The sequence below is a fragment of the Diadema setosum genome, chromosome 9 (assembly GCF_964275005.1).
Source record: "Diadema setosum chromosome 9, eeDiaSeto1, whole genome shotgun sequence".
In the NCBI taxonomy this organism is placed as follows: domain Eukaryota; kingdom Metazoa; phylum Echinodermata; class Echinoidea; order Diadematoida; family Diadematidae; genus Diadema; species Diadema setosum.
In genome coordinates, this window is record NC_092693.1 from 37,279,640 (window position 1) to 37,418,929 (window position 139,290).

The 139,290-nt window shown below is 38.2% G+C and overlaps 3 protein-coding genes across 3 annotated transcripts; 2 read left to right on the top strand and 1 right to left on the bottom strand.

Moving 5' to 3' along the window:
• Positions 1-8,427: 8,427 nt before the first annotated feature.
• On the top strand, positions 8,428-29,205 carry LOC140233364 (uncharacterized). Its single transcript, XM_072313469.1, has 10 exons — positions 8,428-8,454; positions 8,844-8,999; positions 9,629-9,717; positions 10,302-10,349; positions 19,628-19,747; positions 20,633-20,688; positions 21,195-21,280; positions 23,224-23,290; positions 28,437-29,149; positions 29,200-29,205. Exons 1-10 carry the CDS (start codon positions 8,428-8,430, stop codon positions 29,203-29,205), a joined length of 1,368 nt encoding a protein of 455 aa, XP_072169570.1.
• A 60-nt stretch (positions 29,206-29,265) lies between these two features.
• On the top strand, positions 29,266-90,858 carry LOC140233365 (putative ATP-dependent RNA helicase TDRD12). Its single transcript, XM_072313471.1, has 39 exons — positions 29,266-29,379; positions 30,868-31,036; positions 32,744-32,932; positions 44,020-44,157; positions 46,003-46,104; positions 46,849-46,893; positions 47,870-48,061; positions 50,106-50,234; positions 51,853-51,973; positions 52,559-52,698; positions 53,556-53,693; positions 54,483-54,547; positions 55,399-55,501; positions 61,769-62,047; positions 62,725-62,814; positions 63,215-63,339; positions 64,676-64,805; positions 65,511-65,590; positions 67,054-67,167; positions 68,027-68,140; positions 68,632-68,761; positions 69,299-69,439; positions 70,094-70,237; positions 71,188-71,277; positions 71,592-71,650; positions 72,441-72,572; positions 74,622-74,682; positions 75,252-75,316; positions 76,121-76,252; positions 77,918-78,040; positions 78,905-78,980; positions 81,463-81,584; positions 82,485-82,563; positions 83,720-83,817; positions 84,450-84,737; positions 85,047-85,160; positions 86,984-87,143; positions 88,479-88,560; positions 90,366-90,858. The coding sequence occupies exons 2-39, from the start codon at positions 30,872-30,874 to the stop codon at positions 90,533-90,535; spliced, it is 4,725 nt and encodes a 1,574-aa protein (XP_072169572.1). The 5' UTR covers positions 29,266-29,379; positions 30,868-30,871; the 3' UTR covers positions 90,536-90,858.
• Positions 90,859-101,316: 10,458 nt separating this feature from the next.
• LOC140232523 (geranylgeranyl transferase type-2 subunit alpha-like) lies at positions 101,317-117,308 on the bottom strand. The gene is made up of 12 exons (XM_072312618.1): positions 117,234-117,308; positions 114,653-114,763; positions 113,965-114,089; positions 113,232-113,419; positions 112,342-112,539; positions 111,383-111,466; positions 109,707-109,891; positions 108,750-108,843; positions 107,280-107,420; positions 106,388-106,596; positions 104,728-104,926; positions 101,317-103,666 (listed from the first exon to the last, which is right to left on the bottom strand). Exons 1-12 carry the CDS (start codon positions 117,234-117,236, stop codon positions 103,509-103,511), a joined length of 1,695 nt encoding a protein of 564 aa, XP_072168719.1. The 5' UTR covers positions 117,237-117,308; the 3' UTR covers positions 101,317-103,508.
• Positions 117,309-139,290: the final 21,982 nt, after the last annotated feature.

Here is a 139,290-nt window from a genome sequence, read left to right on the forward strand (position 1 = left end):
ACCTCTATAGCAACATAAAGCCTGTCTTCAACTCCGTTGGTCGAACAATGACAACCTGAAATTTCAAGTAGATGAGCGAGACGCTGTATACACCTTGCCTAGAGTTAATTTATTCAGTTCTCATTCCTACTTCAAGTTGGGTTATGTTATTGTATCAATCCCATCTGCAGTATAACAAAACCAAAGTGAGGGAAAGGGGAGAGAAAAACGAGAGGTGGCAAAAGGAAAACTGCATGCACACTGCAATCATATCATTGCGTGTGACAAGTGAAGCAAATGTATTAGTTGTTATAGCAGTGTTTTATGAGCATCAACAGGCAAATAGACAGACAATGTCAAATATAATAACCATCAATTCAATGTCAGAGAAGATAGTAAACAAGATGCATTGAAACTGTAACTAATCGCTGCTCTTCTGCTCGGTCCCGGAACGTCCAACTTTATATTCAACAAAAAAAAAAATGTTAAGGGAAAGAAACAAATTTAGATATAACATTCTTAAATTAAAACAAGAAAAGAAAATGTCCACGTCAGGATTTAAAAATACACCGCACGAACATGCATTATATTCTAGATGGAATACGGCCTTGATGCAAAGGTCCAATGATTGTCTCATTACTTTAAAAGCAATCTATGGTTCCCTTACCATCACCAGTAACACACCACAATGACGTCTCTAAAATCAATGGTAGCACATTAAACTTATCATTGCATCGTGCATTAACTCCCTTTTCCTAAGCTACCAGTGGAACGTGTCATATTATATTGTGTATTTCGATCAGTAGTGATTGACTTTAAAGAAGAAAGATAATGCAAAAAATTGAACGCTTACCACATTGCTTATAGGGCTATTCCAGTTTGGTACTGATCTGTTCTCCTCTCCCAGATGCCAGCAACATATATCACCTATGGCTAACTAGTGAAACAGCCATGACGCAAATAAATCACAGAGAACCCCGTCATAATCACTACACTTGGAAAGGTGTTGCCCGAAATTCCTCATTATGAAGCAATATCAAGTCACTTCCTTCCCTGCCTGTCTATAACTCCGTTATTTGGTCAAACAATAACAACCTGGAATTCCAAAGAGATAAGCGAGACGCCATGTACCTGACTAGAGTTAATTAATTCAGTTCCCATCCTGTTAGTTATGTAAACGTACACGTTCCTAAATATCCTGTCTACAGTACAACAAGAACAAATGAAGAGAAAAGGAAAGAGAAAACGAATGGTGGCAAGCGGGGTACTGTTTCAAGGGGCAATTTACAACATACGTGTGACAAAATTAATGAAGCAAACCCAACCTCCAAACTCCAATACAAAACAAGGGAAATAGAGTAGCTTTGTTCATGACATCAGAGTGAAGCTGAACTGCAGAAAAAAAGAAAAAAGAAAATAAAAGGAAAAAGTCCTGCGGGACTCGATTAACTTCTCTCCTTCCGGTCGGGCATTATAAACACGCAGCGTGCTAAGCGATTCTGGCACACGGAAGATCCGAAGATCTTGTGCGAAACTTAAATCTATCTATGTATGCTATACACAACACAAATTTACATTGATATTCAGTAGGGATATTGTGTGTGTGTTGTGTGTGCCTGTGTGTGTGTACGTGTACATGAAAACGTGATTTCTACATGGACGAAGGTGAATACTCCATAAAAGAAAAAAAGCAAAAGATATAAGTATTTTGTTTCGTGCTCTTATGGCGTTCGAACCCGTACGTGTGCAACCTCACGTCTCTGTGACGTCGCCTTTATCTCTCGGCCATGTACGTCTTGACGAGAAAATATGAGGAACGTAAGCTTATATGTGAAAGATGATTCAGGAATAGTTTGGTCCACATTCCATTCTCATTTTCAGTTTTGAGCTGCAAAATTATCAACCCGATGAGGAGATTTGAAAAATAAAATGCATGATTACTGCAGCTTATTGTCTGAGCTACCACATACTTACGTTTCAGAGGAAATGGAGCCAAAATCAGCTGAGATAAAGGTGCTTAAACATTGTCAAGTCAATGCATGGTTTAAAAAAAATCACCTTCCATAGACATAACACGTCAACTTGTCTGATTTTGAGTCTTTACCTTAACATGTTTAATCACATTTTGAAGTATGATGGTAAGTCTTCTCGAACTAAGAGTGTGGAACGTAAGCTTCTACGTGAAAGATGAATCATGACGATCACCCGTGACGACACATCTCAAAGGGATCAGTTATTAGAAGTGGAAGCCCTCGTCCAAGATAATATTGTCTCAGCAATTCCAAAGCAATGATACCCTTACATTTAGGTATACCATAATTTCCCTCTGAAATCAATGGTATTATTCATGTACCATTGCTTGCCTTGTCCACAAACTTTGCTTTACAAACTTTCAGTGAAAGGTGTCATAACATAATTCTGTAACTCCATTAGCAGTGATTGACTACATAAATAAAGATAATAAATATCAATTGAACGCTTAGCGCGTATAACTAAGGGGGATTTTAGCCTGATGTTGTGTTATTCACTGCTCAGATACCAACAACACTCATCACCTACGGCTACGTATAGAGAAACAGCCATGACGAAAATAAGTTTTTCCTTGGCAGATAGACACACAACCCCTTTAAACACACTATAACTGACATGGAGGGACATGAAAAATTTCATTACTACTACTAAACAGTGATGCCTTCTACTCATGTGGCAGAAGATACCTCTATAGCAACATAAAACCTATCTACATTTCCGCTATTGGGTCAAACAATAACAATCTGGAATTTCAAAGAGATGAGTTAGACGTCATACACGTGGCCTAGAGTTAATTTATTCAGTTGCCATTCCTGCTCCAGTTGAGTTATGTAAATTATTTTCCAACCTGTCTTGTGCAGTGTAACAGGAACAAACGTAGAGAAAAGGAAAGAGAAAACGAAAGGTGGCAAGCGGGGCACTGTATACCGAGGGCAATTTACAACATTACGTATGATAAACGAAGCAAATCCAACCTCCAGCCTCCGACAAAAAAAAAAGGAACTTGAGTGACTGTGTGTCGTGGGGTACTGACATCGGAATGAAGCTGAACTGCTAAAAGAAAAACAAAGAAAGAGAGAGAAAAAAATAATAGCGTCCTGCGGGTCTCGAACATCTCGTCCTATAATAAGGTAGTGCATAATGACCATGCAGCGCGCTAAGCGACTATAAAGCCACACGGCTGTCCCGAAGATTGGATGTGAAATTCATATCTTTATATCATTTACAACATGAAAAAGTTCATTACTACTTACTAAACAGTGATGCCTTCCATTCATGTGGTACAAGATACCTCTATAGCAACATAAAACCTGTCTACAACTCCGTTATTGGGTCAAACAATAACAACCTGGAATTTCAAAGAGATGAGCGAGACGCCATACACCTGGACTAGAGTTAATCAATTCAGCTCCCATTCCTGCAAGCTATTTAAACGTACATGTTCCTACCTATCCTGTGACAGTATAACAATAACCAATGAAGAGAAAAGGAAAGAGCAAACGAAAGGTTGCAAGCGGGACACTGTAACAAGGGGCAATTTACAACATTAAGTGTGACAAAATTAATGAAGCAAACCCAATCTCCAAACTCCAATACAAAACAAGGGAAATAGAGCTGCAGCCGTGTTCACTGGTTAGGTACACTTGATGAAATGATATGATAAATGACATCGGAGTAAAGCTGAACTGCCGAAAAAAAAAGGAGGGAAAAAGAAAGAACGGAAAAAAGTCCTGCGGGAGTCGAACTTCTCACCTTCCGGTAAGGCGTTATGAACACCCAGCGCGCTAAGCGATTACGCCACACGGCTGTCCTGAAGGTTGAGTGCGAAACTTAAATCTAAATACTATTGTGAATGTCTTGACTTGTGATGGCGCTATTCAACTTCTCACAAGTGGCAGCGTGGATTCGATCAATATACAGTTGCAAAGAAAAATTGGGAATCGTTCTGTACAGATTGCATTCTCACTTTCAGTTTTAAACTACAAAATTATCAACCTGATGAGGAGATTTGAAAACATAAAATGCATGATTACTAAAGCTTATTGTCTCAGCTACAACATATGTATGTTTCAGAGGAAATGGAGCAAAATCAGATGAGGTAAAGTGCTTAACGTTGTCAAGTCAATGCATGGTTAAAAAAAAAATCACCTCCCATAGACATAACACGTAAACGTCTGATTTTGAGTCTTTACCTTTAATCACAATTTCTAGTATGATGACGTCATCATATTTCAAAACCATCACATGGACTTGAGAGGCAAATGTTCAAAGTACAACATATCTGAATTTGGGGTAATATTGAGCTTAAACAACAGAGATACGAGCAAATGAATGTCAGAAACAGTACCTCAAAAAAATCAATTCCACTTTTTTTATTTAAAATGACGATATGATGACGTCATCGCGTTTTCCTGGCAATATTGATACTTGGAATGTTATTTACAATTCATATACTTTTGTAATATGCAATAGAAATATAGGGTCAACGGACGATTTAAAGAGCTATGGCGAAATAAACAAAGACATGTTTTTTCACTATATTTGCAGAAAGACGCGCATGCGAAATTTCAACTTTGACGCCAGTGCATTCCTTTGTTATAGGTCGAAATCGATCGGAAATCAGTGGATATTGTTACTCAAAGTATCAGGAATCCAAATCAGTCAAAAAAATTGCATTTTCATGTTGCTTACGGGCTCTGCGCGCGAAATTGCGCGGACGGACGCGCACGCGAAAAAATGTTTGAAACGCTTAAAATTGTCTGAAACTTCGAGATTTCCCATTGGGAAGTCGTTTTGAGTCTTTTAAAATTTTGACGCCCGCTTACGCGCGCGTAATGATGACCTGTGTAACTAGCGTTAAGAAGTAAGATAGAGCGTGACCTGAACTTCATGTCCACCGAAAATGATACAGAAATGACATCTAGTTATGAAGTTATGATCGATCATGTGACAAGGTCCGAAAATCACAAAATGGCGCCTAGATGACGTCATAGATATGTTACTGTCATGAAAACCTTATTGTGGCTAGATTTTGTCATGAGACATGTTGACTGAAAATGTCATGTTATTTCGTAATGTCATTCTTGAGATATTGACGACACAAAATTGTCCAGAAAGAAAGAAGAATAAAAAAAAATAAAGAGAGATTTTGACAATCACAATAGGTGATACGCTGATAGCGTATCACCTAAATATAGCGAACTAAGTGAGAACCATGCTTTCAGAACAAAGGGTGAGAGCGCCCTCCTCCAAGTATAAACTATGATGGGGCAATTACTTGATTAGATTTTGGGTGAAATCGGCCAAAGGTCAAGGTCAAATCGTGAAATTGTATTTGTTCACGCGATAACTCGACTGGATCAAGCAAATTTCACCAAACTCTGTCCGAGGATGATGTATGATAGGGCAATTAGTTGAGTAGATTTTAGTGACATTGGCAAAAGGTCAAAAGGTCAAGGCCAAATGCTAAAAATGTTGCTATTTCCCCCATATCTATGCAATGCCCGAAGGTATTTTCTTGAACCTTAGTGTAGACATATACTACTGCCAGTTATGTGAAACTGTCATCACACATTGTGAAGACATTGTACTATACACCTATTGGGAGAATCATGCATTATGGCGGAGGCATCAGTTGCCATAGCAACATTTCTAGTTTTCTTTTAAATGGCTCGAAGCATTGTCATGAAACACTTTAGGGAGGGATTAATCCCGGCTTTGAAATCAGTTGTTAAATTTGCAGCCCAACAGTGATTTGCAAAATTCGCAAAAATAACAGCTTTTCCAGTATTTTTAAAGGTATTTCATGTCTTGGGATTTAATGAGGAATTAGATTCATTCTATTGACTTTTTAGGTGATCCGAGTATCCTCTCGGATCACCTTCTGTATCTGTACTGATTCTTTGTTCTTCTTCTTTTTCTTCTTCTTTCTCCGCAAAAGTTGTGTATCGATAATCTCGGAAAGTCCTCTTCCTATGAATGTCAAAATTATACCATACATGTATCATGTCGAAGACGAACCTTCTAATAAAATCATAGTGATTAGTCGACCGTGACGTCACTATGACGTCATTATATGAAAACACATTCTCAATCATATCTCTTTAATGGAATGAAAATTTTCAATGAAATTTACGTCACATATATTTCAAGTCAAGCGCATTCTGCTCATATAATCAAAATTCATATTTTCTCTTAAAACGTGCGCATACACGCGTGTTGAAATATTTGTATGCTCAAATCGAGCTCAAATTTTTTTTGCACACGTTTCAGACCATTTGGAGCATTTTTTGAAAAATCGAAAAAATTGGACGGACGCATACGCGCGCGCACATATACGCACGCACAGCTCATACGCAATAGAAATTCCCCATTTTTTCACACTTATCGGATGCCTGAAATGTCAAGGAATATTTCTACCAAGTTTCAAGTCAATCCGACTCAATATGACGTCACACGGGCCCGTCAAAGTTGAAATTCCGCGCGCGCGTCAATGGCGATATACAGAGCAACAATGCAAAAAAAACGCCAATTTTGAATCCGATTTTACTCGTCAGGATGGACGGTGACCCCCCATTTTCTTTACATACTCTGAAAGCTGATGAGTTGTACATGTCATTTCATGGGTCAGCGATGCTGCAAAAATGATTAAAAGATATCAAATTTCTTAATAAAGTAAAAAAAGTAAATTTTCAAAATGGCATCATCAAATTTCAAGTTCACTCGAGCGTATCTCACTTATCCTTTGCCAATTTTCACACAAATTTCAGTATGTTGTAGCTTATTAAATGCTCTTTCATTAATATGTAACAGCATTTTGATTGGATGACGGCATCACCTCGTAAAAATGGATTCAAAGTAATCTTGTTAGATTTGACCAGTTTACGTGTTATCTCTATGGGAGTGCAGTTTTTCTGGAAATGAAAATTGACATGACTATCTTTCTCGAGCACTATCTCACTTATACTTTGGTGAATTTCTCCCAAATTTTAATATGTTGTAGCTGAGACTTTGGGCTATCGGAAGTGTGCCCTTCATTATTTCATACGACGTTGGCATCACATCAAAAATTTGGTTGAAATTAAAGCTTATCTTCGATGTATTGAGATATTTCTTCCTTTCTGCAACTTTCTTTGCAATAACTCAAGAAAGACAGCCCCTATCACCCCCATATTTTGCACATGTTTAGTTCATGTTACGTACATTATTTCATAAAAAAAAACAACTACTTGATCGGACACCATCTTGGGTATGTAAATTAGGGTCAAAGGTCATAAATGTTTCATCCTGTATACTGGTGAATACTTGTCCTATCTTTCCCATATTTTGCACACACAAAGACCATTTTACAAGAATCATTTCACACAATAACTACTTTTTGCTCAGATGCCATCTTTGGTGTGCAAAATGGGGTCAAAGGTCAAATATACTTCATTCTGTATCTTAGTAAATACATGTCCTATCTTTCCCATATTTTGCACACGTAAAGACCATGTTACAAGGATCATTTCACAAAATAACCACCTTTTGCTCAGATGCCATCTTGTCTGTGCAAAGTGGGGTCAAAGGTCATATGTACTTTTTTCTGTATCTTCGTTATGATGTGCTATCTCCATGGGAGGGAATTTTTCTAGATGTGAAAGTTGACATGATTGTCTTTATCGAGCACTAGCTCACTTACCCTTTGGTGAATTTCTCCCAGATTTTAATATGTTGTAGCTGAGACTTTGCGCTATCAGAAATGTGCCTTTTGTTTTTTCATATGATGTCTGGATCATGCTAAAAAACTTGGTTGAAATTAAAGTTTATCTTCGATGTATTGAGATATTTTTCTTTCTGCAACTTTCTTTGTAATAACTCAAGAAAAACAGCCTCTATCACCCCGATATTTTGCACATGTTTAGTTCATGTCACGTACATTATTTCATAAAGTAACAACTACTTGATCGGACACCATCTTGGGTATGTAAATTAGGGTCAAAGGTCATAAATGTTTCATCCTGTATCTTGGTGAATACTTGTCCTATCTTTCCCATATTTTGCACACACAAAGACCATTTTACAAGAATCATTTCACACAATAACTACTTTTTGCTCAGATGCCATCTTTGGTGTGCAAAATGGGGTCAAAGGTCAAATATACTTCATTCTGTATCTTCGTTAGTGCATACGGAATTCGGTACCAAAGATGGCAGGTCTGACTCCCTTTTCTAAATGAGACTCCAAACATCACATGGCCAATGTCCCCTCAACACAGATGAAACCTGTATGGTCATGCCTATTGGGATCAGGACTCAAATCATTGATTTCCCAATAGATCGGATCACCTAATTTGTCAGTGTTGACAAATTCCGAGTCTAGTTCACATTTGTTTCTTTTTTCCTTTTCAGTAACTGTGTGGCATGAGACAACATCAACATGTCTACAAACATTACCATACTGAAGGTATTTGAGTTTGTTTTTATTCCTCTGATCTGAAGCCTGAGTGCTAGAGTACTTTGATATGTTTTTGGGTTGTCCATCCATCTTTCTGTCCAATGGTCAACCCATTGTACGTGAATGAAACACTGGAAATTTCAAAATTTTATGTGCAAACTATATGACAAGTTGTGAGGGTATGACATGCTCACTTTGCCATTTGCATATTCATATTGACCGTTCAAGAACTGTTTCCTGAAAAATTAGCAAAACTTCAAAATGTCATAACTTCCTTATTTTTCGATCAAAATTTTACCATTGAACTCATAACATTATAATCTTTCTTATCAGACTAACTTAGATTTGGACTGGATTTCATCTTAAAATGTAATACCTGTACTGCTGTAACTACACAGAGCGAAGACCCCTATCACTTCTGGGGCAGGGAGGTCCCAGGACCTGGGATGTCGGAGGAGACCATCAAGTTCCAGGGACTGATAGGGGAGATCCAGGACTACTGTTCTTCGGACCAGTATGTCATGGAATACATCTCAGACCCTGTCAAAGGAAAGGTAATGGGGGAGACAGTTAATATATTTTAAATTGTATTATCTTGCTATCTATTGTGCAGTAATGCTTTTCAGTTCTTTAGTTTGATATTAGATTGCGTGAATATATGGCAAAAACATTTGTAAGATTTTATGTGTGTTGCATCTTATATATGTATATATTTTTTCTTTTTTCCTGACCAGAAATATATATAATGAAAAATTTCTATTGTGTTTTTTTTTTTTTTCTGGTCAGTTTCCCTGTGTTTTTGCATTTATAATCAAAAATCTGCGTGACTAGGGTGATACCTCGCATTTATGCTTTGTTTGCATTTCTTATAAAATACTCTGAGAAATTGCTCCTTTATAAAATTTTATGTCCTACTGCAAGTGAACAAAACCTTTCATTCTAAACTGCATGTTTTGTTTTGTTTTCTTCATAGTTTGTACATTCTGTAAATGATCTTAAATCCTTTATGTGCTTTGAGTGCTAATTGTCACAGAAAACCCCATAGCATTGTACATGCTGTCCAAAGTCCATGGCACAGAAAGGGTTAAACTTGACAATCACAAGGAGAGTTCTACTTGTTTTGCAGTAAAGCCAGTACATGACAGTGTTATGTTTTGTTTTTGTTTTGTTTTTTTTCTGTCAGATATACTTGGCGCAGAGACTTAGTGATGGGGTTTGGTATCGAGTCCGAGTTCTCAACAACCTACAAACTTCAAATGGTATCAAATCAAAGTGAGTATGAATCAAAAAAGTTTTATTTCAGATCAGGTGTATTTAGATGAATGTTCCTGTTTTTCTTATTAAATGCATCATGTCAAATTCAGTCACAAAGGAGGAAAAAGTTATTCTGTGTTAAATGTGACCTCCAATAATATCTCATTGCATGACAGTGGAGATACTCATTTGACCCGTGACCTTAACCCCAAAATGAATGGCTTAAGTGAGCTATCATTATTGTAGGTGTTTTTTATCTGCTGTATGTTGTCTTTATATCTCCATCTTCGTCTTCAAACCAGTCACAATTTAAAATGCAACTTTAGGGACAGAGGATACCAAGGTATTGAAATGGTACAGGTGTTCCCCAGCCCCCCCCCCCCCCCCCCCCCAGTCTTAGCATAGTCAAAAAAGAGCCCGGCCCGTTTAGGGTTAAAGTGATTTTGTATGCCATGATGATATATTAACCAAATTTGGTAACAATCATTGTTAATGGCAGGGGTTAGGGTTTAGTTGTTTAAATGGTAAACCTGGTCCCATTTCATGCGTAGAAAACATGATGATTGTGATAAATTACATAAAAGCATGATATTTGTTCACAGTTGCCTTATGGTGGACTATGGGGAACCTATCCTGGTGCCAATCAGCAGGTGAGTTACTCTGAATTTGTGATTTCATTCTAAGTTTCATGTAGAATTGTGGCAATGATGGACTACTGTTTACACCTACATTTAGCGAGTCTTGATTTTTTGCAAGTAGATAGATTCAAGATCATAGAGTGCAGTAATGAACGGAGAAATGTATGTGCTTACATTGCATTCATACCAAGGTCAGAGTCAGAATATTTGCATGTTGTTAAATTGAAGAATATCACCTGACTCTCGAAATTTGTGAAAATGAAACCCCCACATAATATATGGGGTCAAAAGGTGCCGGAGTTTGCAATCCCAGCAGAATCTTTGTCAGAGGCAAAATGACAAGCATATGTGGGGAAAGCATTCATGGGAACTACAAACAACAAGCACATTCTGAGGAGGGCAAGGGACATAGAACAATGGAAACAAAAGGGGTGAGTTAGAAGTCAAAGGCAGGGAGGCAAACAATGGGGGATTAACGCAAGGGGTAAATAAACAAAAGGCAAAGGTGGGCCAATGATGATCCCAAGGATCATAGGGGGCAACCTGTGAAGAATAAAGATGAATAGGGAGGCAACATCAAACAAGATGAGAAACAACCCAAGGGTAAAGAATAGGAAAAGAATGAAATAGCAACAGCACTGTGAAAGGGGGGGGGGGACAAGCAGCAGGCCCTGTGGTGTACAAAGATGTGGCAAATAAATGTAAGTGAGAGCCAACCAACAAATGGGAAGTAAGAAACATATCAACGTATATAAAGAAAAGCAATACATACTATATAGGAGTGGGTCGATTATATACATATAATGTATATGCATGAGTGAGTGATGTGCCTGTGACTATGAAGGACATAATAGTCTATTCTGTATACATAAAACTTGAGTGAGCGTTCAGCCTATGAACAGCTCCTCACATCTGCTCCTATATTTTGTTCTAATTACTTGTTATATCATCTTGGCCACGGCTTCAAAACTAAACCAATGTTCTTGGTAAGGCATCTGGATCACGCTAGACTCTTGATGCAATTTCTAAGGATGCACCTGTCATGTCTGTGGACTTCATATTTTTTGCCATACCATGAGTCTACCTGGGTCAAGCACAGCCATGTTACAGCTTCTTCATGGGCATACCCATTGCTGATTACTCAAGCCTGAATGAACTAGCTTGAAATCCTATTGTGACCATCCACTGAAGCAGTTACACTGTACTGAGACAATGGAGTCAATCAAGTATTCAACCCTTTTTCTGCTCCTTGGCATGTACCTGCTGAATAGGTGTACTTCAGAATGCTGGTATCAACTGAGACAATCCCAGTACACTCTTACACCAGTGAAGTGGACACATTCTCAGGCAGTGAAACATACAAGTAAACTCTGTGGCGGTCAGATTCACTACTACCCCAAGTCTGATGCTTGTTTTCGAATCTCCATTCTTCGTGATGGCGACATCAATCCTAACCCTGGGCCTGTTGAGGATTTGTGCAGAGAACAAGGCACGCAAACTAAAGACATCAGAGAGCATGTTACGCATACTTATCCCAGGCAGAAGCTGTATGATATCGGCCTCAAACAGACATGTCATCAATGGCTTCCCCCTACATTATGGAGAACTCTCACTTCTCTTGGAATCTCGTACAAAAAGAAAACGAGACGTGGGAAAAAGCGGAAAGCAGCAACACCCATTACTCAATCTTCTGTCGTACATGTAGCGTCTGAAGAGAGCAGCATTTCAACTGCACAATCTATGCCTCTACCATATTTGCCATGCTGCCACAAGGTAAAACCACCCCCAGCATCCATGACACCCTCAACTTGCATGTCAGCCCAAAATCCCTGTCACTTTGGCTTGTGGAATGCACGGTCGCTGAACAACAAAGTGGACATGTTCTGTGATGTGGTGATGGAGAGAAAACTTGATATTATTGTCATCACAGAAACATGGATGTCAGGGGATCATCGAGATGACCACACCATTGCAGGAATACTGAATGCACTACCCGATTATAGGCTGCACCATGTGCCAAGAAAAACCAGGAAAGGAGGTGGCCTTGGTATTTGCCTCCGTAAGTCCTTTAAAGTTGTTTTTAACAAATCCAAAGTATTCGAGTCTTTTGAAATTATGGATTTGACATTTACCTGTTCGTTAAAGTGTTCATCTGTGCGTCTGGTAGTGATTTATAGGCCGCAAATGACAGCAAACAGATGCTCCACAATTACTAACTTTTTTCATGAGTTTTCAACACTCCTTGAAGAGCTGGCTACTTACCCTGGTCACGTTATGGTGTGTGGGGATTTTAACATTCATGTTGATGACGTCACAAGTCGCAGCACTATACTTCTTGATGATCTTGCTACGTCATTCAACCTCAACCAACTTGTTAGATCTCCAACCCATGATGCAGGCCATACATTGGATCTGATCCTGATACGTTCTTTGGATGATTTTGTTGTGGATGACAGTGTCACCGTCTCTAATCCCTTGCCTTCAGATCATGCTTTGGTTGAATGTAAGCTGAACATATCCAGGCCTCCGGCAGGGAAGATTGTCATAAAGACGCGCAAGCTCCGTGACATAGATTTGGAGGCATTTCGCTGCGACATTGCAAAATCTGCACTGTTTCTTGCTCCATCCTCTGATCTAGCCGAATTAGTAAAACAGTATGATGATGTCCTTAGTGATCTGCTGAACAAGCATTCACCTGAGATGATACAAACAATCACAGCTCGTCCACATGCTCCTTGGTATGATGATTCTCTCCGTGCAGCAAAGAAGGAACTTCGGAGCTGGGAACGGCTTAGAAATTCTCAGAATCTTGAAGTGTACAAACAAGTTTTTCGAGATCAGCGAGCTAGATACAAGGCTTTGTTGAACAAGAGAAGACGTGAATATCACAAGAAATCCTTCGAGGATTGCAACACTCGGCAAATGTTTCAAAAGTTCAGCAAACTTTCCTCGTCATCGTCCGACAAGGTTCTTCCATCCAAGTATGGTGGTGATTTACTTCACTTGGCTAACCAGTTTGTGCAATTCTTCTCTGAGAAAATTCAAAACATAAGGAATGAATTGGCAAAAGTGTCAAACAACCAGTCATCACTTTCATTTCCTTGTATATCACCACGTCCAAATAGCATCCATGCGACAGCCTATGGACCAACCTTTGCAGAATTTCAACCCGTCACCGAGACAGCGGTAAGGTTGGTGATGCTAGACTACTCGTCTGCATTTGACACTATTGACCATAACATCATGCTCCGCCGTCTGTCATCGACTTATGGAATTGTTGGTACTGCATTTGATTGGTTTCAGTCTTATTTTAGCAACCGAACACAGAGTGTCTCAATCAATGGTATTGCATCTGCCCCTTATGTTCTCAAACAAGGGGTTCCTCAGGGTTCTGTCTTAGGACCACTGTGTTTCATAATGTACACAGCTCCCTTAGAGGATGTAATTGACAAGTGTGGCATAAGTAAAATTACATATGCTGATGATACTCAGATTTATCTTTCATTGCCAAAAAGCACTAATTCTGATGTAGCAGTTGGTCAGATTGAATCATGCTTAGGTAAAATTCAAGATTGGTCTTTGCAAAATGGTTTGAAATTGAATCTTGAGAAAACTGAAGTTGTGCATGTAAGATCTCGTAACAAGTCCTCAACAACTTTGTCCGTCAATGTTTGCAATACTCCTGTGCTGCCAATTTCTAAGGCACGTGACCTTGGTGTCATTATCCAAGATGATCTTAGTATGAAAACTCATATCAATAACATATGGGCAATTCCACGGTAACTGACGTTACGCGTAAGGATTTTCATGAAATTGTTTATGTTGTAGTTTTGTGAATGAAAGCACCTGGGGCTTGTAATTAGCATTGATGAATGAGTTCATGAGAATGAAGAAATAGGTGGAAAGTTTTTCTCTCAAACTGCATTTCTTATCACATAGCAAGTGAAAATGTGTCGGTAACTGACGTTACGGAAAAAAGACATGGGAAATTATGGTGTAGATTTAAATGGAAATATCTCATGTCCCTGACTTCTAAACTTTATGTGTTTTATATGGCAATATACCTAGGTTCTTAGGAACAGGTGTGCAAAATAATGTGCACTTTAGATATTTCCTTTTAGCACCATGCCAATTTCAGTGAAGGCATGACGGTAACTGACGTTACGTAACTGACGTTACGCTTACATTTGCCATAGGGTTTACACATGGAAAATCATGATTAGGAATAGTTTTGTGATATTTTATAATTCTTACCTTTCAGAGTGATTTGTTTGATATGGAATCATACCTTGGTTCATCAATTACAAATACCCAAATGAAATGAAACATTATTCCATTTTCTTTGTGTTTAATGAAAACTTAAAGGGAAACATGTCAGTAACTGACGTTACGTAACTGACGTTACACATACTTTTGCTAATGGGGTTTACAAAGAACTAATTTATTTAACAGGTTATTATGCTGCTGCAGTATACCAGTAACAATCCCAGGCATTTACTTAGCAACAAATCAAAACAAAATCTAAAGATACAAATGGGGTGGGGCCCTTAGAGGGGAAGCTCCCCCCCCCCCCCCACCCATGCCATAGCACAGTTGAGCAAAAATAATGTAAATGCACCAGAGGATATTCCTTGACATTTGTCTTAAGATTGAATGCTTATTCAACAGTTATGATTACACAGAGCCATTTAGATTCAGCAGCTCCAAGTATGAATATTGACATAACTAAGGTTTTTGTTTTTTGTTTGTTTGTTTGTTTGTTTTCTGTAATGAACAGGAAAGTTTCTATCTAGAGTACCCCACCCATAATGCCCTGCAGTACTACACAAAACACAGATATTTTTGTTTGTGAAAAAAAAAAAATCTTTCAGGTCATGGGGAAAAACCACATACAAACAAAAATATTCATATATATGTATGAAATCTACTGTGATACATTCTTTCTTCTTTTCTGTATTTTACTCCTTCTCCCTCAAGGCATTGTTAGGGCCACAAATAACAAAATGATCTCCATTATCAATAATGATTTAAATGAATAGTGTTACACTTTTAATATTTTTTTTTTTGTGAAGAAGAAGCATGGTTTTTTGGTCAAAAGGGCATTATTTGTTTATTCCTTGCTTGAAGGAATGTAATTGTTTTTCTTTTCCTTTTCACTGGTATATCAAGGCTTGCAAATACATCCCAGATACCAAGAAATAGGACTTTGCAATGAAAGAATTCTAAGATCAATATAAAAGAATCTTCTAGTTCATAATTATCATGTATTACAAAAATGTCCCTGCATGAATGAAATAAAGTAATCAACAAATATGAACAGTTTTTTATTTTACTCTAGAATCGCCTCTCACTTTGAGCAACATTAGTGTTAAACGTTGAGCAACATCAGTGTTAGTTTCAAACAGTAATGACAGTACATGCCTTATGTCAGGCCTGCTTATGTACCATTTCAAGATGTGCCATATTAACTAAACCAAACATTTAAGTGCAAGCGAAGAAATATATCTCTTCCTGCATTTGCCTTGGGGTAGAAACTTCACTAAGCTTCCAGAAAAAAAGAAAAATGCTAGCAAAAGTAGTCATTAGTAAAGATTATAAAACTGTTGGTATACAGCTGTACACAAGCTTTTTGATAGAAAAAGGTGGTTACCATGCAACCACATCATTGATTAGGCCTACAAATTTGGTAGATTTATCATCCCGTAGGTCTGTGAATGTACTGTATAGTAATTTGAGAGCATTATATATTGCATGTGGTAAACCTAAACTTCCAGATGATTTAACCTTAAACTTGTGCTGAACTGAAAATCAAAAGCTCAAGCCCCCTCCACCAAAAAATATATGATAAATAGATTTAAGAAAAAATGAACAAAAAAATATATATATATCCATGGACATACAGTGTACCATGGTGATGACATCATTCCCTATGAAAGGGATTGCTGCTCTTTGTTGATAACCTTTGACTTTCCAGATGTATTGAAATGGCCTAAAGTCAAAAAATTTGCTTAAGTTACAATTACTGTCATGGTAACTGACGTTACATACTGGTATATGACGTTTCGGTAACTGACGTTACACATTTTGATGTGTTCATTTAACTCTCCAGTATGCCAAGTATCCTTATTTTCTGGTATTGAAAGGAAGGCATATGGGCATACATTAGAAATCCTAAGTTACATCATACAGCTCACTTTCTTTGATGAATAAAGTTAAAAATTCCTTGTTTTTGGTAACTGACGTTACATCCATCATTGTCAAACTAATTAAAAGTTTTTATAAAATTCTTTAAAGCAACCAGCTTTTTCTTTCTATCGTGTGGTAAAAGACTTGTCTGGTAACTGCATACATATAAAAGATTGTTGTTTAGAATACTAGTAAAGTGGATATACAGAGGGTAAATTATGTGACAATACGCTCTTTCTTACCATTGAGTTATAGGCATATTTTGGCAGCCATTTTGAAAATCAAAATGGTCGCTTTTATTGAAAAACATAATGATTCTTAACACTTCAACTCAAGTATTGTCTGAAAATGTATGGTGTTTGAAACAAATATCATTTTGAATTTTGGGCATCTGTGTCCTACATACCGTGGAATTGCCCATATGCAAATCTGCAGCCATAGGTCTACACAGGATTGGAAAATTGAGACACTTTCTCGATAAAGCAACTACAGAAAAACTGGTTCATGCGTTTACTTTTAGTCATTTGGATAATAATAATGGTTTGCTCATTGGAGTTCCAGACTCTCACCTGAAAGGACTCCAACGGATACAAAATTCAGCCGCAAGGCTTGTGACACGCAAAAGGAAATTTGATCATATAACTCCAATTCTTCGTAGTCTTCATTGGTTGCCCATAAGAGCTCGTATCAGGTTTAAGATTTTGACCCTTGCATTCAAATGTTTTCATGGAAATGCCCCTGCATATCTCAGTGAACTCATCAAGCCATATCATCCTGGTCGTAATCTGCGCTCAAAATCAAAAAATCTCCTCTCTGAAATAAGTGTCAAATCTAAGACATATGGTGATAGGTCTTTTGGAAAAATGGCACCCTCATTATGGAATAACCTCCCTCTCAGTGTTAGATGCATAACAGATTTTGATAAATTCAAATCTGTGTTAAAAACTCACCTTTTTGACAATTGTTGATTACATGTTTGAATTAGAGAAATATGTGATAGATTTTGTTTCATTATTTTGTACACGCATAGAGACTATTTGTATGGTATTATGCGTTTCTAAGAACTGACTATTATTATTATTACATATAAAAGCAAATATCCAAAAGGGAGAATATATACCTGATATATGTATATACTTGAATATACACATATTACATGTGTGTTTCACACACGCTTCTATTTATAGAATATACACATATTACAATGTGACACACACATACGTCTATTTGTGTTTATATACACTTGTATAACATATAAACACAAACAAATAGAAGTGTTTGTGTGTATGTGGAAAGGAGCTGTAAAAAAGTAACTCTGACAAGAGGAAAAAAAACAGGAATAGAAGGTGTACATGAATAGAGTAAGGAATGACAGTGACTATATTAGTCATTTCCCTCCTGGATATTGAGACCATGGGGTTGGAATATATGGCATACACCATATTCTAAACAGAAAGTTGATACACACAGAAATTTTGGAATGATGTGGAGTCTAATTAGAAAATGTGTAAGATTTGTTTGCTATCAAAGTGTAGATTACTCTGGAATTTCCACAAAAGCACCTAAAAGAAATGCAAGAGCTGTAAGACTGTTATGATGCCTCAGATGTCAGTTTGTACACTTTCTTGTCAAGATGTTGTTTCCACATGACTTTGCTATCAGACATCACATTCTATAGTAAATAAAAAAATTAAAATGTCAGAGATGAAATATTTTAAAAGATATGTAGCCAAAGGAAGAAAAATAATGGAAGCCTTTGTACTGAAACCTGTGACATACCTCATCTATTTCTTTGTTTGTTTGTTCGTTTGTTTGTTTTTGTCTCGCCCACCGGAGGTGAAGGCGAGACTAAGGGATCCAAATGTCGTCCGTCCGTCGTCCGTCCGTCGTCCGTCACAAATGTTGAAGTTTACCTGCAAGACTCTCTTATGATGCATAACTTGGCGACTGTTACAGCAATGGCAGCCAAACTTGGTTGATAGAAGCACTAGGGGTATCTTCATGTTATGGTGTTGTCGGAGGTCATGTGATGATGTCAAAGGTCATTTGAGGTCATATATTAAAGAGTATGTGCAAGACTCTCTTTTCTATGTTAAAGTTTACCTGCAAGACTCTTTTGACAAATAACTTCACATAAGTTGCTTGGATTACAACCTAACTTGGGTCATAGATGCACTGGGGGTACCTTCATGTTATGGTGCCATTGGAGGTCACAGGATAAGGTCAAAGGTCATTTGAGGTCATACGTTAAAGTTTACTTGCAAGACTCTCTTATCACACGTAACTCGACACGTGTTGCTACAATGGCAATCAAACTTGGGTGATGGATGCACTGGGGATACCTTCATGTTATGGTGCCGTAAGAGGTCACATGATAAGGTCAAAGGTCATTTGAGGTCATATGTTAAAGTTTACTTGCAAAACTCTCTTATCACACTCAGCACATGCTGCTACAATGGCAATCAAACTTGGGTGATGGTAGATGTCTCTTGGGAAGTTGAAGGTAACCACAAGGTCAAAGGTCACAGACGGGTCAACGAACTTTTAGGGCCCAATGTTAAGTTTTTAGGGCGCATTTCGTTTATGGCTCATAACTTTTGATCCCTTTGTCCGTTTGTGACCAAACTTGGATGGAAGATGTCCCTTGGGGAGGTGAAGGTCGTCACAAGGTCAAAGGTCACAGACGGGTCAACAAACTTTTAGGGCCCAATGTTATGTTTGTAGGGCGCGTTTTGATTGTGGCTCATAACTTTTGATCCCTATGTCCGTTTGTGACCAAACTTGTATGGTAGATGTCCCTTGGGGAGTTTAAGGTCATCACAAGGTCAAAAGTCACAGAAAGGGGTCAACAAATTTTTAGGGCCCAATGTTATGTTTTTATGGCACGTTTCGATTATGGCTCATTACTTTTGATCCCTTTGTCCGTTTGTGACCAAACTTGGATGGTAAATGTCCCTTGGGGTGTAGAAGGTCACCACAAGGTCAAAGGTCATAAGCAGGTCAATTAACTTGTGGGAGTTATAAAAAATATTAATTCCTTGTATGCGAATGGGCGAGACACAATTTGGCACTTGCCTTGTTTGTTGTTGTTTTTTTCGTGGTAGATTGAAGGATATTCCAGCCAAGCTAAAAGCCTTCCCAGTTCAGGCCAAACCCTTCAGACTGCATGGAGTTCAGCCGACCACGCTCAACGTCGATCTGGAGGAGAATGTCGCAGAATTGAGGTAAAACCCTGACGTTTGTAGAGAAGTCAACCTCTCTGCCATACTTTCCCCATACCCAACAAATTAAAGCACTCCATAGGTATTTTGATTTAGGCTGGCCTGTTGGTATTTCAGGTCCGCCTATGTTTGTAACTTCCAGTTTGGCTGGTAGGATTTTAAGTCTATTATTGACCCCTTTGCAAGCCCTGCACTGAAACCTGGGAGAGCTAGATCAATGAATATGTGAACAGTTGCACAATTAGTTTGGAAATCCCTGTGACTTGTTTCTTATTCTCTTCACCAAAATGTTTTGAGTAAAGGCAAAGTTCATAGTGTCTGTTTTCAAGGGGAAGGCATTATGTGAAATTCCAGGTATACCAAAGGCATTGGTGAAAGTAAGCACAAGATGAGTGTGCTTTGTACCATGCTAAGTCAGAGCAGATTAATGCTTGAAACAATACCAAATTCTCCATATCGCATATAGCTATAAAAGAACCAACGTTGGCGGCGCACAAATTTAATCAGCGTATTTTGGAGCGATTTGCAGTCAACCCCACTTCCGGTTGCAGCTATCGCTCCACGCGTATGCATGCATGCACGCTGCGTGCAGCGGCGCGGCTAGCGTCCCACACACTTATTCATCGTGTACAATTTTGCCATAGGCTTCTTGTGTGGAGAACTTACACAAATCTGTATATGTGGGACTGTAATAGAGATCGTCGCGTGCGATGAAAAGATCGTACACATGGGTCAATTTTCAACTATTTTATCTAAGTCAAAATAGTAAAATATGAAGTGAAAACATTCAGATTAGGGATTTCAACATCTCTGAATGCATGTAAACCTACATGTAATCATCTTTTTTCTCACTCATGCATTCCTAGTTACACTATTTTGTTTCCACAGTCCTTGTCAGAAGTGGGACATAGCTGCCGTGGAATTCTTCAACAAGTTGATCCAAGGTATGACTGTCTTTACTGTGGATGACAACATGCTGAATACTTCTTTTCTTTTTCTTTTTTTTTCCCGCTGGGATATTAATTATTCTACATCACACATATATTTATCTAAACACATAATATGTCATAATATTTCAAATAAAGTACTTTGAAAAACAGACAATAAAGTATTGTGACTCAGACCATCATATAATACGATCGAGAGAACAGGTATCTAAACAGACACCACTTCTTTTCTTTGTTTTTTTTTTTTCCCTCTTTTTTTATGTGTGTTTTGTGAAGGAGGTATCAAGTCTGTTTCTTGTTAGTAACTTGTTGAAGACTAGTCCCAAGTATACTCGGGCAGGTGTCTATGGGAAATGTGTGTCATAGCAAAAATCAGCTCGTCCTCAACGGGTTAACCCTAACCCTAGATTTTACTAACAGTGAGACCATTCAGTCAGTTTTCACCACTTTCTGATGTAAATATTGTACTATTCCTTTGCTATACTCCAACACTCGTTTTACAGGCAAGTCGGCTCAAGTTGACATTCATGGCATTGGAAGAAGAGAAACACGCTTCGTCACTCTTTACATCAACACCCAGTTGGGACAGGTACAAGAGGGTCCTTTATTTTTGTTTCGTATGTATCTGGATTTCCTAAAATATCAGCACCTTTGCTGGATTCAACAAATGTATTACTATAGGGCCTATGCGACCTAAGATCAACGAAAAGTAGACGGACATGAATTATTCGATTCAGGCAGATTTTGAAAGCAGAAATTCTCAGCATTTAAAATGATGTATAGTATAACTCATCCAAAATGAATGTTCCTAACCATCAGAAATACATCTACATGTCGCTTGAGAAATTTTAGCATTTTAAAGGACTCGTTTTTAGAAAGGGGGATTTGAAGTTACGAACTCCCTTCTTGTTATACACATACACACCCACAAAAAAAAAAAAAAAAAAAAAAAGAGATTCAAACTTTGTAGTTACCACTTAGAAAGGATTTTACTTTATCCTGAAGCTTAGTATGCTAATAAAGCACACTCTATTCTTGAATGTACAGAAGTATCAATGCTGCAGCCAACTGTTTGAAAAAGTTCTGAAAAAGCATTTGACAACATCATCAACAGAAAAGTCATCCTGATATGGGTCAAATCTTTTGATTTTCTCTGAATATCAGAGCAGTTATGTTAGATTCACCAAGGTGAATTTCATATTGGAGTAGCAGATGCCTAGTTTCTGTGTATGATTGAGAAATTGCTGTAGCTACTGTGGCAGCAATAATGGGAATTCTCACTGAGCCATTATTGTGGCCATGTGGTATGCCACTTGATCTACAAGCTCCTTGCACAAAGGATACCGTAATCTCTGAGAATAGAGAGAGGAATATCATTTTTATTGATAGTTGAGATTATATTCAAGATTATATACATGTGAATTTTATTTTACATGGCTGCTATAAGTAAGCCAGACATGAGGTGGACAGGTTCCCCTCTTAAAGTGAAAGCATAGTTTTGGTGTTTGAGAACCTGTCTTGCACCATTTCATATTTGCTTGCAATATATCGAAAGAGGCTACCAAGGAACTGAAGTGGCTGATGCGATTTGCCGAGATGATGAGTTGTTTTAGAGTATTTTGAGATCAAAAGTAAAAGTCAGTATACCAACTTTTAATCCAGAAGTCTCTAGGTTAACTCGGTCTCAGGGGCATATGTGCACATTTTGGAGCGGAATTTGAGAATGTTTTGCCTTTAAGAATGAGACTGTGTGGAAAGAGTACCTTGCCTAGGGGTACTAAAGTTCCTGCCAGGGGTCTTGAACCAGAGGCTTTATGGTTGATAGACCATGGTCTTACCCACTGAACCACGACAGCTCCTCCTATTTAACCAATCAGCATAATGTAGTGGTATCATATGATTTCTCATACAGTTTAATACTCTCAGTGAGTGATGTTGAAATAATTTCACATGACATCTTGAGGGTTTGTCAAGTTACCATAGTTGTAATTTGACAAAATACTGGACTTACGGTTTTTGCATGAAGAGCAGAGACATTAATATGATATTTCAGGAATATATGTCGGGAATTTTATTTCCTTACCTTGGACAATTTGCCAGAATGCCTCGAACATAACATCTGGATCATTATTGAAGAGAAAATGCCTCCTTTTACACAGAAAATGCCTGGGGGCTACTGAATGTACAAAATATGCCAGCAAGATGTCTAAATCGTACGACCAACACAGAGCTCTAAAAATAACGTTCAAAATTTTGTGGTTTCTGCTTGTTTTCTCCAATCTAAATTTCTTTGGCTTCTCATATTCATCACTAATTTGTTCTGCTGATAACCTGCAGAAGACTAGTCCTGAGTATGCCCGGACAGATGTAAATGGAAAATATTATAGCTTGTTATAGCAAAATCTGCTTGTCCTCAACTGGTTAAGAAAAGCATAGGGATGTTCTGTGACCATAGTCTCCACACTTGAGTGCGTGAATTTATGAAAATTGTTACTGCAGTAAATGAATCCTGGTGTCTTATTTCTTTCACAGGTGAACGTGAACGAGGAACTCGTAAGTCAGAAATTTGCTGTCCGAGATGAGCGGGATTTCGATGAGGGTAAGAATGGATTATCTTGAAATACAGTGCACTCCTGTTATAACGAACACGGTTATAACGAAATTTTGGTAATTTTAACGAATTTAATTTTAACCCGTTGAGGACGAGTCCCGAGTATACTCGGGCAGGTGTCTATGGGAAATGCGTGTTGTAGCAAAATCAGTCCGTCCTCAACGGGTTAACGAAGTAAAAATTAGGGCCGCAACGTTATCCACTCTATGTATTCTTATTGTTTATATGTTCGGTTACAACGAAATTTCGATATAACGAAAGAGAATTGGCAGTCCCGAGGACTTTGTTATAATGGGAGTCCACTGTATTTGTCTTTAATTTGACTCACAAAAATCTCTGCCTTAGTTTCAGTAACAGGTTGCTTTTGCATTCCCCATTTTTCTTGAGGTATCTCTCCTTTCTCTCTGCTTACTTTTCGATTTCTTTCTATTGTAACAGGGTAATCAGTATTTCTTTTATTGGCAAGGAATATGTTTACAAGGGAAATAAATGGATTTGCAGTGACAATATCAAATATTGACTCGACCAACTGTGATATCATAATTTGTATGAAGATTGATTGGAGAGGCATTGTATGGAGCCCCTAAGGGGACATGAAATTATTATTTTTTTTTAGATTTATCTCGGGGCCCCGACTTATTATCTCGGGGCCCTGACTTGTTATCACGGGGCCCCGACTTATTATCACGGGGCCCCGTGTTATTATCACGGGGCCCCGACTTATTATCTCAGGGCCCCGACTTATTATCACGGGGCCCCGACTTATTATCACGGGGCTCCGACTTATTATCACGGGGCCCCGACTTACTAACACGGGGCCCCGACTTACTAACATGGGGCCATGTGTTATTATCACGGGGCCCCGACTTAATTATCTCTATACGATACCGTATATGCCACGCGTACAACCATACAGCTACACATGTTGCCTATACTACATAAATGCTACAAGTACAAGTTTTAGGCCGCGTTCATGCGAATTTCGTAGCCAGAATCACAAACATGAATCATGATTCAAAACGGCGTTTCAAATCACGGTCTCAGCGGAAGAGCGTTCATGCGGGCTTTCGCAACGCTGATTCTGGCTCTGCTCATCCTTTGCCACTGCGCAGCGCACTGCGCAGTTTGACCATGTCTCCGCAACTAGAGCCTGTAGACCTCCTTATGCCAACTGATCAGTCAGTTTATTAACTTCAAGAATTGCAAAATAATTGAGCTGCATTCATTTTCAATTCTATCTCTGTAAAGCTGGAATAGCTTTAATGTTTGCTAACATAAAAAGTGTTATAAACCTTTGAAACCTTCCTGAGGCATGAGATAACGATATGAACAAAACTCTGAGAAAATAACTATACCCAGCAGAAACCAGGGTGTTAATTCGACATCATTTGGTAATCATATTGGGCAACACTAGAAAAGAGAACACCAGCAAATAACACTGAAACCAAGTAAATGTATAGTTTTTTTAAAAACACCGCAATATATTTAACACCAAGGATAATCCTTACATCTTCTTTCTTGCATTTAATGTGATGTGCCAAACATTTTTCAAACATCCATCGGTAACCATGTAGACGACTCGAACCCTCGACCTGTCTTTGGACAAATTCAACAACCTCACCAATGTGACTGTAGTTTTTTCTTCGAGACAGACCAAGCTGTTTGAGGAGCCGTTTTAAATGACGGGTAGAAATGATAATTCCGCACTCTGTTGCAAGAACAGTCACTATGTCTTTATACAAAAGTCCCATTTCGAAACAAACCTTAATCATAGCATTTCGTACTTCTCCTTGTCCGTCCATTTTTTTTTTTTTTTACTGTAAGCTATGGTGACTATAACTTGTACTTGCAGCATAGTATAGGCAACATGTGTAGCTGTCTATGGTTGTACGCGTGGCATATGTACGGTATCGTATGTTGTTCAGCATTCTTTATTATATCAATAAACAATAACATGAAAGGCCTAGGTTGTCTCCTGGATTGAACAGGAGACACAAGGCAAAGACAAAGGACAATACAGAAAAAACATTTAAATACATCATACGTTGTAAAAAAAACACACTCAGTTACAGTTGCGTATGCTCACAAACAAATTTACCAAAGATACATTTATACACAAACGAATTAAAATATGCAATACATATATTTCATTTCAAAACATACCTTATTATCCAAATAATACAACTTCATCTCATTCTATTATTTTCATTTCTTTACGTTTTGCATAAATCATTCTCATAAAACCTTCTCTCTCTCTCTCTCGTCTCTCTCTCTCTCTCTCTCTGCCTTCCCCCTGCTTTTCTTATACCTTTCTTTTACTCCATTACCATTAATTCACTTTACACCTTCGTAACTTCTTCTCCAAAAACTCTACTTTAACTTTCTCAATAAAAATAACAACAATTAACAATACCAAATCCTATAACATCACATCTACCATATCATATATACTAACAATGAACTAAATCTCAAATTCTTTTTGCCTTATATAAACCTAAACATGAAATCATAACACTCAAAAAAAAAAAAAAAATTTACTAATAATATTATACAGATATTGACTGGTACGGGGTGGAATATAACATTCTTTGGACCGCCAGGGAGTTATATTTTCCCAAGGGAAAATATGATCACGAGGGAAAATATAACTCCCTGGCATTCCAAAGATTGTTACATTCCACCCCCTACCAGCCTTACCCTTGATTATGCTTTACAGAAGAGCCTACACTAACGACACATAGCCTAACCGTTTATATGCTCATGTTAGCCCGACCAGACGCTGTGTGCGTGCTGTCGCGATTTTGTACAGTGTAGCGGTGCGGCGACTGAGCTGTCTGTGTAGTTTAGGCTCATGTCCTCTAACGACAGCAGGCCCTAAACGTAGGCTCAAGTCCAGTAACGACGCTTTATAGTTACGCTTTATAGTTAAACTAGGCTCAGGTCCAAAAGATCAGCAGATGTTCTAGGGTCTAGGCCTACTCACAAAACAATTCTAATTTTACTCTAGGCCTAACATTATGGCCTACTGTACTGGGCAATTTTTATCATTTGACATTTGTTTCGTAGTACAACTAGATCTAGATCTACAGATAGATTCTAATGTTTGTTAAATGTTAGGCCTAATTTAGATCTAGAATCTACACGGTCTAACGTTACGTAAGTCTAGCGTCTAACTCGTTAAGTCTAGAGTTAGTGTCTACATCACATGCATCCAAATCGGCTCCCCATGCCCAGTGCATCATCTTTTTCTACCCTGTGATTTTTAGTCAATTTGTCTTGTGCCAGGACCGGTATACGCGTTAGACATAACAACGTTAGGCCTACCTTCTGTCATCAGGAATCTGCAGCAATATCACAATCAGTCTTCTTTTTCTGCTGTTGCAGAGATGAACATTGTAGAAACACAGTGATTTGCAAACCAGTCTGCTCGGTGTCGTAGTCCTCCACTTGTTCGATGTAACGTTAGGCCTAACAGTTGGATCTAGACATCTAGTGTAAGTTACGTCAATGTACAATAAAGATGTATGAATTGCCCTCATTCTAAGAACTGAACTGAACAAAATGTCTCTAGATTATTAACTCGCTTGTTTTACGACATGTTTAGTGGAGTTAGAATCCTTATCCTCCAAAATCTTATCGAACTCGTCGTCGTTTATAGACAAGACGGGGTTCCATTTTGAAGTGTGAGTCCAAACTTATTCCAAACGTTATTACACTGTAGTAACTAACGTTTAGCTTCCCCAACCAGGCAAGCCTAGCGCATGACGCTACTCCGCGCCGCGCCGTGCCGTCTACTCTCTCACGTATCGTGGATGGGGGGGGGGGGGGGGGGGGGTGGGAACAGATTATATCGATCCAGACTGCAGTTATCGATAGTAATCGTTTGCTCGCCCCAGTTACCGATGTTGTCCCACACCCATATATTGGTGTAATTGTTCCTATTTCAACCGTAAGAGGGCGACACACATGGAAAAATATATTCATTTGCCCAGTTGGTGAAATATAACGAGCTGGGAAAATATAACATTTGCGATCCTCGCAAACAGTATCATGTGACGAGCTCTCGACCAATCACATACCAGAAACTGTCTAAGCCATCTAATATAAATGAATATACAATCATCCTATCTAAAATCATCAACCGCCATACATATGTGGCTTCTTTACGTGCATTATAGATGGCATAAGAGGAAACAATAGATATTTTGGACAGGGCCTGGATGTGGGGTTTCGTTTTTGCTTGTTCGTCTGCGAATCTTTATATGGAACAGATTTTCTTTTTGTTTTCTTTCGTAACTAGTCCTCGGGAGCCAAAATGCGAAGCAAATGAGATCATACTTGTAACCATGGGATTCAATGTCTGCTTGAAGGGGCGCATATTTTTCTTCTTTTCTTTTATTTGCATCTGTGATATTGGCCTCAAATGGAACTGTCAACTCTGCAGTTACAACTTGCTTATCTCTCTTGTTCACTATCACAATATCGGGGCGTTCTGCTGTAACCACAACATCAGGGGGTATGGTGCCACCATTCACGCGATGACCATCTAAATCTGCATAAAAATCCAGATTTCCAGTTCAAGTAATGTTATCACTGATAACATTCTTCACATAATTCAAAATGCTGTCATGTCTGTAATTATATCGCTCTTGTTCCAACGCTTTTTTACAATTGTTCAATATGTGGAAAAGAGATAATTAAGTCGGGGCCCCGTGATAATAAGTCGGGGCCCCGAGATAATAAGTCGGGGCCCCGTGATAATAAGTCGGGGCCCCGAGATAATAAGTCGGGGCCCCGTTATAATAAGTCGGGGCCCCGAGATAATAAGTCAGGGCCCGGTGATGATAACATGGGGCCCTGAGATAATAAGTCGGGGCCCCGTGATAATAAGTCGGGGCCCCGTGATAATAAGTCGGGACCCCGAGATAAGAAGTCAGGGCCCCGTGATAGTAAGTCGGGACCTCGTGATAATACGTCGGGGCCCCGTGATAATATGTCGGGGCCCCGAGATAATAAGTCGGGGCCCCGAGATAAATTGAAAAAAAATAATAATTTCATGTCCCCTTAGGGGCTCCGTAGCATTGTCATTATTATCTAATGGTAAATCATTTCTGGGTCTTGTGTTCTCTTGCAGTGTCTGAAATTGGTAGCTCGGAAGGTGCGCCATCACGCCCTGTAACACCAAGGACTTACACACCTCAGATCACCAGCCCGCGAAAGGAGGAAAGTGGGAACTTGGACAGCAAAGGTTTAGCTGCAAGGGCCCAGCAAGATGGAGCAGTCGGGAATGCATCGAGATTGTTGCCATGGCGACAAACGACAAAGTCTCTCAGTAGTGAAGGAGCGTCTGTATCTCCACCAAACAGGAGGTCGCCTGGTGTCACAGTTGACAGAGCTGATGAGATCAGACGGCATGTAGGCAGGGGCGCGCCGCAAGATGTATGCCCATCATCAGGAGATGAGAAAACGAGTCCCTCCATCCACAAAGTGCAGAGGATGGGAGCAGATCACTCCAAAGAGGAAAGCTCTGTAATGACACAAGGAACAAATACTGAAGGTGAGAGCACTACCTCCAATATCCGAAAATCGGACAACCTGCAGCGGTTGATGGTGAAGTCCCCTTCCCCAGCAAATTCACCCCAACCCAGTGAGGTCTCTGACTCCAGCCCACAAGAGGCACCTCAATCCCAGAAGAGCAGAGTTCAAGACCATGATGGAGTCTCCGCATCCCCTGAGCCATCTTCCAAACCCAGCGTGCCCTCCCTCCCTCTAAGATTACCCTTCATAAAGGCACCGGTGGTTCGACCCAAAGAGAAGACCCCTCTACAGGGAGTGCTTCCACCAGAAGTATCCAGAGTCCAGAGAAAATCCCCACCATCTTTTGTCTCTCCAGTAAGCGATGAGAAAGTAGCACGGGTACCGTGGAGACGCCAGGCCACACCTCCCTCGTCAGACTGGAACAAGAGAAGCTCGGCCAGTGGGGGCAATTCAGAGACATCTGACCAAGACAGCAGTGCCCAACCAGGCGACAATTTTAGAGAGACATCGGCTGAACGCACAAAAATCATTCAAAGAAGGTGAACAGTTGCAGATGAAAGAAGCAGATATCTAATGTCGTAAGGCGGGCTTTCCTCTCTCTCGTTCCCTTTCTCACTCACGGGCAATGCTGGTAGCGCGCTACTTGTCAGGATGCTTGCTACACACACAATAGGGATGCTCGTCCACGACTTGAATTTGTGGGTTGAAGGATTTTATGCCCTCGCACTGCGAGAGTCACACAACTTGAAGCATATAAAAGAAGGCAAAGAAGTAGAAATAGAAGAATAATACTGCAGTCTTGAGTAATGCAACGTTCCAAGTGTCAACTCAACGATTAGAAATGGCTTATAAGCCTAATCATATTCCTGGCTGTCTAACAATATAAGACTACATATATGCAACCAACTCCAGTTGAAATCACTGAGCTGCAGTACAGCTCCTACTATATACAACAATCGCTGCAATAGTTTTATATCAACATCCTCTGGAGTTACTTAAAAGTCTAGTATCATATGCAAGAACATACTCCCTAAGTATGAATCTCTTTCAAAAGAACTCCAACAACATCAAAATAAGAATTAACTTATTAATTTATATCAAAAATGCATGTACACTTGAGTATAACACTTACGAAAGATATATCTAGGATATCTTACAATGATATATAGCTCAACATACCTCGAACGGAGAAACCAAAGTCTACTTTCGGCTTTCTTGCAGCCACACCCGATTGACTGTCCACCTCACTCAAGGGTCAGCACAGCAATGGAGCACATGGTCAAGTTCTTTCTCATATGAGGGACACGCTTGACCGACTCACCCTCATCATCGATATCCTTCCCCTCATCTCGCCCATTATACAACAACTCTTATGTGTACAAGTTCCAATTAATAAGATATACTCATTACACCAAACATGAACATTAAAATTGATTTGATGTAGATTTCCCACACCAGATAGTTATTCCAACATATTGGAACTATTTCTAACACATGAGTATGAAGACATTCATGTTCATTTACGGTAGTTCGGTCCTACCTACCAGCACCTTTTGCCACCTTACAACACAGATTGGTGACTAATCTTTTGTTCTCTACCCCAAGGAGAGATAATGTTGGTGTGGGAATATAGATATTTGTGTCATATACTACATAGTGCTTGTAGTGCATGCATAGTGTATGGGTATGTAGATGAACAGTATATATATATATATATATATATATTATATATATATATATATGAGCGATAACCATGGTATGAAATTATAAAGCATTGTTAAACAGATATCTGCAAGCAGCCATATGGTAGGACGTAATGCATATGGTATGTGTCTTGGACATTATACTGCTGCTTACATTAGAAAAACTTAGAAATAGAGGACCTGCTTTTGACTAATGTTATGGAAGAACATTGAAAAGCAAGTCAGAAAGTGTTGAAGAGTAGAAGCAGGTGGATCAACATTGAAGGGATAAAAAAAAGTGTAATTTCAGGTTAACATGTGATATTGTCTGTCATCTTTCTATAGTTTGATGAGGCAGTTAGCTCCAGATGATGGTACGGTCCCCCAGCCTTCATCTTCAGCATCTTTTGATAATCACCATGGTTACGACATGGGCGTGGTCATCCATGGAGAGCACATCCCAGAGCCCATCAAGCGTCTACCTCAGGCTCCGTTTCCAGATGTTCTTAAGAGGGTACGCTCTCTATGTCACCACTAGTGATCTGACAAAGTAGTCTCTACCAACTCTTTTTAAGTTGGAGGAATATTCCTTTTCATTTTTGTAGGAAACAAGGAGCTCAATGTTACTGTAAAAGTGAATATTTTCGCACGATTAATTTTTCGCGCTCTGCCGGGCAAGAAGAGTTTCGCCTGTTTTTGATTCCACGGAATCAAGATATCAACTACTGGAACATACGGGCAGCAGAAATATTCACATGCTTTTATTTTCGCGCTAGTTTCTTGTTGCGCGAAATACGCGAAAATTTCAACACCGCAAAAATTTCCACTTTTACAGTATATGAAGTTCCTTGTATTATGAACATCTGTTTAGTGTGAAATGTGGGAAGGTAATGACAATTCCTTTCTCTTGCAAAGCTTACTCCTGTTTGAGCTCATCTGTTGTGCTTCAAGATTTCAAGGGATTCATTTGTATACCTATTGTGTAGATACCATAGCTGGCATTCTGCTGAGCATCCTGATTTTATTTTGCTGAATACCCATCCTAGTAAGTTGCATCTGAGATAATGTTCCCCTTGGTAGAGGAATATATTTCCTCTATAAGATATGCAGGTGAGCGTCTACCCATTCGGGCCTTGCATCATTGTATTGTTTGTAGTGTGCTGTAGAAACCTTATTTGTTCTACTGTGGCAATGTGCTGAAGAATTTAACTCTTTTATTTGCCATGGTGGAAACCCCCTATGTGCCACGTTATTCTAAGACACGAAGGTGGTCATGCTTTGAGAAAGAATTCTGTTTTTCCAATCTATATAACTTCTACAAATTTCTGTTAAGCTGTACATAATAGTGAGCAAAGTTGGAGAGTAATGTCAAGCTTTGCTTTGATATAAATTGTATGACAAATCTATTTCTATTAATTTTTTAATGACCAGTTGCTACATTCCTGTTAAGGCATGACTTTTGCACATGAAACCGTGAGAGAAACTTAGAATTTACATGAAAATTTAGTTGGGAACACCGCTTGATAGTCAATCACCACATAGAATGCAAGCTGTATGTAAAAGGAACAAAAGCGCGAGAAAGGCTTTCATTGTACCGCGGGATTAGGCGATTTATCGATCGGTTTAAGCGGATTAGTCCGTTTGAGCGGAATATGCGAAGTTGGCACGCCATCGACTGAGTGGAAAGTGCAAACATGGCACATAAAGAGTTAATGCCTAATCATAGGAGAGTGGCAATTATAGATGATCAGAAAACTGCCCAAAGGCTGTTTGACCCATTGAGGACGGACTGATTTTGATACATCACGCATTTCCCATAGACACCTACCTGAGTATACTCGGGACTCATCCTCAGCGGGCTAATAGAATACTGTAGTACAAGGTCCAAGTACTGGGTACTGGTTTGTTAGCTGTATATATTACCATCTATCTTATTAGGTATAGTTTTATCAGAGTTGCAGAGTCAACAAAGACATTATTGAATTTCCATTGGTATTTTGAAATACCATACAGAGATAATCTTTGTAAAACATGAACCCCGAGATATCCTTCATGCAGAAAAACACATTCCTTTTCCTTTCTTTTTCCTCCCTCCCTCTCTCTCTCTCTCTCTGTCTATCTATCTCTATCTATGTTCCTCTATGTACATTAATTATAAAAGGAACCTAAATAGTGACTATAAATGCCTGAAGTGTATGTACTCACCTCTGTTTGTTTTCAGACTTTTGAGAATGTGGCCCAAGCAGGTGTCAGTCTCATCCAGGCTTGTGCGTGGAAGGCAGTCCTGCGGGGGCGTGATGTGGTGGGGATCGGCCCCAGGGAGTCTGGCTCCAGTCTGGCGTACATTCTGCCCCTCGTCACTCAGCTTCTCCAGCCAGACACCTACACCGGTCTGCCAGCAGGAAATGGAGTGAGTGACTATTCTCTCGCCTCTTCCTATTATCATTCATAACTCATCATTCTGCTGCAAAGAAACAACCGCTTAAACTGTTTATCTAATAATAGACCCTATGCATTGACGTCACACACGGCCTTTGAAACCGAAGCACGCCCTCACTCTGAGGGGAAGAGCGTTGCTCGAGGACATTCATTCACACGTTAAACAAATGCGTTTGTGTGGCATTTTTGCTGGAATTAATAGAGCTTAGGTCTAGTCTTCTAGATTGTTTTTCCGAAGATGTCAGATTTTCTGTCTGCATATACAGAAACACTCACGGGTACATCAAAGGCAAGATACGTCGAAAAGTTAACATTGTATTGTTCAGTTTTAGTGTAGTGCAGTGATAGACTAGATTTGTTGTAGTCCCACATGTTTAAGATCATGGTGGAAATCGTGAAGATGGTATATACTTTTGAATTTTATATACAGATGCATTTTACTTCTGGAGTCTCCGAAAGAGACTACATTGAGAATGACCCGCTTTGCGCACGCGCAGTCATATCACTTTTCTACGCACGAGTATTCGAACGTAGTTCCCCTATCGCAGTCGAAATTTCTGATTTTTATTGCGTTTTCGCGGTACTAATGGTTCTAGAAACCAGCAGTTAGTGGAATTTAGATCTCCGCAATCTTCCTATATCATACAACGATTATTCGGTGCTTAGCAAGGCAGCAAGCACAGCCTCTTCTAGCGGCCTCATTCCACGAAAGTCACGCGATGGCTACATCGTGATGGAGGCACAACTGTACAGCTCCAACAGCTGCATCATCCGGCTAAGCCCGGCGCAGCGGAAAACATCAACGTTGTTTGCGAAGAACATTCCTCTCCGACAGACAAAAAAGTCAAGCCGAAAAAGAAACTAGTAAAGTCGGATAGGTTTCCGGTACTAACATGGCGGGTAAAGTGCCGCAATCGAAGCAGGGCCCAAAGACGGCCGAAAAAGCCTCGGATGTCGAGGACAGACTATCGAGACTGGAAAGTCTTCTGAGTAAAGTGGTCGACGCACTGCCCAGTGTAAACTCCACACCGAAACCGGCATCGCGCCATTTTGTGGCGTACGATGAGGCGCACAGCGCCGGACAGTGTGAAATTCCTATAGAAACTGATTTGCAACAGTGCGGGGAGCCGCACGTGCGTGACACGGGCGAAGCCAACAGGGAAGAAGGCGAATTTGCATCAGACGCTGCAGAGGTGCAAGAAATTTTCATTCTCGCAGCAAAATTTGCCAATCCGGGTGATACGGGGCTACCGGTGGACGAGGACTTAGCCAGCTCTATAGTCTAGTGGGATTTGGGGAAAATATGACTGTCAGAGGCATTTTTTAGTAAAAGTTGGGAACTGGTCTATTTTGCATAATTCAAGTTCGCTGAATCCAAAAATTCCGGTTCCCAAGCGGAATTTTGAGTCTAAGAGCATCTAATTTGCATAAACAAAATGGCCGCCAATTCATTGCTTTTTAAGGTGTTTCGATGATCTAATTTTCATAAAATCTCCCTAGACATGCAGAAATAGTAATTATTTCAGAAATTAAGGTGCAAAGACAATAGCTAGGTCGTCAGTTGTTCATAACTTTCACTTATATATGCTATTTAAGAAGTGAATATGCAAATTAGGAGTTGCTGCTGATACAGCAATGCATTACCTCATATATATGCTCATGCATAGTACCTATGTGTTCACTTCTGTTTTTAATCATTTTAACAAGTTATCGGGCAAACAAAAAGTATTTGATGTCGCCAGAGTCGAATCAAAATTAATCAGTTTAGTATCAAAGTATAAAAATAAAACATGCATCTCATTTACATGATACATTATGCAAATATTTGTCCATTTTCTCAACATATTTTCCCCTAAAACAAAGTTTTGCTATCAAAATGTACCTTGGCGTAGTGAAAAATAGATATGCTATCGGTCAAACAAAGTGTACATTGTGTCATCTGAGTCCGAGGAAAATCAAGTACTGGAATCAACCAATTCAGATTAAAGAAATGATAACAATATTTGCAATAACATATGCAAATTGGTATGCAAGAGGCTATACTACGACAGGCTTCGAGATTCTACAACACATTGTCGCGATATATGAATCTGAATCATTATGGTTATATTATCAAGACATAAGTTGATGATTCTTTTGTGATAAAGAGGTACAAGAAAAAAAAAACAGCTATTAGAAATACCCTAATAATCTAATTTGCATAATGTATTATTATACAAACAATTGGCCATTTCTGTGGATATATTCCCTAAAACAAAGTCTTGTTATCAAAATGGCGTACTGAAATACAGCTAAGTTATCGGGCAAACAAGTTGCACATTATGATGTCGTCAGAGTCCGAAGTAAATCAAGTACTGGAATCAATCAATAAAGAAGAACTGAATGACACTAAAAGGAAATATGTTTGCAAATTGATATTCAAGAGGCCGTAGACCAGGCAGGTTTCGAGATTCTGCAACGCACTGCCGCAATATATGAATATGTTTCATAACAATCGGGCTAAATTGATCTACATTCATGCAAGGTTTGCATCATTACATTGTTGCTAACATGCACACACTGCTGTACATCGTAGGCCTGATTTGTGACATTTGCATCGAAATGTTCTGCATTGCTTTCGCATGCACATGAAATCATCTCAAGGCAACTTTGCAGGATTGGAGCTAGATATATCAGTTGTACAGGCTGTAGACCAGATCAAAACGTTCCCACCCATTGTCTACTGGTGAAGAAAGATCAGGTCTGGCACAGTGAGCAGGATTTTCTTCTTTTTGTATCTTTTTTTTTTTTTAAATACAGGAGTATCGTCGTTGAACTGCTTCCGCGAGCGGAACATATTTTGTGCCAAACGAGCTTGTGTGATGCATCTTTTGAATCGAATATAAGTTTATTCTTATAAAGACGACTGATAACAACCATCTTCTTGGAACCCTTTAGTTTTCTTCTCGTACAAGCAGCATCCTTGATGATTGTGAGTCATTGATGACTTGCTTTAATAAGAGTGCTACTGTCAGTATCGGTCTGGCAGAAAAAGCACAACTCCCGTATCTACGGAAGAAGGCCTCTTTAAGGTAGCTATCGGATCGATGTTATCTCTCAAGGGAACAAAAGTAACTTCATGTTCGCAAGGTGGTGGAAAACACAGGTCCTCCATAAAAAGACCCATATCCTATTTCTTGGGCAGAAATTCAAGTGTCAACATGGATGTTCAAAAACTATACTTGATAAAGCATATAATGACAGGCAAAATGGCGACAATTTGCGTCTGATACGAAGTGGAATCTTATATATATATATATATATATATATATGCTTACCATGCTCTGGTTAACTGGGAAATAGAATTTCCGTGCTGATGCTACAGATTTGCATATTGGAACAATACAATAATAGATGTTGCATATGAACAAAATGGCATTGGTCGATGACATTCCCCCCCCCCCATAAAAAGTTGAGTCATGATCCGCGCAGAGAGAGTTTTCATCAATTCGTTTTGCGATTATCGATGTACTAAAAATATTTTCATGGAATTAACAATTTTATGGCAATATTGCAGCTATTTTGTAATACGATGTATTATGCAAATTAGATGTTAAAGTTCATTCGCTTGAAAAAGACCCGTTTTTTGTTTTGTTTTGTTGCTGTTTTTGTTTTTGTTTTTGTTTTTTGCCCTAGCGTAATCAATTTTGGTTTAGAATCGGGTTCCTAACTTGAATTCTTTAATAAAAAATCCAAAAGGACCTTTTTAGAGGATTTGAAAAAATAAAATTTTACCAGGGTATATAGGCTACTGAATGAACTGCATGCACATAAAACTCATGAAGCCTACATATAATTTGCATTCTAATTACAATATTTGCATAATTTATTTTGATACCACTGAAAAGGGATTCTGGTTTTTATCTAACCCTCAAAACCTTAAAGTCTATTATATCTAGTGTTCTTAACTTCCCTCTCAAGAAAAAAAAAATCTTCCAGTGTTAGTTTATATTTATCTGCATATTTCAGCACTAATTTGCATAATAATGAAAGAAATATAATATTCAAAACCTGGGAAAGGTTTATCTCTCAAGTTGCTAATTCAATTCTTTGTACATAGATTTTAAATCACTTTTTTCCAGCTTGTTTACACACACACACAAATCTAGAAAATGCGAGTCTGAAACTTACAATTTCTGTGGCTAGGCAGCCATTTTGTTTATGCAGATTAGATGGTCAAGATCAGTGAATTGCGCTTGGGAACCAGATTTTTCCTAACCCTCAAAACCTTAAAATCTGCATATTTAGTGTTTAACTTGCCTCTCAAGAAAAAAAAATTGTAACAATTACTCTTCCACTGTTAATATATATCTATCTACATATTTCAGTACAAATTTGCATAAATATGAATAGAATAATACTATTCACCATCTGAGAAACGTTTATCCCTCAAATTGCTACTTCTATTCTATGTACAAAATATCAAATCACTTCTTTTTTCCAGCTCGTTTGCAAAGAATTTCTAGAAAACGCGTGTCCGAAACTGACAATTTTTGTGACTGGGCAGCCATTTTGTTTATGCAAATTAGATGGTCAAGATCGGTGAATTTCGCTTGGGAACTGGAGTTTTCCTAACCCTCGAAACCTTAAAGTCTACATATTTAGTAATTGATTTGCCTCTCAAGAAAAAAAAAATGTCAAAATTACTCTTCCAGTGTTAATATACTGTATATATATATTCATCTGCATATTTCAGTCTTAATTTGCATTATTATGAATAAAATATACTATTTACCACCTGAGATATGTTTATCCCTTAAATTGGTAATTCTATTCTTAGTACAAACATTTCAAATCACTTTTTTCCAGCTCGTTTGCAAAGAATTTCTAGAAAATGCGTGTCTGGTAATTTCTGTGGCTTGGCAGCCATTTTGTTTATGCAAATTAGATAGTCAAGATCAGTGAATTTCGCTTGGGAACTGGATTTTTCGGATTCAGCATACTCAAATTAGGTAAAAGAGACCGGTTTTCAACTTTTACTCAAAAATGCCTCTGACACCATTTTAGAGAGCCCTTTTTCAGAAATCCCATTAGACTACTACTACTTACATGTACCTCATCAGCCACCTGCTAGAAGAAAAAGTGTTGGAAGAGATGGCATCTAAGTATCCAGCCCCGAGTAACTGCCCGGCCCGATCTGGGATAACCTACTGCAACACACACGCAGTAGAGATGCTAAGTTACAGCGTGTGCAGAAGTCGCTGACGAAGGGCCTGAGTGCGCTAATACAGTCCTTCCCATCACCTCGGCTGACTGACACACAGCAGGACGCATTGGCGTTGCTGTGCAATGCCAATTTTGAACTCAATTCGTTGAGGAAAGAGCGTATCAAGCCGGACATGGCAGCCACTTACCCTCATCTTTGCAAACCTTCCACTCCCGTCACTAAATTCCTATTCGGGGATGAATTGGGAAAGAGAATGAAAGCTCTCAAAGAGGAGCAGAAAGCTGCATCAGGGGTGATGAGAAATCCAATTTCGCGGCCACAGTCTAGTACGTACCACCCGTACAGGGGAGCAGCTTTCTCCAAGCGACAATACAGAAGCACTGGCTGGACTGCAAGTTCAGCTGCTTCAACACACAGACCAACAGCTAGCGGTAGTAGCAGGCCTTTGTGGGGTCACAGCAAGCAGCCACCACCCCGCACAGCGAGCCGCCCCCCACAACAGGCTCTTCAGCACAGGCCTCCAAAGCAGCGCAAGAAATAACTACCAGCATACCCAAAGAGGTAGGTAGTTTCGATTCACATCATGATCATACCTGCAGTTTCCCAGTGTATTTGTACATGTGTGCAATGTATTCCAAGGAATGCTCCAGTGGCAGTCGGAGGTCGAGTGAGGCTTTTTTACAGGCGAGTTCGAGCAGGGGACTATGAAACGGGCTCCGTACGTGTGTGTGTCCGTGCGTCCGTCCGTCAATCTGTGTGTGCGTCCGTGTGTGATCAAAATGTTCAATTTGCTACTTCTCTGTCATTTATGAGCCAATTTTGATTCTGTTTGCTTTATATGATAGCACTACAAGGGAGCTTTGAAACTTCTACACAGAATTTCAGTTGTGACCTTTGACCTTGACCTTTGACATATATTGTACATTTTGCTACAAAATGCTACTCCTTCGCCATTTCTGACCCGATTTCGATTCCGTTTGCTTTACGTGATGGCACTAGGTGAGGGCTTCCAAACTTCTACACAGAATTTTGACCTTTGACCTTTGACCTTGATTTTTGACCTATATTGTACATTTTGCTACAAAATGCTACTCCTTCGCCATTTCTAACCTGATTTCGAATCCGTTTGCTTTATGTGATGGCACTGAATGAGGGCTTCAAAATTTTTGCACAAAATTTTGACCTTTGACTTCTTTGACCTTTGACCTTGATTTTTGACGTATATTGTACATTGGCTACAAAATGCTACTCCTTCGCCATTTCTACCCCGATTTCGATTCCGTTTACTTTATGTGATGGCTCTAGGTGAGGGCTTCAAAACTTTTACACAGAATGTTGACCTTTGACTTCTTTGACCTTTGACCTTGATTTTTGACCTGTATTGTACATTTTGCTACAAATGCTATTCCTTCGCCATTTCTAACCCGATTTCGATTCCGTTTGCTTTATGTGATGACACTAGATGAGGGCTTCAAAACTTCTACGCAGAATTTTGACCTTTGACTTCTTTGACCTTTGACCTTGATTTTTGACCTATATTGTACATTGGCTACAAAATGCTACTCCTTCGCCATTTCTAACCCAATTTCGATTCCGTTTGCTTTATGTGATAGCACTAGGTGAGGGCTTCAAAACTTCGACACAGAATTTTGACCTTTGACTTCTTTGACCTTTGACCTTGATTTCTGACCTGTATTGTACATTTTGCTACAAAATCCTACTCCGCCATTTCTAACCCGATTTCGATTCTGTTTGCTTTATGTGATGGCACTAGGTGAGGGCTTCAAAACTTCGACACAGAATTTTGACCTTTGATTTCTTTGACCTTTGACCTTGATTTCTGACCTGTATTGTACATTTTGCTACAAAATCCTACTCCGCCATTTGTACATTGGCTACAAAATGCTACTCCTTCGCCATTTCTAACCCGATTTCGATTCCGTTTGCTTTATGTGATGGCACTAGGTGAGGGCTTTAAAACTTCTACACAGAATTTTGACCTTTGACTTCTTTGACCTTTGACTTTGATTTTTGACCTATATTGTACATTTTGCTACAAAATGCTACTTCCGGCGGGGACATATATATTACGCACCGCGTAATTTCTACTTTTCCTTGTTTTGGCAGCAATCAGGGATTACAAAAAATTGAGTTTGAAGAAGCATGTATGCCCCCTAGGAGGGATAAGCCCTTCATTCAATACAAACCAAACCAGCACAATTCAGCTTGTATTGACAGAGAGATTGCAAGCTTACTGACTAAGAATGTTATCGAAGAATGTGGTCATGAAGAAGAATTTCTCTCCAACATTTTCACACGACCCAAGAAAAATGGGGGTGTCCGACTAATACTTGATTTGTCAGATTTGAACAAGTGTGTGAGCGTACAACACTTCAAAATGGATGACATTCATACAGCTGCCCTTTTAATCTACCCAGGAGATTTCCTAGCCTTAGTCGACCTCCGAGATGCTTACTACTCCATCCCAATTGACACTGAATACAGAAAATTCGTGAAATTTCCATGGAAAGGGAAATTTTACAGATTCAAAGTCCTACCAAATGGGCTCAGCACAGCACCCAGACTTTTCACCAAGCTCATGAAACCTGTTTTCGCTACACTGAGAGAAATGGGGCACATAGTATTAGGCTACCTTGATGATACTTTCATTATCGGAGAGTCAATAGAACAAGCAGAGGAGGCTGTACGTGCAACCACAAATTTCCTGTCTGAACTAGGTTTCGTAGTCCACGAGGAGAAATCTATGCTAGAACCCCAACAAAAGCTCACATTCCTAGGGTTTAAGCTGCACACGGGTGATATGACTATCTGTCTGCCAGAAGAGAAAATGCAGGACATTATCACAGTCTGTTCAGACTTGCTTGACAATGCTAGACCCACAATCAGGCAGGTGTCACATGTTATCGGGAAGATAATAGCTACTTTCCCTGGAGTCCAACATGGCCCTCTTTTCTACAGATGCCTAGAACGTGACAAAATTGCCGCCCTTAAAGCTAACAAAGGCCATTTTGACAGACCTATGAAGCTGTCATTAGAAGGGAAAGAAGAGCTAAAATGGTGGATTAATCATGTCATTGAGGAGTGTGCACCTATTAAGCGTAACAGACCTACACTTGAGCTGCGTACAGACGCTAGTGGGCTTGGTTGGGGAGCCACAAATCTGTCCATGGAAACAGGAGGCAGATGGAACGATCTTGAACTGAAAAGAGCTAGAAAGAATGATATCAATTACCTGGAAACATTGGCAGCCGGGTTTGGACTGAAGTCCTTTTGCTCTTCTTTACATGATGTTCATGTCCTCCTTAGGTCAGACAACACAACAGCAGTTGCTTATTTGAATAACATGGGAGGTATTAAGTCCAAGGACTGTGACAGTGCAGCTAGAGACATCTGGAGGTGGTGCATGGAACGTAATATTTGGGTTACTGCAGCACACCTTCCAGGGAGTGAGAATACTGAGGCAGACAGCAGGTCTAGAAAGTTCAGTGACTGAAATGAATGGATGCTTAACAAGCAAGCCTTTAATAAACTAGTTTCAGTTTTTTGGGCTTCCAGACATTGATCTCTTTGCGTCCAGACTAAACAACCAACTTGAGAGATATGCCACTTGGTTGCCAGATCCAAATGCAGAAGCCATCGATGCATTTACGTTGGATTGGGGAGAATTCAAATTCTATGCCTTACCCCCATTCTGTCTCATCCCAAGATGTCTTCAAAAAGTTAGGACAGATAGAGCTGAAGGCATAATGGTAGTGCCAAATTGGCCCACACAGGCATGGTTTCCTAAGCTGAAAAGGATGTTAAAGGGTGAAGCAGTGCTAATTACAAGGAGTGGGAACCTTTTAACGCAACCTGTAATGCATGAACCACATACCTTGTATGATCAAATTGATCTTCTCTGTTGCAGGTTATGCGGCAGCCCTTCGAAAGGACAGGACTAAAGAAGGAAATTGTGGACATTTTGGCCGCTTCTTGGAGAGCCTCTACCAAGAAGCAATATTGTGTGTACATAAGGAAGTGGAAAGACTTTTGCAAGAGCAAGAAGAAAAGCCATCTTCACTCTAATGTTCAGTTTGTTTTAGAATTTCTTAGTGAGCTTTTTCATGTAGGAGGTTTTGGATACAATGCACTCAACACAGCAAGAAGTGCGCTCGCATCATTCCTAGTTCTTGAGGATGGTGCCTCTACAGTTGGGAACAACATTTTGATATCAAGATTTATGAAGGGAGTTTTCCATCTCCGAACCCCAAGACCTCGCTATGTAGATACTTGGGATGTAAATATTGTGTTTTGCTATCTCAGAAAGCTGTCACCGGCAAATGCACTGAGCCTACGAGATCTCACCAAAAAGCTATGCATGCTCATGGCTGTCATCTCAACACAGAGAGCACAGTCATTGCAGCTCCTAATTTGGGCAACATGATACTCAAGGGATCATCAGTAACATTTCATTTCAGCGAGCTACTGAAACAAAATAGGCCGGGAAACGCTGGCTTCACACTGAGCATGAGAGCCTACCCCCCAGATCGTCGATTGTGCGTTGTCAACTACATCAAAGCCTACATGCGGAGGACTGAGGAAATTCGAGGTCAAGAGCGTCGGCTCTTTATTAGTTTTCGCAGACCCCATGCGAAAGTAACATCACAAACCATCTCCCGGTGGATCAAAGATGTTATGGCAGCGGCAGGAATCGACACTTCAAAATATAAGGCTCACTCAACAAGAGCAGCTGCGACGTCAGCTGCACACAGAGCAGACTTGCCAGTTTCGTTCATCCTTGAGAAGGCAGGCTGGACGAATGAAAAAACTTTCAGAAAGTTCTACAGCAAACCCTTGCTCGATGATGGGAGCAAGTGTCTCAGAACTGCTCTACTAAAGAAATGACCAGACAAGGTAAACAATTAACCCTTTTTGGTAAATGACAATTCATAGAGTCATTTCTGTTATCTCTCTTACAAATATGGCTGCTGGGCTTCAAAATCTCAATGTAGTCTCTTTCGGAGACTCCAGAAGTAAAATAGAAAGATGAAATGAGAACTTACCTGTTTGAAATTTGATCTTTATTTTACGAGGGAGTTGTAGGAAGAGAATACATTCCCTCCTCTCCCTCCCAAAGTTTTCAAACTTGAGGCTAAGTTCTCCATAATCTGTCAAATATCCAGCAGCCACATTTGATGCTTCGAAAAATGACTGCGCGTGCGCAAAGCGGGTCTCTCTCAATGTATTCTCTTCCTACAACTCCCTCGTAAAATAAAGATCAAATTTCATACAGGTAAGTTCTCATTTAATCTTTCTATTATATTCTAATCTACTTCTACATAAATATTGTTTTTTGAAGCTGCTCCTAGTCTTCACAATAATGTATAAGCTGTTATATTTGCGAGGATTTAATTTTTTGCGAATTTCGCGAATCACAGTTGGATCGCGAATTTAACAACACGCGAAAATGACTCCATGCGTTGTGTTAATAGAGCATTATCGTAAGAATCAGTGACGATTCGCGAAAACAACATCTCGCGAAAATGTCTATTCCCTCGTCATTCGCGAAAATATCTGTACGCGAAAATAACAGCTTATACAGTATTCACCTTAATGTTTGAAGAAGGGGAGGGGATCTTTGTTCCTCGCTCAAACGTGAAGATGAAGGAAAAGCTGCTGCTTGTGTGGGGGGATACAATCGCATTGCGCGGCAATGGACATTTCTAGTTGTGATTTGTGGAGTATTTAATGAGGCGTAAAACTGGCTGTTGTAGGTGTTTGTATTGTTATTCATTGTCATTTGAACGCTGTGCACATTATGTGGACTATGGTTTTGTTTGTGGAACCTACAGCCACTTGCGTTGATTGTCTGTCCGTCATGGTCTGAAGCCACCACCATAGCAGAGCAGTGCGACCTGTTTGTGAAGGCAGCCAGCAAAACTCTCAAGACCATTTTGATCTATGGTGGAGGCAATGAGCACCAGCAAGAAGTAAGAAAATATCTCTTCTTCTTTTTCCATAACAATCTATTAATATTTTCTCACTTCATTCCTCCAAACAAGAGACACTGCTACATGTATATGGCAAGAGAACTATACTTGATTATATCCACAAGTTTTTGATTATATCACACACATTTTTCCTTTTCCAGGGTTTTAAGGGACTGTACAGTACTGGTTGAGGTGGGGATTCATGTTTTGAACAATCCTAAGTGAGATAATGAGAAACCTCTTATAAAATATGAAAGAACATGTAATTTTAAGAAGGATTCAATGTTTATTTGATGAAAATTGGTTTTCAAATGGCTGAGATATCAAAAAAAGTGATAATAATAAAAGGTGACAGGCCACGCCTTTTATTAGGATCGCTGTTTCTCCTTGTTTTTGGATATCTCAGCTATTTCAAAACCGATTTTCATCAAATAAACTTTTGATACCCCTTAGAATTGCATGCCCTTTGACATCTCATAGAGTGGTTTCTGAATATCTCGCAAAACGTTAAAAGCTAAATCCTCACCTCAACCAGACCTGTACACACCCTTTAACCCTAACTAGGCCGGGCTATTTAGGTAGTTGATAGAGCCGGGGGGGGGGGGGGCCTCCCAGGCCCCCCCTTCAGATCTCGGCTGTCGACTGCGCGATCGTGACGAAAATTGGCACACACATTGCCTATGATGTAATCTAAAATACCATGAAGTTATTTTTTCAAAAAAATCATCATTTATGCTAAATTATGCTAATTTATGCGTGATGATGCATAAAATCAGACTATTTGGTATAAATCACAAAATAAAGCTCAAAACAGGCACATTTTCTGTGTAAATATTCTTTTTAGTGTCCTTAGCAAATGTAATAAAAAAGAATTGTGATATCAGAAAAAATTCTTAAGTATTTTATTGTTTTTTTGAATTTCTTATTTATTTCTTTGTTTTTTCGACTTTATGTTTTTCATTGTTTTTTCAACGAAACTTGTCCGCGACATCGCTCCGAACAAGAAAATATGTTATTCATTGATTTTAATCAATAAAACACCAAAATAATCATGCTTTTATGAAATTTGCCTGTAAGCACAGTTTGCATTGAAATTGTACAAGAATTCACGTTTTTGAGCAATTTTTGGTCTGACATGCATGTACATATTTATGCGTAACTTCGGAACCGCGTTCCCGGGCGTCGCAAATTTCGTGTCAAAAGATGCGGGAGACTCGAAAGAAAAATGTCATGAAACGTCGCGGCGATAGCTTTTTGCGATTGCGATACATCACACGGAACGTCGAGGGGGGGGCCTCGGAGGCCCCCCCCCCCCCCCGGCCTAGTTAGGGTTAAGGCTGTGCTGTTCTTTTTGAAGTCAGAAGTGATTCATCACAATCGTCATTCTTATTTGTCCATTTTGTAGAGATGCTTATGACTTCTCGTGTATTGCAGATGAAATGTATGATACATTATATTCATATGTCACTGCAGTACTTTGGTTTGTTGTTCATTTTGCATCAATATCAACCAGCCATATCATATCAACTATATTCATATTACTCTAGCTGCAAAATCTATACAACTGAAATGCTGTGTTGATAATGTACGTGGCATATATACAATGATAATGAAAATCAATCACATATAAGTAGTGGCACAAACTTAAGTTAAATGCAATGATTTATTCCTATTATTAGTAGTAGTATTACTATCTTCTAATTCCGTTATTGCTGTTATTATCATAATCATTGTTGTCATTACTGTTATTATTATCAATATTGTTTTGTTTGTAGTCAGTTGCAAGTTGTAATGTTTTGTAAAGGAGATCATTACATTATGTCACTTATGTAATCTGCTGCTAAGGTTCAACTAGTCAATGGCTGTCACATCTTAGTCTCAACAATCCCCTGTGTCTTGAGGATGTTGGAAAGCAACCACACCAACCTCAACCGCCTCTGCCACCTGGTAAGTCAAAGAGTGTGTGAGTGTGTACTCGTCCCATCCAGTTAGAGGTAAAATACAGTGTCCCACATATAGGACATAGTGTGGAGGTCTCATGTGTGTGTGTGTGTTTTGTGAGAGTCACAACTCGGAAGATCCCACTCCCCTTCTCCCTGTACAGTATGTCAAAAAAAAAAAAAAAAAAAAAAAATACAATGGGACCCTCCGCAATGATATCTTTAAAAAAAGTGAATCAATCTAAATACAAATTCAGGGTATGAAACTATAACTCATTGCCCACATCTTACAGAAAACCCCATTCGATTTGCTTCAGTGGTCAAAGAGAAATGAGGAATTTTGTAGAGGATGTCGGGAATCTCTTCCCTCCAAGTTCTGTCTATTATTCACACACAAGGGCATTGAATTGCTAAAATTGGAAGAATCAGACTCATGATATGCTTTAGAACAATCTACATTTCTCAGTGACCGCTTAACCAAATTGAATGGGGTTTTCTGCAAAATAGAGCTAAGATGTTATATTTTAAGGCCCTGAAGTAGCACTTAGACAGGTCGATCATAAAGGATGTTATCAATTCGAAAATCTCAATGTAACTTTTTGGGGGACATTCTGCAGTATGTTTAAAAAAAAAAAATACAATCAGATTTCTGCATTGATAACACCCAATATGATTAATTTTGTTTTAATGCTACTTCCCCCTTCAACTTGCTCACAATTATAATACCAAATCTATGTTCATCCCTCTACAGGTCTTTGACAATGCCCATATTCTCTTCAGAGATTTCAACGCTGAGGTAAGGTATTGTCAATGGTGTCAGTTTTGTGAAGCCAATTGCTTGTTTTAGGTGGTTAGGCCTACTGTAGAAGTGGAATTTTTTGCATGAGTAATTTTTCATGCTCAGCCGTGTAAGACAAATTTCAAGTGTTTTTCATTCCACAGATTAAAAACATCAGTCCTGCTACATACAACAAGCAAAAAAAAAAAAAATTATGTGCTTTTATTTCACACTAGTTTCTTGATGCACAGAAATAAGCAAATATTTCCACTTTAAGAGAATACTGAAAATGTTTTAAGTTGACGCTTTCCCCACCATGTTAATACTTTTCTTTTTTCAATCCATTGCGTATAGGAAGGATTCTTAACGTGTCAAATTTGAAAGCAATTACTAGGAATGTCGACAGGATGGCAGTTTCTATGTCATGATCAAACTAGTGTTTTGCTTGTTGAAAAACTGGAAGTATCATTAAGTAGTGTTTCTATCAAATCAATTTGAATGTTAAAGTACATTTCACCTTATAGCACTGTTTCTTATCTGGTAGACCTTATGGGTACATGTATATGAGAACATTCCTTTGCACTAATTTATCTGAATTCTTTTTTACATATGCAGAGTACTTGCTTCTTAAGAAATGGTATGTCTTTAGATATCTGCTAGTCAGAATTATTCTGTATGCATAGTGTAGACACATTTTATGATGGCTTAATTGATGACATAATTTTTTGGTTTCACTAGATTTATAGTGTGTAACGTTTTGTTGGTAATTATATGCCTTTGCATGGTAGGAAAACACCAATGAGGATTACATGAAAGGTGAGCATTAGATTTGTGACTGTGCAAATTAATCTGAGTTATGTTTGCTATGTAATTTTTATTCAAAGTCATACGGTGAGCAAAATACAGAATAGCCAGAAATGGTCCATACTAAAGTACCCCTTTTTACTACTTTTTCTACTTCTTTGCACCCTCCTGAACTCCATTGGTCGAACAGGTCAAGCAGTTGATGAGGGTGTACTCGTCCTCCCTGCTGGCCCAAAGCACGCGGTCAGCCCCACGCCAGCTGCTGGTCTTCGCCTCCGAGTGGCGCGCCTCCCTTGGCTCCTTCCTACGGGTCTACATGACCAATCAGATGGTTGTCGTTACGCACAAACTAGAGGGCGCCATCTACGCCAAAGTGAGACAGGTAAGGATCAACAAACAATACACCCAGTGATGTACATTGTAAAAGCAGAAATTTTCGTATGCATTGTAATTTCACGAATTTCACAAGAGCCAAGATTCTGGAAGTAAAATGCATGTGAAAGTTCTTTTGTACACTATCATATGCATTGAATGCCAGTGGCAATTTGTGACAATATGCTGTGAAAAAGGTGTCAACTACAATTAGTGAAAAATTCTTGCTTTGCAGTCCTGGACTGCTTTTCCTTGGTTTCTTCTCAACCGCGGAAAATCTATCCTGACTACTTCTCTTCTTGTAAGTTTCTGTGTTTTCAAGAAATTTCTTCAATGTCATGAACTTTTTATTAACCTGTTGCTTCTTCCATACTTCAAGTCTACAGAGGTAATGCTTTCATGTTCTCAAATGTCTTTTCTCCTTTTATGTGTATGAACAAAAGGAGATACTCCAACCGACAAATTATGATAAAATTAATGAAAGGATTTAGCCAACCTTGCCTTGATATTGAGTTTGGAAGCTTATTTTTGTCCCTGCCGAACGAGTTCGAGCAGGGGACTATGAAACGGGCTCCGTACGTGTGTGTGTCCGTGTGTCCGTCCGTGTGTCATCAAAATCTTCAATTTGTTACTTCTCTGTCATTTATGAGCCAATTTTGATTCTGTTTGCTTTGTATGATAGCACTACATGGGAGCTTTGAAACTTCTACACAGAATTTCAGTCGTGACCTTTGACCTTGACCTTTGACCTATATTGTACATTTTGCTACAAAATGCTATTCCATCGCCATTTCTAACCCGATTTCGATTCCGTTTGCTTTATGTGATGGCATTAGGTGAGGGCTTCAAAACTTCTACACAGAATTTTGACCTTTGACTTCTTTGACCTTTGACCTTGATTTTTGACCTGTTTTGTACATTTTGCTACAAAATGCTACTCCTTCGTCATTTCTTACCCGATTTTGATTCCGTTTGCTTTATGTGATGGCACTAGGTGAGGGCTTCAAAACTTCTACACAGAATTTTGACCTTTGACTTCTTTGACCTTTGACCTTGATTTTTGACCCATATTGTACATTGGCTACAAAATGCTACTCCTTCGCCATTTCTAACCCGATTTCGATTCTGTTTGCTTTATGTGATGGCACTAGGGGAGGGCTTCAAAACTTCTACACAGAATGTTGACCTTTGACTTCTTTGACCTTTGACCTTGATTTTTGACCTGTATTGTACATTTTGCTACAAAATGCTACTCCTTCGCCATTTCTTACCCGATTTTGATTCTGTTTGCTTTATGTGATGGCACTAGGTGAGAGCTTCAAAACTTCTACACAGAATTTTGACCTTTGACTTCTTTGACCTTTGGCCTTAATTTTTGACCTACATTTTGTTGTACATTTTGCTACAAAATGCTACTCCTTCGCCATTTCTAACCCGATTTCGATTCCGTTTGCTTTATGTGATGGCATTAGGTGAGCGTTTCAAAACTTCTACACAGAATTTTGACCTTTGACTTCTTTGACCATTGAGCTTAATTTTTGACCTATATTGTACATTTTGCTACAAAATGCTACTTCCGGCGGGGACATATATTACGCACCGCGTAATTTCTATTTTTCCTTGTTTCGTATCATTTTACTCGTGATCACACACTACTGCCATCAAGAATGGTAAATAATTTTTTTTTTCGGCTGTGACATTAGAGATAGGTGAACATATCCCCGTGAAGAGTTAGCATCAGACTTTCATCTCTGTAAAAAATATGCTTTCATCTGTTCAGTCCCTGCTATGCCCAGAGATTTTGAGAAACAGAGAGCTTGTGTAATGTCATTGACAGCACAAGTAGGCATCTTCATCTATTTCTACAAATTATAATAATAATAATAATAATAATAATAATAATAATAATAATAATAATAATAATAATAATAATAATAATAATATGAATTTATATTGCGCTAAATCCACTCTGTACAGTGTTGAAAGCGGTAGCATACTATTTTTACTCCGTTATTGGGGCACATTACATTTGGTATATTCCTTCCGTGTTACAGAGCATTGAAGTTGTACAAGATAGTCAACGGACAGGTGTTCTTCTCGGTAAACTGCAATCGGGCCTTGCCAAGGGTACAAAGGTCATCATCTTCACCAACGACCGGAAGAAGGCAAACGATTTGACCAAGGTAAGCGGCTGGGAGACAGAATGGTCATTCTGCCGAGGACATTTTTCAGAGGCAATGAGAACTGTTAAAGGTAGGGGATACCTTTCACAGACCTCCCAAAATGCAGCAAAACATTAAATATGAACCTCAGGGGAATTGTTTGGGCCACTGCTGAGAAATTTGGAAGTCAACAGTTATCTACAATTTGAATAATGCACAAAACTCAACTACTCAGTAGTTCTGTGTGTCAGCCACACTTAAACCTTTTTGTTGCAGTCTTCTGTATTTTTTATCTATATAAACTCAAATCTAAAAGTATAAGAGCTGATGTAATAACATATAGAGTGTGTGGCAAGAATGTATATAGAAATGTTTGTAAGTTTTGATGAACTTTCTTCACAAATTATACATGATGGACACACATGCAGTGTATGGGTCTGCAAAGGTAGTCTAGTAATGTACTGGAATTTACGGTGAGCCCTGAAAAAAATTCAATTCAAAATCTAACGGTCAATAAAAATGTACTAAATGTTACCTTCCACTTTCAATACTTTATGGGCGTTTCTAAAATGATACTCTCTTCAACATACCACTGTGTTTATACAACTCTTCATTTAAGGCATGCAAATGGGATTCCCTACCTTTAAGACACTCTTCAATGAAGTCTATTTTGTTTGGATGTTTTTCTGAGAAAGAGAGGGAGACAGACTGGGAAAATTGTTTTCTCGGAGTTTGGACAGTGTCATTTATTTATGTATGAACATTACGAGATGTTAGCAGACACACAAAATGACAAAATGAACTTTTACACAATAGCAGTGAAACTGAAAAAAAAAAAAGAGAGAGAAAAGATCAGAAAAGATCTTCACTATTAGAGGAACATCTATATACTTAGTATATGATCATCAGTCAAAGGTCAAGTTGATATTCTACTTTGCATTTTTAGACCCTTAATAGTTCTTTGCTCATGGGAGTGTGCTAAAAGTGATCCATACTAACTTTGTTGTTTTGTCCAGGGTAATTCACCTATTGCACTTTCTGCTGATATGTATGGCATATCATATTTTTTTCTAAAGGTGTGTGTTAAAGACATTATTTTCCAAGGCAATCTTTAGTGCACAAAATTGAATTATTTTGTAATGATAACTTTGAAACTGATGTCATTGTAAGTTGAGTAAGATGCAATAAAGGAGAATTCATCTCCATATTAACAATCATGATGTTCATGACATATTTCCAAGCCATCATTTTTTTTAAATCAAATTTGATTTTTTTTATTTTATTATTATTATTATGCAAGATGCTTGGTGTTAGTCAATGACTGATTGTGTTTAAATGCCTAATCTCAACCACACTAGACCATACACATGTATGTTGACTTCAAAGTTTGTTTTGTTTGTTGTTTTTTTTTAGTAAACATTAATTTTGTTGCTAACTTTGATACCATTTTTTTTAAGGTAGATTGGTAAAAAATCCCTCAGCACTTTTCGAAAGCTTAAAGTCCAAGAAAAACTCTAACAAATTAGTAATGAAAATCAGAAACCTGGATGCTTAGTGAGGTCATCGGGCCTTGGTGATGGCAGGTCACAATGATAACAATGGGCGTGTCTGGTCCCCCCCCCCCCCCCCACCATCACAGATTCTGATCTCCTCCTCCCACTACACCCTGATGGCCACCGAAGACATGATGACCGACACCCTGGACAAGGTCAAGAAGGAGTGGTCAGCACACCACAGGCCAGACTCTATTCCTCTCCTTGGTAAGTCTTCCAGGCGGTACCGAAACTTTGGAAATCCTTAACTTTTGGACAGATTGTCTCGATGTTCCTTCAACTTCATTGATGTGCTGTACTAATAATTCTGCATTCATTCAATCCATATATATTTCTGGTTCTCATTCCCTTTTAACTTTCAGAATCTGAAGGTTCATTGAACTTAGATACAGAAAGCTAGAATATAGAGAAGTATTAATATCTTTCTCAGAAACCTTTTAAAAGCACTTGGTTTATCTGGAGGGTTTGAAGAGGAAAAATCTGAATGTATTTTTCTTTTTTCTTTTTACTTTATGGTTCCATCTGGGTCAACTGCTCCAGGAAAAAAAAAACAACAACAACAACAAAACTAAACAAGGGTCTGTTTTGACAAGTGAGAATTCATTATAATGCACTTTATTCAGCAGCTTTTTTTACTACAGAATTCATTATAAACTTAAAACTAAAAGTATGCATATGATAATGTAGCAAGTATGTTGAAGACTGATACCTAAAGTTATCTGCCATGCAAGACTAATGAATGCTGTGATAAACTGTTGTTATTACTTCCCTGTGTATTTCTGCCATTCATAGTCATGACGGATGGAGCCATCAAGGACATGGGGGTTACTGATGCGGCTTACATCATCCACTTTGACTTCCCCCCAAGCAAGAATGCCTACGGCAGGCGACTCGGCTGCATGATGCGACATTATGAGGTCCAGCTGAAACAGGTAGTTCAGCCTGAAATTGTGCTTTTTTCTGTTCCTTTACAAAATGTCCTCTCTATGGGAAAATTCCATGGAATTCAGAGGGACAGCTTGCCATTACACTCAATATATTAAAGGAAGAAAGAGGCTTGAAATGAAGCTACATGGGCATCTATGTGCAAACAAGACTATCAAGTGAAATAGAATGTCCCAATCTTTTCTTTTAACTAAACTTAACATCTGACAGGAAACCTCACATACCAATTTTAAGACTCTTCTTAATTAAGTCATATTTGTTTAATTGTAGTTTTGGTTGATTTCACTGAGCATTGCATTTGTAAGATTGTGCCACTAGTTTGCTGTTGTTTTGTGCATGCTATTGTCACTTTAGGTAGACTCTCATGCACTGAGAGTATATTGCATGATAGATACGGCACATTTAAATGCATGTTAACATTTAATTTAAAGGGATCGTACAGTTTTGGTTGAGACCTAATTTCTGGTTTCCAACAATTTTTGGTGGAATAATGAGAAACCTCTTATGAAATATGAAAGAGCATGCAATTCTATGAGGAATTTGACGTTTCTTTGATGAAAATTGGTTTTGAAATGGCTGAGATATCCAAAAAAGATCGATTCTAATTAAGTGTGGGACCCACACTTTATTACGATTGCTTTGCTTTACTTTGTTTTTGGATGTTTCAGTCATTCCAAACCCGATTTTCATCACAAAAACTTTGAATTGCTGTTAAAATGGTATGCTCTGTACTATTTCATAAGTGTTTTCTTGGTATCTCACAAAAAATTAAAAGCCTAATTCTCATCTCCACCAGTACTGTACCATCCCTTTAACTTACTTTACTTGCAATTTTTTCTTTAAGGTGAAGAAGTCCAAGTGCCAGTCCATCCTCTTTGTGGACAAAACCAACATACACGCACTGTCTCACCTGGCAGACATTCTGAGTCGTTCGGGGCAGGGCGTTCCTAGCCACGTTGCAGAGAAGGAAGAAATCGAACAGGTTAGTTAGTGATGCCCTGGCAGACATTGGAAATTAGAAGGGAGAGATGGAAAGATGCAGTCCTTGGACATCGCAGACCTATACCAGCTGATAGATAGATAAAAACATAGGTCATTGGATGGAACAAAGGTAGTTATATAGATCTGATGTAATAGATAGATAGATACAACATGTAGATAGATAGATAGATAGATAGATAAATGAATGAATAGATATAGATATAGAATATAGATACAAATAAGCATACATACATACATACATACAGACATACATACATAGGTAAACAGATGAATAGATAGATAGGTAGGTAGATAGATAGGTAGATAGAAATATTATAGGTAGATAGATGCAGAGATAGATAGATAGATAGATACATACATACATAGATACATACATAGATACATAGATAGATAGAGAGATAGATTGATAGATAGATAGGCAGGTAGGTAGGTTGATAGATAGATCATCATGGAAGAAAGTAATTTGTTCTCAGATTTTTTTTTTCCAATGTACATTTTATTTCCAAGTACCTTGCTTGGCTGTATCTTACAGCACGAATGACAGATTAGCAGTGATGGATGTTAGTGTGTATGCAGTTTATGTAGTAGAATACTCTCACTAGAATATTTTCAACTGATATTCAGCAGAAGATATTTGAAAAATATGGACATTTTCTCCAGTCCAAAATAGAGGCTGGTGCTACATGTAGGTTGTACAATATCCCTTTGAAAATCTCTTCATCAATCTTGGATGTGTTCAATGGTTTTGCCCAATGTCATTCCATTTTAGGCAAAAGAGGAACGGAAGAAGACCAAGCCCCTCTGCCATAGCCTGAAATGTTTTGGAGTGTGCAGGTGAGAGATCAAACTTAAGCTCTGCCCTTCTTTACTGTCTGTTTGAATACACTCTTCTTAAAGTTCTAATTCTATTATCTCCGTACATATTTCAGCATATGCCTGTCACATTTTAGCGTTTATGTTTTGAAAGTGATACGGCATGATAGTGTGACAAGATTGCGTATATTGGAAAGTGAAAGGAGATTGGAAAAATAGTGGAATTGTGCTCCTCTTACCAGCTGTAGATGTGCTTTTGTTTGATATAGATAAAAAAGAAGAAAAAAAAAGAGAAAAAGGTTGATAGATAGATAAGAAAAAAGTAAAAAATGGTTTTGAGGGTGATGCTTGCCAAATTGGGATACATCTTAAAGTGCTATAGTGTACCTACAATGTATCAACAGCTATTCCTAGAAATAAAAATAATGATGATAATATAAACACTTATAATGCACCAGTACCTACCATGAATAGATGCTCATGATGCAGGTAAAGGCAGACAGAGAATAGTTTCTATGAAGAGAGATATGAGGAAAAAATACTATGAAATAGTATCAAGTTTGGCAAACATTGCCTTGTGGTTGTTGGCATGTTCACAAAATATGTTCCAAAATGTCACATGATTGTTTGTGGAGCCTTCATCATTTTGTGCAGGCCAAGGGTAAAAGAGGTAGAATTTCCCTTATTTTGGCTTCTGAAGGCACTAAACAGTTTTCACGGCAGAGCAATGACGACACTGGAAAGATAGATTGTGCTAAAATGACCTATTAATATACTGATTCAGAAAGACAGTTGAATTTTGATTGAATCATGATAAATGTAAAGTGTTTCTTCTTCTTCTTCTTCTTCTTCTTCTTCGTCTATTCCTCCAGGAACCAGATTAAATGTTCTGGCAGACACATGGTGTTCCCAGAGGTCGACACACCAGGCTCCCAGAAAGTGTACATTGACCTGCCCACTCAGGGGACAGTTATGGTATGCTCGAGGATCCAGTCAGGAAAACTGATACCATAGTTTATTATGTTTGTATCCAGATGTTTATAAGCCCGTTATGTTTTCAGGTGCACAAGACATTGACCTGAGGTATCCAGGCCCAGGTCCATTTGATACTTTTAGTTGATAATCCTTATTTGAGTATGAGTAATGTGTTGCTCTTGCCTAATGGTGATGGGCCACATTGTGAACTTAACAAAACACTAGCATTTAATTTATAGCACCTTTTCATCACAAGCACTTCAGATGTATCAAGCATGCATGTACGGACATAATATAAATATAATCAAGTATCAAATACATGTAGATGTATTAGAGCTGGCATGAGTGAAAAAAACAAAAGACATAACGCCCCCCCCCCCCCCAAAAAAAAAAAAAAAAAAAAAAAAAACAAGAACAAAACAAAAATTTTGAAGGTATTGGCAGGGGGCTTCTTTTACTTACAAAGTGTGTTTACATCAAGTATGAACCTAACTATGGATTGCCCCTATGTACTGATACTACGGTCTCAATTATCGTGTGGTAATACTTCAATTCAGATCAGCTTTTTGCTTGTTGCCATAGTCATTATTTACAGGCATAAGTAGAGTTTGATATTCATTATTGTGTATATTTATTTCATTGTTTGTTTGATAAAATGTTAGTTAATAAGAATCAGTCATGTATACATCCATAAATGTGTGGCGCTCCGACAAAATGAGTCATAAGTCGCACGGGGACTTTTCCCGTAATGAGCGGAAAATGAAGGGGAAGCACTGCTCGGGTCGAAATTTTTTTATGACGGATTTTGATTCCTTGACGTTTTATCTATTTGTACAGAAAATTTCAGCGTGTAAAAATGAGGACAAGTGTCCCAAATCACAGTTTTTCTGCGACAATTTTTTTCGGTTTCATTTTTTTCGAATGCTCGCCTTTGCGTTGCGTTTCGCACCTATTGTTCTTGCCCGATTGAAACTCCGCCTCCGTTGCTAGGGCGTATGCTAATGAAGCATTGCTCTTGACCCCATTGAAGACAAAACAAAGCATGGTGCGCGCGGCGGCGTCGGCGGCTGCTAGGGCTTAATTACGTAATAACAGTGAGCTGACCAAGGCTATCGATTGCATGACCAGCGAGTTGCGTTTGATACATGCACCACATTTCATGAAGTGGTGATTGATGTGACGCACAAATGGCGCTGAAAAAAAATACTTCCAACGAATGATCACGAAAAATTTATGATACTTTATCAATGAGCTAATACATGATCACATATCGAACTTGAAACCTCTCTATGTGTGTGTGTACTTTTACAACTCTTATTGGCCTCATTAATGAATTCATTCAAATAATTATAACTTGCGTTCCCTGGTATGTGACTTGCTGTTTAAAGTTCATCTTTGGAGATATAGCATGGCCTAAGTTGTCAATTATTCTCGTCTTTATAAAGTCGACAATTCGTATGATACTTTAAGCCAAATGTATGTAATGCGTAATTTTATTTCCCCGGTTAATAAAACTTATTGCCCTATTTTCTTATGATGGTTTGGACCGCGACGACATGGAGAGAAATCGGACGACAAACATTATCAATGCCCAAATAGCTCGTGTTCCCTTTGGAGGATATTCTGACTCTTGTCATTTGTGTATTTTTTAGAAGTAGGACCTATTTGAGAAAGTGACAGAAAGCTGTGTCGCTTCTCAAAAGTGTGTTTCTTTATTTTTCTAAAATCAGAATGTGTGTAATGATAGCTGTTTGTCGTGTCTTACGTGTAGCTGACATGTGAGAGGTCAAGTCTGCAAAGAATTTGGCTAACAGCTTTGCGAAGTAGCAGCGCTAATTGCCTATTGAATTGTGTATTCTGAGGAATTCCGAATGAAAGAACTCGGACGACACTGTTCACGCCTTGTATCCGAGTAAACCCCGCATCAACGAAGCCTTGAACAATGAAAGTTAAACTTCCTGCTATCAAAGGGTGGATAATCACGCAACCAGTATTCTTTTTTCGTCATTGATAGCAGCTTTAGTGACGTAATGGAGCGACAGTGTTGGAGGATCGGCATTATGTCTGCTAATTTGTAAAAGATTTTTTCAGTCCCCTTTTGTGTTCAGAACCACAGCCAGGGACGCTTACTTACTTTATCTCCTACAAGCTATCGTTACTATCTTAAAATGTGAATTTTATGAAAGGTTAAAGGGATCGCGGAATCAGTTCTTCTGCGTGACACAAGGCTTTTATAATAGCATACCAAGCTTAAATCGTTTACCTGTATAGAAAGGGCGGGAATACACACTTATCGCAATCATTCGGATTTGAAAGTGATACACTCTACTATTTTTCTTCATCTTTCTCCTGACATAGACCATGGTAAACATAGACCATGGTAATTCAAAACAAACAAGCAAACAAACAAACAAACAAGCAGTTGCATTATATCAGAACGTACAGAATTATTGTAGTTCATGTATAGGTCATCTCTTGATGTATAGTAGTCATTTGTTGTCGTTTTTATAGCGTGTCCTAATAAATGCCTATAGCGAAAACACAACACAACTTTTATCAAGGAGGGAAGGGAACTTAAATTTAAATATAACATAGTTTATAGAAATCAGACATGTAAATAAGGCAATCATATACATCCGCATGGCCGATTGTAATCTCTTACTTTGACTATTAAACATGATCGCCTGCATTTACGTGCTTTTTCTAATTTGTTGAACTCTGCCTCATTTTCTCTCTCTTTTTTTTAAAGAATTGCTCACAACATTTCAAAATCGTAACACAGTCCGCTTTCCCACAATATAATGTTCCATTTGATTCGTCACTTATTGTTGGTCGGGTGACGCCAAATGTTGGAAACTCGAGCGATGATACATGGCATTTTGTTTGTTGGTTTTCGTCTCATCGCTCAACAGAATTTTGACTACGATTACAAAGGTATCATCTACGAGACTTATCTGATGGTTTTTAATACGGAAATGATCATCAATCAGCAAAGATTAGTCAACAAGTCATGAATTCACTTTACCCATCATGTCTATACATCGAACTACGACATTGTTGGGGTAACCACGCATTTTTATTCTCATAGTTCAAACTAATTCTTGGCATAGTCTAAACAAATAATTCTTTATATAATTTCTCAAAATACTCAACAGATGGCCATAGTCAAAACATTTTACAAGGATTGCATACGGTAATCTTTATTGGGCTAAACAAGTTTTCTAGAGCTATCAGTTCCCCCTATGACGATGATTTCGTTTGCGTTTCGAACTTGTACCGAACTACCGTTTCAAAACAGCTACCTTTTGAATTCATAACCAACATTCGTAATCGTAACCATACAGTACCATAATACTGTCAATAACAGTTGGAAAATGCAAATGCTATAATAATAGCGTGAAATAAATGAGTAACCATTATCTTCATACATTCTAATTCCTAAGTGATGTCGCTACGATAATGACACATGGTTTGACTACTGCTTCAACCAAATAATAAAAGTAAAAAGGAAAGGGATATACTTATAATAATAATACCACCCCGTACAATGGATTCCACTGTATTTGGTAACATTTGGTTTCGTTTCTGTGCGCTTTACGTACGGAAAATAAAAGTCAGATTGATTCCATTAACATGCTAACACACAACGCATTCAAAATGTTTTTTTGAAATACACCGTGTTCGATATAATGTCTTAGTATACGGTTTGAAACTTTGAATTTGCGAGTCCTTTTTAAAGTTATAACCAGTGTTATTACATTATCAAGCAAAAATTAAAGTATATAGGGATTCAGATTTGCTCAGAAGACTAAAAATGCTTTGTATGGCATTGGTTGAAAACAAAGACAATCCGCTTCAATAGTGTAATTCTGTTTTCATAAACTGAAAGAGAAACGCAAAGAAGTCAACTTTTTAACATCATTTAGCTTTCTCACCTACTGAACTTGATTTGATCTGCCATGCATGATATCGCTGAGGGTTCTATTAATTCTATCAAATTATTTGTTTGGCGTGCTTGTTTTTTTATGCGGACTATTACAGGTAGGTATGGACGTGTGTATCTGATTCTGACCACGAAAACATGGCGACTGTTTAAATGCGGAGTATGTACTGGAAAACTAGTGTCTCCTGTCAGTAGAGACAAACTAATTCCTATAGTCTATCCCCGCTTGAAATGGAAATGAAATATATATATAAAAAAAAAAAACGAAGTTCGACTTTCAGCAGATTTCAACCGTTTTGTATAGTGCCTGATACATTATAATGGACACAATTCTTTAGCGCATAAGCAATCACACAACTTTCGGGAGTAAATGTACTGTGTGTCTTAATGATTGTATCTCATGGGAAAAAAAAAAAAACTCTTCTCCTTGCCTGAATTTTAGCTGCTTCCTTTTCAAGCTTGCGGGAAAGATATAGCTCAACATCAATCGCAATCATAAGGAGAGTTACATCCTTAAAAAGAAACACAGGAGTATTGAGACATGCACACTACTAAATAAAAACGGGCCTTTTATCACTATTGACAACGCATGACATTGAATTGTTTGTTTGTTTGTTTGTTTTTTGGGGGGAATTCAATTGATTATTCTGAAGGTTCGTTAATCACACAATGAAATATGGTTCGCTATTAGCTTAGGTTCGTTAAAAAAAACAGCAACAAACAAACACACACACATTAAATGCGGTTCCTTTTCCGGTGTTTCCTTTAGCCGAAAGTAATCAAGCAATCATTTATTTTAGTAAGGTTTGTGAATACAAAACGAAATGAGTAAGGCCTCCGTAAAGTATTAATTCAGAATATATGTCAGTATAATTATCTATACTCAACTTCAGAAATGCAGAAAGATTGTAACTGTAAATGTGAGGGAAAAAAAAAACTTAAGCTACAAGTTAACGCTTCTTTATATGCTATGGTATTACAAAAGTGACCGAGAATAAGAAGTATATTCATGATACAGTCATTATTATAAACCCAACGTGAAGCTGTCAGGCCTACATCAACCTTTGCTTCTGATACGTATAGTAATAAAATGTGCAGCATTGGCAAGCTTGATAATCGATAATTACTGAGGACGCAACGCCTATAAAGGAAATGTGCCTAATATGGCGGGAATTCAGAATGTTACGGAGGTATACAGCTGCAGCAGAACAGACGCGAAAGCAGTCTTTTATGTTCTGCAACATTACGACCATGTGCGTAATTTGAGGGTTTTTAGTACACGCAAAGAATACAATTTCAAAAGACGACTATCGTTAATTAACTTCATTTTGAACCCCCGCCTACAATGGGTTCTCAGGTTCTTTCTAGGTATTGGTACTTGCTAAACGCATCCTCTTTAGTTTCCATTGACAACAACTACATGGGAGGAGAATGGAAGCGATCAACGCCCTCGCTAAAAGACGCTTCTCGTAAGACGCATTGCGTGCCCGCCTACAACAGGTTCTCATTTTCGATTTAGGTATTGGTACTTGCTAAACGCATCCTGTATAGTTTCCATTGACAACAACATGGGAGGAGAATGGAAGCGATCAACGCTCTCGCTATAGATGCTTTTCGTAATACGCATTGCTGCCTTTTTCTTTCTACTGTTTCCTATTGTTTGTGAGTTAAAAACTTGGGGCAAACTACACCGCAGCCGACACACAACGCGTACCGACTCATTCATGCGGCAGCAGCGGCACGGACACAAACGCCCCAAAGTTTACATTCGGACTACCGTATTGGTCAGAATCGTTAATGATAGACCTGTCCTGCGATTGGTTAATTATCTTACACACCCAAGCTATCGCCTTATATGGTTGTGCGTGCGATGGAGCGTAAACGCCGTCGCTAAGCAGGACTGTTGCATTGTTTCGTCCCGTGAAAGAAACAGGTTGTGAGCTTGAACATAACCTGAACTTTGAGAGCGATTTTCTCCGTTATTTAGAAAATGGACTGACATCATAAGTGTAGTTAATATTCGTTTTTATGATCTATAGGGATGTCGAAATGAGTTGATTTACATATCAGTGTAAAGCTTAGAGTCTGTAGAATTCACATATAGGCATAACTACGATTTCATTTTTTGCGACTTTTGACTCATTCCGACGGAGCGCCACACAAATGTGAAACACAAACACTGTTAAATAGGGAATTAACAGGGAACAGATATGAGCTATTCTGATTATAGATGTTCGCACACTCAAATGTTTAGATATAAACACACACAAGTTGTTCCTCTCTTTGCACAATGCTTATCAAATATGTTTTATGTACCTACCTAGGTGCTCATTACCCACGTGGTTGATGCCTCCTGTTACTACGCCCGCCTCATCAAGCACCGCCCATCAGACCACCACCACACTGTCTCCATGGAGACCGACGCCGTCCAACTGAACCTTGACCTCCAAGCCTGGTACGCTGACCCCGCCCACCAGCTGGCCCAGAGGCCGCTAAAGATTGGACAGGTCTGTGGTGTGGTGGATAGCGTGGGGTGCTATGCCCGGGTCCAGGTTCTCTCGTGGATTGCCAAGGCAACGGAGGACACACCCGCGACAGCCGAGGTATGTGAAGGTTTTGTTCTCCTATTGTAGGACACCTGGCTGTATTGGATTGAGCCATTTTTTTTTTTTTTTTTTAATCAACCATGAAGGCTTTTTTTAGCATGAAGTCAATGTGTAGTTTAGCCTTTTATGGACTTAAAGCCTACCATTTTAAAGGAATTGTATTTTTTGAGGTGAAGATTAAGCTTTTAACTTTGCGAGATCCTTAGAAACCACTTCATGAAATGTTAAAGAGCATAAAATACAAAGAGGAATTCAAAGTTTATTTGATGGAAATCAGTTTTGAAACAGCTGAGATATCCAAAAACAAAAAGTAAAACAAAGCGATCTTTGTGGATGGGTCCTGCATTTTATTGGGATCACTTTGATTTGGATAGCTTAGTCATTTCAAAACCAATTTTTGTCAAATAATCTTTGAATTCGTCTAAGAATTATATGCTCTCTCATATTTCATAAGAGGTTTGTCATTATCTAAAAAAATAATCATAAAAAAACACTGGAAACATGAAGCTCCATCTCAGCCGAAAGTATACCGTCCCTTTAATAGTATGTCAGTATTATGATAGAGCAGCCAAGCAAAAACAAGATATAAAACAGATACTGAGCTTGAGTTGTTAAAAACAGCAGATTGCATTTATTTGTGTCTCTTTCATTTCTGTTCTTGTGATTGCTAATAGGTGCAGTATGTCGATGACGGTCACTATCAGGAGGTCAGTGTGGACAAACTCCTCAGACTACCGGACAACCTGCTTGCTGTCAAATTCCAGGTGAATGCAGGTGGAAACTTCCGCCAGTTTTCCTTATCTGTGACCTTCAGATAATGCAACTAAGGGAGGATGGAGACAGAGGAATGATATTTCCACATTTTAGACGTGTTGTGCAGGGAAAAAAAAGTGTACTTCTTCTAGGTGGTATTGGTTGGTTACTTCATTAGATCCGTGCAAATTCATTTGTTCTTTGTGATAGCTTTTCCCCTTCCTTTTCTTTTTCATCTTGAGAAAAAAAAAATTTGTTATTCATCCCCTGTAGGCTATGTACATTTCAAACATGCTACAAAAATATATAAGCATATATGTTTGTGTAGATCTCATGCATGTCATTTCTTTCAGGGTTATGGTATGATTTTAAATTCATCATAATGTGTTTGGTGTGGTCTTGGGTTTGTAGGCAGTTGAGGTGGTTGTGTGCAAGGCCAAGCCCACTGATGAGGATTTCTCCTGGACGACGCATGCTGATCTCCAGATGTACCAGCTCCTGCAGGGAAAACTGCTTGAAGGCAATATTGCCTTGAGGTGAGGAGACATCTGTTTTGTACATCACTCCTGGGTGAACGAGCAGCAACCTCTGGAACTATCATGAAATGAAATGGAATGGAATGGAATGGAATGGAATGGAATGGAATGGAATGAAATGAAATGAAATGAAATGAAATGAAATGAAATGAAATGAAATGAAATGAAATGAAATGAAATGAAATGAAATGAAATGAAATGAAATGAAATGAAATGAAATGAAATGAAATTTATTCATATTCCACACATAGTGGACATTATATGATAAAATATACAGGGTTTAACACATAGTGGACATTATATCAATACTATACAGAGTATATTACATGTATATACAAAATATCGTGATATTCTGAGATAAAATCACACCATGTACAAATGTGGAGGGGACTACTTAGAAGCACTGCTTGTTGAATGTAGTCCCCCTACAGATTATAGACAAAATAATATCAAAGATAAGGCTGAGTGGAATAACAAAAACACCAAGGGCACAATTATGAACCGTACTATGGATATACAACAAGTCATGTTTATGTTACAAAGCACAGGTTTATGTATAAAGTGTTTACAGTGTACATTATATACCATTAGAATAATGAATGAAACAGAAGATAACCTTCCTAGTATACTTAATGAAAGTACTTCTAGAAAACATTGATTGAAATATACATATGTTTTATTACCATAAAACTGTTTATCAATACTTATCAAGAAATTTGTTGCTAGTCCTCAGCCTTTTCAATTTTATAAAATGTTATCTTACACACTGATGGGATGATCACAGTTAGGAATTGTTACTGTTGAATGAATGTGTAACAGTTCAAAAGGATTCCATGAAGTAGTCTCACAATTTCAAAAGTTGTTTCATAGTGGTTAACATTATGGGGGGGGGGGGGCTTGCATTGTTTGAACAGGCAGGAATGTTGATAATGTGACTAATATCGTTTGTAAGAAATGGCAAAATCACTTTTTGTAGGCTGCTACATGACACACTGTTTTAATTTGGTCATGACATTAAGCTAGGAGATACTTGACCCTCTCTGCGCTTTGTTCACCATTTGGCATGCAGGCTGGAGTGCTTTCTTTGCCGATTGGCACAGATTTTGTGGAACTGATTGTCAATAGATAGAGATTACCTTATTCCCTGAATCCAGTATGTTTCACCTTGGCCTTTAATGTTAAACTGAGGCACATTACTACACCTGAGTGGGCTTGCCAATTTACGAATAGGTCAAGTTTAGATGTATTACTGAATGCTGATGAAGAAGCTTGGGTGAGCAAAGCTAAAACCGTAGACCACATAAAGATTTAACCAGTTTCGTTTGGTCCATTGAAGCCTGGGGAACACTCTGTGGCTGGACCCACTGGTCGAGAGGAAGCACCTAAAAGAGACCAAAGCTCTGACGACGATCTACAACGTCCGACAGGAGATGATCCGCAGGAAGTTTGCAGTGAACAATCCAGAGGTACCATTTTTTTTTCACTTCAATTCAAATCTTATTTTCATATATATATTTTGACATATTAGCATACACTTCTCTCTCTTTTTTTTTTTAAACAAAGGAATAATGTAGATGAGACATTGTTGTGTCAGTACTAGAACAAAAAATAATGGTTTATTTGATGTCACTCTAGTGGGGGAGCAGTTCCCTTGGATGCGTCAGAGCTGCCCACTAGTGTGATTTACAAGATTAGTATGTTTTTCTCTTCATAAGAAATATGTTTTGTTTTTTTTTATTAAAAATTGTTATTTCTTAAAGTGCATTTGTAAGTAAATTCATTGATTCTGATTGAACATTTTTAATGGCCTGCATAGAGACTGTAGTTTGCTCTCAAGTTTTGATTATTTGTTTCACTTGTTGGTCTATTCAATGGACCTTCAAAGAGAAGTGTAGCGGTTTATCAAGGTATCCAAAGATGTGAATATTACTCTTGTTAGGACCTGGTGATAAACTTTCCAATCAACATGCATCCAGTTATTACCTGTCAGTATTTTGAATGAACTTTGAATCTACCAACTGTTGATATATCAGACAACACCGTTAGCAGTCTTTAAAAGATAAACCCTAGCTATAGAGCTACAGTTATGAAAATGTTGATTATCTTTTGGAGTCTTGTAAAGTCTGCATTTGTGTGCATTCATCTTTTTATTTCTTTGTCTATCATGATAGCACATCCAGAATCTGCGGCAGCTATGCGAAGGGAAAGTCAAACTTCCCCCATTGAAGTCATCCACACATGAGAAGGAAAGGTATGTAATGGCAGAGATATCGAAGAGTGCTTGGTATAAAGACTATACATTGACTGTGACCCATTCTTTTATTGTCTAGAGCTTAACCCTCTCTGTGTAAGGGACTTTGGACAGTGTGTACAGTGCTATGGGATTTCTGTGCCAATAATTGTCCTGGTTTTTTCATTCCATTTTTATGCCTCCGCCCAAAGGGTGGTCAAAGGTCAAACGTGAAGGGTCAAAGGCCAGGCAAAAATGTGAAAACTTTTTGATTTTATACTGAAATACACTTTTTCTTCATACCTTGAAAATTACTCAATGCATAAACTTATAAAAGGGTCAAAAGTCATGTAAAAATCCTCAAATCCCAAAATACATGTACATGCACTCTTAGACAATATCTCAAACCTAGTTCAAGGAAAGTGAATATTCAAGATACTTCTGACAAACCTGTCATTTCAGTATTTTGCCAGTTATGTGAAACTGTCATCACACATGGTGAAGACATTGTACTATACACCTATAAGGAAAACCATGCATTATGGCGGAGGCATACCAGTCGCAATAGCGACATTTGTTTGTTTGTTTGATGCAATAAAGATTCAGACCTGTGAATCATTTAAATACATCTGTGCTGTATAATGTTACCATGTTTAAATTGGAAGTGCAGTTTTCACAATGTTTTATTAACTCATCTACTGGTAGTTTGTCTGTTGTGCTTTCTTTTTCTTTCTTCTCTCTCTCTCTCTCTCTCTCTCTCTCTCTCACACACAAACAAATTATGTAACAGAGTTATAACAGCTACTGATTTATATCTAGCCTACAAGATGGAAATATTTATTATCTGGGAATTTAGAGAGGCCTTGTGGAAAAGCAGGCACTGTAATGAAATTAGTGTGTGAATAATTTTACTAGTGAGGATGATTCTTTGTCAGTTAAAAGAAATTATCCTAGTAGGAATTTTCCTATTTAATTTGCAGTATTGTCTTTGAACTGCCCTAGATGACTCGCACTTTATTGTTCTGTTGAACACAGAGTTTAAATAGAGGGTAAATAAACTGTATATTCATGTCAGTATATAGTTAGGTTTAAAACTTTCATATTGCATTTTACAATCAAGATTTGTCTATTACCTTCCTTTTTTTTTTATTTCAGAAGTGTGAAAAAAGTCTTTCTGTTTGTGTGTTGTTTGCCTCTGATGCTTTTTTATTATTTATTTGCAACTGCATCTATTGAGACACACAGTTATGTGATAGCAACACTGAGTATGTCAGTGTGTGTGTGTGTCTATGTATAGTGGTGTCTGTATTTGTGTGAGTGTGCATCTGTGTCCATCTGTGTGTGTCTGTGTTGTGTATCTGTGTGTGTTGTCAACTCATTTGGTTAGTCACGTCTTCTTCATGATTCCATCTCTTTCTCTCTTTCTGTCTCTTCTCTTTCTCTGTCTGTCTGTCTGTCTGTCTCTCATGTATTGGATTCTACAGTGTGAGGCTGCCACCCCCAGCCCAGCTCAGCAAGGACACAGCAAACATAGTTCACCTCTCAGCTGTAGACAGCCCTCACTGCTTCTACGTCCAGCTGGTCAAATCAAAGTATAGGTAACTTGTATGCTCTGAAATAAGAATTATTTCTCCTTTTTTTTTTCTTTTGGCCTGTTTGCTTGTTTGTTTGTTTGTTTGTTTGTTTGTTTGTTTTTTTAATCAATCATGGTGCAGTGAAATAATAAAGAATACATAGGGTAGGAGTAAGTTATGTGATCATGAATGGATGTATTCTGTGCATGGATTAAGTGTAGTTATCATATTTACCACATTTTTCACAGCAATCACAGAGACCAACCCTGTGTGAATGGTAGAAATGGACTCTTTCAAAATTATCTCATTTTTTTTTTTCATTACAAGAAAAAAGGCACCCATATCATTCAAAATGTCTAAGACATTGATCTCAGGTGTTTCGCTTGATTTGGGCAACATTTTTTTTCTGAAAAGTACACATTCATTTGACGTGTTACTGACATGCGTTAAGAGTGATATTCCCACTGCTTTCTCAAAGAGGTACATGTCAGTTGCTCTTTCCTTTTGCTAGAAAGATAACATTTTGTTAAATTCTCTTTATATTTTTTATCTGTTTGTTCAGCAGTTACATGATTAATTGTTGTAGTCTTCTCACCCAGCAATTGCAGAACCAAAACTTTGAAAATTCTTAACTTTTGAATGGATTGTCCAAGTTTCCTCAAACTTTCACTGACGTGTGCTACTTACATTGATACATTCATTCAATCCACATGTATATTTGGCGAAACTTGTCCTCTTAACTACCACACCATGGTGGTCCTATGGTCATGCTTTCGGTCATCTGTCGTATGTGTGCTGTTCTTTTACAATTTTGATGTAGCCATTTGTTGTTGTTTTTTTTTATTTCTCTGGCTCTTTTTATTTTGTTTGTGTCATAATACAGACTGGAGCGGCTGATGGAGTCACTGAACCAGAAAATGGCAAGCCACACCCAGACGGAGGACACCACCGTTGCCGTGGGAGATTTCTGCCTCGCCCAGTTCCCCCTTGATGGGAGGTGAGCAGGATTTTGACGAATGGATCTCTAATATTGTGTGATCCATGGAAATTTTGAAATTTACAGAATATGCAAGGAAGAACAGTTGCAATTACTCCTATCAGATATGACATCATATTTGATAGTCTTTGTCAAAAAAAAAATGTGAAGTGTGTATGAAGAGATAAAAAAAAAAGTGCAGTGCTCATGCTGAATGCAATGAAGTGTGTGTTTTCTTAGTGTTGATTAATGTATTGTAAAGGAATTTGTTTGAAAAAAATTACATTGTAAATTTACACAAATTTACAATGTGGGAAAAAATACACATGTATACTAATCATGTAAATATTTCACCTAACAAGGGCAGACTACATGACGTTGCAACACTGCCGTTAAGGAATGAGCTTTAACTGAGAAAGGTGGACTGTGCTCCATGCATGCACAGGGCATTTGCATGGAAACATACTTCAGGTTTATAAACCACTTACCTATTCTGTCTGCTGCCCTCACAGGTGGTACCGAGGTCAGGTGAAGGACAGCAATGACAGCGCCAAGGAGAAAGACGTCTTCTTCGTCGACTGGGGAGACCAGGAATGGGTGTCGGCAGCTCTCGTCTGCCCCATGCTACCAGAATTCTGTGATGTAAGGCTCGGCCTCTTCATGTGGCTTTCATAGGGGAGCTACCCTCTGATGGATGATGTCTTTAATATCATCTGAGATAGATGAATGAATAGATAGATAGATACATACATACATACATACATACATACATACATACATACATACATACATACATACATACATACATACATAGATAGATAGATAGATAGATAGATTCATTCATTCATTCATTCATTCATTCATTCATTCATTCATTCATTCATTCATTGAAAGATAAAAGACATAAAAAATTGAGAGCTATGTTAATACGAAGTATAGTGTTTGACGGTAGTGTGACTGAAAATGTAATTATGATCCATACACCATCAACAGTATTGACTTACATACCTCGTTAGTTCAATTTTCCGAAGGGCTGCTTGAGTGTCGGGGGGGGGGGGGGGGGGGGGGGGGAAGGGAAGAAAAGACTGTTTTGAGTGAGAGCTACAGACCACACCCTTGTTCATTTTCACACTGCACGATGCATCTGGGAATGACTCTCAATTTTTATCTTTGCTCCAGCTGCCTGCACAAGCCATCCAGTGCTCCATGAGGGCTGTGGAGCCTGTCTGCAAGGACGGCTGGTCAGAGGTCGCAGGCAGTGCATTGTGGGACATGTGCAGTGGCGGAGCGGAAGGCGTCAGCATGCCCCTCACCATTGAGGTTTGTCTTCGGTGTAGCTTTGGCTTACTGCAGGACACCAACAATCATGTAGGGTGAAGACAAGATGATGTAGGAAGTGGTAGACGTGATAAAAAGAAGCTGAGACATTGGCGACTCTTTGTAGTTTACCCCCTTCAAAGATTGATATCACACACTATCAAATGTTTTCACCCTTTCCTGTTTTCTCTGAGGTATTGCCACAAGAACATAATAAGCATAATATATTTTTCAGTTTTGCAAGATCTAAGAATAAATATGATTTCTTTCCTTTAATCAATTATGTTCTTGTATATCCGGCAGCATATTTGCATTCAAAGCTGTGAATGACATATTCTACTTCAAATAGTGTAGATATTGTCTTACCTGAAAATTTTGTTATGACACAGTGATTACATAGGTGGGGTTCATTTTGCTTTTTTAATGCATTTGTTAAGCAGTGGGTAAAATCTTTTGACATTACAGTACTTGGCCCTTGATATAAAACTATGAATTTCTTGCAACATGTTTCTTGCAATAAGACTGCTCTGGCTTCAAAACATTCGATACAGGTATTCACAATGTCTGTGATCTAAACAATACTCTTGTCAGTCGTCATTGTGTAGGTACATGTCAAATATTAAAGATATTGTGTCTGCGGTATTGTTGACCACACAGGTGGTGAGTTCCGAGTCCTGTGAATTCACGGGAGGCTACTTCTACTCTGTGGACGTCTTTGACCAGGCAGACGGAGAGAAGATCGCTATCAGCAAGAAGCTGATAGACAGCGGACATGCCAGGCCAACAGCAGACTTGATCAAGGTTTGTGAATCAGATGGCGTGGGATGCTTAGCTTATTGGGATTTTAATAGAATGCATTATTTACTGAACTTTATTACTTGTAATTATGGTATGCCAGTGGTTTCCCTGTAAGCTTTTAGTCAGTGTTCTCAGAATCCACTTCAAATTGTAATCAGAATTTATAGAAACACTCCTTTTTCACTAAACTGTCGCTATTGCATATAACTGCAAAAACTCAAACTGTAGCGGCACTACTTCATTTCCATGAAGAGGTGACAATGCTTCGCTGGTGCACAGAGCGAGCTCTGTTTGATCGTTCATGAAAAACACGGAGCACTATCCTCATCTCAAAACTACAATAGTTTTGTAGATTTTCGTAGCAACTGTAAGGTGTTGGTAAAGGAAATATCAAAATTAATGTAAGCTCTGAAAATGCGTTTCTGTTGTGAAATGACATTTCATTAGTCATGGGGGAAAAAAAGGGGATAAATTGGATGTGATAATCGTATATACGCTCTGCCCGTGCCTACTGCACATCAACTCTGCGTTACCGGAAGTGCACAAGTGAACCTCACAAGTGTGATCCTGTTTGACCTCCGCATGTTGCACATGGATGTGTAAGATAACCTCGTTCATTTGCATGTAGCGTATAGCCAGCGCACAGTCCTAACCTCTAACGACTAAATGTCTACATTGTCGATGTAATGGGGGAGTTTATTTTGTATATCAAAGACTGCATGAAAAAGTCTGTATAATTTCATTATTATTTAGAAATTAGAATATCAGTGAAGATACACACATCATACCATAATTATAAGTGGATCTTAGGCTTTATGATCAACTTAAATCCTAGGTGAAAACTTGGTGAATCCTTGATCAGTCTTTTTATTCAAGAAAAATTATAGCAATTTTACCTCGGTATCAGCATGAAAAATGAAGGCATTTTCTCCTCCTTTCCTTTCCTCTTGCAGGTCATGGTCAACAGCTTTGATGCGAGCTCAACAGAGGGCAGCCCAGGGCAGCAGCTCAACAAACTCTGTGCCCAGCTGTACCAGACCAAGGTAGACCATGTGAACATCTCTCTCAAAATCTACGTATCAGGGAAAGGCAGAGAAGCTGTTTTAGTCCTTTATGTTATACCACCAGGACTGTTCATTAGTGTGCCAAGACTTTTGTTCTGGATTTTTCCATCTTCATAAGGTAAACATATGTTGTGAATTCTGAAATTGTCAATTCCATATATATGCAATTTTCTATACTCTGGACAAGCTTGTGTTAGTTACCAGGAATATGGTTAACTTCAGAATGATTGATGAAGACAATTTGAATTGTTAGATTATGTTGATTTGTTTATTTCCATTCTATGTTTCCTCAGAGTTTACAAGGGCAACTTACCCTCATCAATAAAATCAACCAAGAACTGGCGAATGTGAGGTATGTCACAAGTAAATCTAGGATCCATCTTTCTTGGAGTGCAGTGCTATTATGTGAGATTGCTTTGCTACTCAGTCTTTTGGGTTTCCACCCCACTTTCTTTTTTTGATTTGTTTGTGTATTTTCCGCTTAATTACGTAATTGATTTAGAATGTATGTAAAATTTTCATGCCATCTCGTTGCTGTTGCTCCATTGATTTTAGGAGCAAACATCATAGCATAGCCAGTCAAGGTTTCACGTTCTTTAATTCTTATAGATATGTTTCAATAATGGAGTTGGTATTGAATAGTTGCAGAGCATATTAATAAAATGAATTGAGAAGATGTATGATTAAACTTATCTTATGTAAAACTCTACAATATATCTACACTATTCCCGTAAGAATTAGGGGTTAAATGGTGTTATAGAATGTTAGATATAATGTATTAATCATTCATCAGTTTTAACATTTTTCCCTGGTATTCATCGCATTTATTCCAATGTTCTCTTAACAGATTTTGTTTTTGAATGATTATCTAAAACTTTGACATCTTATTGTAGGATTTCAAAATGCTGTAACTGACTATAAGCACTTATCAGCAAGGCTGCTTCACCTTTGGTTTTCACTTGTTATTGAGTCACAGAAGTTTCAAAACTATTTAAAGATGACCTATTCACGATTGTCATGAGATCATATCTAAATGAGACATTCTAATTTCTGATCTTCTCGTGAGAGAAGTGCTAAGTCTGAACTCATGATCCCTACTGACAGTAGTCAAATATTTTCCTGTTGTTTTCTTTCTGCTGCAGTGACAAGACGACTCTGATGGCGTGTGGCTGTGTGAGGGCGCTGTGCCATGTCCTGTGCAATGGACAGCTCAGAGATGATGCAAAGGAGCAGTTGGTGTTGAGTTTAATACGACTGGCGTCTGGTGAACTGAGGTTAGCTTACCTTTTTTTCTATTCTCAGCAATGTCAATCATGTTCTACAAGTGATTGTTGTCTTCAATTCTTTTTTTATGCCTCCTCCATGAAGGGTCGCTGGAGGCATTATGTTTTTGGGTAGTCCATATGTCCATCCTTATTATGTCCGTCCCTGATCAAGTTAGTGGGCAAAGTAACTAAGAACAGTTTGAAATTTGGCATATACGTGTACATGTATGAGTAGACAAAGCTGTGTCTATCAACTTGTGTGTGTACATTCTCAAGATCAAAGGTCTTAAGATCATCAAGGTCTTAAGATCAAGGTCAAATTAAAAAATGTCACCATTTCCCCCTTATCTCTGCAATGCCCAAAGGTCTCTGCAACACCTCAAGGTATATTCGTTTTACTAAGTGTATCCGTGTATTACCAGATTATCAAAGTGGTTCATTATCAAAGGTTTATTTTTGTCATGAAACCATACACTTGTAATGATTATTTGCCAATCATGTGAAACTGTTACCTCACTTTGGCAAGATGTACAATAGACCTATTGGGAGAATAATGCAGTAAAGCGTATATACCTACCAGCAGGCACAAACCCTTGTTGGTCGTAAAGGAGTCTGTGCTCACCAAGACTACTACATAGACCACTGCACTGCAGCTTCTCCCAACAAGTTGGGAGAAGCTGAACACAGGACCTATGGGACAGTGCCAGGGTGGTGCATGTAGTAGTCTTGGCGCAGACTCCTTTTACAACCAACAAGGGTTTGTGCCTGCAAACTAAGGTATACCAGTCACCATAGCAACATTTTTAGTTTTATGGGTACCCAAAAGACTTGATCACATGATATCACCTGGGTCAGACAGTGTAACTACTGTAGACAGTCTCTCATACACAAGAAAAAGAAAAATCAATAATTGTTTGATTGTACAGTCATTAACATTGACTCAGTTCGCAGGTCAATTATTGATGGTTGCACATGCCTTTTTATTATGCCTCCGCCAACGAAGTGGCCGGAGGCATTATGTTTTCGGGTCGTCCGTCCGTCCGTACGTCCGTACGTCTGTACGTCCGTCCGTCCCGTTTTGTTTTTGTCGATATCTCAAGAACCGTGTGGTGGTTTTGCATCAAACTTGGTATGAGGGTATATCCTTGGGGGATGATACTTTGTGTGGATTTTAGGGTCACAGGGTCAAAGGTCAAAGGTCACAGGTTATTTTGTGAAAAAAAAAAATTGAAATTTCATGTTTTTCTCCATATCTTGCAAATGGTTCAAGGTATCTTCATGGAACTTAGTATATATGCTTGTACCGATGGGCAGTGATTATCTAGGGAAGTTTGGGGTAATGGGTCAAAGGTCAGGGGTCAAAGGTCAAGGTCAACTCCTCAAAATATAACTACTTTCCTTATATTTATGCAATGCCTGAAGGATTTTTTTAAAACTTGATGTATGCATGTATAACCCAATATATATTCTGTGGGAAGTTTCTTGCCAAAAGGTCAAAGGTCAAAAGGTCAAAGGTCAAGTGAAAGTGCTAAATTGCACTTTTCCTCCATATCTCAAAAATAACTCAAGATATTGTCATGAAACTTACATATTTATGCATGTTCTACCTAACAGTGATTCTCTTTGGAACTGTGGGGTCAAAGGTCAAAGGCCAGGTTTCGATAATACTATTTTACCATTTCATACTGAAATTATACTTTTTCTCAATACCTTGAAAATTACTCAATGCATAAACTTGTAAAAGGGTCAAAAGTCAAGTGAAAATCATCAGTTCCCCCAAATACCTGCACTCTGACGTTTTAATCATTCATCCAATTGAACCTAGTTCTAGGAAAGTGAACATTCAGCACATTTGTGGCAAACCTGTCATTTTGATATTTTGCCAATTGTGTGAAACTGTCATCACACATTGTCAAGACATTGTACTATAGACCTATTAGGAGAACCATGTATTATGGCGGAGGCATACACCAGTCGCCGTAGCGACATTTCTAGTTACGAATGTTTTTTATGATTACGTCTCCTGTTTTGTGTCTGTATGTCTGTGTTTACATGCAGTGTCAGCTGTGAAGTAGTGAAGGAAGGGGCACTGAAGGGAATTCTGACTCAGCTACAGAAGGTAAGACCTACATGACTTGACTTGCATAGTGTGAACTCATTGTATGTGATAATAACCTGTATGTAGAATGCACGAATAAAGGGGACTCATGAGTCCTCCCTGACCCCCCCCCCCCCCCCACAAAAAAAAAATAAAAATAAAAGGGGGATAAAAGATAAATCAACAAGAAATAACCAAAATAAGAGGATGAAAAAATTCATGAATAAAAAATTAAATATTTAGATAGATGTGTAAATGTATGGATAGATTTGCGAATAAGATATGAGTAAATGTTCCAATAAAGAAGTGAATAAATAGCTAAATAGATAAATGAGAAATAAATGAATAAATGCATGAATGCAGATAAAACAAATAGCATAAAAGGATTAGAAATGAATAGGCTACTACTTGACTGAGGTTCTTTGAGAAGTACAAAGCAGCAAGTTCAATTTTATGTAATTTTTGAGAATTAGTAAAACTATGAGATTGTTTGAGCTGTATTGGCCAGTACCTGCATTAGCATGTTTTCCTCTAAAGTACTAAAAAGTGGGTTTGATTGTTTGTTTGTTTGTTTGTATGTACTTGTTCAGACCGATGACCAGAGCCTAAAGGAGGATATTACTGGTCTTCTCAAAACCGTCTCCAGTGAGAAAAGGTGAGAGTAAAACTTCACATATTTTTGTACATGCTCTGTGACATAATTGTAATGAGCTCTATGTCATTGAGAAACCCATCCAGTCCAGAAATGATTATTTTTTTCATCATTAAATTGGCACCGCCAAATTTGTCTGCATCTGTCATAGTGGAGAAAGACTTAGTGAAATTGGTAAGATCACCAGGTATACCCGAAATCAGAGAGGAAGTATCACAAATTTGCCTATTTAAGAGAGAAACAGAAAATTTACCTTAAAGTTGCCAATTTAAAGAACGGTTATGAATTCAGTGATTTTCAAGATTTTGATAAATGCTGCAACTGTAATCAGCAGTGGTATATGGCCATAATAAGACTCAAATCAAAGAGAAGTTTTGATTCCACCTTATAAAACACCAGCAATGAATAATAAATGTCATGATAAAAACATACAGCATCATACCACAAAATTAGGGTTTCTAGGATTTGATAGATACTAGTGGACAGAATTCTTTCAAAGCAATAAGAGAAGTAACCAAGTGCTGAACAACAACTGCTGTGCTGATGCCAGTGAGCAGCAGTTTTCAATGGATAATGATTGAATAACATTCTGTAACAGTACATCTCATGGCACTCTCCACCTCCAAAACACTTTACAACATCAGTTGTTGTACTGTAAATCATAATTACAAAGGTTGTATATAGCAATGGAATGGAACAATGAGAATTTGTGTATGTAACCATGATACATGTAGTTGGGATGTACTCTCAAAACACTCTCTAAACACAATTCCTGATTTTCTTGTTCTTGTAACCTGATGGACGTAGACCCAGGGACCTATTCCTTGCTGCCAGAGGACTGGCCGTCCTAGCTGACCAGCTGGCATCGGGCAGTAGCAGTTTGGTGATGGTCAGCAATGTGTGTGGTGTGCTCCGCGACCTCCTTCACTACAATGACATGTATGTAATTTTATACTTGTGCCTCATATCCTGAAAACATTGATATTTTTCATGAATAGCAGTTCATCAGACATGTTTTTGAGTTGTTAATTTTGCACTTTTTGGTCTTTTAAAGGGATCGTATAGTTTTGGTTGAGACCTAATAACCGGTTTCTAACATTTTTTGGTGAGATAATGAGAAACCTCTTATGAAATATGAAAGAGCATGTAATTCCATGAGGAATTCAACATTTATTTGATGAAAATTGGTTTTGAAATGGCTGAGATATCCAAAAACAGAGCAATTCTAATATGTGTGGGATCCACACTTTATTATGATCGCTTTGTTTTACTTGTTTTTGGATGTTTCAGTAAATCCAAACCCGATTTTCATCAAATAAACTTCGAATTCCTCTTAAAATGGTATGCTTTGTACTATTTCATGAGTGTTGGTATCTCGCAAAAAGTTAAAAGCCCGATTCTCATCTCCACCAATACTGTACCATCCCTTTACTTATCATGCTACATGCACTAAAAAAAAAAATCATAAAACAAACATTCAGAAGAAATTGCGACTTCTCAAACAAACTGTTTGTAGTATAAATATTGTTTGAAATGAGATCAAATCTCGGGGGAAAAAAAATGACTAGTATGCCAAGGATTTAAGGAGGTATCTGTTATTCCGTTACATAGTAACAGAATATTTCTCCTTAATTCTGTCAGAACACTTTCATGGTGTTTGATTAAACTGATTCTGTACTGTTAAAACATTTACAAAAGAAGAAATTAGAAGATAAATATAATGCCAGTAAAGTAAATGCTTTGTGATCACAAGCAATTTTCACGTCAATGCCAATGACACCTTCTAGAATCATATAAAGGGGTCTTAACCCTATTCCCACCGGGAAGGGGGGCATTTTGGCCTCGCCCCTCGACATTTCGCGTGATTATTCCGCAACACGTGATGCTCTCGCCGCGATATTTCATGACTTTTTTCTTTCAAGTATCGCGCAACTTTTGAGACCATATTTGTCGCTCCCGGGCATACCGTTTTGAAGATACGCCCCTTTGAAAAAAATTTGTCGACCCAAAAATTGCTCAAAAACATGATTTTGTGTACAAATCCAATGTAAATTGTGTTTTTGCAATTAATTCATATAAAAATAAATGTTTTTACTTTCAATGGTTGATAATGATTTATTTTTGCCTGATTATGCTTTAAAAAGTTTCTACGACAAATTTTGACGAAAAAACAACAAAAACAAAAAGTAAAAAAAACCAAGAAATACTTAAGAAATTCAATAAACAATAAAATACATAAGAAATAATTATGAAGTTGAATTTTTGCTTCAATATTATTGTTGAGGATTTTGAGAAGAATATGTTCACCAAAAATTAGAAGCCTTGGAGCTTTATTTTTTGATTTATAGGCAAAAGAAATATTTTTGCATAAATTAGCATAAATCAATTAATATAAAAATACATAAATTAAAATTTGAAAAATCTATACAGTCTTGTAGATTACATTGGCCTCTACCTTAGTGCAAATTTTCACGAGGATTGCGCGATCCACGACCGAGATCTGAAGGGGGGACCAAAAATGCCCCCCCTCGGTGGTTTCAAGTCCCTCAAAAAAACCCGATGGGATTAGGGTTAAGATTTGTTTGTCTATGTTTGCTTGTACAGGGTGAAAGAGCAAATACCGGCGGACCTCATTCTTGCCATCAGCAGAATGGTGAAGTCATCAGAGGACGCGAACACGCTCACTGAGCTTCTTCACGTTCTGGCAGACATCGCAAAAGCAGAAAGGTACACAGTGTATGTGTGCTTGACCGGCATGTCTTTTGGTCGAGACAAACATTAGCAGAGCTTTTCATCTTTGGCTTGTATAATCATTAATTTCATTGGTGGTGGGAACAAAAGTAGAAGTTATTAGCAGCAGCAGCAATGTTGCAAACTTTTCTTGTACCCTTTTGTCTTTTTGTTTTTGTTTATATGTTTTATTTCGAAATCACATAAAATCACAATATTTACAAATAATCATCAATCAGCAAAAACGAGAAAAAGAAAAAAAGAAGAAAAAAAGTGACAAGAGCAATTCAGAGATAATATAAAAAGAGAACCACCATGATTCATCAATAAGTAGTAAGGCAAAGCTTCCTCAAAGACCCCCGTCTCATAGCACACCCAGGGAGAGTGGCTCCCCCAGTGGGGTCCCCAGGTCTGAAAGAGGACCATACCCTCTTACTCAACAACAAAAGTCACACCTTATCCTACACAATCAAAATTTACTCATCTAATCATCCCTCAAAACTACACATTCTCAACTCATCTCGAGACATCTTTAGCATTGTAATTCAAACCACTACATAAAGCCTAAATCAGACCTGGAGATCCCTGACAGGAAAAGATTACATTATAGGCTGTTAAAAAAAAAATTAGAGCCAAAAAAATTCCAAGACCATTCAGCAAATAATTCATATCCAAGGCGCGCCAACAAAGCTGGAGAAAACATAAAGGCCAGATAGAGGGCCGTGCCCTTTTGTCTTGCTTATTCCAATGTAATTGCTAGATCTTTACTTTGCCATGGTGCATTATTTAGAACACTCTGGTGTCAGTTATGTCATGTAAAATGCACACTTATGCAAGCCATTTAACCCCATGTTTCAAAAGGAACAGGGAAATCATCGAGGGTCATGATTGCTTGGATACAGCCTGCGAGATGATGTGGTGTGCCACAGACAACCAGGTACACTTTAAGACTCTTCTTCTTTTCTTTGTCAGGCGTTGCAACTTGTAACAATGTGAAAATTTGGTTGATTATATTACTGTTTTGTGCTGGGTCAATATTAGTGAACTGTGCTTGTGCATAATTTTGTGGCCAAGAGCATTTTTGCATGCAATTCATCATTTCCCTAAATGTTTGCATGTTATTATGATTTAGATACTGTTCAGTGGTGTGCACAATGGGTAAAAACTTCCACACTGCAAAATTTGCAATGCCAACTGTTGCACATCGTGACATGTATTAATTCACCTTGGGAGGACTGAACAGTGTACTTCATCACAAACGGGTGCCTTGTTTATTGCATTTACCATCATTGTACCTAACCATTAAAGGGGCATTCCAGACGATTTTCATAATTTCACATCATGTAGTGCATGAATCAACAGCTCCATGTATAGACTTGTGGAATTTATTGTGGTTCTTGAGCAGTGAAACAATACTTTGAAAAACCTTGAACAAATTACAGTGAACAAGGATGATGACATAGGAGGCTCACATGTATTTCAGAAATGTAGAAGTGTAATTCCATTACAATACCGCTTGCTTGCAAGTTCACCTTTGTGTAATCTATGCATGCCTTCTTCTTTTGTTCTGCTTCCTTGAGTCCCAACTCATGCATTCTTATGGTGACCCTGCCATGTCATCATCCTTGTTCATTGCAATTTGTTCTAAATTTCAAAAATACTCTTATTCTTCATCCCAATTATCATAAATTCTGAAACTCTGTCCTCAGTACAACTAATTTATAGTTGTTCAAATGTGAAAATCTGAAAATCATCCGGAGGTCTCCTTTAAACACTGATCTCAACCTGATCAAAGTGTTATCTCACATTTCTTTTTTCTTTTCTTTTTTTAGCTGTCCAAGAAAAGATTAAACATAGAAATGCTTTGTTGGATATAAAGTATGCTTTTCTCATAGAGACAGGCTGGAATGAATTTGTGATGGGCTAGATGACACCAAAGATAACGGTTGAGTCGCCACCCTACGACCTTGAAATCAAGGGACTGTACAGTACTGGTTGAGGTGGGGATTCATGTTTTGAACATTCCTATGTGAGATAATGAGAAACCTCTTATGAAATATGAAAGAGCATGTAATTTTAAGAAGGATTCAATGTTTATTCGATGAAAAATGGTTTTCGAATGGCTGAGATATCCCAAAAAGTGATAATAATAAAAGGCGACAGGCCATGCCTTTTATTAGGATTCCTTTGTTTCACCTTGTCTTTGGATATCTCAGCCATTTCAAAACTGATTTTCATCAAATAAACTTTTGATACGCCTTAGAATTGCATGCTCTTTGACATCTCATAGAGTGGTTCCTGAATATCTCGCAAAATGTTAAAAGCTAAATCCTCACCTCAACCAGAACTGTACACACCCTTTAAATCAAATTTCCTCATACCACAAACTCCAGCTGACATTGAAATATAAACGTATTTCTTCCGATAGCCACAACTCGGGTCACACGATAGTGTGCAAGTTTGTATAAAACTACGTCAGTAGTTACGTACTTCCGGGTCGGCGACTCAACAGAGCGCAATTGTTGAGTCCGCCACCTATAGTTCGAATTCTACCAACCCTTGCCATATATGCTTTAATCAGATGCAATACTGACGCTGTGTTGTTGTTGTTGTTGTTGTTGTTGTTGTTGTTGTTGTTGTTGTTGTTGTTGTTGTTGTTGTTGTTGTTGTTGTTGTTGTTGTTGTTGTTGTTGATTTAACAGGTTCCTTATTAAAAATTATGGACTAAGTAAAATGAGGAAACATATTTTTTCTTAATTTTTCAGCGAAATGAACTAATATACATGTAAATACCATGTAAACACGAGTACAACTGAAGTTTTGGCTGCCATTTTACCCTAATTCTTATGAATGTTTATTCTTTATGCTGCTTGTATTTTATTCATTGTACTTCTATGAATGTTTATTCTGTATTTATTGAACCTTAACCATTGCCTTTATCAATTTGTTCATTGGTAAGAATAATGTATTATTGGAAATAAAGATTTTGAAATGAAATGATGTACATTATACGTGTATGATCGATTGTCAGCTCAGATGACCTTCCTGCTGGCATAAAAGTATGCATTTTTCTTTCTTTCTCCCGCCATAATCCTTATTGTCCACTTACAGAAATGGAACATTATAAGTACTTATAATCACTCCTTTGGACATTTCCATGCAGTCACATACACGCACGCACACTGTGCACGCACACACACACACACACACACACACAACGCCTCTTTGAATACGATGAAGGGTGGCATCGGCGTTCCATAGGGGAGACTCAACACAGCATAGACACGTGTTGGCTGCCAGCCACTGTCACTGTGTGGGCATGCTTTTGCCTCTTCGGGATAACAACACGCTGGGTAGACTTGTTCAAGTCAACCATGGTCTCATCCATGTTGAATATTCTTTCTGGCTTGCTGTGGAAGTCGCATCAGTCGACGACTCCTCGGAGAAGCATGAAATACTCCCTGATGTTGTCCACTGTCCAAGACATCACGCGGCATCGGTCGCGTTTGTCGGCTCGTCTGACCCTCAACACCTCGTCAGGGTAGGCCTCACGGAAACGAAGCCACCAGCTGTAGCTTGGACCATTCGGCCCAAACTTCCCATCCCCACACTTTTTGTCGAGAATCCACGCGTATGTCATGACCTGGTTTATGGTCAGTGGTACGGCCTTCGCTGCCATATACCTTATGACAGTGAGTAAGTCGCATTCAGTCTCTACTGAGAACTTGGGGGTCAATCCCCACAGGGCGTCAAGAGGGACCTTTCCATGGACTCGATCAGCCAGTGTTTTTCTTGGGACGTCGTGATCTCTTGCAGCTGTTGCAATCAGTATGACCCTGTCTTTGACATCATGGTAGGCAGCATTCATGTCATCCTGCGACCAAGCTCTGTACTGTATATTTCATTTCCCTCCATGTCCAGCCATAACTAGTCTGGTAGTAAGAAACCCCTCCAAACTACATGTTCATGTATGCATACGTGCAGAACACATACAAAATTACATTGTAATGCAAGAATAAAAAGAAAAAAAATAAAGGATAGATATGGTGACAGGAAAATAAATTATGTGCAGCAATGGTGCAAAATAAAATGGAAAACAAAAGTGCGAAGTTAAAATGTATGCAAATAGTAATGGAGGGTGGTGGATGTGAAAAACAACAACCATTGATTAATGAAATTTAAAAAACAAAACAAAACAAAACTGCAAATAACAACTTACCTGAATGATCTGTGTGATTTAATTCAATCTTTAAGAAATAGAAAAATAAAGTTTGTTAATGCAATTGTACTAGAAACAATATTTCATTCAAATTTAGAGCTATGCGATAGTTTTAATTTGAAAACAATATATATATATATATATATATATATTTATATGAATATATATAACTTAGTACATATGCATACTGTACATTCATAATCATGTATTCATACATCACAGGCAAAATCTAAATTTTTATCTCACCTGCAACAAGAAGAATCAGGCGTTCTACGGAACGGACAACTGGGGAGAGTCGCTGGTATACTCGTAAGATCCTGGGAAAGAGAGAGAAAGAGGGAGAGAGAAAAGAAATATATCAACTTCACACGTACATACAGTATTACTGTAATTGAATTCAGACAAGAAGTTAAAAAAAAAAAACAAAACATAACTTACCTTCTGAAGACGGGGGCAAGTTGGATGCGAGGGGGAATGGACAACTTGGGAGAGCCGCTGGTATAGCGTCAAAATCTGGTAAAGAGAGAGAAGGCGGGGGGAGAAAAGAAATATATCATTTTTGCACGTACATACAGTATTACTCTATAAATTGAGATGATAAGAAAATAACATAACTTTATGAATTAAGAAAAAAAGTAAAAAAAAAAATCAGTATTACTCTATAAATGGTGATGATAAGAAAATAACATAACTTTATGAATTAAGAAAAAAAGTAAAAAAAGTAACAAAGTAAAAGTAAAAACATAACTTACCCTCTGAGGACGGGGGCAAATTTGATGCAGGGGGGGGGGGGGAACGGAAGATCACTTGTACATACTTTATTACTCTAATGAATTAAGAAAAAAAGTAAAAGCCTGAATCACATTAAACCTTTATGCGTACATTTCGCCAGTTCTAGGGTTAGTCGCCGTTTTCGTGTAGTGGGTTGTAGGTTGAGACGCCACCCCTCTTTATTCTGTAAGTAAATCCCATCCCTAAAATAAAAATGGTACAAGCCTCATCTACATATCTTAAGATATAATATATAAAAAAATTGTAAGCTTACATCATGTGGTTTTGGATGAAACGACTTGACAGTAGCCTAAGGGTCCCCCACTCATTGTCGCCCCGAACCGATTTCACTGATGTTGCAGTGTACACACGCCCTAGTTGAACTTTCCGTAGTTCCATGTACGTATTTTACCGCTGTCTGTTTGAAAAGACCCAACACCCGCGGAAGAATGTATTCTAACCTTTTTACTGCTGGACAAAATAGATCCAGCAGCAGTGGGAATATTTCGAATTGGACGGATCACATCAGGCAAGGCCAGGTGAGTGGCGACTCAGGGGAGCTGGAGACTCACCAGTTATTGACGTTAAACGTGATAGCATTATAAGAAAAGTGTGTAATTTGGATAATTATCAAGATGAAGAATTATTCAGCAGATGCCTCTCTTTCTTTGTCCTTGCCTGAACAGGTGATAAAAGCCACGGCACAGTTTCTGCACAGCATGTCAGACAGCCATAGTGCCAGACAGACCATGATCAGAGAAGAGCTCCCTCCAAGCCTTGAAGGGTGAGGCTGTTGCCATGGCAATGCATGAAAACTAAACTACTGTAAAAGTGGATTCCTCGGAATCAAAACATCAACTACTGGAACGTATGGCAAGCAAAAATATTTGTGTGCTTTTATTTTTGCACTAGTTTTTGGTTGCGCGAATTACGCGAAAATTTCAATACTGCAAAAATTTCCACTTTTACAGTACACTGTACTCCAAGATTGGTAGTTTCCTGTTATAAGTTTTATGATTTGAATAAAAAGAGTGTATTGGCAGAGAATCTAAACTTGATTGAATCACTAATGTTATGATTTGATATTTGTTTTTTCACCATGAAATACTGTAACCCTGTTCTGATGATTGCCTTGAAATTGGCAGTGCAGGATGTGACAAGTTTATCACTCACTTAAGACCCACTATTAAATTTACAAAATTGGTAGTAGAATCATTCAGAAAATGTGTCCTGATGCCATCACAGGCCATGATCTGTGCCTGGGTTTTTTGTTTTGTTTTGTTTTGAAAGCTGTTGTTGCAACGAGGAGTCATTTTGTTGTGCCAGGTCACCGAGCACATGGTTGAACAAATGACCTTTCAAATTATGAGGTGATATTGTGAGATCTTTTTTTCGCTTTCCCTGGACCGCTTCTAGCCGGTGCATTTCAGAGCAAACCAGTCAGGACACCAAGGATGCCTGCCTGGAACTCCTGGGGGTCCTAGACGAGCATGAGATCCATGAGGCATCCCTCGCCAGCAGCCAGCGGATGCTCCCCTCCACAGAATTGACCTTTCCAAAGACCCACCCCACAGGCCAATCACCCGGCAGCCCCCAGACTGCACCACTGGACGGGAGGGGGGATGCCAGCGCCAGCGCGGAAACGGAAGAAATGGACTTTGATGATATGCCTCCACTAGTAGACAGTGAAGAGGAGTTAGAAATGTGAGTCTGAACAGTGGATCACAAAAAGGTGACCAACATTCATGCATTTTTAAAACGTGCTTGCTCAGCCAGAGATTTATTAGTGTTTGTCTATAAACTAGAAACAGGAATAGGAAAATCTCATCAAAGCCTGGCTTTGATAAGAAGCACCATAGAAGTAGAAGTAGAATGCTCTCTTCTTGTGTACCAAGCTATCATCCAAACACCTCATTATAGTTTTCTTTCAAGAGCATGTATCAATGATGAGAATGAATTGGTTGTAGAGTGAAAGTAAGTTTTTCTGTCTGTTATATTTCTATGTCTGACCAGCGCCCACCCCAAGGTCCTTTGGTCCCAACGTCCCAACTCAGTACTTCTCAGCGTGCAATTACGAGGGGTCGTCAACCCTGAGGTCCACGTCACTACAAACAGCATAAGTTTCTGGTATGAAACATAAGTAAACCTCTCAATGTTTGTCACCATGTGTATGTGTTTCTTGATTCTGTCTGTTGCATGTTTTTGTCATTTTTATTTGAGGCCATTCAATGCAATTATCTACTGCCACGCTTAACCCTAACTAGGCCGGGCTATTTAGGTAGATCATAGAGCCGGGGGGGGGCCTCCCAGGCCCCCCCTCAAGATCTCGGCCGTCGACCGCGCGATCGCGACGAAAATTTGCACACACATTGCCTATGATGTAATCTAAAGTATTACGAAGTTAGATTTTTGAAAAATTGTCATTTATGCTAAATTATGCTAATTTATACATAATGATGCATGAAATCAGACAATTTGGTATAAATCACTAAATAAAGCCCGAAATGGGTACATTTTTTTGTGTAAATATTCTTTTTAGTGTCCTAAGCAAATATAAGCGAAAAAAATTGAGCCATCCAAAAAAATTTCTTAAGTATTTTATTGTTTTTTGAATTTCTTATGTATTTCTTTGTTTTTTCGACTTTATGTTTTTCATTGTTTTTTCGATGAAACTTGTCCGCGACATTGTTCTGAACGAGAAAATATGTTATTAGTTGATTTTAATCAATAAAACCCCAAAATAATCATGCTTTTATGAAATTTGACTGTAAGCACAGTTTCCATTGAAATTGTACACGAATTCACGTTTTTGAGCAATTTTTGGTCTGACATGCATGTACATATTTATGCGAAACTTCGGAACCGCACGCCCGGGCATCGCAAATTTGGTGTCAAAAGATGCGGGAGACTCGACAGAAAAAAGTCATGAAACGTCGCGGCGATAGCTTTTCACGTTAGCGATACATCGCGCGGAACGTCGAGGGGGGGGCCTCGGAGGCCCCCCCCCCCCCGGCCTAGTTAGGGTTAAAATCAACATGTGCAGGTTTGACTTCAATGTAAAGAAGTTTATCTTCATAGAAGAATGCTTGTTCACTTTCATTCTTTCACATTGTGCAATGGTACGATTTATTGATTTATTCACTCCCATTTTAATTGATGAATTCGTTCATTCAATGTATATTGAGGAGGGTAGCTATATCAGTGGTTACTTTACAAATAAGGTGTTTCAAAGATATATATGATTGAAATTGCAACATAATAAAGTAAATACAATTGAAACAACACAACTGAATAGGCAGTATTGGTGTCTAGAAATGTGGTGTACAAGAAAATCAAAATGATAGTCAACTTGATTTGATGTATTTTTTTTGGGGGGGGGTCAAAATACAGTGTAAACTTTTATCAAACCTGCAGTTAAGCAGATATAGCTCTTAATGCATACTTACCTAAATCTTCTTTTAGAGGCACATAGACCTGGTGGTTTAGTCGAATGCGTAGGCGGGCGCGCGACGCAAGTTTCCTACAGAGACCTATGCTGTCGACTCCTCTTTAGCACTTACACTATGACCCATTTCCATGAGTCTGAAGAAGTCTGATCCACTGTAGTCAGTGGTCAGATCACAGTTTGGCTCATGATTCAGATGAGGGGGATGACAGCTTTAGCAAACATCTTTTGTGACGTCATACTAAGAAGCACATAAGCATGCACCCTGGCATTACTACAGACTGCATGATGAGCAGAGAAGACAATGAAGGCAACATTACCTGGCAACACCTACGCGCTTTACTCTTGATGACAGCTCAACTTCGGCAATTTTTTTTATCAATGCTAAGGGTGATCGGCACTATCATCCAACAGCGCCCCGTAACTACCGGGTCTATGCGCCTTTTCAAAAAATGAAGAACATTTTGTAGGTGTTCAAGTTTACAATCCTTTACCTCATGTACAGTGCAATTCTGGGCAGTATGCAGTATGAGTTTGAGCTGGCTCTCTTCAGCCGAGTGGACAGCAGTAACTTTGTGGTGGCACCGGCCGGTGGGGAGGTCCTCATCACGCTCTACAAGGAGAGCATCGGAATCAAGTGGACCAGGCTGACACATTCCAAAAAGGTGTAGATCCAAATAGTTTCATCCTTTTTTCTTTCTTTTTTCTTTCTTTTTTTTTTCCTTTGGTTATCAATACCTTAAAGGGACTGTACAGTACTGGTTGAGGTGACGATTCAGGTTTATAACATTTTTTGATGAGATAATGAGAGATCTCATAAAATATGAAAGAGCATGTATGTAATTTGAAGAATGATTCAACGTTTCTTTGATGAAAATTGGCCTTGAAACGGCTGAGATATCCAAAAAAGCGATCCTAATAAAATTGTCAGGCCACAACTTTTATTAGGATCTCTTTGTTTTACCTTGTTTTTAGATATCTCAGTCATTTCAAAACTGATTTTCATCAAATAAATGTTTGATTCCCCTTAGAATTGTATGCTCTTTAAGGTAGGGGATACCTTTTACAGAACTCCCAAAATGCAGCAAAACATTAAATATGAACCTCAGGGGACTTGTTTAGGCCACTGCTTAGAAATTTGGAAGTCAACAGTTATCTACAATTTGAATAATGCACAAAACTCAACTACTCAGTAGTTCTGTGTGTCAGCAACGCTTAAGCCTTTTTGTTGCAGTCTTCTGTATCTTTTTATCTATAAACACAAATCAAAAAGTATAAGAGCTGATGTAATAACATATAGAGTGTGTGGCAAGAATGTATATAGAAATGTTTGTAAGTTTTGATGAACTTTCACAAAATATACATGATGGACACACATGCAGTGCATGGGTCTGCAAAGGTAGCCTAGTAATGTACTGGAATTTACGGTGAGCCCCGAAAAGAATTCAATTCAAAATCTAACGGTCAATAAAAATGTACTAAATGTTACCTTCCACTTTCAATACTTTATGGGAGTTTCTAAAATGATACTCTCTTCAACATACCACTGTGTTTATACAACTCTTCATTTAAGGCATGCAAATGGGATTCCCTACCTTTAACATTTCATAGTGGTTTTCAAATATCTTGCAAAACATTAAAAGCTGAATCCTCACCTCCACCAGTGCTCTACAGTCCCTTTAATTTGATTAGTTTCTGATTCAATGGTAATTGAGTGAAAGGCAATAATAGCTTGAAGATATACTGACAAGCAGTAGCCGGTCACTAGAACTTACAATGTATAGGAATATAGGGAAAGGCTGAAGTAGCATTTAACTCAGAGGCTTCTTCAGACTTATTCTTCTCCTGGATTACTGCCCGTGAATGCAGATGAATGGCTATGATGTCACACTTACTTACGCTATTAGAAACCACAGCAGGCATGTTAGACTAGTAGTACTGCAATGGGCATTCAGCCAGACTCATGATACTATCTTCGTCGTCTGTTTTCCTCTTGATAGCTGCCGTTCGTGGGCATCGACTTCGAGCGATGGAAGGACGATGACGACTTAGAGTCAGAGCGCAAGAAGGTCAAGCAGAGAGGTGAGTGGCACTGTGACAGTGCACTGTGCTCTTCTTTAATTCGCAATAGAATGAATTAATTCCTGATTGAGAGAATGGTTGGAGTCGAACAGGAAAGAGAGAGAGCATGTATGCAGTGGTGAAAGAGGCAGTGGAAAAGTGGAAACGAAAATTGAATTACTAGTCCATGGGCCAAGAGCCGAAAAATGGGTTGTTGGTACCATCCGAGGGGGCAAAACCTTTTTGGTGTCATTTTGTTTGTCGGACATAGATATGCTTATCAAGCTATGATAGCATTTCCAAATGAGTAGCTTAGTCATAATAAATGAATTTTTAACCAATTTGGTCTCGTTTTTATATCCCTATACTTCTGAATCGAAACTAACCGCTATACAAATACGAGCGCTGCCTTCTGCATGTCCACAGGTGTTCTGTTGTAAACGCGATGCGCTTAGTCTTTATTCAAGGCAGGGAAGGGAATATCCAAAGGGTTATGATGTCCACAGCTGTCAGGCGGTGCGCTTAGTCTTTATCTAGAACAATGTACCGTTAATCATATCTAAAGTTCCTAATAAAAGGGATTATCTATACTGTTTTTATACCACCCTCTCAACAAATACATCAGTTTTAAACAAAAATCACTCCGTTCATTTACAACATTATTAATTACAATGTATTGTAGTGTACCGGTACATTGTTTTTGCATAATCTTTCATTGTTGGATGAAAATAAAGCGGCATTGGCGTGGTATTAGCGTTTTCACCGTAGCGTTTTCACCGGAAAATGATAAATAATTTAAAAATATGCTAGAATTCACTAGAAATTGCTTTTTTGTTGTTGTTGTTTTCAGATAAAGGGATATACACTGTATTATAAGCTTTGGATATTCCCTTCGCAGTCTTGAATATTAGACTAAGCGCTGTGGACATCATAACCCTTGGATATTCCCTTTGCTGCCTTGAATAAAGACTAAGCGCACCGAGTTTACAACAGAACACCTGTGAACATACAGAAGACAGTGCTCTTCTTTGTATAGCGGTTGGTCTCGATTCAGAAGTACAGGGATATAACAACGAGACCAAATTGGTTTAAAATTCATTTACTATGACTAAGCTACTCATTTGGAAATGCTATCATAGCTTGATAAGCATATCTATGCCCGACAAACAAAATGACACCAAAAAGGTATTGTCCCCTCAGATGGTACCAATATCTGGCCTGGCCCATGGACTATACCAGAAGATTGCTGTAACAGATGAAAAAATTGAAAGACCCGAGTGTCATCTTCTCAAAGATGTCCCTAAAACACATAGGACATCGGAGTGAATCAAGCTTTAACTTTGGGGTAACTGCAATGGTATGTACAGTGATGGAAGAAGTGATTGTTGGAGGTGCTGGTGATGCTGTTGTCGGCCTTGAGATGGCAAAACTACGTATGTTGAAAATTCATGAAAAGTGACTTAGTCACATATTTCGGCTTATTTTAGTATAATCTTCCTCTTGACCAAATCTTGAAATCAGAACCCATTCCGTTACTGAAATATGACGCTCCCTCCCAGTGGGAATTGTTCAAATTTTGTTGGCAAAACAATGTAAGTGGCGATACGCTTGCCCCTGCTCAACACACGTCGGGCATGGACACAGTAATAGGGTGCGTGCACTGTACTTGTAGTTGTGGTTGTGGGTTGTATCTACTTGTAGTAACTGTTGTAGTTGTGGGTTGGATATACTTGTAGTTGTGCTTGTGGGAATAAGTTGGGTGATACTTGCAGTTGTTGTTGTTGTGGGTGACTTCATTATTGTGATCATTATTTTGTTTCCATTAGCCCCCAAGAAAGCCCCCGGAAGGATAGCGGAGCCAGGATCCGAAGAAGAGACATCAGAGGAGAAATCGAGTGAGGATTTCTCAGACTTCTCAGGGGATGAGTTCGACAAGGCCTTTGAAGATATCAGTCACTCGTCAGAAGAAAAGCAGGAGAATGGCTACAGCAGCTGAAAAAAAAAAAAAAAAATTCCTTCATCCTAGACATTTCTTGCCTGAATGTCATCTGTGATCCTGGACTCTCTTATTTATGATCAGTTAGCCCTATGCGGTCACTACTTACCACATATTTGTATCTATGAGACAGAAGTTGCATAATGACCCGCCGCTGTAAAACCGTGATACAAGTTGCCGATCAGCGAGTATCTGATATTTTTGTGGTCAGTTTCTCCAAACTGTGTGAGAACTGTCCAACAATATCAAATTTGTTTCACCTTATTTCCACAAAGCTGCCAAGAAAACGGTGAGAAAGCCATCCGTTAGACAGACACAGTGTGTAGAAAATCCGCTCCGTATTTTCGATTCAGTCAAGTGTGAAAGAGATTATACATGTATAATGAGACAATTCAAAACTCCTTTGTAATATGCTTCACGGGAAGAGAAAACTTCCTTGGACTTTGAGATTTTATCAACTTCCTTGGACCTTGAGATTTAGGCAGGAGGTTGTGAAAATACCAGAGTTTCAATATTTTTTGATAAATATCAAGTTTTATATACATGTACTTTAGCAGCATCACTTCATTTTATAGTTTGTCAGATTTGCTATCTGCAAGTTTTTCAGTTTGACATGACAACTGGTCACATATCAATTAAATTTACTTTCATTTCATGAGTGAAACATTCAGTTTTAGATGTCTTGGAAGAACCGTTGCCATGACACTTTATTAAATGTCATTAAGAACCATTCCATGATCTTCCATAGTAGATTTATGCCTGTGTAGGAAATGGAATGAATCACATCCTACATGTATGTCTGTTTGTATAGAAAGCAAGCAAGAAATAAAACTCGAGTGAAAATCAGTCACACGACCAAAGTGGTCATTCTAGGTGTCCCCTAGGATGGCATATCAAATGATAGTGACATTCAAACAGTTACTTCTTATTTACTTTTTATGCCTCCACCACAATTTTACTATCTAATACTGAAATTACACTTTTTCTCCATACCTTGAAAATTACTCAATGCATAAACCTCGTAAAAGGATCAAAAGTCAGGTAGAAATCCTCAAATGCCTAAATACCAGCACTCGTAGACAATATAGCAAACCTAGTTCAAGGAAAGTGAACATTCAACTCATTTATGACAAATCTGCCATTTTGATATTTTTCCACTTATGTGAAATTGTCATCACACATTGTCAAGACATTGTACTTAAGACATATTAGGAGAACCATGCATTATGGCAGAGACTTACCAGTGGCCATAGCGACACTTCTAGCTCCATCTACATCAGATTTTACTCAAGTCTGCAATGATTTTTCATGATTTTTTTTAACCTCCATTAAGGAGGTTATGTTTTTGTTGCCGTTTGTTTGTTTATGTGATTGACTGTTTGCAAAATTACTCAAAAATGGGTTTGGATGAAACTTACAGGAACAGTTGATAATAGAAGCTGATGAGGTTAAACACGAGGCTTCTTTATTATTGGGCAATTTTCAGCTATGACTATGAATAAAGAAACAAACAAAGGAAATATGAAAAGACAAAATAAAAGGAAGCTATGGAATGATGAGGTTTCAGTTGTTTTGATTGTGCTATTAGGGTAAGATGGTGAATTTCTGACCTCGTAATTCTTCCAGTGGCTTTGAGGAGAAGATACAGTTTTATACAGAAGTCGTCGTCTTGTACAGTGAAACCCCGTTATAACGAGTTCGGTTATAACGCGGTACCGCTTATAACGAGATGATCGCGTCTGTCCCGTTTTCCTTTGCGTGCAAACCTATGGCAGACCGAATCGGTTATAACGAGGACAATTTCGGTGCATCATGATAAAGAAAAACAGAAGTAATTTTATCGGATATAAGGAGGTTCCATTTCTTGACTTGCCGCTTTCAAACACGCGACAAACGAAACATGGAAAACCGAGTTCACGCTACCCATGTCTTTTTCCCATTTTGCAGAGAACCGTTCCGTCCATGTTTTCTTCTAAACCACGCGATAAGACACAGGAATACCTTCCGATGTTCCTACTAAATTATTGAACATAATCATTCTATTTTCATTTTCGCGAGATACTCGTGGGTGATATTAGGTCAGACCACAGCACAACGAGAAAAAGAAAAAGATAACGCATTCCAAAACTTTTCATGTGGCGATACTTGTGGCCAAAAATGGAAAATTGGAATGCATGTGCAACTCATCAATATATCCTTTCCATTTTTAGTTCCGACTTTCAGTTCTTTTGCTGGTTAGCAAATATGAGTGTGTATGATTGTAGCAGAAATAATTAATGACATCGCGACCTCGCCGGGTGACAGTAGCGTAAAAATAGTTTAAGCTACTTAATCGGTGTTCAGGAAAAGAAACAAACGCATTTAACAACATTTGAATAGATCTGGGTTTGTTCATTATCACAATTTTAACACCGCATTTCACAATGAAGATTTTTTTTTCTTTGAAAATGGTCTAGGAGGTACAAATTTGCACAAAAAGGATCACAACCTTCAAAATTTAATCCTGTCGCATTTTTTTCAAAAACGGATGTAAAAAAACGCGAAGAGATTTTCGGAAGAAAATAAGGAACACATTTTTAATCCCTTTTGGCGCAACGATCATACAATGTATAAAGATTATAGCCGAAATGATGCATGAAATCATCGCATTCCCGCTGGGCACCAACAGCGTAAAACACCTCGCAAGTTACGGTAAACGACATATGTATGTTGCTCTGAAATCATCGCGAAACGCCGGTTGTCAGTAGTGTAAAATAGTTGAATAACGCATGTTAAATTACTTAATCGGTGTTCAGGGAAGAAACAAATGCATTTAACAATTTGAATAGATATGGGTTTGTTCATTATCACAATCTTAACACCGCATTTCACAATGAAGATTTTTCTTTCTTATAGAATGATCTACTAGGCACAGATTTGCGCAAAAAGGATCACAACCTTCCAAATTTAATCCTGTCACGTTTTTTTTTCAAAAACGGATGTAAAAAAACGCGAAGAGATTTTCGGAAGAAAATAAGGAACGCATTTTTAATCCCTTTGGGCGCAACGATCATACAATGTATAAAGATTATAGCCGAAATGATTCATGAAATCATTCCCGCTGGGCACCAACAGCGTAAAAATACCTCGCAAGTTACAGTAAATGACATATATATGTTGCTCTGAAATCATCGCGATCTCGCCGGTTGACAGTGGCGTAAAAATAGTTGGATAACGCATGTTAAGCTACTAATTGGTGTTCAGAAAAAGAAACAAACGCATTTAAAAATTTGAATAGATCTGGGTGGGGAGGATCACAACCTTCCAAATTTAATCCTGTCGCATATTTTTCAAGAACGGATGTACAAAACGCGAAGAGATTTTCGGAAGAAATTAAAGAACGCATCTTTAATCCCTTCGGGCGCAACGATTATACATTGCATATTAAGATTAGAGCTGAAATGATTCATGAAAATATAGGGCCTAATCATCGCATTCCCGCTGGGCACTAATAGCGCAAAATACCTCGCAAATTACGGTAAACAACGCATGTATGTTACTCTAGCTATTTGCGCTTGTGTTTAGAAAAACTTAACAATCGCATTTTATACAATCTGATTTCGTTCTTTATCATTTCATCTAATTCACAAATAATTTCCCTTTATTTTCTCAATAATGATGATCCATAATATTGTGTAATAACAACGCAAAGGATGTTCGTAAGTTGCATTGATGGTTATATGACGTCATGCTTATGTTTTTCTTTGTTTTTGGATGCGTACAGTTATAACGAGGTACCGGTTATAACGAGGTAATGTCGCCGGTCCCACGGACCTCATTATAATGGGGTTTCACTGTAATTAATCCCCATTCACACAAAATGTCTGTGGGAGTATGGAGAAATCATCCTGAGGTCCTTGTGGATCAAACTACTCCCTCATTTTTTGAGCATTTGGCCTAAACTTTGACATGTTTGACCGCTATCGTAGGTATCTGTGCAAGACACCTTTTTGTCTCGCCCACCGGAGGTGAAGGCGAGACTTAAGCCCGCCGCACACTACACGATTTTGCCCCGATTCGCGGGTCTTAAGACCTTAAGACTAGAAGTGTGACGTCACAGTCTTGCCATTTTCTAGTCGTACGACTGGGTCTTAGCGCCAGTCGTAGAGATTTGACATGTTGAATTTCTACGACCAGTCTTGAGCTTTCAGCCATTCACAATGCAGTAAAATGCAAGCGCACACAGTGCGCACTGCACGCGCTTTACAGTCGGGTCGTATAGTGTGCGGTGTCCGGTCGTACGACTGGTCTTAAGACCCAGCTTGGCTTAAGACTTTAAGACCAGTCTGATCGTGTAGTGTGCGGTGGCCTTAAGGGATCCAAATGGCGTCCGTCCGTCACAAATGTTAAAGTTTACCTGCAAGACTCTCTTATGATGCATAACTTGGCAACTGTTACAGCAATGGCACTAGGGGTATCTTCATGTTATGGTGTTGTCAGAGGTCATGTGATGATGTCAAAGGTCATTTGAGGTCATATATATTGAAGAGTATGTGCAAGACTCTCTTTTCTATGTTAAAGTTTACCTGCAAGACTCTCTTTTGACAAATAACTTCACATAAGTTGCTGGGATTACAACCTAACTTGGGTCATAGATGCACTGGGGGTACCTTCATATTATGGTGCCATTGGAGGTCACAGGATAAGGTCAAAGGTCATTTGAGGTCATACATTAAAGTTTACTTGCAAGACTCTCTTATCACACGTAACTCGACACCTGTTGCTACAATGGCAATCAAACTTGGGTGATGGATGCACTGGGGGTACCTCCATGTTATGGTGCCGTAAGAGGTCACATGATGAGGTCAAAGGTCGTTTGAGGTCATATGTTAAAGTTTACTTGCAAGACTCTCTTATCACACGTAACTCAGCACATGTTGTTACAATGGCAATCAAACTTGGGTGATGGTAGATGTCTCTTGGGAAGTTGAAGGTTACCACAAGGTCAAAGGTCACAGACAGGGGTCAACGAACTTTTAGGGCCCAATGTTAAGTTTTTAGGGCGCATTTCGTTTATGGCTCATAACTTTTGATCCCTTTGTCCGTTTGTGACCAAACTTAGATGTAAGATGTCCCTTGGGGAGGTGAAGGTCGTCACAAGGTCAAAGGTCACATACAGGGGTCAACAAACTTTTAGGGCCCATTGTTATGTTTTTAGGGCACGTTTTGATTGTGGCTCATAACTTTTGATCCCTATGTCCATTTGTGACCAAACTTGGACGGTAGATGTCCCTTGGGGAGTTAAAGGTCATCACAAGGTCAAATGTCACAAAAAGGGGTAAAAAAAAAATGAAACTTACAGGAAACATTGAGAATGACACAAGGAACAGGTGATAAAATTGTGACCCGCTACAACAAAAGGATTCGAAAGTCGGGGGAGGACAATTTTCTGAAAATCGCATGACATTATTCCCCTACTCCTCTTCTTTAATTTCATGTATAGCACAACTCATAAAAGTACTCGGTTGCAGAGATATTGATGATTTTATTAGCGCATGTCAAGTGGTTGAGGAAATCAGAGTTTCGAGAAAAATGTCTTCAAAGTTTTCCTTCCAACGCTATCATGATCAAGGGGAGACGTGACAGTTTTCACCGCTTGACAGTACAAGGCATGCTCCTAGCGACCTCCGTGATGTTCATTCAAGCTTAGCGCCAGCGGTCTACGCATGACCAATCAGTAATCAGGATGCTACGCACTGACCAATAAGATCACTCCCTCGTTGCTAGGGGCGGAGTCTAGCTGCGGCGCTAAATCCAAATCTTCGGACATGTTTCTATTACGTTGTAAGTCGGAAAATCATGGCCCAGAAAAATGCTGATTTCTTGCCTATTTGCCTGCCTTGATCATTTATCTTCAAAATTTTGGCAGATGATAGACAAAACATGAGACTACGAGATTATGCCAAAAATAGAAATCAGTTTGTTCTGACCGATTTTGATGATGTGACTTCAAACTCGAATTTCTCGGCTCAGCCGTCAGCGACTTTACAGGATCCTTTTGTTGTAGCGGGTCACAATTTAGGTAGTGTTCCGGGAATTTTTATTGATTTTATGAAGGATTTTCAATATTTTGGCAGGTAGGGTCAATGAACTCAATGCTCACTAAAGTGCGTGCTCTAGCTTTTGTCAGGTCGAGGTGCGCCGCACAGTTCGAAGTTGATGATGTAACAAAAGGCTTCTATATTGGGAAATCTGGCGATTTTCAGCAGGAATGTGTATGGGTGGAAATCATAAGAACAAGATCAGTTGTGGAAATGAGCTGCTTGACAGAGGTCTGCACTCTCACAGTGCTTTTCTAGTTGAGAAATTTGATTGCAAGGGCATTATTGTCCCCGCCGAACGAGTTCGGGCAGGGGACTATGAAACGGGCTCCGTACGTGTGTGTGTCCGTGTGTCCATCCGTGTGTCCGTGTGTGCGTCCGTGTGTAATCAAAATCTTCAATTTGCTACTTCTCTGTCATTTATGAGCCAATTTTGATTCTGTTTGCTTTATATGATAGCACTATGTGGGAGCTTTGAAACTTCTACACAGAATTTCAGTTGTGAACTTTGACCTTGACCTTTGACCTATATTGTACATTTTGCTACAAAATGCTACTCCACCATTTCTAACCCGATTTCGATTCCGTTTGCTTTATGTGATGGCACTAGTTGAGGGCTTCAAAACTTCTACACAGAATTTTGACCTTTGACTTCTTTGACCTTTGACCTTGATTTTTTTACCTGTATTGTACATTTTGCTACAAAATGCTACTCCTTCGCCATTTCTAACCCGATTTCGATTCCGTTTGCTTTATGTGATGGCACTAGGTGAGGGCTTCAAAACTTCTACACAGAATTTTGACCTTTGACTTCTTTGACCTTTGACCTTGATTTTTGACCTATATTGTACATTGGCTACAAAATGCTACTCCTTCACCATTTCTAACACGATTTTGATTCTGTTTGCTTTATGTGATGGCAATAGGTAAGGGCTTCAAAACTTCTTCACAGAATTTTGACCTTTGACTTCTTTGACCTTTGACCTTGATTTTTGACCTGTATTGTACATTTTGCTACAAAATGCTACTCCTTCGCCATGTCTAACGCGATTTCGATTCCGTTTGCTTTATGTGATGGCACTAGGTGAGGGCTTCAAAACTTCTACACAGAATTTTGAGCTTTGACCTTTGACCTTGATTTTTGACCTATATTGTACAATGGCTACAAAATGCTACTCCGCCATTTCTAACCCGATTTCGATTCCGTTTGCTTTATTTATGTGATGGCAGCAGGTGAGGGCTTCAAAACTTCTACACAGAATTTTGACCTTTGATTTCTTTGACCTTTGACCTTGATTTGTGACCTGTATTGTACATTTTGCTACAAAATGCTACTTCCGGCGGGGACATATATTACGCACCGCGTAAATTCTACTTTTCCTTGTTGATTATCACTTAACATTCTACGTAACCACTACCAAACAGGGAGAGCTTCTCAGGAATCTACGTCAGGTACATTGTACACCGACTTTTGTTTTATACTTTTGATTTCAAAGTACTCCAAATCAACTCATTATCCTGGCAAATCACGTCAGCCAGACGAGTGTGTTGGTTGACCCTTTCGATATTCTGCAAGTAAATTCCAAATGGTGTAAGATGAATTGTGAACCCCTCTGAGACCTATGTTCCAGTCTTAAAGGTACTGTTTACCATTGGGAGCAGTGACTTATAAAATATTCGAGAGATCACATTTGATGCATATGTGAAGGTCAGTTGTATCATAAAACATCCTACCATGTAAACATTTTACAATAAAGCCTAGAATATAAGGAGATATCACTATTATTCTCAGTAAACCATAACTGTAGATGGTTTAGTCTAGAAACAGTTTTATCAGAACTATTGTTCACATTTTGCATATTAAAGATGCTTAACAGTGATTATACTTATTCAAATTGTTACATTGGTTGTTTCTATCCGTAACTCACATTTTAGAACTATTTTGAAGCACTACAGCTGGGTTTTTATTTCATCTGCAAATGGTAAATTATGCCTTTAAGCTTTTGGAGTACTGCCAGACTTTAAAGAGTGGTAGTGGTAAAAAATATTTACCCAGGCAAGCAAGTGTAGGGAAACTAAACATCCATGGAATTATTAGCAGGTTTATTGACCCATCGTGATTACCAAACTAGAGAAGTAGCTTGCCTATGGGACAGAATCTGTATCACAAAAGGCGAGCAAGTTGAGGATGGTTTGATTTTGTAACAACACACATTTGCCATAGATGCTTGCTCAAGTGTACTCTGGACTCATCATCAACAGGTTAAAGAAAGTTTCGCGAGTGAAGTAAAGTGAATTAAGTCTCTGTGAGATGTTTTTATAAGTTTAAGATGTGTGTTCGCTTGTTTTCGTATCAGTATTCTGTGAAATCTCATTAATTTTGAAAGAATATATGTTCATAAAGGCATACTTGCCAACTAGTAAGATTTTATCAGATTCAGTAAGATTTTTTACGTTAAGAATAGCAAAATCAGATTTTCTGTCAGAGAAATCAGATTTTTAAAAAATATTTAGATATACCTTTCAGTGTATTTTCTGAAGATTTGACCGAAAGAAAGATTTTTAACTTCAGTTTGCATATAAAATAAGATTTTTGCAATCCACGAGTAAGATATTTCATCTTGAAATGTTGGCAGGTATGTAAAGGCTGAAAAAGAAATGCAGGACATTTATGTTGCTACCTATGAATTTGTACCCACAAGAAAACCTCTGTATGCCTTTGTTAATCTTTTATTTTGCCAGTAAATGATGGAAAATGCTGCAAAATTTTGAGTATATTATCAATAAGCCTGTGTTGGACTTTCATTCAGCTGAAATTATAGAGATGATGAAAGAAGTTTGCCAGTCATTTATATATTTGCTCCACTTTCTCCACCCTGACACAAGTCACGGGGCTTTCATCTTTTGCGATTTTGGCAGAAACTGTTTTACATTTGCATTTTTTTCTGTTCTCGTTTTCACTATTGATTTAATTTAATGATACTCAAACTCACATTTGGATGTTGGATTTGGGCAAGGTTGTACACTAAAGAGCCTATCTATATCACTAGAGGAGACTTTACCGTGACTGACCAGTCGCCACAACTCGTACGAAAACCAAGAAATGGCTTGTATTCTCACCAAGAAGGCAACTCCAGTCCCAAACTGAAAGCGTTCTCGAATTACTGTATCCATAATCTCTCCATTGGTCAACAGTCTCATTGCTCATTGTAAAGCCCACAGCACAATATACGATGCGACCGGTCGTATGACCTTAAGGCCGGAAGTGTGACATCACCAGCCTTGCCATTTTCCAGTCGTGGGTCTTAGTGCCAGTCGTAGAGATTTGACATGTTGAATTTCCACGACCGGTCGTGGGCTTTTAGCCAATCACGATACGGTTTTATGCAAAGCGCAATGAAGTGCAAGCAATTTGTAAAATGTACTGGAGCCAGAATGGTCGTAAGCCTAGTTGTGTAGTCTGATCGTTAAATGTGCATTGCCAGGTTGTACGACCGGGTCTCATGGTTGTGTAGTCGCGAGTCGTATAGTGTGCAGCGGGCTTAAGTCAGCAGTATCACTGTTGCTGGTATTGATGTCAACTAAGAAAAAAACAATCTCAACAGTCAGACTCGACCCACAAACATGCATTTGACACAAACATACACTTGAGAAGTACATGTGTGTTCAAGTGAACACCGCAGAGATTTGAACCACATTGCTGCTAATTGATCACTTGTTGTCTTTCATTGCTAGCCATGTGATAATAACGGTTGACTTGCGGAACATTTAACTCAGGATTTTCCCCAAGTGGGACCAAGAAATCATGTCAGCATAATGCGATTTGTTGACTGGTAAATTTCACTTTACACAAAGAATTTCAGAGAAAATAACTGAGCAAAAATTTGGGACTTTATGATTGTGTCAACTTATGCTCAACTTATGCGAGGTATGTATCATGAAATTTGTGTTTATCTGCTTTTGTATTCATTTTAAACTATGCAAAGGAAAGTTTTTTGCTTCAAAACTTGATATTTTGTATCTCCATGATACATGTACAGCTTCATGTTTACCAAATAAATTTACTTTTTCATTATTTCTACAGTCTGCTGTTTGTATTTCTTTGTTTCTGTGAAGAGATGTAGATGGGTATGTGTTGATTGTAGGAGGAATACACATTACATAGCCGCAAAAACTTGGCTCACTCACCACTTGACATCTCATGTTGAATTTGTCAATCATATTCACATGAAAATGACATGTACAATATTTCATTTTGTGATTTTGAGATGGTGAATATATCTTGTATTAACAGGTAGGGACACCAAAGAGTATATACTTTTATCACATTGGCTGCAGTAGATTGAATCTTTTTAGTGTGATGCCTTGGTATTGAGCAGTGTGCGATTGAAGAGCATAATATCTTGTTCTCATGTTCACTTATTTTTGTAGAATTTATTCAGACTGAGGAAATAGCGTTGACTTCAGAAATTCAATGTAAAGAGAAGAGAACTTGGAAAAGACCTACTTAGGCAATTATTCAACTTGCACGAGGTTGACTTAAACAAGGTTGACTGTATTGTATTTTGTGGGAGGGGTAGTCTGTGTGTGTGTGTGTGTGTGTGTGTGTGCTACTAAAAGAAAAAAAAAGAATGGTGAGGATGGGGACAGAAAAAGAGAACTAACTAAATATCAAATGTTTTCAATTCTGATATTGTTCATTTATTCTGCACCACGTTGGATTAATACAATAATTTATTGCATCATACTGACAGTTACACATTACTTTGTCCACAGCCTCCTAAAGTCTCTACACTTAACATTAAATAAGTTTGTACAGCTCCAGATCACTGTAGGAAACAGACACTACATCAATAACAAAAAGGAGAAGATTTTTTTTATGATCACTCACTGCTTTCAGAGCTTTTGCTGTCTATGCAGTGATCTGTGACTTCAGAAAGTAGACATGTTTTTGTTCACATGATTTAGCTGCATCTGTGCTGCATATCTCTAGATGGACCAAAATAATTTCATTCAAAGCATGACTATACAACTTGTACACACATATTCTGACTTCATGATAAATAACCATCACTGCCTACACTCTGGTACCTCAACTAAGAAGCAGGAGTTGGATTAGCACGCAGAATTCTCTTTTTAACCATGTGTTCAGTTATGACAGTTTCATTCTCCATGTTTTGTAGAAAAAGTTTGAACCTTTAAGTACCAAATATTCAAATGTGGCTGGCAATAATGGCAGTTGGCTGTGAAGAATTTCATACAAATGTACAGCATCTTGACGCTCCATTAATAGCCAATAGATGTGACGTGTGCTCAAAGTTAGTATGACCTTGATACAAATGAGACATAATTTATCACACATGACATCAATTTAACATTCACTCATAGAACATAGAATAACTTCCTTTCAAATGCCAAGCCAATACTTTTTATCACCAGCTCCTCCATCTTCCATGGTACACAATATGCAGACTTCAAACAACCCCATCCCTTCAATAGTACAGGACTACACATCCTTGCAGGAAATACAGGGAAGCATGTAACTGACATTCTAATAAGGAGAAGACGGAAGCCATGTAAAGGCAGTGAGATGTGGTCCCTTGCATTACTAGGGAGCTTTAGATTTTAGACGCGCGGACGTTCAGAGGGAAAAAAAAACATGTTCTGAGTGTGCACAGAAGCGCGCGTCAAGTCGATCTATTTTTAGATTGTGTCGCCCGAGTTTTTCACTATGTGTACTGGGCTATTTTTACGTCCGCACAGTTTGCAACGTAGAGAACTACTTCATGCACTGATCATATGGGGGTACGATTTTATTTTTTATACGTTGCGAATCTAAAGCTATTTTTCAGCACGACGCAGGGGAGAGGAGAACGTCCAGCGCACTCATCTTCTCAAGCATCCGCGCATCAAAATCTAAAGCTCCCTACTATCAGAACTAGGATGAGAATGACCTGCTACTGGATAGCTGCAGGAAAGTTTACAAAGCAAATATTTTTTTGTGTGTGTCTACTGAAGTCTTGACAAGGGATTCCTTCTAGAAATCTTGATTGTTGTGTTTGGGCAAATGCATATGACAGCATTAGAAATGAATACACCAGGCAGAAAAGACAAAACATGAATAATATGTATTGCAATTTATATCTCTACTAAATAATCAAAATGGAATGTCTTTGATTTGCAATGAGGCAAAATGTGGAATTGCTACAAGCCTGTTGACAAGAAGTAGTGTAACATTATGGGAGTATTGTGGTACAGTGAGTTGCAGAAACAACATATAAAGCAAAACACTTTTTGCTTTGTAGAAATCTCTAGATATCAAGTGTAGTACTAATGCACGCATACACAGACATATATTTATGGTACTACATCATCATTCAATTAGAACTGGTGCTCAAAAAATGTCATTGACAACCGTCAAATAAATACACTGATATTACAATGTATTATGTCACCTTTATAGAAAAGGGTTTTGTTTTGTTTCTATTTTTGTTTTTACTGCTATCTATTTCTTAAAGGCAATTTAAAGGTATCAAATCCCTAGACAAAGATTCCAAGAAGACGATGAAGGACAGTTATATGGATGCCAAGCCTTATATTATCTTACACCACCATTAGTGTATCAGTCACAACACAAGACTGAAACCAAATATTACACCATTCAACTCAAGGCATAATCATTCCATATGTAGATACTTCGAATAGATTATAACACTCCAATACCTTTGGCCCATGATTATCTGCTTGCAATGTCAAGTTACTCCAAAAAGTTGCATGGTTCTTTTAATCCACTGATTATGGAAATGGGGCGCACCATATATCAAATCTATAGGGCATTATCTTATCATAGAAGAAACAGCTTAACATCACATACTTATACAGAGATGCAAACATCAAAGTGTAACCCCATTCAGTGTGGTAATCTGTGGTAAGATCTCTTTGACCTTTGACCTGAAGTCAGGCACCTCACAGACTGCATTGTTAGACATGTCCAGGCTGCGAAGCGCCGTGCACGAAGACAGTGACTGCAACTGCGCGAGGGTGGATATTTCTGAGAATAAACAGTCAAGGAATATATTCAATACTGTCAGATAGAGTAAAATATAACTTATTCATCCTCATTATATTGCACTTCTATTCTAACAAGTCTAATAATGTGATAAGTGGTTCAATACAAGAAGGCAACAAGGCAAGTAGTGTATAAGAGTGTGATATAAAGAAATCATCAACCAACCTATGACACACACACACACAAATAAACAGAAAATCTGCGATGAGACCTTAGTTGCAAAAAGTCATTATATTGCTTCAATACACATACGAATCTGGTTTCTTTGTCATCACCGGACAAACACTTCAACTGGACTAGCAACTTAAAAAACAACAACAACAACAACAACAACAAAAATTTTAAGGACATGGCTGAAGAAACAATCAATTATTCATGGTTTTGGGACTCATCATTATGAGTAATGTCTGCTGCTTCAAAACTGAACTCAACCACAAGATTTCTCCCCATCCATCCCGCTCTTAAAAAAGGGTTAAGATAGGATGCTGGACTAAGAAACAAAATAATACCCATAGATCGTAGATATCACTAATGGTGAAGCAAAATAATACCCATAGAATAGATATCACTAATGGTGGAGCAAAATAATACCCATAAAATAGATATTACTGATGGTTATTTCAATCCAATCAGAGAAAAACCTGTACTGTATTGCTTATCAGGGACTGATATAACTTTCCCACGGGGGCAATGAGACATATCGAAAAACATCTAGAAACTTGTGTGAATATGAAAAAAGCCTGTACACCATTACATATCAGGAGCTGATGTGGCTTTCTGTCTTACAAAATATATGTATAAAACCAACACTGCACACTGACACTGATCCGACAGTCCCTGACCAGTACAATCACTGTTGGACCAGTAATTTTTTCAGGAATGGACCAGTAAAACATGGGAAAACTGGGTATCTACTGGTCCAACCTGTCTGTCAGACCAGTAGAAAAAATTAGTGTCCAGACCTGTATAAGCCATCTAAATGTGTTTAAATATGCTTATCCCCATAAAAACAGCAAAAGAGAGGAAATCGAAAAAGAGGATACGATTGTCTTTCAGAGACAGACTCTCTAAGAGTGGAAGGTTGGCCAGGTGGGAGATGTCCTGGAGACGGTTGCCATCGGCAACCAGGCTGCTCACGCAGAAGAGCTGATCGGCACCAGAGAGGGAGGCAAGCTGGTTGTTGGAGACGTCAAGGCTCTGTAGGCTGGACAAGTGATGAAGATGATGGAGAGTGGACAATTCCTGGAAATCGGGAGATCACATTGGAAGGAGAGATACAGTTTAAAGGACAAGTTCACCGTCATAAACATAAGGATTGAGAGAATGCAGTAATATTATAGTAGAACACATCAGTGAAAGTTTGAGGAAAATTAGACAATCAATGCGAAAGTTTGAGGAAAATTAGACAATCAATGCGAAAGTTTGAGGAAAATTAGACAATCAATGCAAAAGTTATGAATTTTAACAATCTTTGTGTTGGAACTGGTGGATGAGGAGACTACTACAGCTTGTGATGTCATATGCATACAACAGTATAAAGAAAATGTAAAGAAAATTCAACATATTTTCACTTTCTACTCGTAATAAAAGAGCACTTGACTTGCCTCTTTCTAAAGGCAGGGGGAATAATATTACCTATAACATATGTCAGTAACAAGTCAAGGGAATGTGTACTTTTTTCAAAAGATTAAATTTTGTGAAATTCTCTCTATATTTTCCTTATATTGTTGTACTCATGTGACATCATACGTTGCAGTAGTCTTCTCATCCAGCGGTGACTGCACAAAAACTTCAAAAATTCATAATTTTTGAATGAATTGTCTGATTTTCCTCAAACTTTCAATGATATGTTCTACTAATATTGGTACATTCTCTCAATCCTTATGTTTATGAAGGTGAACTTGTCCTTTAATGAGAAGGGAAAGATAATCTTAATGCTTTAATGAGGGTAAACGATGAACACTTTGACAATGACCATGTGGAATTTCAAAGTACCCATTAGGAATCAAGCAGAATATGAACACCAGAATGGGTAAGATGTTCTTTTTTACTTCTCAAGTGCTTGCTGTTTAAAATTTTCACATGATACAGACATGGCTATCATTCTATCAATGTCTCTATTAGTCATGACTATGGTGTTTACCAGTAAAAACATGAGATGTCCTGTCTCGTTATTCTACTACTCCTAGGCATCTCTCTTTTGAGTAATCATCTGTGTGTTTGTAGGCAAGTTAGATAACAAATGAACAGCAATTAGCACAATAGTGTCAATGCTTACAAACTTTAGCTGACAAGACTGTAGAAGAGTATGTTACATTGAATGTAAAGAATCTAACACTCTATCTGTAAGTTTATCATTGCTTCAGTCTATCTGTCTGTTTGTCATCTGCCTTTACATTACATTTAATCCTCTCTCACATGAAACATTTTAGACTAACTCAAAAGTACTGTATACGGTGTTATTTTTGCATACAGATATTTTCACAGGAATGATGAGGTCATAGACATTTTCTCAAAATTTTGTGTTTGCAAATCGACACCAACTCTTCATAAATGCTCTATTAACAAAGCGCATGGAGACATTTTCGCATGTTGTTAAATTCAAGATCCAACTGTGATTCTCAAAATTCAGGAAAATTATACCCTCGCAAAAATAACAGCTTATACAGTAATCCCATGGCAAATCAAAAAGGACAAGCTCACCTTTCCGGACAAGTCCAGCGACCTCTGCGTTGACCCCTGGAGGTGCCTCATGATGGCGTTCTCCATGACAAACTTGCTGCGGAGGTCCCGGAAGTAGTTCTGGCGGTAGGGATCCTGGGTGAGGATCGTCTGGAAGTAACGGAGCATCTCTGCCTCGTGTTTCAGTGGGTCTACCGCCCTCATGAGGAGAATGATGGTCAGGAGACACCCTGAGGTAAAATGCAGATATGTTTTGTGAAAAAAAGCTAGAAACTCAGTGGTGCTCTAGAGGTATCACTTCATACAAGCAAAAAACAGTATGTTATCTCTTATTTCATTTCACTTTAAATAGTAATTGCTGTTTCATTCCATATAATGACCATTAATCATGGATATCCATTAAAGTTCCTCACCTGTGGATTTGTTTCATAGATTTAATAGGTTACTTTACTGACACATTCACATTCTATGCACACCTCTACACCAGGGGTTGTCATTTGCAGCCCTGTCTTTTGACCTTCAGATAGAAAGACAGACATACAGACAGACTGAAATACAAATAGAACAGACAGGCATTATATCAGGACAGACATACAGGCAGACCAACGGACAGAGTGAGACATACCAAGTGACGGACAGACAGAAAGACAAGTTGAGAGATGGAGGGACAAGGAGATGCTAAAAACTGATAGAGAAAGATGTTGAGATTCACAAAACACACAGACACACATGCATACACAGACAGACAGAAAAGATCATTAAACTGACATATATACAGATACAAAGACCTTGAGATATATTTTAAACAAACAAACACGCAAACAAACAAAAACTTAAGGCCTACAGCATGCACTTAAGGGTACCCAATCCTTAAACTTGAGCCAATGAGTAGGACTATGGATCAACAGCTTACATTTATTCTCTGGCTCCAGTTCCTGGAGCTGTTGGCAAGACTCCAGCTCTGACTTGAGAAGCTCAGACTTCTCATCGCTGAGCTCAGCGGTGAACAGACTCCTAGCCTCCTGCTCCTCCCTGCTCCAGCCCTCCAGAACATCTGATGATGAACAGACAGTCGCATCTTTCAGCATGATAAAACTCCCAATGTGTTGTTACAAGTGTGACTTCAATATTTGTATTGTTTAATTGTATTGTTTAATTGTTAACAATATTCAATTGTTTACAAGTGTGACTTCAATCCTTTCCAAAAGGATTCTAATCAATGCAATCATATCTCCCACTGACAAAGTCCTTGACATGTATTGAGCACTTGAACTGTTTAATACTTTTGATGCAGCCAAACCTGTTTATAATGGCCACCCAAGGGAGATGATAAAAAGTGGCCATTGTAGACAGGCGCCCACTGTAGACAGGGTCGTTAACATGGCTTTTCTCCTGGGGGATATTGTGTTTAGTGGTCGCATACAGCAGGTGGTCACTATAGACGATGGTTGCTATAGACAAGTTTGAGTGTACATGTACAAAGTGAGGATGGCAAACAAACTGAAAAGAACAGAATATTGAAGGATACTGTGGGAGTCATGCCAGTGGAGTCTGTAGTGGGGAGCGACTTCGGACTGACTCGGACTTACTCGGACCGACTCGACGACCGTCGGACTGCCCTCGGTTTCCGAGGGCGCAAACCTGCCGTGCCTCGAGAGAAAACTGTACGAGCCCAATGAAACAAGACATACAATGTACATGTTCCTTGGGCCTTGGGCGACAAAATTTCCACCTAGCTGGAGCGGAGTAACACGCCAGTCAAAGGTAGGAAATGCTTCAGGATAGTTTCCTCAATAATTGTAGCTGGCCGGTCACCACTACAAGTCTTTTTTTTTCAGTGTCTTAAAGTGCTATGCAAAATAATTTGAGGACAGAAATAATTGTAACAATATTTAAGATTACAGGAGCTTCCTGAACTTTCTCTTCAAGACTTTCCTTCACTAGTCTGGCAGTCCCTATTCAAACACAATGTACATTTAAGTAGAAAGTACAATTGTATGTTACAGGGATGTACACCACAGTGAATGCATACAAAACCTACTAATTGAAAGACACTTGGATCATAATAACCATCTTGATTAATATAACATTTGACATAATTATGGAAATATTACAGGTAAGGGATGCAAATGTGTCCATCCATATGGAAGAATATGAAAGCTATCACTGTTCAGTTCAACTATTCACATCCACTTTCAATATCCCAAATACCATTATTGTGTGATTAGTATAGTCTTGCATCGGACAGTAATTTCATGACATAGAAAGTGCATCAGGTTGATCTTTTGTGTCTCATGCATTCTGACATATTTTCCACAATCTGCCCTCCCTGCAGATGTAATGCATCCAAAGCTTACTGCACTTTTCTGGAAGGTTCTCTTACCTTTGCTCAACTGACACGTTCTGCTTACATTCCCATCTAGCTTCACTTCAACAGTCTCTGCATCATGTAGAACATTTTCACTCAATTCAAATATCTGAAGTACAGTGGAAACATCAAGTCAAGGAGTTCCAACTTTTACAGTATGACAACATATTTCCATCTCTAGAGACACTGATGATGCAAATAGTGTTACTATTCTAGACTGAATTCTAACATTATGCAGAAAAATCTCTTGCATATTACTTCTTATGCATCACTGTTACATGCTTGACTTGCTCTCGCTCAGAACTCCATAGTGCACATAACGCTTTCTACTAATTGATACCACATGGGTGGCAAATTCACGGCATCATGATCACGAGCTATGGTTATTCCTATTCACATTGTTTACGTTGTGTGGTAAAACTGTATAGAAGTGCTATGATTTGACGTAATTTTGCAAGCAATTAAGGGCTTTCTTTGTCCTTGTATTGAATTAATCAACGTGACACACACATGGTTCCCTATAACACAAAGTTCAGTAGCTGGAATGTCCAAGAAAGTCGTCCCCTTTGCTCTAACAAATTATGATGAAACAATGACTTACCCAGTGATACTTCATGCATAAACTGAAAGAAACAAAAGAATGCAATATGAAGAATAGACTTTGTGGTGTTAACCAATCTCTTTTTATCAGTTAATAAAGAGTCACAACAAAGTGGACTCCCATTATAGAGAAGTCCACAGGACCTGCAGTTTTGTTTCGCTATATATCGAAATTTCATTACAACCGAACAAACAAACAATGAAAATGCATACAGCAGATAATGTTGTGACCTGAATTTTTTCTTCGTTTTAACAGGAATTTTGTTATAATCAAATTCGTTATAACGTGAGTACACTGTATCTCTATTCCTACACATGATAGAAGATAACTGACGATGTTCAGAAACTTTCACTCTTCTGGATAAAGGATACCCACATGATGGAGTGGTTGGTTGTACCCCTTGAGTTCTTCCACTTGCCCTGGACCACGCCCCCATTGACAAGGACCTCTGCTCTTTGATGTCCTGAGTGGAGGTTTACCGGTCTAGAGAAGGTGGCCATGAGTTGGTTCAAGGGACGGTTGATGCAAAGTGTTTGTATTGACATTGGTTTCTCACCTAAAATAAAAAAAGAACAAATACTGATAGTACGCATGATTATCAAATCTCATGAAAAGAAACTATTGATTATTGATATTATTCATTATTATATGAATTGAGTGAAATCATCACAAATACTATAAAAGATACACAATTGACTGGATTAGTCTTACAAATCCACAGGTCATATGTATTCATGAATCAATTAAGTTATGAAACAGACAACTTAGTAATAAAACAATGCACCAGTGCATTTCACTGCAATTCTCTGAGCTCTGCATTAATATCAAGATAATTACCATATGAGAGCATGAAATGCAATTCTAGAGATGCCAGTTATAACAGAAGTATATATACGGGAAGGGTTTTGTTGTTTTTTTTTGCATAAGAAAGTGCCTCTTACAATATGGAACAATCTTTTAATTCTACTAGGTTATGACATCTTTGGTGCCTGTATCAAAATGACACTACATACATGTACATATAAATCATGTTTACAGTACTAATGGGTTTCATAGTTCTCTTTCTAAACACATATTATATTGCTGCAGGATTTTACACTACAGTTAAACTCGCATAAGTCGATCTTCTCGGGACTGAGCAAAACACATCGACTTAGGCGATTTTCGACTTGTGCCTAAGTCGAAAAAAATCGACTTAACATCAGTTAAACCACACGTACATTATGTATAAATGTACGTATGTATGTTGTCTACTCTGGAGCCGAGAGCTGGAGAGGTGGTGTGCCGCAGCACGGGTCGCCCGGCAGGGTCGCGGCTAACTTTGCATGGACAGTGCATTAGCATTGGCACAGGTCCGATTACTTTACACCCTTATTAAACCTTGGGGAAGTGAATATGAACGATACTTGAGCAGTGATTAATTCCAGTTTACCATACCGTGGCTTGAAATGCATGTAGAGGTGTAATTCTGATTTACCCGTGCCCGTAACTTTCCCCCTTCTTTCCGCTTTGAAAACTCAGCAGCTTCATCCATCCACTGCACAGCGCAGACTGCAAACATACACAGACTATACACAGCCCAGCCGCTGTACGCACAACAGCCGAGTCGCTGTACGTACGTAGCGCTAGCGCGACAGGGCTGGACCAGCGGACCTCCAAACACGAAGAGAGTTCAACAATCGCATGCGATCGCTTTGAATTTTGATACTTTAGATCATTTTTTTGTCGCCTGTCTGGTCGGGCTAGTTCTTATGTAAACAAAAACTGGCGTCTCGTGATTTTGACAGTGATTTATTGCACAATAAAATCTTATTCGACTTAGGCACAGTGAATTTAATGGTTTTTCCGTGAAAGTGTTCTTAGAATTTCATCGACTTAGGCGAGTATTCGACTTACAAAATTCGACTTGTGAGTGAATTAATACACGTAAGTCAATGGGGAAAAATCGGGACTTTTTAAAATCATCGACTTGCGCGATTATTCGACATATGCGATGTCGACTTAGGCGAGTTTAACTGTACATATTGCATCAAATAAACCAACTTACCTCTCCCCAGCAGCCATCTGTGATAGAACCAAGCACTCTGATCATTAGGATCCGTGAAGAATGCATTCTGGACTAGGTCGTACTCTACACAAGGAGAAAGAAAGATACCACACGATACAGAGATAAGGAAACAAATTCAAACAACATGAAATGCATCTGCACCTCTTCTTCTTTTCACACACACAAGCTTCTTGGTTGAGCAAGAAATGAACAAGACAGCTGCAACATACAAATAATTTCAAAAACTCACTGATGTCAAAAGAAACTTATGGATGAGCTGATACAACCAGTAACCTTGTTTGCTGTTCAATATTTCCACTAATTTTGAAAATGCAGATCAATATATTTCTTTCCTTGATGGAGGCATTTTTTTTCTTTCTATCCATCCACAATTGACCACAGCAGTCAAATCAGTGTCAGTGCTGAGTGCATTTTAAGAGTAACTGCAGCATAACAAATGTACAACAATATAGGGCCTAAGCATAAAATGCTACAGGCTGGAAAGAAGACATTTAGAAATTCATGATAAATTGTGTCGTCAATCAATCTCAGATGCTTCTGGTGTATGATTTAGGAAGGAAGGTCTGTAGACCACACCTATTACACAGACCGTTTACTTTCCCAGGCAGCTTACTCATCACCATATACTTACGGTAAACTTTGTATTGGAGCAATTACCCCGAGCACGAGGACAATTACCCTCTGGCTAAATACTGGTTAGTGATAAAGTTAGAGTAAAGATTAGGGTTAGGGCTAGGTGTAGGGTTAGATTTGGGGTTAGGGTCAGATTTGGGGTTAGGGTCAGGATTAGGTTCAGGATAAGGATAAGGATTAGGGTCAGGGGATGGGTCTGGGGTAATTGTCCAGGGGGTATTTGCCCTAGACCCCTTACTTACAGCAATGTACAAACTAAAACAGAGATCTGCTAAGAAGGAAAAAAAAAATCTCTACAGCCTCACCTTGTAGGAGTACATCTTCCTGGAGCCGACCTTTCCTCTCCTGGTCCGGGTGGAGAAGGGGCAGGAGCTTGCTCCTGTAGTGCCAGGAGGAATAGTTGGAGAAGTTGGAGCTGATCTTGGTGGCAGTGAACTGGAGCTCGTCTGACGGAGGGACCTTCGACCTGGCCACAACAAACCTGCGGTAGTCCCAGCAGTGGACTGGACACCAAAAATAAGGATGTTGCACACATGGGGTCATTTCAAAGAGGAAAGACCTCTGAGTTTGTTTTGAAAATCCAGTATTGTGGTAAAGCAAAACTTTAGTTCACAGCTTAATTATTATCATCGCAGTCTGACTCATTAACACAGTGAACGTTTTCAAAGGAGTAAGTTATCAACAGAGTTTAATCGTGAAGCAATCAAATGAAAGGCACATTAACCCATTGATGATAGGCTTATTTTGCTATAACACGCATTTCCCATAGACACCTGCCTGAGTACTCTCAGGACTCGTCTTCAACGGTTTTAAATAATCTAACAGTGAATGTAATAAAATAAGTAACTCATCAAGACAGTCTAACAGTGAAAGGAACCTATTGAGAGAAGAGATATTTTCCACCTATTTCCATTGAAACTTTGAGAGCATTTTTTGTTTGTTTGTGTATTGTTGTTTTTCATTTAGATGAAATAACATGCAATTCTTCTCTGATTACATTTTTCTGTCCACAGTAGGAATACAAATACTTGGCATGTGCATAGGTGAATAAAAACTTTTAAAACCATAAACAGGATATAACCAATCTTTTAGTTGTTCATAGAACATAAAAAAATCTTCCCCCAGATTTGGGGGGGGGGGGGCACAAAAAAGGTACAATTGTAAGGAGCAACATGAAAGCATCATCAAGACTCACAGTTCCTTTCGTCATATTCCAGGTACATGGTGCAGAGCTTAAGCTCTTGCTTCCAGTCTGGATGTGGGCTGTGGTCCATCACCCAGCAACGGTGGTGCCACGCCCCATAGGACTTTGGGTTGACCCGGAGGCATGCCTCGATGAAGCCAAGCTCCTTGCTAAAGATCTCCTGCATCTCATCTTCACTTCTAGAAATCAATGTCAATAAAATTATCAATGTCATCAATGAATGAATTTATGAATATCATAAGCAGATTTCATCATCTGACAAATTGGATGTAGACATTTGAAACGTACTTCTCTGCCGGCGTGAATCCATTACCCTTTGCACGGCGGAACATACCACATCATAAATAGAAAAATTATTCCCCAGGAAAAACATGTGAAAAGCACATAAACAAAATCAATAAAAGTGCGTACTGAAACCAGACGCCACAAAACAACCCAATGGTTCAGCCTATGAGCTTCACTGTTGATTTCCCATTGTATCAAAAGGCAGCTTTCTGTTTAAATATCTCATAGATTTCACATTTTCTCAAAGGCCAATTAATTTTGCACATACCCTGAGAAAAAAACAAAAACAAAAACAAACAAACATGATGTTACAGAACGGAATGACTTGTTGGCTACCACCATGTTCACATTTAAATAAGTCATTTGCTGTTCTACCAATATAAAAATGTGGCATAAACATCAGAACCAGAATATTTGGACTGAGAATGTGAGTGCTTACTTAGTCTGCTGAAATGCTTCCAAGGTTTCTTTCCTGACATTCCACAGAGTGTAAAAGTCTGGATTTGCAGACAGAAGTTGGGCTGACACCTCGAGAATTTCCCCGTCAAACTCTTTGTTCTTTCTCTGTGTGGGGCAGAAGTGTTACACACAAAAATCTGCTCGCTCATTTTCATATATTTAGCTCAATGAAATACAAAAAGTGAAAAATATTTCAACAAGCAACTTCACTTTGCCCGGTAAATTGATTCTTAATCATCGAAAAAGTAACAATTTCTTGCTTGCATATTTGAGGCTCAATAGTATCTAGAGTATAAATAAATAGCCTGGGAGGTACTAAGCGAGCACCAAGTACTTTTAGGTATAAAAAATCACAACAATTTGAAAATGTTAGGAAAACATCAGCCAGAAATTATTTCAATTAGTACAAAACACAATGGTTTCACCTTTATTTCCAGATTTTTTTTTCCCAAATTTGTTTTGTGCTATGATGCGGGGAATTATGTACTCCTGAATGACATCAAAATGCATTTGTAAATCACAACACTGCGACAATAGATTGAAGTATAGTAACATTATATTTCAAAATACAACAGGTATATGTACACGTATCCATCATTTGCGAGAGAATGTCCTGTGTGCAAGTAAAATTTATAAAAACAAAAAACAAAACATACTACACCACAAACCTTCTCAAAGACTTTGTTTGTGCCAGCAGTAAAGAGCTTGAGTTTCTTTTCTCTCTCCTTCCTCTTTGCCTCCTGTTGCTCTGCTGTTGTCTTCACTTTTAACCGTCCATGCTTGGAGAAAAAAGATAGTGAGAAACTGTCAATCATCATTCAGTTCTTCTAATTCACTCTGCATCTCATTCTCACATTTGCCAAACAGACCACACTGAATTTCTCGTGTGTCGTCTGTGGAAGAGTCAGAGAGCACCGACCCCTCATCTATGGTTTAGGTTTATAATATACTGATGGAAACTATCAAAGTAACAACAATAGTCTGAGTCACACAGATTCTGACATTTTCATTGAATTTCTTCAATGTTGCAATTATTGAACGATGTTACAATCAACATAAAAATGTAGATATGTCAGTATGGAAATTTGTCAGATATCTTGATGGAGAGTTAGATATTAAGTCTCCTTGTGATATTCAAATGCAGAGGGAGAATGATTTATTGCATGTTTTTAACAGTCATAATAATACTAGTGCATTGAAACTGCTACACTTGTAATAGTTGTATGATGCTAAATATATAAGCTTCAATTCATTCAACTAACAACAACTGCATCGAAAATTACTACGCTATCTGCAAGTTTACATAGTATTGCTGTACTATCACAAACAAGACATCATGTGCATGTGATTTTCATTCACCAGGCCAACCTAACAAAATATTTTGGTAAAATATCATGAATGCATGTATGGTATTAAGAAAGAGGATATGAAGATGTAGAAGAAGGAGAAGAAGCAGTATTTTGTAGTGTCTTCTACTTTTGGAAGAGAAGACACCTAACATTACTTCTTCAACTCAAGGTTCATGGACGAAGGAGATCAATGGAGGAAGAAGAGAGGAAGGAGGAGGAAGAGGGAGAGGAGGAGAGTTGGCTCAGTCGGTAGCGCATCTGCCTCACGATCACGCGGCCCGGGTTGGAACCCGAGTCTGGACTGAGCAATGTTGTGTGTAAGCATACCGTCCCCTCTAGCAAGAGGCAAAACACTCTGTCCCTCGGATAGGACATAAAATGGAGGTCCCGTGTATGAGAGAGCAACAACTCATGCACGTAAAAGATCCCACTTCATTCATTCATCGCAAAGAGCAGGGTGTTTAACCCGATGAAGTGGTCCCACCTCACATCCAACTGGACCCTATGGGAGACCAGCTTAATATGATCATGGGCTATCCAGCCATCTTCCAGATCTTCTCGGATCATCAACAAACAACAAGAGAAAGGAGACAAAGAGGAAGAAGAGAAGAAAGGGCTGCACTGCACTGTTGTACATGTAAGCTGGATTAATGATGAAGCTGACAGTGGGAAGAGTTCCTTTTGTACCCCCCCCCCCCCCCGATAAATTGAAGAAAAAAAATGAGAAGAAAATATATTTTGTTACAAAACACATTTATATAGGTAGAAATAGTGGAAAAATTAATAAAATCCTCCAAAAATGTAATAATAGTGATAATTTACTCACCAACTTCATTTCACATAGGTGGGACTAACAATATCGTATGTGATTTTGATGGTTACGTTTACATTAGAGCTAACAATTAACTCTTTCCATTTTGGGAAGAGTTCCTTTTGTACCCCCCCCCCCCCCCCGATATATTGAAAAAAAAAATGAGAAGAAAATATATTTTGTTACAAAACACATTTATATAGGTAGAAATAGTGGAAAAAATTAATAAAATCCTCATGCGTACATGTCAAAATGCATCTATACAGAATAACAAATTCTATTTTGATTATTCAACATCAAAGAGCTCGCAGAGACTATGTCCATGTCCATTTGTCTCACAAGTCAAAAAGTCAAAGTCAAGAATCAATTAAATCTGCGTCATCTTATCCCATGAAAATAAAAGTTGCATTGTGCCCATGCCAACCACACACACACTGCGCCATTGGCACGGACACAACGCGCCTCAACGCATTGACGCAACAATAACAGACCGCATTTCCATTTACCACAGCACTAGGCCGAATCAACCCCTATCTAAAAAGCCTCATATCATCCACAGCACATATTCTTTTTTTTTGGGGGGGGGGGGGCCGCTATACAAAAAAAATAAAAATAAAAAATAGGCATAGCCATAGCATAGAAAATTTACACCAATACAGGCAGCCAAATACCCGACCTACTGCCAGCTGGTGCACCACGGCACTGGTGTATGGTGGTAGTAATTAATTGCTAGCAACATGCAAGAAGATGGCCAAATATCAGAATATATTCTGCAGATCATGCACTTTCTTTGCATGATAGATACTTCCCTTTTGCTACTAGTATTTGTCTTTTGCAGATTAACAACTACCTGTGCACAATTGCTGGCTTTGCTTCGAGTTCGGGTAAATTGAAAAGACGGGCGTCGAGCTGCCAAGGTATTCTCATTTTATATGGGTCTGTGCAAGAAACACAAATTTCAACATGTCGGACTACACCAGACACGAAGACCCTCCCATTTGATCCGATTGCTTGGAACCACCATAATAAGTCTGTTGTACGTACGATAAACCTTTTTTTACTTATTGTGAGGGTTATTCAGTTGCTTACCATTTCGTTGATAAATGCTGATCCAGCTTGACAAATTTCGAAATAAGCTTCTGTCTGTTCTATAGCCACCGGTGGCACACAGGAATGAATGAATGAACTGATGAATGACAGTGCATAGAATACTGCTACGAATCGACATCGGAGAAGACGAACGCGAATCACATTTCATTTGGGTGACTTGCCTAACCCGCAATGAACGGCAGATGGCGGCAACTCAGTTTCAGTCAAAGTTTATTCTTTGTCAAACTCTTGGGTTGCAGTAAATTGCTCCTATGTATTTTAGTAGGCCTACGGAGTATTTCAGTTTATTAGCATTTCAAAAGGATGCACGTCATGTGAACATGTATAATAATTATAATGATATATATCAGTCACAAAATTGAAGCAGGTTTTATTTATAGGCCTACATTGAATGTTATGAGTGATATGGATAAAGTATAGTTTGTGTTGAACAAAGTTTTAAAGAATATAGAATGTAGGTTAATAACATTAAATGAGAGTGATGTATTTCAGAAGACCTAGGAAAGAGAGACAAAGTGGGAAAGGAAGAAAAACGGAGTACACCGTCCTGTACCTGCAAAAGGGGGGGGGGGGGTGACAAGAGATCAGTGACAGTTACAGCATTGTGCAGTAGCAAGTTATCCGACTACAAGCAGGACTGTATTCACGCTACAGGTTATATTACACATAAATAATGACCTGATGTAAATATTTGATTTAACGGCAAACAAGCCGACAATTTCGTTAGTTGTCACAGTTCATTATAAATTAAGTCAACTTCTTCATTTCTAGGAGAGATGTGAGGGATTTAGGATATTGAAGACCGTGCAACTTAAATGGCACTACCGGGGGTATATGATTGATGTCCTAGGAGGTAGTAATAACTGAATGAATTCATATAATACACATATTATTGATTATGAATTAATGATGAGTCTGGCATGACATCCGAGGATGCCAATATGAAAAGGGGTAAAGGTCACATATTATTATCAATCAACGTAGATTGCAAGTTTATTTTTTGTTTTTAAGAGTCTATGCTTGAATACAGATAAACTGGGGGCAGATTTAGTATCGAATGACAAATAATTCCAAAGCTAAGGACCAGAATAGATAAGTGTTTTGTGCAAGGGTGGTGCGTGTACCAGGTATATGGAATAACTGGAGAGTGGAGAAGCTATGAACAGGAATGTTTAATGAAAAAGCGGGTGCTGTTCGATATTCCGAAGGTTCGTAAATCCGAAACACACAAATTCCCTATACCTAGAGGTTCGTTGATAATCTGAAAATGAAAAAGGGTTCGTTAATCCGAACATTTGTGGCATTATTCCGAAGGTTCGTTTAATAGGCCTATTCCTAAGGTTCGTTATTCCGAAGGTTCGTTAATCCGAAAATTACTCAGAAGTCCGCTGTAAAACGGAACGATACAGGAAAAGTGCTCTTCCGTACATCATAAGGCTGCTCAATACTAACGGTGTGTGAAGCTATAAACCAGGCAAGGTATAGCAGGTTGAATTACATCTTTCCCAGTCTACATTTTTGTTTTTTACTGTTTCCAAGAGTACCCATATCACAATCATGATCTAATCTATTGATGATGTTGTCTTTTTATATAAATATATGTAACGGTGTAATATTAAGATATTTCACAGTGATTATTTGTTGTGACAATAATTACATTCCAAATTGAATTATTTTTACCCCACACAAGTTAAGCCTTTTTTATACAGTCTACTCAAGACAGGTTTCAATAGTAACAAGTGATTTTGTATTATTTGCAAATCGATTGTTATCCCAGGGAATTCGTATACCTTCACTGGTATCATTTTATGGCGTAGATGTTAATCTTTTGTCTCGTTATTGAACCTACTGTCTCAGCTCTTAGGCAGCAATTTCATTCATACATAAACACAACACACACACACACACACACACGCTCACACACACACACACACACACACACACACACACACACAACACACTCACAGACACACACAACGCACGCATACACACACATACACACATACACACACACACACACACACACACACACACACACACACACACACACACGCACACAGACACATAATCATACGTGTACAAGTATTCTATGCCTTTGCAAGCACTTCAACAGAACGCTTGTAATACACCTAGAGGTAATTTCCTCGTGGTAAGAATTGGAAATTTGTTTTTTTTTTCTGGCAATTCCGTTCTATACTTCCAAAGATTGTTGTTGTTGTCGTTGTTGAACATTTTCGTTTTTACTGTTTCCAAACACACACACATCACATGATTCAATCGATTGATCATGTTGTTGTTTTTTCTTTTCTTTTCTCATATGAATATTTGTAACGGTGCAATATTAAGATATTTCACAGTGATTATTTGTTGTGACAATAATAACATTGAAAGTTAAATTTATTTATTTATCTTAAATGCATCTTTAAAAGTAACGAGTGATTATGTATTATTTGTAAATCGATTGCTATCCCGGGGAACTCGTATATTTTCATTGATGTAATTTTATGGTGTATAATTATAGATGTTAATTTTTTGTCTCGTTATTGAGCCTACTGTGTCAGCTCTCATAACTCTAATTTTATTCATACAAAAGCACAACACACACACACATACACACAACTCACGCATATACTCACATACACACACACATACACACGCCCACAAGCACATACACATACACATTATACACACACCCACACCAACACACATTATACACACACATGTTTACAGACACACCCCTCAAGCGCCTCAACATAATATGTTTGATATACAGCAAGAGGTTATTTCCTTGTAGTAAGAATCGGAATTTTATATACAATATATTCTGAATAATTTGGTTTTATATATGCAAGGTAGTGTTTTTGTGATTGTATTTGTTGTATAGTAAAAGACGGTTTTGTTACGTTTTTGTGTAGGTCTATGCATGTTCCTCGAGTACAAATGGGAGCAATTCAGTAATGAACAAACAAATCATAATACGCTTAAAAACACACATGCTAAATGCACACACGTTAAATGCACACACATATAACCGCATACACATTATTCACACGTGATGTTTAAAGACACACTCTTTAAGCACCTTAGCAGCTGTTTGAAATGCATCAAGAGGCATTTTACTCGTAGCAAAGTATCGGAATTACATTTTATGCATTTTACCGTGTATGTATAAAGAATTGCAGTTTTATGTTTATATCTGCAGTACAAACAGTTTTGTTATATTTATATGTAAGCATCACGTCTTTTATGTACAATTGTGAACAATCAGCAATCCAAATTGCTGCGAGTCACGATTTCAATAAACCATGAATAATAAATAGGGTTCGCTATTCCGGAGGCTCGTTTATCCGAAAATGAAGTAGGGTTCGTTATTCCGAAGGTTCGTTGATCCTACAATGAAATAGGGTCCGTAACGAACCTTCGGACTAACGAGCTTTGTTTCATTTTCGGATTAACGAACCTTCGGAATAACGAACTGTAACCGAAAAAGCCGAACCTTAGGGCAGTTGGAGATTCATTCATGTAGGTTTGAAACCAAAGATCCAGTATGGAGAAGATCCAAGTCATATATTTTCAATTATTTTTTTTTTAAACAAATGTTTGAAGTGTACTTATTCATTCATTTGTGGTTATGCTAAGTGTAGAGTCCTATATTACAAAAACCCAATCGTGTGCATTATTTTGATTCGACATCATTTTCTGTTAAAGTTTTGATCAGTGTTGATTGAGTTGAGTTGTTCAGTCTCCCTTACAGTCGAAGATTTTGCTAAACGGAAACGCAAACACACACAATCACGTCTTCACTGTCAAAATTTTGTAATGTTCAAGATCTAAATAAAAAAGAAAGACGTCGAATGGTTTCAGATCATTGTAGCCGATCTGATTTATTTATCAACTTGAGGATGCACAGGTTCAACATACAAGTAACTCAGACCTTGAATGACACGAAGACAAATCTTATAGTCTCTATTATCTGGGGGTGAATAAGGGTGATTAAAGTCTCTTTTGTCTTATCATTGATATTATTTTATCACTTTAGGACTTTCAGCGCTTTCTTGATGTCTGTAAGTAGGCCCGAATCCCAAGCACCTCATCCCACCCCAATTGTGAAGATAACTGTGTTGTTCTTTCTCATGATTTCATTGTTTATTCTATATTTATCTGTATAATCAGTATATGCATTATAATATTTCTACTACTACAGCAGTAGAAAAAAAAACAAACAAAGGCACATAAATCAAAATAGACAAAGTTCAACAGGAGAAGCGCTTCCAATAGCAAATAATATTTCCTGCAGTTATTCATGGACATAACAACTTGTTTAATGGTATTGTTTTCAGGTAGTTTTACTCCGACAACAGCCGCGTATAGGCTTCTGTATACGTGATAATTCGTTTTCGATGTTTCATTGTTGAAAGCTGGAACTGGAGAAAAACAACCTCGGAAACACGTCACATTTTCAGACTTTTACTTCTTCACCATTCTAAAAAATAAAGGCCAAGCATATTAGCTTCATTGGTGGATCATTAAATCTTATTAGATTTTTCGGTATTGGTTAAGTATAATTTTCAAGTTCAATCTTCGACATGCAATGTCACTCCAACTTAATCATAAGATGTCATCTGATTTTTTAAAGTTAAACGTTGTAACATCAATTGAGACTTCAGTGATGATTAGAGTAAATTCTTATTCTTATGGAAGAGCTAGAATGGTTATTGAAATTTCTTCAAAATCATACACGACGTAAAATGTGTGTGTGTGTGTGGGTTTTTTTTTTCAAAATTTCAGATATTGTTGTAGGCCTGTGTTGTTTGAAGGCCTTATACAAAACAGCGATAAGACACATAGATAAGATTATGAAAGTAATGATGCCAACTCAAAATCATCCACTGATTGTCTGTAATTGCTAATCTAAATCAATTTCTTGAATGAAAGACAAGATAAAAATAATATAGATTAAAAAAAAAATATATACATTTATATCAACTTGGAAGTATCACACAAGTGTAATGACGTAACAATGATTATTTTCTAAAGAGCAATGAAGGTGAGATCACTTCATAAAGACACACATACACACAACAATGATTTCATGACATTTCTGGTTAGAGACAGTATAAACAAATGTGAAAATTGTCAGAAAATGATGACATGATTTCCCCATCGATAGTTTGCAATAGATGTTGCTACAAATTTTATGAAAATATGCATGAAACGTTAAAGATTGATCACTGTATGTTTTGTGATAGTAATATTCCTTTAAAACGGAACTATTCAACATTTTGTAAAATTTTTTCTATATAGGCGGCAAACTGAACATGTTCACAGAGTAGCACTTCACCTACAAAACTGAGTTTTTTGAGCTCAGGAACAATGATTGCATTAATGGGACATGAGAAATGATGATTGTAACAAAAAGACTTTACATCACAAAGTCATGACGGTCGTTGTCCCTTTCAGCAAAACAACAACAACAACAATGTTTCACTCTATATACGCCCACAGTTATGTGAGTGAAGTATATTTGTCATAACCTTAATTGCATTTTAATAATTATCGTAATGCCTGTGGTGTTGTTGTTGCTGTTTTTAGAGATGATAGTGTGTGGTTGAAGGATCTCACCACTTAGTACCATGCACACTCTGGTTATCTTTTGCGATAAGTCTTTATTCTTTTAAAGTCAACTACTCTACGCACAGTCCTCAAGAAAGCATATCTCTAAGATCGGTCATGTTGATTATTTTTTGTATTGTGACGTTTGTCCTGTATTTATACAAGTGTAATTACGTTCATTGTCAGAATAACACTTGAACTGCCTGCACATTTTGTATGAAGCTGTCATCTTCGCATTAATAGACAGGCTATGGAGTTGTACTCTTCTCTTACATCTTCTCCTCTCATTAATAGTGTAATGATATGAAAATAATGGAAATGTTTATAATCAGTAATGTGACAAAATAATAGTTAGCAACGAACAATGATAACAAGGACAATAATAATGATAAAAAAAATGATAATAATAATAATAACAATGATAATAATAATAATAATAATAATAATAATAATAATAATAATGATAATAATAATAATAATAACAATAAAATAGCAACAAAAATGATGATGTCATGATTGTTACTGATATCATCACTATTATTATTACAAAGAACTTATAAAATGAGTAGAGAAAAACAATCTCATGGCATTATATAGTACTATTTGTTTGTTTTCGCTATCTGTACCTGAGAAGAATCTTTTATTGTCCCGGGTATACCTTTGCCTTTCATTTTTTTTTTAATTTATTTTGGTCCTATGTTGCACCCGTGCTCCTCATCTGTTTTTTTAAACACTCTGTTCAGAACTCGGGACCTACGCCTAACAAGCTTGCTTAGGTTCCGTCATATTTCTTCAGCATTTATAGAGCCAAACTTACAAAGATTGACCGCCATGCGAGTTTTATATTTTTACATTAATTTACTGTGCATCCAAGCCGGATATTGTGATTCACCTCATTTTATCATATTTGATGTACATTCCTTCATTGAGAAATTTGTGGTATGAAAATGAATTGAACTGAACTGAACTGAACTGAACTATAACTATTCTTGCCATTTCAGATTATTGATTTCATCGTGATCATTACTATCATCATTATCATTATCACTTTAGCATCATAAGTTTATACCTCTTAAAGTGGTCGGTGCTGGTGCTGATTTATAATTGGACAATGATAATTGAGAAAATATTCAGCAAAACACATGTTATTTTTTTTTTTTTAGGGATTTTAAGCCACCCGATTCTGTTTAGTTGCTTGGGAGTGACCAAAATGTGTTAACGTATTAAGTTTGCTTTGTCTGATTGGATGTTCCTTTCAGGCAAACAGTGATTTTAAGTTCCTTTATCCGTTTTATGGCTGTTGTGTATATGTCATGGTGTAAATTGAATATGAGCCCCAATCATAACCCGTAAATATTGCTAGGTATACATGGGAGGATTTTTTCGAGCATTTTTCCCTTGATGTCATGCATAACAATAATTGGAAACAATACTAAATTCCAGCATTCACCCCGCATCCACCAATGACGTTATAATACTTTTAACATTGAGAAGACACTGTCTCGTATCTATTACAGATTCTGAGCCATATAATTTATACATGAAATAGTTGTCAAAGTTTCTCACCAGGCGGTTACACAACTAAAACACCCAACACTGTCTTGAATTACATCAAATGCAGTTATGTGCATTTTGAAATTTCGTGCACTGCAGGAAATAGATTTATAACTATATTATAGGCCCTAATACTTTTTTTTGTCATGAGGCATAAGACACGTGACTCCCTATAGATAAAGGAAGCTTGAATCGAAGACTGAGTCTGAGATGAAAAACAACAACAAGAAGAAAAAAAAATTAGGTAAAAGAAGAAGAAGAATAAAAGAGAGAAGGGAAGAAAGAAAAGAGGCCAAGTATAAACGCCATTATCCGGGAGGTGTTGGAGAGGGAGTGAAATCGCCAAACTTGTTTATGCGTAGGTTTCATAGCATGACAATACACATACTTAGCATTCCACTGGCTTTGATGTTTTTATGCTTCAAGCCGCTCTTCCCTATATGAACTCAGAGTGATTATGATATGGAGACCAAATAAGAGGTTCTTGATTTCAACAATTTTAAGCTGTATTTCAAATGGAAATGCTGAAATGCTATGTGGACATTTTTGGTTATATATTACGGAACAAACTCTTTGGGGTTTTCTTCAAATCTTCTTGTTACCAACACTCCAGGACTGAAAAATGGAACATTAGTAGCGTTTCATAAAAAGTTAGCATTTGACTATCTTACGCAAATTTGTGCATGGTTTTATTTGTAGGGTTATACCTAAATGAGAAATCTTTCAGATCAAATATTGGCTAATGCGTGTTTTGGCGTGTTTAATAACTCCTTGCAGTTAAAAAGTATTTATTTTTTTTTTTTTTTACTAGTTTTTGTTCGCGTGTCCTGCTCTCTACACACTCAATTATTGCTGCCAAAAATATTGAAAGGGTCAGCGAACTGCTGCTTGCTTGATTTGTTCTGAATGAAAAATGATGCATACTTTTGTCAAAGCAATTCATTTACAACTGAGAGAGATCGCATACTTTCAGGCGGCACGGAGCATGGGTATATACAAAGGAGGGATTCTTGTTTCTTCTCCTTCTAAAACATCTCTCTGCCCTTACATAAGCATGGATCATTGCTCCCTCTAAGCTCATTCGCTCGAACTCGATTACGCTTTAATTCAAAACATTGATAAACGGTCTACCGGCATGATCCAACATTCTGCATAATTATCTTTGTGACAGACACAGGCCCCTACCAGAAGACTTGACCAAAGCTTGCCCTGATGCGCATACAGCAACGCTAGCGAATGCAATCCTTGCTATTGATATGGATAAAAAGACAGGTGATTCAGAAATGAATGGCCCGTTTCTATAAGCGTAGGGGAGGGAAAATTCCAGAATTTGAATATGAATAAATAAAAAAACTGTCACCACAAAGGAAACAAAATGTACCGGGAGCGGTGGGGAGGGGACCGTGAGAGAAATACCGGTACAGTGTATATTTAACCCGGTACTTAGTAGTCTCACGTACATGATTGACACGCCCATCCCTCACTCATTGTCATAATTTAGTCGCCAATTGAAACCGAACAACTATTGGAGCAGGTGCATTGTTAAGATATCGGAATCTCATACATTCCGTACGAGTATCCGATCGGATTCCAAACCAGTTTATGGGCCTGTCAAGAGAATTTTAAGAAGTCTCGGTGCTTTCTGAATGATTTTCCTTACTTCTTTGAGGAGTATCAAGACTGTGAATAATGGAAAGAATGCAGTGTGTATGTATTATGCTCACAGGGACTAGGACGCAGACTACTAATCACTAAACACAAAATAACAACAACATGATCGGCGAGGTCAAACATAGCCGGTTTACGTTTGTATACATGGCACCACGTGGCAGGACAGATTCTTTCATCATCCTGAATGAGCTTTTCGAGTACACACGTACACACACCTCGCATACCGGGCGCGGTGTAACTGCACTGGCTGGCTTCGCAAGCATTATGCGGTGAGCCCTTCGCAGCTTTGGTCCAGCCTGGAATCTGCGGTCTCTACAGAAAATCTCAACTTTTCACGGGCGGAATGCGGACACTCCGAAGTCATTTTTCGACCAGTTTTGATTATTGAGGGCAATTTACAGACAACAACTACTTTAAACTACAATAAAAGCCATCAAGTACACCATCTGCTCGTATTACTCTCGTCGTAGTCGTTTTCGGACGGCCAAGGCCATACCCGGACGGAGGAGGCATCCTGGCTGTACTCAGTAGTACAGAAATCCTATAACGCGTAGGTAAGTAAGTGTCAGTGCAGTGGTTAGATCAAGATCTGGGAAAGCATGCTGCCTTGAGATTTGAAGGGACAGGAAAGGACACACTGATGATGAGGCATGGCATGTAGACTTAGAGCTATGCCATTACCATCATCTGCGGATCATTCACAAAATTGTGGTGGCCCTTGAAATTTTCCAGCTTTTTGTGGTGGATTGGGACATTCACAATATGGTCAGGGATGTAACATTTGACCAGTCAATTGTTAGTGATAGCTTGAAATCTGAATTGAACTCGAGAGAGAACAATTAATATTCCAGATAAACTGGTCAAATAATTTATAGGGCCTACGATTAGTGTACACATCAGCAAATTAATTTAGATTTACAGATTATGCCATATGGATCACGTGTGCTCGTGGTGCTGGCCGAGTATTTCAGTCTATTTGTTTGTTTGTTTGTTGTTGTTTTTGCACTAACATACTTATTGTTTTTGCACTGACATTATGTAGATAGATATTTCAAATAAATTGCGCTGAACCAAACTGCACCAAAATCACAACTAGACAGAAGATGTACCTGATAGTAACATGTCCAATTACTCACATTAATCAGTAGACTCTAGTAAGCTGCAAAAGCAAGCATTTATTATGATTGACAATGACTTTTGTGTTATACCGGTACTCTATAGCACATAACCACGGTACATCATTTACTCTTTGCCGCCAGCTGCTAATTCACAATCACAGCATTTGCTACCTGTACACTCTGAAACTGAAGTTGGCCATTTATTAGTATTTATGCGACATCTTTCCAGCAACAGTAATAATTAGGTGATCCGAGTATCCTTCGGATCACCTTCTGTATCTGTACTGATTCTTTCTTTATTTCTCCTCAAAAGTTGTGCAGAGGTTAGCTCAGAAAGTGCATTGCCTACCAATGTCAAACTTATACCATATATGTATCGTGTCCCAAAGACGACAATCAAGAAAAACAAGCCCTCTCAGCCCAATATTTTGCATATGTTTAGTTCATGTCACGTACATTATTTCATAAAATAACAACTACTTGATCAGATGCCATCTTGGGTATGTAAATTAGGGTCAAAGGTCATAAATGTATCATCCTGTATCTTGGTGAATACATGTCCTATCTTTCCCATATTTTGTACACGTAAAGACCATTTTACAAGGATCATTTCACAAAATAACCACATTTTGCTCAGATGCCATCTTGTCTGTGGAAAGTGGGGTCAAAGGTCAAATACACTTCATTCTGTATCTTCGTTATAGTGTATACCGAATTTGGTACCAAAGATGGCAGACCTGACTCTCTTTTCTAAATGAGAATCCAAATATCACACGGCCAATGTCTCTAAACACAGATGAAACCTATATGGTCATGCCTATTGCGATCAGGACTCGAATCATTGATTTAAAAAAAATCGGATCACCTAATTTGTCAGTCTTGACAAATTCCGAGTCTAGTTATTTTTGCTTTCATGTAGGGCCACTTCATATACCACATATTCTTCAGGCCACCATAATTTCAGATTTAACAAATTTTAAGATGAAAAAGTAAATGTTGAGCCCTGTGTGTCTGGACTACTAACTTCTCAGATTGTGCTAGCAGTGTACACCGCAATCGCTTGTGAAGAGTGAGTTTTAGCAATGACATGAAAGTCATTGATGCAGCCTGATGACAGATTTGGTTCAAATTGTGTATATTGGTGATTGGAAATAAGTCATATCCTGTGATTTCAGTGGAAAATGTGCTTGTGGAATTCAAGATTTCAACATGGATATGAAAGCACATGGTACTATCGGTTTTTGTTTTGTCAAGTAAATTGTAGCGTGTTCAGTAGGCTGCACATGTGTTTAGTGCCCGGTAGCCATTCATGCCAACATACTGCAAGGCTGACAATAAATCATAATGTGTTTGTCTGTCAAGTTTACTTCAATCCATAGTATCGGTCATGTCTTTGAACCACAGGTTTTGCTTTTTGGTCATTGGTCATGGTGATATACTGATCAGCATTGACCACTAAGCAATATTTGCTTCTTTTTTTTTTCATTTTCAAATTATCTTACAAAATAATATATTCTTGGCTATATGAAGGTATAAACAGTGTGTGCCAACCATATGGCAAGTGAAGTGAGGGATTAAACTCAGTAAATATTCTACAGCATCTCTCAGCTTGGGACCCCTTCCCTCAGAATCTCAACAAAAGTGAAATTGTGATATTATACGCTATTTGTATGAGGCATGGTAGATGTTTGCCTAGAATGAGACCTATAGTTGTGCTCTGTGTTCAAAGAATTCTGTGAAAGCAATGCTCTTTTATGCTTCAATGAATAGGCTGATTGTTAAAGGGACAAGTCCACCTTCATAGATATGTGGATTGAGTGAATGCAGCAATATTAGTCGCACACTTCAGTGAGGGTTTGAGGAAAATTGGACAACCCATTCAAAAGTTATGAATTTTTAAAGTTTCTGCTCAGTCACTGCTGGATGAGGAGACTACTACAGCTAGTGATGTCATCTGTGTACAATGATGTAAAGAAAACATAAAGAAAATTCAACATGTTTTCACTTTTCTCGCGTAGTAAAAGAACGCTTAACTTGTCTCTTTCATAAGGCAGGGGGAATAATATTACCCTTCACATATTTCAGTGACAAGTCGAGGAAATGTGCAAATTTTACCCCCCCCCCCCAAAATAAAGATTTGATGAAGACATGCAAAGCAATTCAAGACGAAGCTCACTAGATTTTGACTTTTGCTGACCCCATTCAGAAGCCCCTACAAACTTAAATAACAAAAGGGTTTTCAAGCCCATCGGTGCATGCTCTATTCCTAAACCAATGTGCGATCATTATATTCCATTGCTCCATGGCACGTGCGGTTGACCCTGAAAAGGGGATACATTTACTGCTTGACTGCTTTTGTACAGGCGGATTACCAACTTGTACATTCTTTGTTGATGGGCAAAAAAGAATCTTGTTTGGGGGCCTTGAAAAGGTTATCAGAGAATCGATGAAGGAACAGGTTAAAGGATGCTTTAGTCCACTTAAAATTGGTCATACTAAGCAAATGATATAAATCAAAGTAATACAGGGCATTCAGACGCAAAAAATTTATAGTAGAACGGTATAGCTATACCAAAACGGTATAGCTATACGATGAATTTATATGTCTGAACGCTGATTAATGAAACGACGTATATTGAAACGACGGTCAGAGCATCGTTTCGAACTAGAACTCAATAATGAATCAGCATTCCATCGCATGCATTGTGCGTCTGAACGTATGGCGACCATAGAACGGTATAACTGGGCAGGGCTTAATGGGAGCGAGCACGAAAGGTGACCTTGTACCTGTCACTCATGACCATAACAACATGCGTAGTGAGAAACTGCACATCTGCACGACGTTTTTCCAGAATGGTCAAAATTAGCATCTGAACGGTCTATCAGCTATACGATGATTCTTTATACGTCGTTTCTTTGTTATCGAGTTTTGATAAACTGAATAGGGGGATAGTGTCAGTACTTCAAATGTCTCCGACTGACTGCAAATAAATGTTCACTAAATCTTTTTTTTTTTTGTACACAAAGGTAGATGAAATGAATAAAAACAGAAGTTATAACTTCTGCATTACAATAGTAGATGTTGAAAAGGTTCAGAACCAGATGGTGATGATTATTTGAAGGACTCCATTACAAAATTTGATCACCCATAATAGGAGGATAAGGTGATATACAGATAGCTTATCATAGTTATCTGCCTAGTACTGAGTCAAATCATTAATAAGTACTCTGAAAAAGATCGGAGACCATAAACCATCACTATTAAACAGTCATCTTGAAACAAATATTTACCTGCCCATATACTGTATAATTTACCAAGCATATTTAGAAATGACTTCCTCACAGAGCCTTGCAGATTTACTGAGCACTACTGTTGAATCAACTTCAATATATGCTCAAGCTTGCATGAACACATTGGGTTTTTCTTTTAACTTGTGATTCTGCAGTTAGATTCATATTTGCAGGTGTGTTGACTGGAACAAGCCCGTCTGGTGTGAAATTGCTTTTGTGAGTTGTTTGCAAGGTGTGATCACAATGAAATTATATGGATGACTTGTGTCTGGTTTTTGGCCATCTTGTTTCTAATGTCTAGAACACCTTGATTACTGTACTGGTGTTGTTGTTTGTTTGTTTTTTTCTAATTCTTCTCTCTGTTTCTCCCCACCCATCTGTTTACTTTCCCCTTTATTGATCAGTTTATATATTTGCTTATTTATTAGATGTGTCTCTCTCTGTGCTAGATTGATAATGTTAAAATACTAGGAAATACTGTAAAACATGAAATTTTAGCAGCATGAAATTTTTGCGAATTTGAGCCGACAGCCTTTTTCATTGCATGAAATTTTGTCGTGAAGTGCCTCTGACATTCAATGCATATAGTGTAGACAAGAGCCTTCGCATGCATTTTAATTTTGCGAATCTTGGCTCTCGGGAAATTAGCAAAATTAAAATGCATGCGAACACTCCTCATTTTATTGTAAGTTGGGTGTATGGCTGCTAGCACATTGTAGAAATGCTGAGTTGTGTTAATGTTTTTGTGATGTCATGCCATTGGGTGATTGTAAACAATGACATGCAACATACTCCTTACCCAGTTCGCCAGTGTGCCAAAAGGGAAGTGGGCTGATTCTACAGATTTCCAGAAGCCAAGTTTTAAGGGGACTGGGAAAGATGAAAATTGCAAGTCATCGTCATCTGTGACTGTACAGTGTAGCTCGATGGGATGTTTACATTTGTTTCCCCCCTCCAATTTCTTTGATTATCTGCTGGCTGCTTCATATGGGAGTCCTATGGTAGTCAGGGCATCATTCTTCAGTTTGATTTGGAGGATGGTGCTGCTCTATTCTTAATTTTGGCAACAAAACGCTGGTAAGGTGCCAATTTCTTATCACATTCTTGTCGATTTTACTTATTGCTTTGTCATTTTCATGCATGATGGCACTTCACATTGAATTAGTATCAGATTTAGAAATCAATTCAAGTCTCCTCAGGCTGCTGGTGAAGCATTTGTATCAATACTCCTCAGACGCTATGATAAATGAAAGGTAAATCACAAAGTCTGCAGTTTATCACATACTGCGCAAAAGGTAACATTGGAGTTTATATGGGACAACACGATATGCTTTTCTACTTGAGTGTTGATAATGAAAGTTTATGTGGAAACATACTTATCTCCTATTTGCTTTGAATGATTTTAAGTAGTATCTGTCCTTATATGTGTAATATGGAAATCTGTCAACCATGCAAAATATTAAAGAGATAGAGAGAAAGAAGCAAGTTAATGAAGAGCAGTATTAACACAATGACCTTCTTTGCTCAGGTGACAGTATGCTATCCTTTCTCTTGTATTAATATTCTTTGAAGTTTCTCTCCCTCTATAACCCTTTCTGTGTCACATACTGTATACGCCATATATTTCGCGAGTCTAAATTTTCGCGAATCGGGAATTCCTGACGATTTCACGAGTGCTTAAATTCGCGATCATGGAGCCCTGCACTGAACGGAGAAAAGTACACGCGTATGTCACATTCACATCGGGATCAGAGTCAATATTTCGCGTGTCTTTAATTTCTCGAATAGCACCCGACTCGCGAAATTTGCGAAAATAAAAACCTCGCGAAATATTCGGCATATACAGTACTTTGTACAGTGTGTGCAATGCTATGGGGTTTTTCTCTGCCAATCAGCATTCAAGACACACCAAGGGTTAGATGATCATGCTATTGAAATGTGATGTCATACATTATATGTTTGATGATTTGAAAACGTGCGAGATTTGATATTTCCAAGCTGACTGAAAGAGTGAACATTGCAGTTCTATACATACATTCATATTTGTTCAAAGGTAGCTTTTGAACATCCCATTATCTAGCAAAGTAAAAGGCTGATCCTAATTTACTCAGGCCAGCTTCCATTCCATGTTTGTGTGAAACATTGCGGAGTCATTTTCCTATTGGCAGTGACATATACACATTTTTGAATAAGTTTGAAAAAAAAATGATTAATTTTTGGGCTACTGTACGACTTGTACAAAAGTTGCAGGATTGTTCCAGATTTGTCCATGTCACAATGCTCATAAATTTTGCAGAGTTGTGTCTCATTTATTTATTTTTTTTTTGAATATGCAACATATATTGCGAAATAAGCCTGTCGTCGAACTGTCACAGGTAGGCCTATACAACTTTTAGATGTGTCTAGTATGCAACATATATCCTGCACACACCCACACACACACAAAGATGCTTCAAATATGTGTGCCATAAGGCATGTATTTTCTTTCATGTAAATTATGTGACATGGATGGAAATATGTTTGAAATTTATTGCTTCATCAGAATATCTCACAACTAGTTAGTTACGTATTGAATGTGAAACAGCACTTGCAAAAGAATGCAAAAGTATTCAGAAATAAAGAGGCAAACAAGGGAAAAAAAAAAAACCTAGCCAACCGACAGTGATGGATTATGGTACACAAACTGCGTAAAAGAAAGGGGAATAATTGTATTGTCTGTGGAAACCACTTTTGACTCAAGATACCAGCATTTATTATGAGGTAAAGTTTGCGTATATCTTAGCCACTTCAATGTGATTTTGATAGTGCTTGACATCCCAAACTGAAGGCAGGTCATTATTTTTCACTTAACGTAATCTGCGATTATTTGTTGTTTCCAGCCAAACAGAGGAATGATAGCCCCTGGTATGAGTTATCATTATGCATACAAAAAAACAATAGCAATCATATACCCCTCCTCATTGTATGTAGATAACTAGTATGCAAAATATGCACATCTTGATTGTTTATGAGAGCAAGATAATTGGATGATCTGCTGAATTGGCATTTTGCCGCAACATTCTGTTGTTGTTCTGGTTTATTATTCCGTATCATTCCTCCTATATTTCTGTCTCAATCAGTTGATACAAGAGCTTTTTAAAAGTGTTACGAAATGATCCCTCGACACTTTTGTTTCAATGTCAGATTTGAATCTTGTCTGCAATTGGTCAAGCGTGATATGAGAAGTAATGTTTAGGAGGATATTTGTCTGCTTTTGAACATACAAAAATAACTTGGCCATCATGAAATGTGTTCTTATGAGTGTCTCTATATATATATCACTGAGTTTTCTTTTGCCATCTGGAAGGACTCAAGGTATGGATTACTGTACATCACCCGGCTGCTCTCGAGTTCATGGCGTTGCATCACCTTTTGCAGTGCTGGCTGGCCGGAAGGTTTAGGTGTAAATTTGACGAGCTGCTGGTTGACATCGACTGTTGATGTGAATGATTGTGTTTCATCCAAAGTTGACAGAGCTGTCCCATCTGTGCCGCACTTTGCTTACTTTGTAAACGAAGTAAACAGACTGTTGGTGCTTGGCTTACAATAATTAACACCCATCAATGATAGTAAAACTAGTCTTATGTCAAGGAGTATGATTTAAACTGAATGAGGCATGTAAGGGACACTCCCAATATTCACAAATAGCCATCAAATTTCATCAGAAGATGCTTCTGGTATCAAACTCTGATGCATCAAACTCATGTTTGTGCTACATGTACCTTTAGTCTGAGTGAGGTATATTTGCAACATACATTGTATGTGAATATTTCAATGTTTACATAATTTTTATGAATTTCATACCTAATCATCACTATATCATTCTGAATGAAATGTTTCCCTTCTTAAATTGTTCCTGTGTTTGTACTATAGATGGTAATCTGCTGTCACTGAGCCTTATGGTAACACAGCATTTGATTAAGGTTTTTATTGTAACTTGATACTAAACAACATTATAGTATTACCAGTTTTGCTACTATTTGTACTTGTCACAGTATTTTGGATTTCAAAGGTTATAAATTAGGTTTCCTTCAGCCCTTTCAATCTGATCTAATCAAGTTTTAGTTGAATAATGGTCAGGTAACGTCACTGTTTAAGAAAACAATTTTGTTTTGAATGTTCGTTCTTGTAACGTGAAAAAAAAATCTTTTAAATAATGTAAAATGATGCAATGCCTGAAGGTTCTGGTAGCCAAGACTACCGGTATTTATTATTTAATTCATTTGCTTGTTTCTTCCCCTAATGAGAGCTGACCAATATCCCTGTATTACATGTATAATTCCTACTTTTAATAGTGGACCTACAAAAGAAATTAATGCTGGCCACATACTACTCTTGAGATTCAGATGATCTGATAGATAAACTATGTCCAATGAATGAAGTACCCTTGGAGTTTGGTATTCATTTCAAATCCGATCAATAGCAGTTTTTTAGCACAGCATTTGAAAGGCATATTTACCATTTGCAGATGAAACAAAAACCCAGCATTAGTTCTTTAAAATAGTTCTGAGAGTTAGGGATAGATACAACCACTGTAAAAATTTGAATCCGTATAATCAATGTTAGGTATTCTTAAATACACAAAATGTGAACAATAATTATAATAAAAATGTTTCCAGACTAAACCGTCTACAGTTATGCTTTATTGAGAAAAATACTCATATCTCCTTATATTTTCAAAGGCTTTGTTGCAAAAATTTTATATGGTAGGATGTTTTGTGATACAACAGCCCTACACATATGCATCAAATGTGATATCTGGAAAATTTTGTTAATCACTACTCCCAAAGGTAAACAGGACTTTTAAACTGAAAGTAGAGATTTATGGTGTACATATATTAGGTGTCTTAGTGGGATGAATGATGAAGTCAATAGGAAGTTTGTCTTCCCTTGTCTGGTGTAAACACACACACACACACACACACACACACACACACACACACACACTCCCTCTCTCTCTCTTCTGCATTCACATTAATAGGGAAACACCACAAAATTTAGCATAGTGTTTTGTAATACGAATGCAAATACAGTCTTAAAGGCATAATTTACCATTTGCAGATGAAAGCATTAGTGCTATAAAATAGTTCTAAAATGTGAGTTAGGGATAGAAACAACCACTGTCAAAATTTGAATCCGTATAATCGATGTGAAGTGTTGTTAGATACACAAAATGTGAACAATAGTTATAATAAAAAATTTTCCAGACTAAACCGTATACAGTTACGGTTTATTGAGAAAAACCCTGATATCTCCTTATATTTTAGGTTTTATTGCAAATATTTCATATGGTAGGATGTTTTATGATACAACAGACCTACACATATGCATCAAATATGATATCTTGAAAATTTTTGAAATCACTGCTCCCAAAGGTAAACTGGACCTTTAACACCATGATATACACCGCAAAATACATCGCTAAATACTATCGTATCTAGTGTGGTAATTCAGACGTTGCATGAAATGTGCTTATGTGATCTGACTATGAATTGTGTTATGAAATACTGTTGATCATACAGGAGTGTTATTTTTTCCACGACCTGACAAGCTTTTTGTCCTTTCCCGTTGTACAATGCCAACCAGAAATACTGTGGTATTTCGTGATTTGGCCTGATGCTTTAGTGAATTAGTATCTTTTACCGAGGTGATCTTTTACCGAGGTAATTTGCCAATGAGACCAGTGATAACAAATTACTGTAATATTTGATGTCATGGTTATTCTACTACCTCATCTCCAATAATTTGCATGATATTATGATTTAAGACTAATTTGTCCACTACATTGTATTGTATGAAAATTATGACACGATTTTCAATTTTAAATCCAATTTCAGTGAAACTTTTGCAATCTCCTGATATTGTGTCCATTTCATTTTATCCTAGATCACTCAAACTTATCACATGAGCAATTCTGATTAATATCTTTGAGAGAAAAAAGAAAAAAGACAAAATGTTCAGGCTACAATGTAGAAGTACAGGAAGCTTTTGCACCAAGAAGTATGCAGTGTGATTTCAGTGCGATAGCATTACAGGAAAGGAGTAGCTTGATGCATAAAATTCAGGTTTGATGAGCTTCAGGAATTCCTACAGTAAGCTGATCCATCTTGATGTGAGAGTACTTAGTCACCATATGCTTTTCAGAAGAATGTAGATTTTTGCCAGGAAACTTGCGGGTTCCGTCTCTGATTTGTAGAAGCTTCCGCAAAGGCAGCTGTAGACATTTTAAAGTACACCTCTCCATGAACAGTACTTCAATGTCCTCACTTTTATCAGAACAATCACTATTATTATAACGTTCAACATCATTCATTATTATCATCGTCACTATCATAATTGTCATTCATCGTCATCACCGTCATCTTCAATGTCATCAACAGTGGTGCCATTTTTATCGTTATTGTTTCTATTAGAATACTTGCTCTCTTTAGTATTTGCTGTGTTTATAGATGCTATAATACAAAATGTACACACTGAATTGTTTGTTGTGTGTTTGGCATGATGTTTTGACTTTTTAAGCATTTAGGAAAAAGAAAAACTTTTGAAACCATGACTCGTCAGACAGAGGCAAGCTTTTTTATCCGGAGATGTGTGTGAGTAATCTTACACCTGCGAGAAATTATCCAGAGGGACCTGTCATGAACTTGAAAGAAGCAAATTTTATTTGTTAAAAATCATAAAAGATAAAGGGATTTTGTGTTGGCTGCATATTACGACTTATTTCATTCCAATTGCAAAGTTTTGAAGGTTTGTTAGAATGTTTTTGTTTTTGTTTTGCTCTGTTCAAATTTAACTCAGGGATTCCTGAAGCCAGACCTTGAGTTGTTTTGCTTTTCTTCATGAGGAATTGCGCATGATTTGTGAGTCTAGTGAAAAAGGAATAATCCCTCAATATGTAAAGAAAAGCATGACCAGCCTCCAGACTCTGTTGATTCATATGAATAAGAATTTTTAACCCTGTCAGTATCAGCTGACCAGTAAGTTGTTTTCAAGCTTGAATTCCTTCTCATTGTTGAGGGACATTTCTTCCCCCCCCCCCCCCACCTCCAAATCCCCCTCTTGTGACCTGTTTGATGCTGAAATAAGGGCTGGTGAGGACCTCTTTATTTTGATAGTGGGGTGACAATTCACCTGTCCACCCTACCATGCCTCTGCCATACCTATTGTATGCTGGTGGGGGGGGGGGGGGGGGGGTGGGGCTGAAGTTGGGTGGTTGTAAAGCCAGTTCATTGACTGGCTGGCTAATTGGGTTGAAGTATGAGGCAGGTATGTAGGAGGCAACCAATCAGGGAGCCTGCATGCCATACGCTGTACTACAGAGTACCTGAATCCGTTGCAGGAATGTACCCAATATCTTAATCTTTACTCAGTTCATTCACAAGTTTTATAGACCACTTCAGTGATGTATGTCAAAGTCTTTGCATGTATACATGTACTATGTTCACTGAAGTTTACAAACACAAAACCACAAAGTCTGTCGTACCTGGTCTCATAAATTGAATTCCTGCTTATGGAACGTGAACAGAAAAGGGGAATGAACTGTGAATTTGTTACTGTAAAAGGGGATATTTTCGCGAGAGTACACTGTATTTTAACCCCATCGGCCAGGTAAGGCGAATTCCGCATGTTTTTAATCCCGCCAAATCGGGACATTAAATGCTTGAACCTATGATATATAAAAATATTTGTGTGCTTATATTATCGCACCAGCTTCTGGTTGGGAAAAATTTTCACACCGTTAAAATTTGTACTTATGCAGTACTAGGTGTGTAGGAACAGAAACATCGATGCATTAATTGTCATCTTTTCCAGAAACAGTCATTTCAGGATGTGCATTGTGTGTATTTTTTACTGCATGTTGTGTGCACATGTGTGTTGTGCATCTGGCCATGCAAGGAGTCATCATAATTCCTTGGTTTGGCTGATGCAATGGTTGCAAGGGGAAGTGTACCTACCACTAGTAGTATTGGCTCCCACCCAAGTCACTCAGCCGTCTGCTCTGTCTGCTAGTTTTAGCTCAGATCATGTGTAGTCTCTATTTCCAGACCCTGTTTTGTTCTGCCTAAAGTATGTGTAGAAGCATAAACACGTAGTACAAAATTGTATGCTTTGTTTTGAGTTTGAGTAGATAACTGTCATATACAGTATGTACATTGGAGATGCCTGCATTTAAGACTTTCTGTTCCCATCAGTAAAACTTCATTCTATCAAACAGAGAAGCAGCATAGTGGCATGCTGACATTGGATATCAACAGTAGTGCCCTAAAATGGAGAGTATTTTTGCACTTTGCAGTCATAAAATTTTACTATTAAAAAGAGAAAACATTGATGTGTTGTCCAAAATGTCATCAGAATAAGGTGTGGATTTGCCACAGGAATTCATGATAATAATATCAATAGTAATGTCTTATCTATCCAGGGTAGCCTCTTCAGTGTTGTCACTGCTCTATCCCCAGAGGGCCCAGCCATTATTATCACCCTAGTGTTGCCATCGTAGATACACCTGGGTCAAGAGGGACATGGTGGGTAAAAAACATCTTGTCAAAGGACGTACAAAGCACTGGGCAGGAATCGAACACAGGTCCTTTGACTGGGAATTGGGAGTTGTATCCAATATGCCACAGTGCCCCAACCCCCAGTGGTTCATGTGATGTTTTTCCATGCTTGTATACCACAACTATATTTTGGGTCATTCTTTGTGTCACATCTGATTCCTTTTTGTGAAATCTATAAGACAAAGCTGGACAGGC

Coding starts and splice junctions, on each gene's coding strand:
- LOC140233364 (XM_072313469.1), top strand. CDS start 8,428: ATGTCTACAAACATTACCATACTGAAG. Junction 19,748..20,632: donor GAGAATGTCGCAGAATTGAG/GTAAAACCCTGA, acceptor TTGTTTCCACAG/TCCTTGTCAGAAGTGGGACA. Junction 21,281..23,223: donor TCAACACCCAGTTGGGACAG/GTACAAGAGGGT, acceptor TTTCTTTCACAG/GTGAACGTGAACGAGGAACT.
- LOC140233365 (XM_072313471.1), top strand. CDS start 30,872: ATGAGGCAGTTAGCTCCAGATGATGGTACGGTCCCCCAGCCTTCATCT. Junction 74,683..75,251: donor TTCTGACTCAGCTACAGAAG/GTAAGACCTACA, acceptor GTACTTGTTCAG/ACCGATGACCAGAGCCTAAA. Junction 78,041..78,904: donor GACATCGCAAAAGCAGAAAG/GTACACAGTGTA, acceptor ATGTTTCAAAAG/GAACAGGGAAATCATCGAGG.
- LOC140232523 (XM_072312618.1), bottom strand. Junction 108,844..109,706: donor CCAACCACTCCATCATGTGG/GTATCCTTTATC, acceptor ACTGTACTTCAG/ATATTTGAATTGAGTGAAAA. Junction 107,421..108,749: donor AACGTGTCAGTTGAGCAAAG/GTAAGAGAACCT, acceptor GTTCATCATCAG/ATGTTCTGGAGGGCTGGAGC.